The sequence below is a fragment of the Myotis yumanensis genome, unplaced genomic scaffold (genome assembly GCF_028538775.1).
Source record: "Myotis yumanensis isolate MYYU_CA2020_CCGP unplaced genomic scaffold, mMyoYum1.0.hap1 SCAF_2, whole genome shotgun sequence".
Classification (NCBI taxonomy): domain Eukaryota; kingdom Metazoa; phylum Chordata; class Mammalia; order Chiroptera; family Vespertilionidae; genus Myotis; species Myotis yumanensis.
Window position 1 is genome coordinate 4266813 of NW_027223753.1, and position 113687 is coordinate 4380499.

General features: G+C 55.7%; 1 long non-coding RNA gene across 1 annotated transcript; it reads left to right on the forward strand.

Annotated features, from left to right (window-relative positions):
* The first annotated feature begins 558 nt into the window (after positions 1 to 558).
* On the forward strand, positions 559 to 74015 carry LOC139001606 (uncharacterized). Its single transcript, XR_011470074.1, has 4 exons — positions 559 to 586; positions 72694 to 72852; positions 73027 to 73113; positions 73798 to 74015. It is a non-coding gene; the product is annotated as an uncharacterized lncRNA (long non-coding RNA).
* Positions 74016 to 113687: the final 39672 nt, after the last annotated feature.

The window sequence follows — 113687 nt, forward strand, 5'->3', positions numbered from 1 at the left end:
TGCCCGAAGGGAAGGAAACGGGCGAGAGAAGGCAGTGCAGCTGATCTACCTGGGACCCTGGGTGTAAAGTAAAGGAGAAACGTGCGCCTTCCTGGGAAGAGCCGCAGACCAGGTGTCTACAGGTTTTCCACGTCACACTCACCCTTTGGCAGAGCAAGTGCAAAAAGGTGAATCTGCTTTGCGAAAGGGTGAATGTGACGTGGAAAACCTGTGAAACCTCGGGCCCTGAGCTCAGCGCTCCTCTCGGGTGTGTGCAGTCGCACCCTTTCCTTTATCGGCTGGAGCCCCGTTCCCATCACCGGTCCGGGGGAATGGTAACACCGGTGTGGCCTGGTGCCCTCGGTGCTGTGAGAACCCCGGGAAACAGGGTTGGAAGCCACTGGGAGCGCTGAAGCTCTTTCCAAGAGGAGATGCCGTTGCCATTTTGGAAAGAAAACCTAAGAGACAGGCAGGAAGGCCTGAGCCGGGAGCTGTCCTGGAGGAGGTCCCAGTCACGGGGAGGATCCCCTTGGGGCGCCGGCTGGAGGGACGTTGGAAGAACATTCCAGGAGGAGGGAACAGCAGTGCGAGCAGGAGAGCAGGACGGGTAAGGAGGCTGGCAGCTGCAGAGTGAGCGGGAGGGGAGGGAGGGAGGAAGGGAGGGCCTGGGCTTTTCCTCCGCAGGAGGGGCTGCATGCGTGTGGAGAACTGGCTCAGGGGGGCCGCAGAGCTGGGGCGGCCGAGGAGCCGTGCGATGGTCCGGGCGGCAGGTGGTGGTGACTGAGGACGGAGGGTGCTGGGACACAGTGGGTTCTAGAACGCTTTTGGAGGAAGAGCCAGAGGACTTGCTGTGGCCTGGCTGTGGGGCGGGGCGGAGAGCGATGGCCCAGGGTTTGGGCCTGGGTGGCCTGAAGGATGGGGTTGCCCACAAGGAGAGGGAAGGCCGCTGGGAGGGTGGGTCCCGGGGGCAGGGAGGGGCTCCGTGGCCACATATTTGAGATGACCGTTCCTCGTCCAGCCTGTTTTTGAATTCTAAGGTCATGTCTCTAAGGGACGACTTTCTTTCATTCATATGCGCAGTAAACACGGTCCACGGGCCGAAGCATGGCCAACACTGCCCTGTGCTCAGAGTCGCCCCCTGGCCATTCCCGCTGCAGCACAACAGGGTTCCGCGTCTCCTAGGGTCGCCCGGAGCCTGAATTTCCTTTCAGAACCAATAGAACCGAGTCCAGGGCTGTGTTTGCGTCATCAGATAAGGGACTTACCTTACAGAGAGCTTTTGGAAAAAACTGTGACGTGGTGCAAGGCGCCACGAAATGCCGTGCGAGTACTGAGGTCTTGGTCATCATGCAGAACAGCTGTTGTCCATCACTCGCCAGGGAATGAGTGCTGAGGGCCTACTACGCGCCGGGGCTTTTCTGTCTGGGTAGAGCAGGAGGGTGAAGTCTCTGGCCTCCGCACAGGCTTGTTCGGCACTTGTAGCGCTCTTTCCTCTCCGAGAGTCACGCTTGCTTCCCGTGTCTGCTTCCCCGTGGAAGTGAGATTTAGTGCATTCGCTTTGTCACTTCTATCTCGACTGTTGAAATGTCTTTCAGTTTTCCCTTCCTCCCAGCAGAGTTCCAATTCGCCGAGGTTGTCATATATGTGATTCTTTTTTAAAAAATTTCTTTATTGATTAAAGTATTACTTATATGTCCTTATCCCCCCATTGTCCCCCCAACACCCCCCCCCACTCATGCCCTCAACCCCCTGGTGTCTGTGACCATTGGTTATGCTCATATGCATGCATACAAGTCCTTTGGTTGATCTCTGCCCCTTGCCCCCACCCCCACCCCCCCCCCCCCCCCCGACCTTTCCTCTGAGGTTTGACGGTCTGATCAATGCTTCTCTGTCTATGGATCTGTTTTTGTTCATCAGTTTATGTTGTTCCATATATGCGATTCTTGTGTGAGATAGTCCTAACTTTGCACGTTCCCTCGGCCACTAAAAACTAGTCCCTGCTCCGAATAACTCCCTGGCCTTCACTCCAGCACACGCACAGGCCAAGGAGGCCACGGGGCTAGAGTGATGCTGAAAGGCCGCAGGCCGATCAAATCCGACTGGATAAAAAGAATCAGAATAGTGTTACTTATACCTCAGAGTAACCAGTGAAGGGACCAAAGTTTGGCCACCCCGGGTGAAGCTGCCTTGTTAGGACATTGATTTTTTAAAACAATATATTTGTATTGATTTCAGAGAAGAAGGAACAGGGGGAGAGAGACAGAAACATCAATGATGAGAAGCATCGATCGGTTGCCTCCTGCACACCCCACAATGGGGATTGAGCCTACAACAGGGGCATGTGCCCTGACTGGGAATCTCACCATGAATTCCAGGTTTATAGGTTGCCACTCAACCACTGAGCCACGCCGGCCCGGCCATTCTCACTTCTTAAATCTAAGACCCCTTTTCACTTTGTCGAAAATGTCACATATACCCAGTGCTGCCTCACTGTACTTGGAATTTTCGTGCCTTCTGTGCGTGTATTAGAATGTTATTTTCTCCTGTTAATCTGTCTCTGTTAATATGATTATTAGCTCAGCTCGAAGAAATTAGAAGGTGGGAGGAAAATTACTATTTTTTTAGCACCCACACTAGTCTGGATGCTTTTCCTGGACTGGATTATAAATTTTGCTCGTATTCCCTACAAGAAGAGCATTCTTTATGGAGCAACGCCCACTGCCAGTTGTTGATAACCAACATCTCAAGGAAGAGCCTGCTGGGAGGAGAGGTGCGCTGGCAGACCGGGCGGGCCACCGGAGCTCATGCTGGTAGGCAGGGATGCGGCCGGAACATCTGTGTCCAGAAAAATGGCTTTCGCACGTGGCTGATGTAGAGAACATATTGCCTGGTCCAGCAATTACTCTCATTGTAAGCACTGAAGGCTAAACCGTAGTTCCTAAAAGGCACACACTGTTCCAACAGCTGATTTCAGGGCTCTTGCTGGAATTCAAGGGGTTTTCCAGGAAATCCCAGGGTTCCCTGGCCAGGCTGTTCCCGCGCTCTTGACATCAAGCAGGTGAGTGTGGGTCTGCGTTCTCGCGGGCTGGTAAGTCCTCTCCGTTCCTGGCGTCGGCGGAGGTCTGCGTTTCCTTCAGTCGCACAGATGACGAAGCCGCGTGGCGCTGCGTGTGGTACAAGCTGCCCCCCACTAGTGGGCACGGACACAGTCTATATCCGGAGTCTCAAAATCGCTGAGTATGCAGTGTTCGAAAAAGGATAAAAGAAATACTCTAAAATGAATTTTTCTTAATCCTCATCCGAGGATATGTTTATTGATTTTTAGAGGAAGAGAGAGAAACATCGATCGGTTACCTCTTGCGTGTGCCCCAGCTGGGGATTGAACCCACAACCTAGGCATGTGCCCCGACTGGGAATCGGACCCGCTGCCCTTTGGTGCCTCGGACGACACTCCAGCCACCTGAGCCACACCAGCCAGGGCTGAAAGGAAATTTCTGAGCTGCATGTCCAATGACATGTTTTGGTCATGCTTCATGTTACAAAACGGAGTGGGAGCCTCGTATTGTTGTAGGCGGGGCGGGGCGGGAAGTGATTGCGGGGCGGGAGGCGGGAGCTTGCAGGACAGAAAGCACGCATGCTTGCGGACCTCCCCCGTCCGGACGGAGCAGAGTTGGCAGGAGGCTCTGTGCAGCCGGGAATTGGTTTCCCAGCTGCGCTGCTCTCTTTCCCGTGTTAGTCTCTGCTCCCACGGCCTGAGCGCAAACACCGGATCTCGGCGCCTACAGTGCTGGTAAGAGCTGCAGCCTCTCATGGTGACTCACAGGCCGGAGCGCACCTCCTACTGTAAGGGCTGGCCCGGGACCAGGCTGCGGCCGCAGCAGCTCTGAACTTGACCTCCTCGCTTTGCTATTGTCGACCAGTTGCTGTTTGCTGTCACCTCACGGCAGGGGTGGGGAAGGTCCGGCGTGCGGGACGTAGGAGGCCCACAGAATCATTCAGTCTGGCCTTGCCAAGGCAACCGCAGGCAGGACTCGAAACTCAGTAAATCCAGGAGCTTTTTTCACAGCAACATGCATTTATATTAAGTGAACTAGAGGCCTGGTGCACGGGATTTGTGCACTGGCTGGGGGAGGGGTCCTTCAGCCTGGACTGTGCCCCCTCACAGTTCAGGAGCCCTCAGGGGATGTCCAACTGACGGCTTAGGCCCCCTGGGAGCAGGCCTTAGTGCTGGACATCCTCAGTGCTCCTGCGGAGGCAGGAAAGGCTCCTGCCACCGACGCTGCACTTGCCAGCCATGGGCCCGGCTTCTGGGCTTGTGGCTGAGCGGCGCTCCCCTGTGGGAGTGCACTGACCACCAGGGAGCAGCTCCTGCGTTGAGCGTCTGCCCCCTGGTGGTCAGTGCATGTCATAGCGACTGGTTGTTCCGCCGTCTGGTCAATTTGCATATTAGCCTTTTATTATATAGGATTATATTAAGCGAATGATGGTATAAATACTGCGATGGCCTTTGGCAGATAAAAGGTTCCCCACCCCTTGCCTTACTGGGCTCCTCAGGCGGGGTTTAGGCATAGGTACTGCTATTCATGATTCCAAACTATTTCTCAGCTGCTGCAAAAAGACCTTGGTTGGCCTGGCTGGCGTGGCTCAGTGGTTGAGCATCGACCTAGGAACCAGGAGGTCACAGTTCAATTCCTGGTCAGGGCACATGCCCGGGCTGCAGGCTTGATCCCACGCCCCCCACTTATTCCCCTCCCCATCGTGCAGGAGGCAGCCAATCAATGATTCACTCTCATCATTGATGTTTTTCTCTCTCCCTTCCTCTCTGAAATCAATAAAGATAGATAAAAAATAGAGACCTTGGTTGGGTCTCAGTCTCAGAGGGACCCCAGGACCCGTGCCGCCCAGCCCAGCACGTCTCAGTCTCAGAATAGAGAAACACTGTGACCCCGGCCCCTCTAGTCTTCCGGCGGCTTGAATAACTCAGACGACATACAGCAGGTTAGCAGGGAGAATAAAGGACCCGTTTGTGTGACTGCACCGTCCTCTGTGTGAAGTGTTCACGTTGCCTGTGTTCATCCGTTCAGCCTGTCCTGGAATCGGTTTGTTTTCAGGAAGGAGGCGAGTGTTCACGGGGAGTTCACATGAGCTTGAACATCCCCGAGACAGTGAGGCACCCCTGGGCCTCCCTGGCATTTCGCACAAAGGAGAAAGGAGGGACGGTGTTAGGTTTCAGGCGGGAGAATGGGTACTGACAGGCCGTCAACAGGAGGGAAGTTCTTGGCGGGTGACTCAGAGCCGAGGGCATAGCGAGCTCACAGGCTTGGAGCCTCCTGGCCGATGCTGGGTGTACATTCTTTTAAAAAAAAATTTTTGTATTGATTTCAGAGAGGAAGGGAGAGGGAGAGAGACAGAAACATCAATGGTGAGAGAGAATCATTGATAGGCTGCCTCCTGCACGCTCCACACCGGGGATTGAACTCACACCCAGGAATGGAACCGTGACCTCCTGGTTCCTAGGTCGATGCTCAACCACTGAGCCACGCCGGCCGGGCCTACATTCTTAAGATGATGGACCAAAGCTCCCCCCCTGAAGCAGGTCTTCCCACCGGAATCTCTAAGAAGAAAGCGAAGTAAAAGCTGGGTCCGAGTTTGCTGGGCTTCACTCAGTTTCAGTTCGAAGTCATCTGGGCGCCAGGGTGGCACGTTCTCACCCCGCCCACCCCCCTCCACCTCCCTTGGAGGACGAACTTCGCCTCCACCTCACATTTAGGGTCTTAGGAGGCGAATGCCGTCGGAAGTCCCGCAGCATAAGGCTGGGTGCACACATTATGAATTAACCCAGGAGGTTTGGGTTCTCGGAGGCTGGGCTGTGACTCGCTGCCGTTTCCTGGAAGCAGGGCCCGAGCGGCCTTTGCGAGAACTTGCTCCTGGCACAGGACGGCCATCGCCAGCCTCTCCTGCTCCCTGCAACCTGTCCTCCTCCCCGAGGCCCGTGTGGCGGCTGCCCTGGAGCGGGTACGGCTCCTGCCCAGGCAGCTTCCCACCCGAGGGCACGGCCACTCGTGACCGTCCCGGGCCACTCGGAGAGCAGAGGCTGCCGTCCCCGAGACAGGACGGCATCCCGTGGCCTCCGCTGGGACCCCAGGGCCCCGCCGCCCAGCCCAGCAGGTCTTAGTCTCAATTGTTTTCAGGAAAATTGTTCTGCAGCTATAAACACGCTGAGTCAGAGCCGGGTTCAGTCCCCTCTGTCTCCTCGCCCGTCGAGCGCCGTCCTGCCCCGGACATGCATTGTGCACGGAGCACGGGCCCAGGCGCCCGAGCTGAGGTGTGCGGAGAGGGCGCGGCTCGGCCCGTCCCTTCGCAGAGACACGCTGCCCAGACACCAGGCGTTTGTTCTGGGGCCCGAGGAGGAATTTGAAAAGTCAAAATAGAGCGGGGACGCCTGCCAGGCGGCGGGATGACTGGCCGGAGCTGAGTGCTGGTTCCACAAAACGTGGTGGGTGTGTGTGTGTGGGGGGTGAGGCAGCCACATGTGATTTGGGAGAGTAACTGGGGCGTCAGGTGCCTGGACACCCTGGGAGGGCCTGCGGGTGCCGGGGTGGCCTGGGTGCCGGGGTCACAGCGTTTCTTCTCTCCCCCCGGGACACTGTCCCCTCCCTGGTCCCTCAGCACTTCGTGGCGCTGCTGTGGGCTGAGGGTGGGCATCTGCTGAGCTGCCCCCTTGTTCCTCTGGGGGAAATGTTCACATTTTATTCTGTTAATTCGTTCCGTTTGTCCTGGGATTGGCTTGTTTGCAGGACAGAGGGTCAGTGCATTTTGGAAAATGACTTGAAAGTGGGATTGAGAAAATGGACGTTGCTTTTGCTCCGGGAAGGGACCGGACAACTTGCTCGAGCTGCCGTGGGTGAAGCACAGGGGCCCTTTAAAAGCAGAGCGAGGTCCAGCGGGGCGGCTGCCGGAGAGGGGAGAGCAGGAAGAGCAGCGGCTGGCAGTGAGGGGTGTCCTCGGGGACCTGCTGGTGGGACAGAGAGCGATCGCTAAAGTGGGGCTTGCGTTCCAGAGAAGTCAGGGCTGGAGAGATTGCAGACATGACGGGGGGGGGGGGGGGGGGGGTGTTGGAAGTGGGAGATGGAGCCGAGGCCCTGCAGGGGGAGCAGAGGCTGTGGGCTCCCGACCTGGGACCCGCGATGGCTCAGATGATTGGGGTTCAGGGCTCTGTGACCACCAGAAAGGACACGCAATGTTTTCTGAGTGTCCACGTGGCGTGCTGGCTGGAGTGTGTTTATGGCTTTGGTCAGATGCTTAGCGGTGCCCATGGGTGAAGGGCCGGTGAGGAGAGGAGGACTCGGCATTTCAGGAGGAAGCGAGAGGAGCCCTGGAGAGAGGCGGAGGGGGCAGGAGGGCAGGAGTCTGCCCCCAAGTTAGGAGGGTGCAGACCACATGGACCGTGGCCCAAGGGGCTAATGGGACCTGGAGGCCAGATGGGATGAACAGAACACCGTGGATGGGCTGTCCAGGGGGCATGGTGACCTCCAGGGGGCCTGGTGACCTCCAGGAGGCATGGTGACCTCCAGAGGGCCTGGTGACCTCCAGGGGGGCCTGGTGACCTCCAGGGGGCATGGTGACCTCCAGAGGGCCTGGTGACCTCCAGGGGGGCCTGGTGACCTCCAGGGGGCATGATGACCTCCAGGGGCCTGGTGACCTCCAAGGGGCATGGTGACCTCCAGGGGGCCTGGTGACCTCCAGGGGCATGGTGACTTCCAAGGGGCATGGTGACTTCCAGGGGGCATGGTGACCTCCAGGGGGCATGGTGACCTCCAGGGGGCATGGTGACCTCTAGGGGGGCATGGTGACCTCCAGGGAGGCCTGGTGACCTCTAGGGGGGCCTGGTGACCTCCAGGGGGGCCTGGTGACCTCCAGGAGCACAGTCAGAAGATTGAGTGCTTGGGAGGCGGTGCGTTGGGATGACTGGCGACTGGGGATCGGAGAGCAGGAACAGTGAGGTTAGCCTTGCGCTTCGGGAATGGGGATATTTTTAGAAAATAAAGTTTTTATTGATTTCAGAGAGGAAGAGAGAGAGACATCAATGATGAGAGAGAATCATTGACCGGCTGCCTCCTGCACTGGGGATTGAGCCTGCAACCCGGGCATGTGCCCTGACCTGGAATGGAACTGTGACCTCCTGGTTCATAGGTTGATGCTCAGCCACTGAGCCACGCCGGCCGGGCTGGGGATGTGGACACTTGACAAGAGTATTTCCGGGGCTCCCGAGAAGGGCTGCAACTCACACATCCTCTGTAGACGTCCCTGTGAGCAGGGGCCGGCGGCTTTGCTCTGGTGGATCGGAGGGCCTTGTGGGAGAGATGGGCGCTGACCGAATAACAACACAGTGAGTGTGACCATGCCCCCTAGAGGTCACCGTGCCCCCTGGGTGGGTGCCTGCAGGCGGGGAGAAATGTGGCGCCCAGAACCTAACCAGGTCAGTAAAGGATCCCTGAGGCCCTCGCTGGTGTGGCTCAGTGGATAGAGCATTGGCCTGAGGACCGAAGGGTCCCAGGTTTGATTCCGGTCAAGGGCACGCATAGTACCTTGGTTGGTACCTCAGTTGCAGGCTCCTCCCCAGCCAGGCCCTGGTCGGGGCGGTGCAGGAGGCAACCAATCGATGTGTTTCTCTCACATCGGTGTTTATGTCCGTCTTTCCCTCTCTCTTCCACTCTCTCTAGGAAATCAATGGAAAATACCCTCAGATGAGGACTTAAAAAAAAAAGGATCCCAAGGGTGTGCCATTGAGCTCATTAAAAAAAATAATAGGTTTTTATTAATTCTTTTAGAGAGAAGGGAAGGCAGAGGGAGAGAGAAACATCAACCAGTTGCCTCCCATACACACCCCGACCAGGGACCAAACCCACCACCCGGGCCTGTGCCCTGACTTGGAATCGAACCGGCAACCTTTTGGTGCCCGGGACGACACTCAACCCACTGCGCCCCACCGGCCAGGGCCGTACCTCATTTTTATAATTGGAAACAGAGTCAGGGAGTCTTAAACGTCCAGAGGCCGAGTGGACGTCTTGAGCTCTGTTAGGAAATCTCTTGCCTGGATGCGTGGGGTTGTTCGCTTACTGCTGGGCCAGGCTGGCGGGTGGTTACGCCGCCTGGGGAGGGGGCCCATGTACCCCGGGCGCGCCGTCTCACAGGGAGAACTGGGTCATTGCTTTATGTAACAGTGGTTTGCGTTTCACACTAACAATTCAGTCCAGCCGTAGGGACACCGGCGCAATCCATCTTCAAACCAAGCACTTGTTTTTAAGTTTAAGGCGAAAGAGGTGTGGAGAAATGGAGTGTCAGAGCTAAGAAAACACATGTGCTTATGTAATGTCCCACTTCAGGAAAAAGTTACAGTTAATTGACCTTTTAAAAAATTATATAACGAGATTAATGTTCATCTTCCCCGCTTTTAAAAATATAGTTATGGTGCCCGGCCAGCGTGGCCCAGTGGTTCAGCATCGACCCATGAACCAGGAGGTCACCTTTCAATTCCAGTCAGGGCACATGCTGGGGTTGTGGGCTCAATCCCCAGTAGGGGGCGTGCCAGGGGCAGCCAATCAATGATTCTCTCTCATCATTGATGTTTCTGCCTCTCTCTCCCTCTCCCTTCCTCTCTGAAATCAATTATATATATACTAGAGGCATGGTGCACGAAATTCGTGCGGGGGGGCGGGTGTGGGTCCCTCAGCCCAGCCTGCACCCTCTCGCAATCCGGGACCTCTGGCTCCTAATCGCTTGCCGGCCTACCTGATCACCCCTAACCGCTCGCTGGCCTGCCTACTTGATCTCCCCTAACCACTCACCTGACTGCATGATCGCCCCTAACCGCTCACCTGCCTACCTCCTTGCCCCTAACCACTCTGCCTGCCTACCTCCTTGCCCCTAACCACTCGTCCGCCTGCCTGATCACCCCTAACCGCCTCTGCCTTGGCCCCCACCGCCGCAGCTTCATCTGGAAGGACGTCCGGAATGACGTCCGGAAGGTGGTTCGGCTGTCCGGTCTAATTAGCATATTACGCTTTTATTATTATAGCTGGTTATGGGCTGCTGTTAGAATGGGGTATGCTCTGACCCGACTCTTTTCAACACACCGGATTCTTCCTGCAGAGACTCTGGGTGAGCGTGTGTATCTGTGGCATCTCGGGTCCTTTTCCAGGCAGGCGCCCAGGTTGTCACAGAACGGCCTTCCTCTGTGAGGCCTGTTCCCAGAGGACCGGGGAGAAGCGTGGCGTGAGGGTGCCGTGCTGCTGTGGGAACGGGCAGAGCAGTGCGGGGCCTGGCCCCGCTCGGCAGTTCTGAAATAAGTGCAGCTAGAATAATTTCAGCTCACCCCTCAGCAGACCTGCAGTGTGCCCCCCCCCCCCAAAAAAAAATAAAAGAGGAAAAGAACTGTGACAGAGGCTCAAGTCGTCATCATGGCATCTCTTAGACTTGCCAGTAGCATGTGGGTCAGCGCTGCGTCCTGCTGAGGCTCAGCGAGCACTCTGGGAAGAAATTATTATTATTGAGTTAATACAGCCAATTGCTGAGCATAAGGCCAGGTACACTGGAGAGTTTAATGAATATTAGCTATTGTTGTGTTTTTTTTTTTTGTTTTTTTTTTAATATATTTTATTGATTTTCCACAGAGAAGAAGGGAGAGGGACAGAGAGCTAGAAACATCGATGAGAGAGATCGATCAGCTGCCTCCTGCACGCCCCCCACTGGGGACGTGCCCGCAACCAAGGTACATGCCCTTGACCGGAATCGAACCCGGGACCCTCCAGTCCGCAGGCCAACGCTCTATCCACTGAGCCAAACCGGTTTGGCTGTTGTGTTTTTTTAAAATATCTTTTTATTGACTTCAGAGAGGAAGGAAGAGGGAGAGAGAGGTAGAAATATCCATGATGAGAGAGAATCATTGATCGGCTGCCTGTGCACGCCCCATTCTGGAGATCGAAATTGAAACCCCGGGCATGTGCCCCACCGGGATTTGAACTGCGACCTCCTGGTTCAGAGGCTGATGCTCAACCGCTGAGCCACACTGGCTGAGCACTGTTATTGGCTTTAAAAAATCATTATTGCCCTCGCTGGTGTAGCTCAGTTGGTTGGAGCGTCGTCCCCTAACCGAAAGGTCGTGGGTTCAATTCCTGGTCAGGGCACATACCCCGGTTGCAAGTTTGATCACTAGTTGGGGGGCGTACAGGAGGCAACCAATTCATGTATCTCTCTCTCTCTCTCTCTCTCTCTCTCTCTCTCTCTCTCCCTCTCTCTCAAATCAATGAAAACCTATCCTCAGGCGAGGATTAAAAAAATCATTATTTAGAATTATTAACTTCCTAGGATTCAATTTGCCTCTGAAAGGGTCATGATTGTGGACCGATCTCCTCGTCTCCACATGCGGCCTGTCAGGTCTAAACTAAACTGTCCAAGCGGTGCCCGAGACGCACTCCCAGAAGACAGTCACCCTGGGGACCTGCTTTGAGCTCCCCTCCCGCTTGGAAACCATGGCTGTGCGACCGCGTTTCCAGCACTCACAGTGCGCTCGCTCTCGGGCCAGATCAGCTTAGCAGCCCAGAGGCCCCCCTTCAGGGTCCGATTCCTCTCTGTTCCCGGAGGACTGGGCCTGGAATTCCCCCTCAGCGCGTCCTCCCAGCCCTGCATCCCACCGACCGTCCGTTGGCGCTTCCTGTCCCTCCCTGGGAAGCGGCAGCTTTCTGAATCATCTCTCAGGACGCTTCCTGGCCCGGGATCTCTGGAGCTCGGAGATCATGTTTCCCTTCCCCCCTCCCCGGATTCCCCGTCTCCGAGGGACATGTGTGCATTTCATTACCCGGCCACGCTTTCCCGCGCCGCGATCGAGATGTGGGTTACAGAGCGCGCATTCATGCCGCGCCCCAAAGGGCACAGCACAGATTTATGGCAGGTTACATCATTTTACAGCGGCTGATTCACCGCATCGGTTAATTTAGCAACTAAATCATATTCAATAAGGCAACTGTACCAACTTCCACCGGCCCCGGCGCGGCTGGCTCCGCGCCTCCTCCCTCCTCTAATCAGTCCCCAGAGAGATAAGCCGGTCTGCACCCCAGGGGCAGGCTTGGCGTGGGGGACGGACCAGGGCCAGGTCACTACTGAGAGACATCTGAGCACCAAGAGGACTCTGTGCACCTAACAGAGCAGGCGTCTCCTCCTCTGGCCACTGTTCCCTGGGCCTGCGTTGTTCGGATTGCGTTGCTCTGATTCCCGACTCTGGAACGGGTTCTCCTTCCTTTGTCCCCGGGACCAGCAGGGGTCATTCTGTCCCACTTGGATCGTGTCGCGTTGCTGATTGCACCAGGTCTGTGTGTCCAGTTAGGAACCACCAGGTTGCCACCAGAGTTAAAGTTCAATTTAGTTGATTAATTGGGTGTTTCCAACATTTTTATTATTTATTGATTTTAAAATATTTTTATTGATCTCAGAGAGGAAGGGAGAGGGAGAGAGAGATAGAAACATCAGTGATGAGAATCATTGATGGGCTGCCTCCTGCGCACCCCACACTGGGGATGGAGCCCATAACCCGGGCATGTGCCCTGACCTGGAGTCGAACCGTGACCTCCTGGTTCATAGGTCGATGCTCAACCACTGAGACACGCTGGCCAGGCACCAACATTTTATGTTTTAAAGTTTCTACTATACAGAAAAGTGGGAAGAACTGGACAGCGAGCCCCTCAATACCCAGGCCCTAGAACAGTGATGGCGAACCCATGACACGCCTGTCAGAGGTGACACCCGAACTCATTTTTTTTGGGTGATTTTTCTTTGTTAAGTGGCATTTAAATATATAAAATAAATATCAAAAATATAAATCTTTGTTTTACTATGGTTGCAAATATCAAAAAATTTCTATATGTGACACGGCACCAGAGTTAAGTTAGGGTTTTTCAAAATGCTGACACGTCGAGCTCAAAAGGTTCGCCATCACTGCCCTAGAGTGAGCTCTTTAATAGGTGCGTTAATCACATAACCCACCATCCAGCTGCCCACCTTTTTAACCTTTAATTTTGAAATAATTTTAGACGGACCAGAAAGCTACACAAATAATACAGAGCATCCCATACACCTGTCGCCAGCTGCCCCTAACGTTAGCATCTTACAGAGCCATCCTCACAGTGATCACAACCAGCAAGCCGGCCACTTCCAGCACACGATCAGCAAGCCTCCAGGTCTTTCCTGAATTTCATCAAACTCCCCCGTCAGGCCCTTCTCTGTGCAGGACCCATGGGCTCAGTCACTGTGTTTCCTGGGTCTCCCCAACCGCTGCGAGTTCCTCAGTTTGTGTCTTTTGTAACCGTGACCCCTTAGGCGTTTACTAGATTCTATTGGATGTTCTTCAGTTTGGGCTTGTCTGGACTTTTCTCCTGACGACATTGAGATGAGGCGTTTATTTTATTTTTTATTGATTTCAGAGAGGGAGGGAGAGGGAGAGAGAGAGAGAGAGAGAATCATGAACGATGAGAGAGAATCATGGATGGGCTGCCTCCCGCATACCCACTGCTGGGGATCAAGCCTGCAACCTGGCATGTGCCCTGACTGCGAATAGAACCATGACTTCCTGGTTCATAGGTCGACGCTCAACCACTGAACCGCACCAGCTGGGTGAGATTATGCATTTTTTAGCACAGATGTGAGGTTCTGGCCTTCCCAGTTCTTCATATGGGGGAGGGGTCTGTGATGTCGCCCTGTGGAATTCTGACCGATGCTTTTTATCGTTGGATGAGGGGTTGAGGGCCAGGTCGCTGTGCTGTAAATTTACTATTTTTTTGCTTTGTTTTGGAGGAGACACTTGGAGACCATGCGCATATCCTGCTTCTCCTTAAACTTTCACTGACTAGTTTGAGGGTTTTGCCTGCAGCGACTATTTCTAATCCTCTGGGGGCGCTGCCCCATGTCCCTTGTTCTTTGTACACTGATGAGCTGGGATCCAGGTGCAGCAAGAGGCGGTCCTTCGTCTCCATTTATTTATTTACCCAATTGTTCATTTCAGGATGGAGTCAGGGTATTTATTTTACTCTGGGTTATTCCGGTGTCACCGTTACTTGCGTTGCCGCTCAGATGGCCTCAGCTGGCTCATCGGACGCTTCCTTCAGATTAGCTCCAGGCCTCGGCACACCCGTCGTTCCCTGGGCACGTTCTTAGTTCCAGGCTCACTTTGTATTTCCCCTAGTTTGTCCTCAAAGGAGCCCTGTTTTTATTTTTATTCTTGAGGATGGTGTTTAGAAACCAAGATCTGGGCATGAGTGTGCTTATTGCAGTAAGAGCACCACTGCCCGCAGGCCCTCCGACCAGAGGGGGCCAGGAACCGTGTGTGTGTCACTGACACACACACACACACGTCTAAACACAGCCGAGTCTGTTTGTCCGTCCGTGTGCGAGTTGGTATGAAATCAGAGTTCACACTGGTTCTCGGAGTCCGTGTCCGCACCTTGTGTGCATTCGGGACCTGCTCCTCCCTTTTTTTCTTTCTCTTTTTTTGGAAATCCTCACCCGAGGAGATTTTCCCATTGATTTTCAGAGAGCGTGGGAGAGAGAGGGGAAGACAAAGAGAAACAGCGATGTGAGAGAGATGCATCGAGTGGTTGCCTCCTGCCCGAGCCCCAGCCAGGGCCCGGCAGGGGAGGAGCCTGCAGCCGAGGTATGAACCCGGGACCTTCGGTCGGTCGGCAGGCTGGCGCTCTATCCACTGAGCCACACCGTCTAGGGCCAGGCCCCTTTCTCTAGCAGTAGCTTCCATCTTCAGCAGTAAACAGCAGGGCTCTCATGACCACAACACATTCACTGGTTTGCTCAGGCCCAGCACACACAGTGCTCTCGGGGTTGCCAGCCACCCCTGTGAGACACCACGCTGCCAACCAGAGCACGGCATTTGCGTACAGTTAGTGCTTCTGTTGGCGTTGAAGTACACGGCCCGTACATGACTTCCCGAGTTCCTCAGCGGGTTCTTTCCTCCCGGGCGGTGGTTACTTCTTTCTAATCGGGTTCATTGGCTGCTGTTGGCACTTCCTGTTAGGTTTCCTCCACATCTGGGTTGATTTTAAATATTCATATTTCCTTTTCTTGGTGGGGCAGGCGGGGGGGGGGTGGGGTGGGGAGGGGGGCGGGCGGGGGGGGAGGGGGGCGGGCGGGGGGGTGGGGAGGGGGGCGGGCGGGGGGGGGGAGGGGGGCGGGCGGGGGGTGAGGAGGGGGGCGGGCGGGGTGCACCTGCGAAGTGCCGCCTTCCCTCTTCTTCCACGAATCGCCACCGACTCCCGTGGGAGCCAGACCCACCTGCCTCTGGTCCGTGCCTCCTGCTTCCTTCACCCCATGAGCAGGTCGGGGGACACCTGCCTGTGTCCCTCCCGCAGGCCCCTCGCTAACCAGCGTGCCATGTGTGCCCGCGGGGAAGCAAACCCCGGCAGCCCCGAGCCTGTAGCCTCCCCCCAGGCCTTCCTGCTCCAGCCCCAGGCAGCCGGGCCTCCTGCTTTCCCAGCCTCGACTGGTTCGGGCTCTCCCGGAACTTCACGTCCAGGAATAATGAACGGTTTTGAAATACACCCATGAGGGTGCGGATCGCAGCGCGTTCCTTCCATTGCCCGGGGCGCCCTGTTGTATGAACGGCGCAGCCCGACTCCGGAAGGCCGGGATGCGAAGGCGCGATTCCCAGCTCCTGTGCGGTCGGCCCTTTTTCCATGGGAGGCTTCTTGGTGTTACGATGGCCGTGACGCGTGCATTTTACACGGTTTAAAGTAATTCAGCTCCATACCTATTGCCGCGTGCACCTCTCCACAGGGCTCCTTTTCAAACAGCTCGTGTCAAGCCCTGGCTGGTGTGGCTCCGGTGGTTGTTGGCCGGTTCGATTCCCAGTCAGGACACGTGCCCAGGCCGCGGCCCGATCCCCAGTAGGAGGCGAGCAGGAGGCAGCCGATCGATGTTTCTCTCTCTGCCTCTGCTCGCCCTTCCTCTCTCTAAAAATCAATTTAAAAAATCTAAAAACAACAACAACAAGAACAAACAAGAAAACACCTGTGTCAAAACACAACTAGACTCTGTATAGAAAGAGACATGTCCTTGAAGGTATGTCATGTTGAGAAATCCACCCCATAAGCCCCCTGCCTCAGGGGTTGTTTCTTGAACATGTATTACACTGGCTGCTCCGCGGCATGGGGGAGAGGCAGGAAGAAGCAGGGGCTGGGGGAGGAGGTTAGTGCATTTAACATACGTTAGATGCCACCAGAGAGCGTTTTCTGAGAAGCAGCTCAATCATCATCTCATTTGTTTCCTGCGAATCTTGTGAGAAATGCGGGGATCTTCAAAGCTGGGAGGCCTGATAGTAAAACCGTGCCTGCCCAGCGCAAACCGTGGGTTTTGCAGCTGTCCCAGGGGCTGGGGGCTGGGGGCTGGAGGCTGGGAGCTGGGGCCTGGAGGCAGGGTCTGGGGGCTGGGTCTGGGGGCTGGAGGCTGGGTCTGGGGGCTGGGGGCTGGGAGCTGGGGCTGGGATTGGGGGCTGGGGGGCTGGAGGCTGGGGCAGGGGCTGGGGTTGGGGGCTGGGGGCTGGGGGCTGGAGGCAGGGGCTGGGGGCTGGGTCTGGGGGCTGGAGGCTGGGAGCTGGGGCTGTGGGGCTGGGGGCTGGGGGCTGGTGGCTGGAGGCTGGGGCCTGGAGGCCATGGGGAGGGACCAGCAGGGAAGAAGTGGGGACAGAAGCTAACGCTCAGCCTGGGCTCTGCCCCCAGAGGGATGGATGGTGGCACCGAAGCGATGCCAGTCGTCTGGTGCCAGCCCTCCGGTATGGGGGCTGCTGAGCCATGCAGTGGGGGCCGAGGTGGGTGCTGAAGTGGCCACGCCCTGCGGAGGTGCCTGCACCCCCCCCCCCCCCCCCCCCCCCCCCCACGAATTGCACAGGACGGAGTCGTGCTCACATTCAGCTTCTGAACAAGGAAACAGCCCCTTCACCTCCAACACGTGCCAAGCTCAGGCCCAGCTGCTGAATGGCTTGCCCGGGCCGCGCCGTGGCGGCTCTCGGTGACGCTGACCTCAGTTGAGTAGGTGTGTTATTTTTAAATCTCTCTCTCTCTCTCTCTCTCTCTCTCTCTCTCTCGTTCTCTCTCGCTCTTCTTTAAAAATCTCATTGTGTAACTTGTAAGAACCTTTTTGGTATAATACAGTCACTTCTAACCTTGAAAATAAGAAATGCTTTTTTTTTTAAAACAAAACAAAACATGAACCGGAATGGACAGGAGCTTCGTCCGGACCCTCTAAGGAGCGTCTTAGCGCGCGGGGCCTCCTTTGGGTGACAGCGCAGCCACGCTCAGCGCCCAGCCAGCGGCCTCTGGTTCTCGGAGCAGGAAAATGAGTTCAGCAGGGCGGCCTCTCGCTGGGTCCTGGGCCGGCAGCGCTCGGAGCTGCTCTGAAAACATCTTCATTCCCCCCAACTACCATGTTTCTTGGAATGACTCACCGGAAATTAATAGTATTCCGAGTTTTAAAGTAATTCAAACCACAAGGGCCCTGGCGATCGTGCGCAGCGGTAGCAGAAGGAGCCAGCGGGCTCGGTTCACGGTGGGATTAGTCACGACTGCACATCGACCCCCTCCCAGGACGCGTGTTTCTACTCCGCTGCGTTCCCTGGGCTGCTGTGCTGGGTAGTGAGTGACAACAGGCAGGACGAATAAGGAAAACATGTTGGATGGTGTCAAATAGCAGGGGAAACGTTAGGCAGGGACCAGGTCTGAGCACGCTGGGTAGCGGCAGGGGGTCCCTGAGGAGGGGCACCTGAGTAAAGGCCTCCACAGCATGTGAGTCACATGGCCATCTGGGGGGAACATTCCAGGCCGAGGGAAGAGCGTGTGCAAAGGCCCTGGGGCAGGCACGTGCTGAGGAACACCAGAGCATGGCGGGAATGGAGTGAGCAAGGGGAGCAGGGTTTGGTATGAGGACATGGAGGGAGCCCATCATGGAAGGCCTTGCAGTGAGGACTCTGGCTTTTGCTCTGAGTGGAGAGGGAGCCGGGGGCGGGGAGGGAGGAGAGGGGAAGGAGGTGGCGGGGAGGGGGCTAGATCTGAACAGTGACATGATCTGAATGGTGTCTCAGCACCCAAAGCCGAGAGCCGCGGAGAGGCGGCCGCACAGGAGTTCTGAGGGAGGGAAAGGCCAGGGATTAGGGACAGGTCTCCCCGGACAGAGAGACGTAAGAAGGCACGGCAATTGTTCAGCTAACCGAGCAGCTGGGGATTAGATGTACGATGTTATTTTTCAAAATTAATTAATTTTAATCCTCACCCGAGGATATTTTTCAGTTGAATTTTAGAGAGAGTGGAAGAGAGAGGGAAAGACAGAGAAAAATATTGATGTGAGAGGAACACATCGATTGGCTGCCTCCTGCACATGCCCTGACCAGGGCCTGGGCCAGGGTGGAGCCTGCAACCCAGGTACGTGCCCTTGCCCGGAATCCAACCAGGGACCCTTCAGTCCGCAGGCCGACGCTCTATCCACTGAGCCACACCGGCCAGGGCTATGTTAGGAGATGGCATTCTCTTTGGCTGCCCCGTTCCGGTTCCTCGGGGCCTGTTTCTGAGCTCGCCACGGGGGCAGGTGAGGAAGTGCGGCCTTGGCCTTGCGAGCACAGCCCGGGGCCGGGACACCGTGTGTCCAGCACGGCCCTGGGTTTTGACCTTGTGCCGTCCTGGGCCTTGTTGCTTCATGTTCCCGAGCTGTGCTTTCCTCCGTGGAGGGCGTAATTGCTAATTACACGATGGAATTATTATGTCAATTAATGGCATGCTAATAACCCGGCGGTCATAAAGCACCGAGAGGCTTTGAACCAGGCATGACATACACGCGGGGGTGACCCATTAGTGTCACGGTTACGAGAAACACATGGCACTTTAGCGCCCAGAAGGCCCGGGGACCGGAAAAGCCGTGGGCGGCCGGGAGGGGACCGCTCTGCGGCTGGAAGGAGATGAGTGGCGAGGGGATGACGTGCAATTTCAGGACGGGCCGATGTTTGCGGGCAGGGATCCTGCAGGGCTGCTGGGGAAGGGGGGGAGGGAGCAGGAGCGAGTGTGTGTGAAGGCAGACCCCGCGGGGCCCCAGGGGCTGGCTCGGGCAGCCCCCTCCCTCTGCCCCCTCCCTCTGCTCAGGTGTGACATTGACCTGAGTAGCTCGCATGTTTGAGGAGCATGTGCAGAAGGCGGGCGCGGTCGGCCTGTAATGCAAACGCCAGGGGAAGGGTCAGCATATTGGCGTAGGCGCCCTGTGTCTTCCCGTGACGCTTTCATTTTATCTCACAAAGCTGTGAACTCTCCCATGAGTTCACACAACGTTTGATGAACAGCGAGGTGAACCCACGTGAACTTTTTTGAAAATATTTTTTTTATTGATTTCAGAGCGGGAGGGAGAGAGAGAGAGATGGAAACATCAGTGATGAGAGCGGGTCATGGACTGGCTGCCTCCTGCAGGCCCCACACTGGGAATTCAGCCCGTAACCCGGTCATGTGCCCTGACCGGGGCTCGAACTCTGACCTCCTGGCTCATAGGTCGATGGTCAATCACTGAGCCACGCCGGCCGGGCTGGCCTTTTCTTAAGACACAGGATGGCTGGTGTGGTGCTGACCAAGGGGAGGGCATACAGCACCTCCGTCCGTCGGGTCAAGAGGTCCGTTGCTCTGATGGGGCCTCCTAACTGCTGAGCTTGTTCATTCGACAGACGTTCTGAGATAATGTCCCGTGTGGGGCATAAAAGATGAGTAAAGCACCACCTATTCCAAGGAGCTTGTAATCTCACAGGGAAATGACTATAAACTCGGGCAGTGTGCCAGGCGCCATGGCAACCGGGGAGGCTGCGAGGCTGGGGCGGGGATCCTGCAGGAGGGTCCGCAGGACCGGATGTCGGAGCGGGGCCCGCGTCTCGGGCACACCACCCCCAATGTGCCCGCCCCATCTGACTGGGGCCCGTGTCTCGGGCACACCACCCCCCAGGTGCCCTCCTCGTCTGAGCGGGGCCCGCGGTGCATTCAAGATGAGGGTAAAGAAACCCAAGTGATGGTTGGGTGAGGCTCCCAGAGGGGTACACCTGTCAGGGGGGCTTCACGGGCACAGAGGAGACGAGAGGAGGACGTCCCGGGGCTCCAGGCCTGAGACCTGTGGCTGTGCTGGGAGGGGGCCGCTCGTTGGATGTTGGACGGGGGCAGGGCAGTTCCAGGGGAGACCCGGCGAAGCAGGTCTGGGCCCGATTCCACCCTGGAAGGCCGGCCGCGGGGTCTGCTGCGGCTACGGAGGGTCCGAAAGGTCTCCAGCCGAGCCGCCCCCCTGCCAAGGGCGTTGTCGGGCCCAGTCCCACAGCGACCAGGAGGAGACACTGCAGAGGGAAGGAAAGACGACGTGGAATAGTACGTGGAGGCGAGGCGGGCAGATCAGCGGGAATATAACAGCGCAGGGGAGATGGGCGAGGATGAGTTTAAAGAAAAAATCAGCCCGGCCGGCGTGGCTCAGTGGCTGAGCATCAACCTATGAACCAGGAGGTCACGGTTTGATCCTCAGTCAGGGCACAGGCCCGGGTTTCGGCTTGATCCCCAGTGTGGGGCGGGCAGGAGGCAGCTGATCCATGATTCTCTCATCATTGATGTTTCTATCTCTCTCCCTCTCCCTTCCTCTCTGACATCAGTAAACACATATTTGGGGAAAAGAAAAAGAAGAAAGTTCACCCGGCTTGGGGACTCTGACCCGAGCGGCCACCCACACGCCCGGGGTGAGTGAGGGGAGGCGGCTTGCCTGAGGGTGGAATCGGCAGGAAGCGGAGGTTATCGCCTGGGAGGCCTCCTGTGGGCGGGGACCTTGACCTCCAGCTGCGGTTAAGGTGAGCCCAGCGCCCATCCCCACCTAATCTCTGAGCGTGAGGAGGCGTCTGGCTCCCGCGTGGGCGCCGGCCCGGTGTCAGCCGTGAGCCCTCAGCTCGGAGGGGAGCAAAGGTCCCGCACATACGTGCTCGCCTGCGAGTGAGCTGTGCCTGCACTGGCCCTGCTCGCTCCACCCGACACGCCTCTTCCACTCACATCCGAAGCCACTCCATCCACTCGCTCTTCAGATCCCGGCACAGATGAATGATGGCTCTTTGGGGGGAAAGGAATCTGAAAGTTTGGATACCACACTCTCCTGCAAGCCACCAAGGCCTCGGGGTGGGGGGAGCACCTGGGCTCCCCAAACACCAGCGGGTTCCCACCGGGACTGGTGCCCTCACGTCATCGCTGGACGCGGAGGCGAAGGGCCCGCAGAGGGGCAGCATGTGTGACCCTGACCTTCGCCGGGATCACCGGGCGGAGGGGGGATTCTGGCTTCTGAGTCTCAGTTGACTTAGAGGCCTGGTGAGAGGGAGAAGGAAGGCAAATATGGACGGAGCATCCTGCTCGCGGCCTGAGGGGTGGCTCGCAGGGAAAGGCTGTAAATCGGAGGGGCCGGTGCTCATCCCGTGGTCGGACAGTTGGCGTTTCCCCGGGGAATGAGGTGGAGCGGGGAGAAGGCAGGAACCCATCCGAGTCCCGTAGCTCCTTGTGGTAAACACTCCTCTCAACAAGGTGTTTTGAGTATTTGCGATGCTTGGGAAGTGGTTTTCAGACACAGGACACACAGTCTGCTCTTTACACACATAGAACACATGTCTTTTTTAAGAAAATGTATTTGTATTGATTTCAGAGAGGAAGGGAGAGGGAGGGAGAGAGAGAAACATCAATGATGAAAGAGGATCATGGATCAGCTGCCTCCTGCACGTCCCCTACTGGGGATCGAGCCCACGACCCGGGCATGTGCCCTTGACCAGAATCAAACCTGGGACCCTCAGTCCCCAGGCCAACGATCTATCCACTGAGCCACACCAGCCAGGGGTATAACGCGTCTATATTTACACGTGATGGCTTCTAAGGCGGCTGGAAGGACCTCAGGTGAGTGTGCAGAGCCGTCTATTCCTGTGGAATGCAGCCCTCACACACATGACCTTCAGAACGTATCCTCGAGAATGGCTTGGAAAGTGTTTTTTCCTCTGAATCATTGTGAATTTTTACATACTTTAACCATGAGTGACCACAAACATAAAAGAACGAGAGCCAAGCCCTGGCTGGGCGGCTCTGTTGGTTGGAGCATCATCCCGTACACCAAAAGGTTTCCGTTTCAATTCCCGGCCAGGGCACGTGCTAGGACGCGGGTTCGACCCCCGGTCAGGGCGAGCATGGCAGGCAACCCATCAATGTTTCTCTCTCTCTCTCCCTCTGTTTCTCTCTCTCTCTCTCTCTCTCTCTCTCCCCCCCTTCCACTCTCTCTCCCCCCTTCCTCTTTCTCTAAAATAAATAAAAACATATGCTCACGCAAGGATTAAAAAAAGAGAGAAGACCGAGTCCCAGTAGCTGCAGGATTCACGTTGGCTCCACACCCCGGGGGCCGCACACGCTTTCCCACATCTCCCCTTACTCAGCGGCCACCCCGGGAGGCCGTTTGCTTGCCCGCCTTTTACAGAAGCGGAAGCCGAGGCCCAGAGGGCGTGGGTACCTTCCCCAGCCTCATCCCAGGAAGTGGCAGCGTGGGGACCGGCACCCAGGTCTTCCGGCTGTCAACTCTCCGTCCTCCTGCTCTCCCAAGCAGCCCCCTGGGGACGGACCCCCGGACAGACCCCGCTCCAGGCCTCTGGGAACAACGGAGCCTCTGCCCTGAGCAGGATCGGAAATCCCCTTGACGAGACCCAGCGGGCCTGTCTCGTCCCCTTCCCACCGTGGGGTCCAGTCTTCCGCGCGGCTGTCCCGTGGACACCCAGCTGGCAAATGTTAGGGGGGTCTCAGGCCGCGTTGTAAAACCCATAAGGTTTGCATGGTCCAGGGCAATGATTACTGCTTCTCTGTATTCCACCTCCCTGAGGCCGACAGCAGCACTGCCCTCTGCAAAGGGTGTGTGTGTGTGTAAGGGGCGGGGGGGGGGGGGGGGGGGGCGCGGCTCCCAACACTCAAATCTGACGCCGTATGTCCTTCCCTGTCTCCAAGCTTCCCGCAGTGACCGCTGATCCCCGCCACTCGTTCTCGGACCCGCGCGGCAGTCTGGGCTGGTCCCAACGTTGATGGTTACGATCTTGGAGTGGGCGTGGGTCACCACTTCCTGGGAACATCCCTGGGTCACCCATTCGTTTCTGGTTCTGAAGCAGCCGAATCTAGGTTCTTAGGCCGCATAATTCAGGCCCGGTCTCCAGAGAGTTCCACCTGTTGTTAACTTTTTTTTTTTTAAATATTTTATTGATTTTTTACAGAGCGGAAGAGAGAGGGATAGAGAGTTAGAAACATCGATGAAAGAGAAACATTAATCAGCTGCCTCTTGCACACCTCCTACTGGGGATGTGCCCACAACCAAGGTACATGCCCTTGACTGGAATCGAACCTGGGACCCTTCAGTCCGCAGGCCGACGCTCTATCCACTGAGCCAAACCGGTTAGGGCGATGGCTTTTATATAATGAACCACCTGGTGGCTCTCTACTTTGAACATTTCCTCCTTAATTGGTAGACGTGCGGTCAAGGCCGCTTCCTCCTTCCTCGGTTGGTATTCAATGTCTTCCTTCAAGGGACCCACCTCCTAAAGAAGGGCTCAGAAATACAGGTTTCTGCTAGAAGGCATTTCTCTCTATATATTTTTTATTTTTATTCATTTCAGAGAGGAAGGAAGAGGGAGAGAGATAGAAACATCAATGATGAGACTCATTGATCGACTGCCTCCTGCACGCCCCCTACTGGGGATCTAGCCCCAAACCACGGCATGTGCCCTGACCGGGAATCGAGCCGAGACCTCCTGGTTCATAGGTCGATGCTCAACCACTGAGCCACACTGGCCGGGCGCCATTTCTATATTTTTAATCAACGCCTGTTTCTAATGCATTCATAATTATTTATACCATCCAGACTCATGATTCACTCGGGAGAAACCTGGAGTTGAATCAGGCCTTTCAGCAAGCACTTCAGAGTGGTGTTTTGCAGACGGTGACTGGCTCGGGCCTCGGCGAGGCTACGCGAGGTCGGTGAATCGGGGATGCGGAGGCTCAGTGTGGATTCCTGAAGGAGGACTCGGCTGTGAGGTTGAAGGGCTTCCTAGTGACTCAGCCGCAGTTGGAGAGCAGCGTGTGAGTCACTCCGTTTGCGAATCTGCTGTCACTTCCTTGGAAAGGGCCTCCTCTCCTTATGGCTTTTTCCACGCTTGACTCACTTCTCTGAAGCTGTCCTCTGTAACTGCATCTTCTCTGCTCCTGGAAGGACGAGGAGGCCCTGTCCCAGTTCCCCCTTTCCGAGCAGACGAGGGGCCGAGGGGGCTGGCGATGGAAATCATTTGCGCCGTGGCCCCCCCCAGTTCTGGGCTGAGAGGTCGCAGTGGTGATGCTGGAAAAAGCCTGTCCCAGGAGCGGCCCCACTTTCCAGGCCCTACTCAGGAGTCCCTTGTTCTCGGGGCCTTGTTTCTGCTTCCTAATGCCATAAACGGGGGGATGTGGGGGGGGGACTGGAGGGGTGGGAGGGTCGGGGGGGCTTTGCCTGGGAGGAAGGACAGCCTGGACTGCGATTCTTCCACACAGAACAGAAAACAAAACCCAACAGAACAGCCCGCGCTGGTCAGGGGGTGCGCTGGGCGGGCCCGCGGCCAGGCCTCTGCAGGCGGCTCAGCCACAGCTGCGACCAGGAAATCGGCCGACACCTCGCAGGGAAGCGTTCCTCTGGGTCACAGGTGGGGCCCTGGAGTTAAAGCCTCTGCCCAGAGTCCATATTAGGCAACAGGAACTGCCTGAAAGGCACTGATTTTTCACCGTGTGTCACTCAGCCCTGGTGACTCAGCCCTGCTCTTACTCACCCAGCGCCCCGCGCTGCTGGGAGAGGCCGCTGCCGGCACACGGGCCGACCTGACACCCTCCGCGGGGAGGGCGGCCAGTGGCTGGGGAGGGGGGTGTTTTTCCTTTAAGATCAGATTAATTGAGTCGCTGACTCACACCCCAGGGACTGGATGGCGTCCTCAAGGGCTCCATTTCTAAAACAACACAGGCTCCATCTGAGCAGTTTTACTGCCACCTGGTCAAGCTTATTAAAGTGTCAGGGGGAGTTTAAAAAGTCACGCCGGCCCGGCTGGTGTGGCTCAATGGGTTGAGCGTCGACCCAGGGACCGAGAGGTCTGGGTTCAATGCCCGGTCAGGGCACGTGCCGGGGTTGCGGGCTTGATCCCCAGTAGGGTGCACGCAGGAGGCAACCGATCAAGGATTCTCTCTCATCTCCCTTCCTCTCTCCTAAAAATCAATAAAAACATATTTTAAAAAGTCACACTGGAAACCATGTAACTAAAGTAATGTAGGGAAACTAAAGTAATTTAGTAGCAGCAACAAATGTGAAAATAGTGTTAAACTTTAATCCAGCACTAGGAATGGCCTGAGATCTTATTATTACTTAAAAAAAAAAAAAAGACTTTATTTTTATTTTAGGTTCCCAGTGAAATGGAGCAGAAAGCGCAGAGTTCCCCGGTCCGCCCCGCCCGCACGTGGGCACGGCCTCCCCTGCTATCAGCATCCCGCACCGGAGTGGTACCTTTGTTACAGTCGATGAGCTGCGTGGACACACCTTCACCGCCCAAAGTCCACCGTGTGCATCAGGGTTCACTCTGCTGCCATGAATTCTGAGGGTTTGGACAAATGTGCCAAGACCTGGGCCACCATTGAGGGAGTGCAGAGTAGCTTCGTTGCCGTAACGTTCTCTGTGCTCCACCGATTCAGAGATCTTGGGGTGTGTGTGTGTGTCTGTGTGTGTTTTGTTTGCTCGTTTTTTTTTTTTTTAGGTTCAGATGAAATGATCTAAGCATGGGTTAAAGTCCAAAAGCTTAATAAAGCACAAGGGCCCCAGTGTTGAAACTTAAAATTAATGACTGCCTTTGCCTTAAGTCTACAATATTAAATGGCAACATTAGTATGAAGATTTCATCAACTCAGAACCCACATCGGAAATATACCTTTGCGGTAGACGCAGCACAAAAAGGTTTGTTGGCTCGGTAAAGGCAATCGTGTGTCCGGGAGGCGTCCAGCCAAGGACAGCACCAACGGTTAACAACCCTTTGCCCTGGAACGCAGCTCAAATTAAGCAAATAAATGATAACAAAGGACAGGAAAAGCTCTGGAAAAATCTCCCAATGTCAGGAAAATAAGTACATTTCTAAATAACCCATGAGCCAAAGAAGAAATCACAGCAAAAATTAGAAAATATTTTGACCTGAATGAAAATGAAGACACAACATATCAAATGTGTGACATGCAGCTAAAGCAGTGCTTAGAGGGGAGTTAATAGCATCAAAGACATATATTAAGAAAAAAAGTCTTTAAAATGAATGATCTAAGTTTCCACCTTAAGAGATTAGGGGACAAAAAGCAAATTAAACCATACATGAGCACAAGTAAAGATAAAAGTGGAAACTAATAAAATAGAATATAGTAAAAACAATAGAAAACAATCAATGGAACCAACAGTTATTTAAAGAAGTTAATAAAATCGATAAACCTCTAGCCAGAATGATTAAGAAAAAAAGATAAAAACCACAAAATATCAATATCAAGAATGAAAGAAGACTATCACCATGAATCCTACAACCAAAAAGATTATAAGGGAATATTTTGAACAATCAGTACCAATAAATTTGACAACTTACAGATGAAACAAATTCTTCGAAAGTTACACATTATTGAAATTGACTCGAGAAGAAATAGAGAGCTTCATAGCCTTATATCTATTAAATAAATTAAATTTGCCATTTTACTGCTGACAGAGAAGATACCAGGCCCAGATGGCTTCATTGGAGAATTCTATAAAATGTTTAAAAAAGATCTAATACCCATCCTACACAAATATTTTGGAAAACAGAAGGAGAAATAACACTTTCAAACTAATTTTTATGAGACAGGTGTTACCCTGATCTGTCAAAATTATTATAAAGAAAGAAAACCATAGGTCGGTATCCCTTATTTGTATAGATGCAAAATACTTAACGTGTTAACAAAATATAAGTAACAACATATAATACATATTTATGTAATAATTATATATAACATTATAAATAACTCTACCCGTTTATAGACATAGAGAGAGAATACCACATAGAGAGGTAATATGCCGAGTGGATTTATTCCAGGGATTCAAGACTGTTTAATTTTCAAAGTCAGTTGATATAACACAGGATAAAGGCGGAAACTAGGCACTATTTCTGTTGGCCGTCCCCACGCCAGATCCAGTGACTCCCTGAGACTCACGGGATTCACACACAGGCACACCCATGGCTGAGGTTCACACAGCAAAAGGACATAGAGCTAATCAGCCAGGAGGTGAGGTCTGGCCGGGACCAGGTGTCGGCTTCCGACGTCCTCTCCCTGCGCCTCGCTCCCCAGCAGCAGGCGTGACCCAGGCATGAGCTGCTGGCTCCCAGAGAAGCTCATTAGAGGCTCCACCCAGGGCTTTTATTGGGGCCGGTCTCAGAGGCCACCTCCGCTTGGCACACATTCCAGACGCCAACAAGGGAATCGGTTGTGCAGCTTGAGCCATGCTGTTTGCACAAACGGGTTAGGCACCTCGAGCCACGCCCCTGAGTTTTGGGGGTGGTGGGGACCCTCCCAAAGTTCTCGGATGGCAGCCCGAGGCCCACCTGGCAAAGGTTAACGGTCGCAGGCCTGCTGGGTTAACTCTTTTTTAAAAAAATATATTTTATTGATTTTTTACAGAGATGAAGGGAGAGGGGTAGAGAGTTAGAAACATCAATGAGAGAGAAACATCCATCAGCTGCCTCCTGCACACTCCCCACTGGGGATGTGCCCACAACCAAGGTACATGCCCTTGACCGGAATCGAACCTGGGACCCTTGAGTCCGCAGGCCGACGCGCTATCCGCTGAGCCAAACCGGCTAGGGCTGGGTTAACTCTTATGCACAGCAGCTCCACAGACGCACACCCTCAAAAGACACCAGACTTTTGACGGAACTTCATGCCCATTCATGGGCTGTCGGCAACCTGGGAGCAGAAAGGATCTGCCTCAACTCAAGAAGGACATTTATGAAAAAACCCTCGCAGCGCTGATATCCTCGCTGGGGGAACTCTGACCGCCTCCTCCCTGAGACTGGGAGCAGGACAGGGGCCACCTCGCCTTTCCTGGTCAGGTGGCGCAGGCAGCCCTAGGGCTGCAGGAAGAAGAAATAGAAGGCGTCCAGATTGGGAAGAGGAAAGCGACTTTTATTCATGGACAGCATAGGACATCCTAAGGAATCTATCAAAAATATTACTGGGGACACCTGACTTGGTAAGGTTGCAGGATACAGGATCACTATACAAAAGTCAGTTAAATTTTTATATCCAAGTAATGAACAATTGAACATTCAATTAAAATACCATTTATGATAGTTTCTGAAACCATAAAGTGCTCAGGGATAGCCTTAACAAAATATGTACAAAACCTGTATACAGAAAATTTCAAAATATTGCTGAGAGAAGATTTTAAAGATGTAAATTAATAGGTAGATAGACCATATTCATGGGAAAAAGGACGATATATATATATATATGGTTGGGATTGCATTGATTCTAAAAATCAATTTGTAGATTATTGGCATATATATGGCATATATATATATATATATATATATATATGCCAATAATCTACAAATTGATTTGTAGAATCAATGCAATCCCAACTAAAACTCCAGCAAGTTTTTTGTAGAAATTGAGAAACTGATCCTAAAGTTTGTAAATGCAAAGAGCCTACAAGAGTGAAAATGGTTTTGAAAATGAAGAACAAGGTTGGAAGAATCGCATTGTCTGATGTCAGGATTTAATATTCGCCTGTAGTAACTGAGACAGTGTGGTGAGGTATAAAGACAGACATATAGATCAGTGGAACAATATCGAGAGTACTGATATATAGGCAATACATTTTGACACAGTGGCCAGGACAACTCAGTTTGGGGAAAATAAGTTCTTTTCAACAAACTGTTCAGGAAAAACTGGACAGCCACATGGAAAATGGGAATCTTTTTTTTTTTTTTTAAATATATTTTATTGATTTTTTACAGAGAGGAAGGGAGAGAGATAGAGAGTTAGAAACATCGATGAGAGAGAAACATCGACCAGCTGCCTCCTGCACATCTCCCACTGGGGATGTGCACAAAACCCAGGTACATGCCCTTGACCGGAATCGAACCCGGGACCCTCCAATCCACAGGCCGACGCTCTATCCACTGAGCCAAACCGGTTTCGGCGAAAATGGGAATCTTGATGTTCACCTGTACCCTATGAAAAATTACTCGAAACGGGTCCTATCCCTTAATATAAAAGTTGTAGATGAACATATAAGAAAAATATCTCTGAAATCTTGGGGTAGGCAAAGAATTTTTTAGCTAGACACAAAAAACATGATCCATTAAAAAAAATTGGAAAACCGGACTTTGTTAAAGTCAAAAACTTTTGCTTTTGGCAAGACCCTGTTAAAATAAAAAGGCAAGTCACAGACTCGGAGACAGTATTTGCAATACAATAAACACATGAAAAGATGCTTCCCATCATTGGGCATCAGGAAGTGCAAGCCAAAGCCACACATACTCACCAGAAGGGGTAAACGTTAACACGAGAATAGCAAGTGTTGCGAGGCATGTGGCACAACCGGGACTCTCATACGTTGCTGGTGGTAGCGTCGTTTGGTAAAACCACTTTGAAGAACAGCTTGTCAACCTCTGATAAAATTATGCAGATGATTTAATTCCACTCCTACGTGTTTAGCCAAGATTAAAAGACTTGTACACAAATGTCCACAGCAATTTTACTCATAACTAGAGGCCCAGTGCATGAAATTTGTACACAGTTGGGGTCCCTAGGCCTGGCCAGCAATCAGGGCCTATCGGGGCCATCCCGCCCAGTCCCGATCGGGGCCGGGCTGGCCGGGGAATGCCAGCTGCCAGCTGCTGGCTGCTAACTGGGGCCTGCCAGACAGGGCCTGCCGGGCAGGGGGAGAGAAGAGGGAGGGACCATGGGAGGTTTGCCGACGGGGATGTTGGCTGGACATGGGAGGTTGACTGTGGGAGCCCACTGACCACCAGGGGGCAGCTCCTGTGTTGAGCGCCTGACCCCTGGTGGTCAGTGCATGTCATAGAACTGACCGATCGGTTGTTCGGTTGTAACAGTTGCTTAGGCTTTCATACATATAGACTAGAGGCCCGGTGCACAAAATTCATGCACCTGGGGTGGGGGGGGTGGTCTCTCAGCCCGGCCTGTGCCCTCTTGCAGTCTGAGAGCCATTTGGGGATGTCTGGGAGCAGGCCTAAGCCATCAGTCAGACATCCTTAGAGCTGCTGCAGAGGTGTGAGAGGCTCCCGCCACTTCTGCTACACTCTCCAGCCATGAGCCCGGTTTCTGGCTGACCACAGGAGTCTATGACCACCAGGGGACAGCTCCTGCATTGAGTGTCTGCCCCCTGGAGGTCAGTGCACATAATAGCGATCAGTCGTTCTGTCATTTGGTCAATTTGCATATTAGCCTTTTCTTATATAGGATAATTGCCAAGGACCTAGAAGCAACAGTCTCAGTCCTGTGACCTTCTCTCCCCCTAAGGCAGTGGTTCTCAACCTTGGCTGCACATTAGAATCACCTGGGAATCTTTTAAAAATCCTGATTTCTGGGCCTCATCCTCCGGAAATTCTGTTTCTTTGTGACTAAGAGGACACGGTGACCTCTGCTTCCTGCGTCTGGTTGCTCGGCCTTCTCAGACCCCCTGGACGTGCCTGCCTTCACAGCTGGCCACGCGGACACCTGCTCCAGCATCGGATTCCCTGTCGTCACTGGCAGAGATTTCACAACATAAGGAGCTACCGGTTGTATTGCCCATAGAGGGGTACAGAGGCAATGCCTGCCTCGTTGTTTTCAGTCGGTGGTTATCAAGGATGGAATCTACTGTTATTTCAGTGTCCACTGAGGACCTACTGTGCTCAGCACTTACTAAGACGACCAAGTAAAGGCCCAGCATGAAGACGCCGTGCGGCCATGGCGCCTGGGAACTTCAAGGACTGGTATCTGACAGCCCCCCTTTCCGATCACAGTGTTATCAAGTTACTAATCAATAACAAAGTTGTGTCCATTTCCTGTACTTTGAGAATTTAAAGAAACTTCTGAATAATTTAATGTAAAATAAAATATCATGGAAATTAGGAGTTACCTGAGAGTGAATGGTAAAAATACTACCTATTAGAATTGGAAGGATGAAGCAATCACTAGAGTGAGCATTTTAGCTGCAAATACTTAATTGCAAAAGAGGAAGCGTTGTTCATTGGTGAGCCAAGTACTCAGGGTGACAGGCTGGAGTAAGAACTGCACCACAAATTCAAAGCAGACAGGAAGAAGGGAATGCTGAAAATTAGAACAGATCAGCGACACGGGAAACAAAGGTGTGGCAGGAAGACTGATAAGGACAAGCGCTGGTTCTTCGAAAAGTCCTCCCGCCCCCAGGAGAACTGACCAAGGCAAGAGCAGAGACGGGACCAGCAGGCACCACCGAGTCAGGGACATGCGTGCGGACGGGGCAGCGCTTAAAATGACGAGAGGATCTTAGAGACGCCTGCAGGCCTACACGTGGAAAACTCCCTAGAAAAATACAGCTTCTACACCGCGACTCAGGAAGAAACGCTCACTCACCCGAGCGCTCCGAGGCCCGGCGAGGAAATGGAGCACAGATAAGGTCTCCTTCGAGGAAATGTCGCAGATAAGATTTCCCCAGCATCCCAGGAGGAAGCTGTCCCGGCACCGCACACACGCTTCCACGGGACGCAGATGCAGACACCGCTCCTCAGCAACGCGCTGGAGCCCACATCGGTGTGGGTCATCAGGACACCAACGCCCAGGAGGATGCTCTAAGGAGGGGACCCTCCGGACCCGTGTCCCTGGAGAAGACAGCTGTAAACATCCGCAGCGAGACGCCAGCGAACAGAATCAGGGACTGTGCGGGAGAGGTAGCCTTGACCCTGGGAAAACCAACTGAGGGAGAAAAACAGTAATTGCAGAAAAGGCAGTTATAAAATTTAACATCCACTCATCCGTAATAAAAAAAAAAAAGCTTAAACTGTAAGAAGAGCATATCTTTAATATAATGAAGACAATTTATTAAAAAACAAAAATTTTACAGCAAATGTTAAACTTAATGGTGAAACATTAAAAACATTGTCTTTAAAAGCTTAATGTGTTTTTTTTTTTTAAATTGGGAAACACTCAAATCCACCCACTTCCCCTTTCTCATCCACGTGTGACAGGTGGTTGTCAAGAAGATAAGGACAGGAAGTTCCAGAATCGGAAAGGAAAGAGTGACACGGAAATTACTCAGGGATGTATTTAACAGGCTCCTGAGACATTCCTAAGAAATACACAGAAAGATGAATAAAGGGTTTTAGAAAAGCTGCTGCAAAATCAAAATACAAAGACCAGTGACATGTGTACAACGTTGCTGCGAAAACAGCCGTCAGTGAAAATGGGTGATAAAATTGATCCTATTTTGCCATCAGACTCAGGAATAAGCACAATAAAAACGAGCAAGACTCTTACAGAGAACTTTATGGAATCTGCCGGCAGATGAAAGGCCTACAGAAATGGAGAGTTAGGCCATGCCTTTGAAGCTATAACTTCCCTTTTATTTCCTCCCCCCACTTTATTGAGGTCTAATTGAGGTATAGCTTCCTGTCACTTGAAGGCCTACAAAGGGTTGATTTGATCCGATTGCAACATAGTCACCACTTCCTTTTTGTGATGAGAACATCTACTAGTAAGATCTACTCTCTGAGCAACTTTCAAGCACCACAGAGCATAGGATTGCTCTATAGCACCGCCATGCAGTGCATCGCATCCCCAGAATGTACCCATTTTATAACTGGACCATCTCCCCATTTCCCCTGCCCCCAAGCCCCAGTAACCACCATGCTCTCTGTTTTCATGAGAATAAAAATATAAGGGTTTTTAATGATATTATATTACCTACAAATGGTATCATGCAGTGTTTGCCTTTCTCGAACTCATGACTGTACCTCCTAACCATGTCGATTCTCGGCCGGCCGATCTCTAGATTCAATGTTACTCCAGAGAACATTCTAACACGTTGTTTCTGTTCTGTTTTGGTGGACTTTGGGCAAACGGAATCTTTAACTTGCTGGTGAGACAGCGGTACAGACAATAGGATTTCACTTCATAAAAGGAAAACCACTCACATTCCCTGCAGGCGTGGCTGCTCGGGAAAAGAATTGTTGCTAGGCAACAAATCAGCTGGGACCTCACAAGGCTGACATCAAGGCAGGGACTGGGTTGCGTTCTTGCGTGGTGGCGTGATGGGGAACTGCTTCTGAGCTCATTCCTTTTTAAAAAATATATTTTTATCCATTTCAGAGAGGAAGGGAGATGGAGAGAGAGATAGAAATATCAATGATGAGAGGGGATCATTGATTGGCTGCCTCCTGCACGGCCCCCTACTGGGGATCGAGCCCACAACCCGAGCATGTGCCCTGACTGGGAATTGAACCCAGGACCTCTTGGTCCATGGGATGATGCTCAATCATTGAGCCACACCAGCGGGCTCTGGTGTCTCTTAGAAAATTAAAAGGGACCCCCGTAATGGAGCATTGGCACCGACGGACAGGAGTGAGCAGGGCTGTCTTTGGGGACTGAGACAGCCCCTCTGGCTCACCACTGTCCCCTCCACGCCCCGCAGCCTTCCCGGCACCATGTACCCAGGGGCCTTGCTGTCTGCACCGCTTGAGGGTCCCGGTGGTGTTCACCAACCGTGGAGGTGCAGGCGAGGCCTGGCCTGCCTCCTGCACACGCAGAGCTCCCTGCTCGGCTCAGCATCCGGGGTTCCTGTCCCATCACAGTCAGTGTAGGGCGCTCCCCCCAACGTGTGGACAGACGGGACCCTCGAGTCTAGGCCTCTCTGAGCACAGGCCACAGCGCTCCCCGAATATGTGTCAGGGACAGATGGAGTCATTGGAAGTGGCATTGTCAGGGTATGTGGTGTTTCCAATTTAGCAGGTCCCTCCAGGGGCCAGAACTCTTTCTCCATCACATAGGACAGTGGTCAGCAAACTGCGGCTCATGAGCCACATGCGGCTCTTGGGCCCCTTGAGTGTGGCTCTTCCACAAAATACCGACTTCTGCGCATGGGCCACGAAGTTTCAATCGCACTGTACGTGCGCACCCGCACGTGGTATTTTGTGGAAGAGCCACACTCAAGGGGCCCAAGAGCCGCGTGTGGCTCGCGAGCCGCAGTTTGCCAACCACTGACGTAGGACATCTCTGTGCTCAACCCATCCCTCCACCCGGAAAAGCAGCCCGATCCCTTAGACTTCCTCCTCGTGTTCTTCTCTTTTGTCTAATCTTCACCCGACGATATTTTTCCACTGATTTTTAGAGAGAGTGGAAGAGAGAGGGAAAGACAGAGAGCAACATCGATGTGAGAGAGACACATGGATTGGTTGCCTCCTGCATGAGCCCCAACCAGGGCTTGGGCCCGGGAGGAGCCTGCAACCGAGGTATGTGTCCTTGACTGGAATCCAACCCAAGACCCTTCGGTCCCCAGGCTGATGCTCTATCCACTGAGCCACACCGGCCAGGGCCCTCCTGCCTTCTAGCCGAGAGCTCGCTTGGGAATGTGAAATTCCCCCATGAGCAGCCGGCACAATGCCACGCTGGGACTTTCCGACGTCACCCAGGTGCACACGGCGATGAGAAGGCGTCTTTTGGGCGGTTGCAGAGCTGGCTGAAAAGTACCCACTCTCATTCCTCGGAGGCTGCGGGGTGATGCTGACAGAGGGGGGAGCCCCTCCCGCCTGGGGGGCTGCGCTGTGACGCGTTGGTTCTGGAAGTGGCTCTGGAAAAGGCCTCCGTGGTCCCCGGAGGCGTCTCCCGGCCAGCCTCCCCCGCCCGGCCCTCTCCTGCTCCAGCTGCCTGCACTCAGTTTCCAGCATTTGCCAAGAAAAGGGGCTTAAAAATCCAGCCCGGGTGGGGTCGGTAGGAGGAGAGCGATGGCAACCCGGACTCCACCTCCCCCCCACCTCTCCGCTCCCATCGTCTGAAAGAGCAGGCTGACCGCCAACGCTCCTAAGAAATCACTTGAAACTGGACAGTGCAAAGTTTTGGTCCGTGTGTGGATTTGTCCATTTAATTATTTTTCTTTTAGAAACATATTCGTGTTCTTTCCAAAATACAAAACTCTCTTGCGCTGTTGTAGCCGAACAAGATGCCGGGCTCACTGTGCGCCGGGACCACTTCCTGTTCACTCGCTCCGTCCGCGGGAACCAGGGAATACATGTCGCTATCCGCCCATTTCACAGACCTGGAGACTGAGGCACCAGAGGTCAATACTGACCCCTGGGGCCCAGAGCTGGTGAGGGACAGAGGCAGGAGTCGAACCCAAGCATTCCGAGTTCAGAGCCTGGGCCTTTAGTACAGAAATGTGTGTATGTATTGAACACACTAATTTTATTTCGTGATGACAATCTCGATTAAAACAATGATAAATTTTCAATTTTTTGGAATAACTTTTTTCAGGGCAATTACAAAGTTAGAAATGCCCTAAAAAGGTATTCCTCTCTAGCACCTGACTTCAGGCATTAGAAGACTGGACCCTGGGAGGTTTTTCTGGAGAGAGGGGTGGGGAGATGGAGAGAGAGAGAGAAACATCGATTGCACCCCAACCTGGGTATCGAGCCTGCAAACCTAGGCATTGCTCTGACCGGGAACTGAACCCAAAACCTTGCCTTGTACGGGACGATGCTCCAACCACTGAGCCACCCGGCCAGGGCTGCTGAGGAGGTTTCCCTCTGCCCTTGTGTTGGAGCTGGCGCTCGAATTCACACCTGACTTCCACCCCGCGGAGCCGGCCAGGCCCGGGCCTTCAGCAGATGCGGACTTCTAGAAGCAGAGGCCGGACAGCGGGCTGGTCTAGAACCGGGAGGTGGGGAGGAGAGCGTGGTGAAGCCCTCCGGCCGCCTCCCCAGCCCTCGCAGGTGCGTCCTGCCCTCCTCACCTGCGGTCAATAGGGACCAAATCTCTGTCCAGCTTTTTATCCCGATCATCATTGTCCACTAGACAGAACAGAGCGATGGCTGGCAGCTCAGCCCCTCGCTCAGCTTCATGCAGTTGCCGGGGAATTCAGTGGAAACCCCACGCTGTGACCTGGAGTGTTTGGCTCCGTGTGAATGTCCTACCTATTCCTTTTTTTCTTTTTTTTTGAGCAACCAGAAAAACAACTGGTCTCCTCTGGCCTTCACCAGAGGGGAATCGGGAATCAAAAATCCTTGACCCTCACTTCCTGGGAGATTGTGAAATAAAAGGTAAACAGGTAAGGGAAGGCGGCGCTCAGAACAATGGCCCCTATTGTGGAGTGAATCCTGGTTTCCTTCCATCTTCACACAAATCTTTCTGGAGCAGATGCTAACCAGAGAAAAGCCCGCTGATCATTAGCTGTGAGCCGTGGGCTGTGGGCCGTGGGCCGTGGGTATGGGTGTGGACTGTGGGTGTGGGTGTGGGCTGTGGGCCATAGGTTGTGGCCGTGGGCTGTGGGTGTGGGTATGGGCCTTGGGCCTTGGGTGTGGGCTGTGGATGTGGGCCGTGGCCGTGGGCCGTGGGTCGTGGCCGTGGGCTGTGGGTGTGGGTATGGGCCTTAGGCCTTGGGTGTGGGCTGTGGATGTGGGCCGTGGCCGTGGGCCGTGGCCGTGGGCTGTGGCAGTGGATGGCCCGGCCGCCGGCTCTCAGTGAGAACTGCTTTGCGGGCCGTTTGCAGATCTCTCCAAGGTGTAGGCTCAGAATTCAGTCGTTTGAAGGAAACCACCCAAATGCGTGAGCGGCCTGTGGTCCGTCATTGTGCAGTGAGAGGGCACAGGCTGCCTCCCAGGCTAACCATGGTCACGAGGAGCCTGGGACTCCGAGATGGGCTGTGGTCTCCACACGCTCGGGAGCTCCTGCCTCTGTTTCTCCTTTTCAGACCTCCCCCGCACCCCCCCCCCCCCCCCCCGCCAGCTCTCAGAGCACAAGGTCGCTGGGTTGGGCAGGACTCATCCAGGCCTCAGGCCTCCCCTGCAGAGCAGGGCCGACGGCAGACCCCGCAGCCCAGCGGTCCTGGGGCCAAGGGGGCGCCATGGGAACCGGGGACGCTGATCTTCCAGCTGCGTCCTGGGCCCTCGTCCTCGTCCAGGCGTGGGAACCTCTGGGTGAGGGTAACCCTCCGGCATCCACGTGGCTGGTGCTCATCAGGCGCTGCTGTGTCCCCGTGAAATAATGAGATGCGTGGTCTCTGTCCAGTTCTCAGATGTCGTCTTTGGCCCTGGTTCCCCACAGAACCCCTAAGTCCCTTGTAACTTCCTGGGGGAGAGGAGCGTCTTCTGTTCTAATGAGGTGACTCCCGGACAGCTCCCTCCTCCCCTGCGGCCCCCTCCTCCCCTGCGGCCTCTCACACCCTGTCCGGCCCTGGGTGCACCTGAGCTCCGAGCCTGCCCGGGCTGCCGTCCTGCCATCTCCCCTGACGTTAGACTGGAGTTTTGAGGAAGGGACGGGAAGGGACAGGAGAAGGGAGGGGGCGGGGGACGGGCAGCAGAGGCCATGCACTCTTTGTTGTTGTTAACCCTCCCCCAAGGATATTTCTCCACTGATTTTTAAAGAGAGTAGAAGGGACGGGGAGGGTCAGACACACAGAGAGAAACATGGGTGTGAGAGAGATGCATCGATTGGCTGACTCCTGCTTGCACCCCATCAACCCAGTGCCCTTGACCGGAATCGAACCCGGGACCCTTCAGTCCGAGGGCCAGCGCTCTATCCACTGAGTCACACGGGCCAGGCCCGCTCCCAGACTCTTCACTTCCCCGAGCGAGTGGTTCCCACGGGGCCTGGTCATCGGTCCCGAGTCTCGGGTGTCTGTGTTCAGTGAACGAGCCCGGCCGGCAGGTGTTGGGGAGGAAATATTTCCCTCTCCCTCTGAGGGTCAGTAACCAAGGTCAGGGAAGAAATTTAAAAAGACCGTTTCACAGGGACAAAGGCACACGATACTTATTCACATTTACACACTCAGGCGTCCCCGGGAAAAAGCGAAACCCCAAGAAGTAGGGGCCTTGGGGGCTTTTTACAAAGGAAAGCGGAGGGGGGTGGGGGGAGCTGGGCTGCAGGAGACAGTAACCGGGAAGCAGCGGGACTCACGGCGGGCGTGGCTCTCCTCAGGTCCGTGCAGACCTGCCGTGGGGTCACTGCTGAGCTCCGGGGACGAGCGTGCTCCCCGCTCCTGTCCGGGTGGAGGGGAGGTTTGGGGGCAGGGGCAGCAGACACCCTCACAGGGGGAAATTGCTCCCTTCTCGTAGGCAGTAACCGAGGGCAGAGAACACTGCATCTGTTCATTCTCAGTTGCTTTCAACTCAAAAATTCCTTAAGGTGAAGAGGCGTGTGTTGTTTGTGGGTTTTTTTGGGGGGGCTGGGGGGTGTCCTGATCCCCTTCACAGAGAAAACCACCAGCAACTGAATCTTCTAGAAGACTCCATGCCTGCCTCTGCTTCCCGCCGGATCCCCACCCATTTACCATCATTTCATTGTGGGACAAGGGGGAGGGGAGCCCCCTGTCAGTCTGGGGGGCTTCTTGGCATTCTGCACTTGGGATGTCCCCTCGTGTTATGGCTGCGAGTCCACAGGCGCCTCGCTCTCTGGCTTGGGGACCCCTCGCGTGAGCTGACTCTCTAACCCCCCCGCCCCCCCATCCTGACACAGGGACTGACAAAGCTTTGATCTGTCTTATCACACTATGCGGTGTTTTTCCTCGTGGCTTTGTTTCCCTGTCAAGTTCGCATTTTTGTCTGAATTTACTGACTTGGCACATTTTGTGAACACTGACCATTTATTTTTCCAACATAAAATATGTTCTTCTGTTGAACGTTGTCCATATCACCTCCTCCTACTTAAAACACAAAACAAAACAAACTTCTTAATAACCTCTTCCCCCCACTTCCCCCGCCTTTTTTTTTTTTTTAATGAAAGGATTTGGCTCAAAATCCTCAAAAGCTGTGGCCACCAGCTGAGATCCTAAAATGACCCAGAAGTGGTGCTTGGGGAGAGTGGAAGAAATAAATCCCTTTCCAAGAAGTTTAGCCTTGAAGAACATTCTAGAACAGAGCCGCGGGCCCCTCGCCCTCCTCCGCCTCCTGTTTGGGTTGGCCCCGGTCCCACACCATCGTCCTCTCTCTTGACCAAACAATCCCTGAGAGAAAGAGGACTTCTACATTTTTCCTAAAAAAAGTACTTTTTCTGTCTCCATGAAACATCTTAAAGTTCAGTTTAGATGATACCTTTTTAAAAGTACGCACTTATGTCTAAGACCTCGTCCCCCAAACATCATCTCTAAAAAAGTCGACAGCTTGCACGCATCTAGAATTCCATAGTCACAGGCTTTTTATTTTTTTTTAAGGCTGGCATGTAAGAACAAGACCAGCTCGCACGTGTTTAAATGCATTACTCACAGTTCACAGTGACAGCGAGTGTTCTTTTTCCTTCTGGGTGTGTGTTAACCAACCTCTTGCCACACTTAGTTTTCCACCCTCTTTTTAAAAAATATATTTTTATTGATTTCGGAGAGGAAGGAAGAGGGAGAGACAGAAACACCAATGATGAGAGAGAATCATTGATCGGCTGCCTCCTGCAGGCCTCACACTGGGGATCAAGCCCACAACCCTGGGCACGTGCCCTGGCCGGGAATCGAACCGTGACCTCCTGGTTCGTAGGTCGAGGCTCGGCCACTGACCCATGCCGGCCGGGCCATCAGTACCATTTTTCAAAGCGGTTTCCTTCATTTTCTGCACCACCATCTTTTTATTTTTATTTTTTTAAAGGACTATTTTAAAGCAAATCCTAGCCAGGGAATCATTTTCCCCATGAGCCCTTCAGCATGTCCCTGTCGCAGATGAGGACTTTTCCCTGACCCAGTGCAATACCAGCATCAACCTAACACGATGAACCAAAGTCCTTTAGCGAGAACCGGTGGGTCAGAGGGGCCACAGCCAGCGTCCGGGATGGGCTGAGGGCTGCTGACCGCCAGCCGAGGGGATGGCCGGGGAGAAGGGCTGGGTGGGGATAGAGGACACGGGACAGGTTGGACTTCACTGGCCCCTCTGTGTCTGTCTGTCTGTCTGTCTGTCTGTCAGGCATCGACTCCTTGGGGAGTCACGGCCGCCTCGCCGCACTCCGAACCCTGGGCCTGCGTGGGAACGGGGTTTGCGGGGAGTCTGGCTCCCGCGTGGCCAAGATGACGTGGCGCAAACCACCGCCGTCATCCGGCCCCAGCCGGTCTGCGTGGAGCGGAGCCACGTGCTTTGGGAAGAGAACGGTTCTGGCCGGAGCCGGAGCGGGAGCAGGAGCGGGAGCGGGGCAGCGATGTGCGAGCTCCGGGGGTACAGAGGGCGTCGGGGTCTATTCCAGCAGAAGGGGCTGCGCCGATGGGGCTCGGACGCGTGGAGCGGCTGTGCGGTGGGTGGCGCTGGTGTCGTGCGTGGAAACGGTGAGTTTCCAGAGAGCCGGCCGCCCTGCCCTCGTCTCCACGCCCCGTGGGAGGCAGGGCCAGGCCTTGCCGTCTCTTCAGGTGGCCCCTCGAGCAGGAGGCAATGCCGTAAAAGGACATCCAGGTGCCCCTGGGTGAGGGATGGTCACGGGCAGTGACGTGGGCACAGGCCACGCTCCCTTCTGGCAGAGAACACACACCGGCAGCTTCCTCTGACGTGAGAAAATGGACAGTTTCTGGGCTTCAAAAGACCCAAAACAGGTCTGACACCTGAGCACAGAGGAATTCGTTCTCTGAAATCGAGCTGGTACACAGAGCCATGTAAGGCCGGGGAGGGTGTCGGATCAGGTCTGTGTTTGCTTTCTCCGTGGCCACACTCCAGGGAGGGTGCGAGTCACCGGCCGGGAATGTGTGGGAGAACACCGGGCAGGCGGGGCGGTCACTGTGTTTAGAACAGAACTGTGTGTTTCCACAGCTGCCGGCTGCCGGCTCCCGGGGCAGCTTTGTCCATGTTGGCCACGGACCACGTGGGTCTGCGTGGCGGACGGTCCTCTCTGGTTACAAAGTGACGGCGTTCCTGGCTCAGCCCCTCCGAGCCCCGAGCCCCGGCAGATGGAGGAAGAGTCACGCTGGAGGCCAGCCCCTCCGTGGGCCTGAGATACCGGGAAAGGGCCGGGGAATGAGGTTGGCCACTGAGGGGTCACACGACCAAAGGCAGAGAAGGGCTTGCATCTCCTTCTCTTATGACTAGAGGCCCGGTGCACGAAATTCATGCAAAGGGCTCGGCCCCCACAGCTGAAGCAGCTTGCCTGGGCCCTCGCAGCCCTGGCTTCGTCTGGAAGGTTGTCGGCTGTCTGGTCTAATGAACATATTATGCTTTTATTATAGGTTATTTTTTAATATATTTTTATTGATTTCAGAGAAGAAGGGAAAGAGGGAGAGAGAGAGAAACATCAATGATGAGAGAGAATCATGGATCGGCTGCCTCCTACACGCTCCACACTGGGGATTGAGCCCTCAACCCGGGCACATGCCCTGACCCAGATTTGAACCGTGACCTCCTGGTTCATAGGTCGACACTCAACCACTGAGCCACGCCGACCGGGCTCTTTCTTTCTTTTAGGTAGAACAATTATTAAACATCTTTTTTATTAATTTATCTTTATTGTTGGAAGTATTACAGATGTCCCCTTCCCCTCCCATTGACCCCTTTCTCCCCATAGCCCCCCCCCCCCCCCGCCCCGTTTGAGTGCCTCTGAGGGTCAGTGGGGCTGGCGCCAGGGGCCGCAGCCTGGACCTCCAGCTCACCCCTCGGGCGGGCGGCTCACACAAACTGTGAAATCATTTCCATTTTAACGTTTATACCCAAGGAAGCCCAAGCCGCGTGATGATTAAAGTAAATGCTAAAGAAAAAGAATGACATAACTTCTACAAATTGGCCGGAGCAGGCGTTTCCCCAGATTTCTTAGTCGTTTTCATTGGACAGACTTAGATTTGCCCAAGAGTAAGAGGTTAAAACGCAGTGAGGGTGATGCCCGACTTTGCGGCCACCTGTTAGGAAAAGAGATCCTCCACGCCCGTGTGTTTCTGCGGAGCGGCCCTCACAACCCGCCTGGAGCCTTCTCTCTTCACTTGTCACGTAGAAGCAAAAGGTGGGATTTGTCTGTGTATAGAAAAACGGTTATCACAGTTCTGCAAAAAACCCAAACAGTTCCGAGAACGAATTTTACTTTTGATGCCATAATACGTGCTTCACTTTGCATCTAAATTTCTCACAGAGCAGCTCACTTTTAACATGTGTTGGTAAATCATCCTTATCCCGATATAGTTCGTTTAGCGAAAATTAAATCCTGTGGGTCTCCCCTTCAATGTGATGAAGTTGGAATAAATGTTTTCCTGTCAGTTGAGGTTGGGGGGTGGCCGCAGAAATCCACCGATTGCCACCGCGAGGGAAGGTGTGGGCGGCTTTAGTTTCCGACACACACTGCCCCCACTTCTGGAGTTTCCATGCACGCCCCCCGCCCCCAACAACCTGAAAATACCATCATCAGAACGCCAGCATCTTGCTGTGCAAACCCTGCACCACCACGTTAGCTGTGTCCTCGCCTCACTCTCCACCAGAAAGTTGCCCTGGCCCTGGATGTGGAACATTCTGGGAATCAAGGCACAGAAGGATGTGTGAGGCGGGTGGCGGAGCTCGGGAAATACCCGCCCTTCCCAGCCTTTGCAGCCCGCGCGGCCAGGTGACGGGCTCTGCCTGAGCGGGAAGCCCCTGGGGATTTCTGGAAATTCTGTGCTTCTGTGATGTGATATCAGCTTATCTTCCTCCTCTTTGTCTCATCCTCCTGTCTGGAATGCGGGCTGAGCCTGGAGCTGGAGCTGGAGCAGCCACCGTGAGGCTGTGAGGGGCCCAGGTTACAGGTGGGGCAGCGGAGAGAGAAAAGGGGCCTGGAACGGCCTGTGGGGCAGGTGGGCCGGCCCTAGCCTCTGTGGGGCCTGGCAGGAGTAGGAACGGAGGCCCACATGGTGTGTCTCCATTGATCAGTATCAAACTAACAAACTGCTCAACAAAATAGAGTCTACCCTCTAGCTTGACAATCTATGTGATAACAATGAAAGTTGGAAAGTATATAAAACCCTGCTTTTGTTTGTTTTTTAATCCTCACCCCACCCCTGCCGGGCGCGTGCCGTCTGGGTCCCTTCGTCACACGTGGGCCGCAGGCCATCTGCTCTTGGCTCCCGTTCTCCTGACCTTTATCTGTAACTTCTTTTCAAAACAACAAATATTTTCATGGAACTAAACCCACGCATTATCTCTCTGGGTCATTTCTGAAATGTTCAAGCAAAATTCTCAGTAAAAGAAGCCATTCAGTGTGGCTTTGCTCAATAGTTTGCTCTTCCCCTCTGTCAACTCTCAGAACGAGAAACCGAAACACAGGCTCAGTCCCACGTGGAACCGGGGTCTTGCCCTAGCGGCATCCAGTCACCTGCAGGACGTAGAACTGCTGGTGCCCAGGGCGGCCTCCCCGCCCCCGTGGGCCTGTCCAGGGCGGTGACTTATGCGATTGGGGACAATCAATGATGAGAGAGAATCTTTGATCGGCTGCCTCTTGCACGCCCCCGACTGGGATCAAGCCTGTAACCCAGGCCTGTGCCCTGACAGGGAATCAAACCGTGACCTCCTGGTTCAACGCTCAACCACTGAGCCACGCCGGCCGGGCTACGGGATTTTCAGGGAAGTGAAACTATTCAGTAAGAGACTTTGATACGTGCATGCCAGTCTGTGTTTGCCAGGCCCACAGCATGCACAGCACACAGTGAACCCAATTGTAAACCATCCACTTTAGCGGGTAGTCATCAACTGTAACAAGGTACCACACTCATGCAAGAGGGTGCTGATAGGGGAACCGTATCCAGGGAGGGGAGGGAGTATATGGGGAACGCTGTCCTTTCTGTTCAGTTGTTTCTGTAAACCAAAAACTGCCCAAACCAATGAACAGATGCATGGGCTTAGAGAATCAGTACCTCAGTAAACCCCAAACCATGAAAATTAGAATGAAATGACAGGCGCGGTGACCCTGGAACTCAGGGTAAGAAAATGTGCTCAGATGAGCACAGCCTGTACTCGGAATGCTCTGGCGGCCAGGCCCGGGGAGGGATGGGGTTGAGAGCGCGTTGTCTACAGGACGGGAATCGATCCGCTGGTTTGGAGACACCGGCCAGCTTGGAGGTGACGCTGTCCCCCAGTTTCTATCTCGAAGGGACAAACAACCTGCATATTGTCATTTTGTGTCAGCCCTCTGGTTTAAACAATGCGGAGCCTGATGCTGCCTCGTAGGTAACAAAGGCAGGGCTGTGGGGCGCGTGGGTGAGGGCTGATCGCGATCAAATTTTACGCGTATGGATTTGTCCCTCAGCTTCCAAGCTGAGACGAGGCTGGGCCAGCTGAATCTTGGACCCTTTTCTTTTCTTTCCTTTCCTTTCCTTTCCTTTCCTTTCCTTTCCTTTCCTTTCCTTTCCTTTCCTTTCCTTTCCTTTCCTTTCCTTTTTCCTTCCTTCCTTCCTTCCTTCCTTCCTTCCTTCCTTCCTTCCTTCCTTCCTTCCTTCCGATAGTGACTTCACAGAGAGAGAGAAAAACACACACATCAATGTGAGAGAGAAACATCGATCGGTCGCTCCCATACGCATCCCAACTAGGGATCAAACCTGCAACCTGGATATGTTTCCTGAACGGGATCAAACCCGCAGCCTTTTGGAGCCCGGGACGATGCTCCGACTGACTGAGCCGCCGGCCGGGGCTGCTACGAAAATCCACGCACACCCAGGCATCTTGTTATTACAGATCCAGGGCTTTCATGCATCACCCTCGCGCTCCTTCCCTTGCATTGGCCACGGGAGTCAGGAGGCAGCGGTATCAGAGTCGGAGGGACCTGGAGGAGCCGGGGTCCCCCTCGTTGACGGGCGAAAGGGGCCCAGATAAATGGAAACGATTTGTTCCCGGCACACAGCTGGTTGGCACCGGAGCTGGTTCGAGTTAAGTGATACCCTGACCCTTCCTCTCACGTAAAAGGCCTGCCCCGGGCCAGGCCACCTTCTCGGGCGGCCATCGCCAACCGGTGGTCCGCGGGCCATTGGTGGTCCGTGAGGTCTGAAAGGTTGGCGACCACTGTTTGCTGACCTAGGGGAGGAGAGATGGGTGCTGGGGTACAGAACACACCCTGAACCCCCGCCCCCCATCCCAGCCTAACAGCAGCTTCCTCTAGTTCTGCCGAAAAGGAATGTCTTGTGCCCGGATGGTGTGGCTCAGTGGTTGAGTATTGACCTATGAACCAGGAGCTCACAGTTCAATTCCTGGTCAGGGCACATACCGGGGTTTCAGGCTTGATCCCCAGTGTGGGGGGTGCAGGAGGCAGCCGATCAATGATTCTTTCTCATCATTGATGCTTCTGTCTCTTTCTCCCTCTCCTTTCTTCTCCCTTTCCTCGCTCTGTAATCAATAAAAATATATTTTTAAAAAAGGCAGGTCTGGCCCACTTGCTGGGCCTGACTGTCGCGTGGCAGGGGTGTGGCGGGGGGAGATGGGGGGTGGCTGTCGCTGTCGGGAGGGCCATGTAGGGAGGGCCCCTGCCGTGACCAGTGTCTTTGCACCCCGTGGCCGCGCTGGCGTTCCTGGTGGGGGTGTTTGTTTTGCCTGGCTGTGAAAAGCCCCCACTTGGGGGTACTTGTGGTGGGATGTTGGTTCATACATTTTTTTGTAGCGAAGGGGTGGGTGGGAAGGCGAGTCTTGCGGCTAAAGAACCAGCCTCCCAGGGTTAATTCCCATCGTCCACTTTTCACTGTTTTATCCGGAGCTGCTGACTGTGATGCCGGAACCCCTCCTGATGAACAGCTTTCTGACGGCAGCAGAGTACTGAACGCGGGCTTTCTCCATCCGCCAGGACAAAGGCCTTGTTCATGGCCATCCCGGCCCTGGCGGGCGGAGCCTTCAGGAGTGATGGATGGGGCCGCCCCGGCAGCTCGGCAGCCTTCCCACACCCGCCCCGGACACTCGGAGCTGGGCACCTGCCGGGGGCACCGCTCTGTGTGAGGACCCGCAGCCCAGGGGAAAGCACCCCCCTCCCCCCCCGAAATGCAGACACCACCTTGGGACAGGGAAACCCACTCAGAAGGGAGGCTGTGTGCGAGCTGCGTCTGGGAAAAGGGTGTTTTCTTAAAGGGAAAGAGGTGGGCTATGTGTGCACTGTCATACGTTTTTAAAAATCACATGTTTATTGGGAAATAGAACCACGTTTGAAATAGTTAAAAAGGGGGAAAGCAGTGACATGACAGAGTCCTCGATGATTAGCCTGACTCTGTCGGGGGGAGGCCAGGCCAACCCCGCATCCGTGTGGCCGTGGGGGCGAGTGGTTCCGCTGTGGGGAGGGCGGGTGCTGCCCGCTGACACGGGCATCGGGTGCTGGTGCGGTTCAGTGGGAAGGAGACACTGGTCTTTGTCCCAGGCTCCTGGCACCTGGCCCTGACACCCTGGGCATCACAGCGGCGATAAGATTGTCTCTCGGATGCTACCACGGGCTGGTGGCCAGAGACCAGGCCCCATGGGAACTGAGCTCCTCCCTCCTCCGACTCCATGTCAGGAATCAGTGGCCACAGATGCCATCAGCCAAGCCCCCGGAGGAAACCGCCGCAACCCCCGACAGAGGGGCTCGGAGCTGCCTGGCTGGGGAGCAGGTCCCGGTGCCGGGAGGGGGCCTCGCCCCGCTTCCCGCAGGCATGTCCCTGTGCATCTCTCCCGTCGTCTGTCCCTGATGCAGCCTCAGTGAGAGACCGGCCACAGTTCTGTGAGCCAATCCGGCGAACAGGGGGCCCAAGGAGGGGCTCACGGGCGCCCCTGACCTCGCCCCCGTCTGTGCGAACTGCGGTGGCAGCTGAAGTGAGGGCGTCGCCTGGGATCGAGCCCTGAGCCTGCGGGTCGGAGGCGAACCCGGGGTGTCGGCACCACGTTGAACCCCGACATCTCGCTGGTGTTGGTGTGGGAGACCCACACGCAGACTCATGTGGATGCCCTCCCGGTCCCGGGATCTAGAGGAGGTCACGGTTCAAGTCCCTGTCAGGGCACAGGCCCGGGTTGCGGGCTCCATCCCCAGTAGGGGGCCTGCAGGAGGCAGCTGATCAGTGATTCTCTCTCATCATTGATGTGTCTCTCTCTCTCTCCCTCTCCCTTCCTCTCTGAAAAAAAGACAGAAAAAGGATAGGATGGGCTAGGTCCAGCCACAGTCCCCTACAACCTCCAGATCCCAAATGAGTGTCCAGTGTGGCCTGGAAGTGCCTGGTAGCTGCCGGAAGTCGGTCCATCCTTGCTGCTTGACACAGTCGCTGCAGGAAAGAAACATCTGCACAGCATATGTTTCAAGGGACCTGGCATATATAGCATATTGTTCTTAATATGTTTGCTCTCCTTAGTGCCATGTGTTTTAACCAAGGTCACCTCTCTGAGAAAGGTTGTTTCCCCAGGTGGGGATTTTTTCCCTGAAGTTAGCGGGGGGGATACAACCCCTTAATTAAGTGCCAGGCGGGTAGTTAAGCTACATAATCTTTACTCCCTGGAATGGAGATAAGAAACGCCCTAACCTTTGTAATAGAAATTGACAGGATTAAAATCGACTGGTATAAATACAGATGTAACAAGACAATAAACATCAGATCCTCATCAGATCCTCATCAGTTCATAACCAGAACTCCGACCAGAACTTTGGCTGGAGATCCTGGCTAGAGGTCCTGACTAGGCTGCTGATCAACTGAAGGCTGTCTTCGTGTCATTCCTTCTTCGCCGACTCCGTCCACACCTTTGGGGACCCCTGGACCCGCTGGGGCTGGACCCCAGCAGGTAGCGAGGGTTGCCAGGCAGAGGGAGGTGCCATGGGCACAGCTCATGCCACAGAGCCGAGGCCTCTCCAAACGCAGGCTGCTCTTTCCACACCTGGGTGCTCCCTGCCGAGGCCGGACGGGACACCTTCCTTTCTTTCTTTTTCACGGTCCCGGGTATGGACTCCACACAGCTGTAACCGTGGTCACAGTCTTCTTTGTGTCTTTATCTTATTTCGAAATGACTGTTGACGCTGGACGGGCATCCTTAGCCCACGCTCGGAAAGTGCTCCGGTTCCTCCCTGCTGCCACGTCACTGGCGTCTGTAATCTTTCTTTTTTAATCCTCACCCGAGGATATTTTTCCATTAATTTTTAGAGCGAGTGGAAGAGAGAGGGAAAGACAGAAACGTGGATATGAGAGAAACACATCGATGGGTTGCCTCCTGCACGCTCCCTGACCAGGGACTCGGCCAGGGAGGAGCTTGCAACCAAGGTAAGTGCCCTTGACCAGAATCGAACCCGGAACCCTTTGGTCAGCAGGCCGACGCTCTATCCACTGAGCCAAACCGGCCAGGGCTTACCTGTAACTTTCATGAGCCCCGTGATTTAGGGAAACATGACATGAGTTCCTTCAGCACCAGGACGGGTTCATTTACCCAAACCGTGTCGGCACGGACGTGTGGACTGGGTTCAATCCACACGCACACACTGTGATCCGCCTGCTCCGGGCTTGTCCAGAGAACCATCCGAGCACCGCGTCCCAGCTGGTCCCGCGGCGGCCACCGGGGCAGCAGGGCTGAGACCCTGTGAGATAAAGAGAGAAGAGGAACAATGGCCCAGCTCCCTCGGAGGACTAATCACAGCCTCTGGCCCAGGAGCCAGGTGTGTGCCCTCTGCAGGCGCGGGGACCTCGGGCCCAGGAGCCAGGTGCGTGCCCTCTGCAGGCGTGGGGACCTCAGGGACCTCGGGGCCCAGGAGTCAGGTGTGTGCCCTCTGCACGCTCGGGGACCGGGTTCACAGGCTACAGCTCCCATCCGCGCTAAGGGAGGCTCCAGGCGGTTGGGCCTCCGAGGGTGGGAGAGTCACCCACACAGCCATGTTCTCACAAAGAACTCTTTCTATTGGCGTAAACACACACATGCGCGCACACACGCACACACACGCACCCGCCCCCCCCCCACGCACCCACATGCACACATGAACCTTAAACCTTGTCCTCAGGGCCCCACGGAAGTGGTGGCATCAGAGAGTGTGCAGACCCCTCCCTCCCTGCCTACAGCCAGGGAGTGAGATCTGACGGAAGAGGAGGAAAGGGAAGAAGCAGGAGCCTGAGGGCTGCAGGCACCAGGGCTGTGAACAGGAGCGTGGCGGAGCTGGCAGGAGCCTGAGCATCGCGGGGGGCTGAACTGGCGCCTGCACCCACCCACCGCCTGCTCGGGCTCCTCAGACGTGCACTCGCAGGACAGATCCCTGCAGGGCTTGTCCCTGTCACAGTGTCACAGGGCGGCTGAGGCCCGACTGCTCAGAGTTAAGGCGGGGAAGGCATGTGGGAGGGGGGGGATCTGATCCCTCAGCAGCTGCTGAGCCTCGGTGGGGGGTCCTGCCCCCAATGCCTCCTGTGGGCTCCCCCCACCCCCATGGAACTATTTCATTGTGTCTGGGCTTCCCTGTCAGAAGTTGGCCTAAAATACTGCGGTGGAAATGGGGTGGTTAGGTGCCGTGAGCAGGAACAGATTCTGCCAACAAGTTTGGGGTCAACAGCCAATTTAAAATGAGAAAGAGGAAGAAGGAGAGTGAGAGAGAATGGGAGGGAGGGAGAAAAGGGGGGAGGAGGAAGGTGGGAGGGAGACAGGCGAGAAAGAAAAAGGCAAGAAAGAAGAGGAAAAAAAGAAAGCAAAGGAAGGAAAGAGAGAGAGAGAGAGAGAGAGGCCTGGCTCTGGCCCCACCCCAACCATTTCAGCCACAGACTGGTCCAGGCCAGTGAGACGGGATGTTCTGCAGAAATCACCTGACCGTGGGTGAGTAAACAGATGGTGTGTCATGAACACGACGCAAGGCTGCCTTTCATAGTCTCTGCAGGGTGTCCGTGACCCGGGCGATTTAATTAAAAACATAAAAAAATAAAAAGTGGCAAAAGCCCAAGTTTCCTCCTGTTCAAACTCAACCTCCTCAGCCCTGCGGAGGGGCTGCCGTGGACAGGCCCACTCGTCTGTCCCCGAGGAAGTGTGACCGCCGGCGGCGTCTGGCCCTGGCTCACGGCACACACGGTGGACGCAGCCCCCAGGGCTCAGGACACAGCCTGTCCCTCCCTCTTCCCCGGGGGAGTGCGGAGGCCGAGAGAACCCTGTGCACATGGAGAACCCCGTGTACACGCCAGCAGGTGTCTGGGTCACCTTGGTCCTAGGAAGCGGACTCCAGGGGCCCAGGAGGCCTGGTCTGTAACTATGGGGGCACCCACGCCGGTGGTGGCGGAGCTGTCACCGGCGCCCGCTCTCCTGTTGGCAGCACAGGCGATGGCCAGGGCTGTGTGGTTGGGGCTGAAAAGCCTTCTGTCCAAATCCCACCCCCCCCCCATGGCGAGGGGTGCACCTGACTGAAGGCAGCTCCGTGCTCCCACCTGTGGGCCCAGGGCAGGGTTCTCCCCCGGGGGGAGTCGGTGGGAAGGGCAGGTGGGGCCCCGGGATGGCGTCTGGTGCCCCCCAAGCGCCGTGCCTGCAGGTGGACGGGTTGCCCTCCTGAGGGTGGCTTCTTCTCGGGAGATGGGAGACACCTTACCCACCGGGGCGGAGCTGAGCAGGATGGGCCGGCTTCACAGAGTGGGGGACACGGGGCTGCCGGCTGCACCAGGAATCCAGGCCAGGGCCGGGAGGACAGAGCCCAGCGAGGTCCGAGCAGAGAGAAGCGCCCCGAGTTGAGGGGGGTGGCGCCGTGGGGGGATCACAGCTCGCACAGGCGCCAGCTCGCCAGGCCCTGCGACACCCAGGACTTGACCTCCAGGCATAGAGATGCCGCCCGAGCTTTCAGACCGGGCTGACCTCAGGAGACGCGTCCAGAGGCTCCCTCGGCAGGCAGTCGCGTGGCCGGAGCGCTGGTGGCCGGCCGTGCGGGTGGCATGGGCTGAGGGTCTGCAGAGACTCAGGCTGCAGGGAGCCCAGGACAGTGCAGGAATCTGCCAGGAGGGGACACAGGGTTTTATCTAACAGGGGCTTCTGAGCACGTGAATGAAACCATCCTGCTTCATCCTAAGCACAGATCACAAGGGATTCAAGGACTCGTTTGTCCTTCAGCCTCTGTGGGGAGCCGGCTGTCGAGGTTGCAGGAATCCTGAATCACACGTGATGGGTCCACCTGGAGAGAAGCACACACCTGGCTTCAGAGGCCGTGCAGATGCACGTCTGTGATGAGGGCCATGCACATGCATGTCTGTGAGGGAGGCCGTGCACATGCATGTCCGTGAGGGAGGCCGTGCAGAGGCACGTCCGTGAGGGAGGCCGCGCACATGCATGTCCGTGAGGGAGGCTGTGCAGATGCACGTCCGTGAGGGAGGCTGACCTGAGCCGCTGGCAGAGGGAGGGGGTCAGAGCTCGGTACAGGAGCAGCATCCTCCAGCTCCCCTTGACTCGCCTGCCTTTTGCTAACAGCAGTTGAGCACCCATTGCTGGCTCTGCGCTGGACACTGGGCTGGTGATCAGCACCCTGGCGGTCTCTCCGGGTGAGGCTCCAGGGGGGAGGCAGAGAGCGAAGCAAACAGTGAGGTCCGTTGGGTGGAATTATTAGGGGCGGGTGGACCTCTGTTAGGCTGTGATCTGAAGGACAAGAGGCATCAGCCGCGCCAGGAGTTGAGGAAGAGCCTCCAGACCAGTGGTTCTCAACCTTCCTAAGGCCGAGACCCTTTACAGTTCCTCATGTTGTGGGGACCCCCAACCATAAAATTATTTTCGTTGCTACTTCATCACTGTAATTTGCTACTGTTATGAATCGTAATGTAAATATCTGATATGCAGGATGTATTTTCATTGTTACAAATTGAACATAATTAAAACATAGTGACTAATCACAAAAACAGTATGTAATTATATATGTGTTTTCCGATGGTCTTAGGCGACCCCTGTGAAAGGGTTGTTCGACCCCCAAAGGGGACCCACAGGTTGAGAACCGCTGCTCTAGGCAGAGGGAGAGCGTGTGCAAAGGCCCTGAGGTGGGAAGGAGCTGGCGGTCGGGAGAGAGGGTGAATGTAGCTGGAGCTCGGGGCTGAGTGTGGGTGCAGCAGCAGGGCCTGGGAGGTCAGCAGGAGCCAGCGGGAGCGGGTGTAAACCTGGGAAGGCTCTGACTTACTCCAGGCCCACGGCTAGCGAGGGGCTGAGCGTGCAGCGCGGGCTCGGGTTAAGGGAGCGTCCTGAGTCCCGGCGGCCTGGAGGCCAGGGCGGCGGGCATTGCAGAGTCACAGTGACACGGGTGGTCCCGACGGGTGTGGCCAAGGAGCCGGACGAAGTGGGTGACGTGGGACACGTGTTGGGCTGACAGGACTCCATCCAGGAGTGGGCGCTGGCGATGAGGGAAAGGGAAGCGAGGGTGAGTCCCAGGGGTGCCGCTTGGGAGCAGGAAGAGCCAAGTGTGGACACCGCGCATGGGGAGGTGCCCTCCTGTGAAGCCTGCGGGCGGGGCCGGTGAGAGCGGAGGTTCCCAACCATCAGCCTCAGAACCCAAGGAGCCTGTGCTCCACGCAGGGCGGGCCCCACCCCAGAGGCTCCGAACAGCAGCGCTGCTGGGCCCGGCTCTGTCTCCAGCAGGTTCCCGGGCGCTGCTGCTGCTGCTGCTGCTGCTCCCACGGGGAGGGGGAGGGGCTGGGCTCAGGAGGGGGAGGGGCTGGGCTCAGGAGGGGGAGGGGCTGGGGTGGGAGGTTCAGGGGGGAGGGGCTGGGTGAGAGGCTCAGGAGGGGGAGGGGCTGGGGTGGGAGGCTCAGGGGGGAGGGGCTGGGTGGGAGGCTCAGGACGGGGAGGGGCGGGGGGGGGGAGGCTCGGGAGGGGGAGGGGCTGGAGTGGGAGGCTGGGGGGGGCTGGTGTGGGAGGTGAGGGAAAGGGGGAGGGGGTGGTGCACAGGGCTAAGGGCTCAGGAGGGGGCGTGTCTGGGAGAGGGGAAGCAAACACCTGGGAGGCCAGGGGAGTTCCAGGCAAGCGGAGGGCCCCCTGAAGGTGACGGCCACAGTGGACCCCACAGGTGGCACAATGTTAGGGATGAAGCAGAACCCAGTTGCGTGCCACCCGTAGCCCAGGAGCAGCGGAAAAGCTGGTCCGGCCCTCCCTCAGGAGGATGGTTATTCCCTAGTCTTGCTGGTTGTGAACTCTGTAGAGATGGCTTCATGCCGTCTGTACCCTCTGGGACTTCCCCCCATTGAGCATGTTTCATCCAGGATTAATCTATGTTATGACATGCAACTGATTTTTAAATGTCCCTCCTATAGGCAGCCATCTTGCTAAACTGTTGTACTATCGTTTAAAAAATTTCTATCTATTCTTCTGGGGTTTGTGTATAGAAAATTATATCACCTGCAAATAGTAACTGTCCTATTTCTTTCCTTCTAATCCTTACTAGAGGCCCGATGCACGAAATTCGTGCAAGAGTAGGCCTTCCTTCCCCCGGCTGTCGGTACTGGCTTCCCTCTGGCACCCGGGGCCCCGGCTTTGTCCGGAAGGATGTCTGGTCTAATTGGCATATTATCTTTTCATTAGTATAGATGCCTGGAACTTACTTTTCTTGCTAACTTTTCTTTCTCTCAAAGGCCAGAAAATCTGGGGGGAAATCCACTATCTAGGCTTGTCTTGCTCCTGATCTTAAAGGGAATCCTTGGAGCATTTTCCTATCTACACTGTTTATTTGTTTATATTCTCTACAAGATTCAGGAAGTTTTATCTAATACTAGTTTCCTAAAGTTTTTTTTTTTTAATTGAAATGAGTAGAAAATGTTACCAACAGCTTTTGTGCCTCCGTGGAGATGATGCAACGACGTTTCTCACTCAGTCTGTGACCGGGGTGAGTGACTGCCCGGCGTTGGCCACACTGAAGTGAGGGGCACCGTCCCCCGGAAGCCAAGTCCGCCCAAGACTTCCGACACCCGCTGAAAGCCAGGGGTCCCCAGCGCCACCTTCCCTCAGACCCGCCGGCTACCGATTTGGGGGGTCTGGGCTCCCTCAGGTTCACCAGAACGACTCACAGAACTCAGGGAAGTGCCAGCTTTACTGTGATGGTTTATCGTAGCAAAGGTTACAAAACGGAACCGGCCACGGGAAGCGACACCCGGAGCAGAACCTGGAATGCCCTGCGTCTCCACACACAAAGCCACAAAGCCTCTGTGTCCTCGGGGATGGGCTGACCCCCCCCCCCCCCGCCCCCGACAGTCTCCCCCCCAACATCCCCCCTTACAGTGTGTGGCAACAGGCAGGGTGCAGCCCACCCAGGAAGCTCACCTAAGCCTCAGTGTCTAATTGGATTGTCGCCCACGTGGTTGACTTCCATTTCCAGCAATCGCCTCCACCTCCCCCACCCCCCCCCAGTCCCCCAGGTTGGGCTGGTTCCCAGGGGCCCAGTGCCCCCCTCTCTAACCCCATGGCGGCTCTTTCCGGCATGTCCAGCCCCACTCTGAGTCACTTTATTACCATAAACTCTCCGTGTGGCCACCATGAATAACAAAGGCACTCCTGTTCCTCAGGGCATTGCGAGAGTTTAGACGATGCTTTCCTGGAGCTGGGACGGAGGCCAGACCCCTCTCTGGGTGCAGTTAATTTTTCACGGCACAATAACAATCCCGGGTTTTCCTGAAGTCACTCCGACCTTGTAGTCCTGGAACACTATGACATTATCTTGTAAAACACGTGGCTGGATTCACTGTGCTAATTTTTAAAAGCATTTTGCACTTACGTTTATGAGTAAGATTGACTCCTTCTCTGACTGAGCTTGCTCAGTTTTTAAAGTTAGGAGCAGACGGAGTTCACAGAATGAGTTGGAGAATGGCCTCTTTTTTGTTTTCTGTGCGCTAGAAGAATTGTTAGATTTGAATGATTGTCTCTGTGACAAATTTGAGGACCTCAACTGTCAAAGTAACGGAACCTGTTCTTTTTGCTGTGACAGCTCTTTTAATCTGTACTAATAAAAGGGTAACATGGCCCTAACCGGTTTGGCTCAGTGGATAGAGCATCGGCCTGTGGACTGAAGGGTCCCAGGTTCGATTCCGGTCAAGGGCATGTACCTTGGTTGCGGGCACATCCCCAGTAGGAGATGTGCAGGAGACAGCTGATCGATGTTTCTCTCTCATCGATGTTTCTAACTCTCTTTCTCCCTTCCCCTCTGTAAAAAAATCAATAAAATATATATATTTTTTAAAAAGGGTAATATGCTAATTAGACCTGAAGACCTTCTGGACAAAGCTACGGTGGCAGGAGCCAAAACAGAGGGGGTTAGGGGCGATCAGGCCAGCAGGGGAGAGCAGTTAGGGGTGACCAGAGAGGTTAGGAGCGATCAGGCAGGCAGGCAGATGAGCAGTTAGGAGCCAGCGGTCCTGGATTGTGAGAGGTCAGTTGGACATTCCCCCAAGGGGCCCGGGATTGGAGAGGGTGCAGGCCAGGCTGAGGGACCCCCTCCCCCCACATGAATTTCATGCACTGGGCCTCTGGTGTTGTTATAATTTCTTTAGTAACTGTAGGACTAGTCAAGCTTTCTATTTCTTCTTGAGTCAGCACTGATAAATTATATTTTCTAGAAATTTATCTGTTTCATGTAATTGTCAAATATATCTTCATAAAACTGTTTATTGTATCTGCTCATCTTTTTTTTTTTAAGTTCTTTGCTGTATTTGTAGTTAAATGGTTTATGGTTGGGTTTATGGTTAAATAGTTGTGCTTTTTCCTGATCAATATCACCTGAGATTTTTCTGTTATTCGTCTTTTCAAAGGACCAGCATTTGTCTTTGTTGATTCCTTCTACTCTGTGATAATCTCCTCCCCTCAGTCACTGATGCCTACTCTTTTCTTTACCTCCTCCCTTTTCTTTCTTTGGATTTAAAGTTTGGGTTTTTGCCCCCACACTTTTTTAGTTGGATTTAGCTCGTTTTCAGCCTTTATTCTTTGCCAATATAAGTATTTAAGGCGATTCATTTTCCTCCGTGCAGTTTCCACTATAATACACAAGTTCTATGTGGGGTTTTTTTTTTTTTAAATTATTATTCCAGGTATTTCTAACATTTCCTTATGATTTATCTTTTGAGCCACGAGTCATTTAGAATTCTGTTTTTTAAAAATTCCAAGGCATGGAAACTTACCACCTTTTTTTTTTGTTATTCACATTTACTTAACTACATGGTGTTCAAAGAATGTGATGGTTATTTTTGACATTTGTGGAGCTGAGCTTTTTGACTCAGTGTCAGATTCATTTTTGTAACCGTTCCTTGTGTATTGAAGAAGACTGGAGGCGGATGATGTAAGCACTTTCAAGCTTGCGCGATGATGGCTGAGGAAGTCACAGGCAGTCATAAATCAGTTATCTGCAGACGAATCATCTCCAAGGCAACATTAGAAAAGTTGTTGCAAGTGTTTCATGGGAAGAAGTGACGGGGGATCTGTCTGTCATGCGGTGGGCGGGGCCCCACCTGTGAGCGTCCTTAGACCTGCGCCTGAGGTCTTTGCTATTTCCCAAGGCACTAGGAGGCGCCGACGGGGAGCTAAGGCGGGCCCTCACTTAGAGAAAACCACCGGCAACATTTCAATTAGAAATACTTCCCAACGTTCTTTCTATGCCTCAAGACATAGATAGATTTTTAACAGCTTTATTGAGATGTAATTTCCATTTAATTCACCCATTTAAAGTTTACAATTTGCCCCAGACGGTGTTGCTCAGTGGATAGAGCGTCGGCCTGCAGACCAAAGGGTCCCAGGTTCGATTCCAGTGAAGGGCATGTACCTCAGTTGCAGGATCCTCTCTAGTCAGGGCTTGTGCAGGAGGCAACCAATCGATGTGTTTCTCTCACATCAATGTTTCTCTCCATCTTTCCCTCTCTCTTCCACTCTCTCTAAAAATCAATGGAAAATATCCTCGGGTGAGGATTAACAAAATAAATAAATGAATAAGGTTTTTAGTGTATATTCATAGAGTTGTGCAACCACCTTCACAAACGATTTTAGAACATCTTATCATCCCCCAAAGAAACCAAAGTCCCCCTTAGCTGTCACCCCGTACTGCCCCTCACACCACCCCTATCCCAGCCCTAAACCACCACCCCTCTACTTCCTGCCTGTGGATCTGCCTGCTGTGGACATTATGGGACATCTCCTATAATTAGACACGTGGTCTTTTGCGTCTTTCTGTATTTTTTGGGTCGTTCGCTAAGCATGATGTTCTGTAACTGCCTCCCTGTGGTAGCACGTATCAGTCCTTCATTCCTTTTTACAGTAAATGGTGTGGGTAGACGCATTTCGCTTGTCCACTCACCGGCTGCAGGCACGGGCTGTCTTCACCTCGGGCTGATGTGAACATGCTGCTATGAAAACATGTACAGGTTTTTGAGGGGCCGTACATTTCCGTCTCCTTTGGGCACATCCCTGGAAATGGCACCACTGGGTCACGGGAGACTCGTGTTTGATCTTCAGAGGGACTGCCAGACTGTTTTCCAAAGGGAGGGATTTGATCGCTCCACCTCCTCACCAAGGCTCGTTCTTTTAGGCTATAGCCATCCCCCTGGGGGAGAGGTGGCCCATGAATAGGTTTTCAAGAAGGAGGAGGGCCCGGCTGGCGGGGCTCAGTGGTTGAGCATTGCTCTATGAACCAGGAGGTTGCAGTTGGATTCCCAGTCAGGGCACATGCCAGGGTTGCATTCTTGATCACCAATAGGGGGCGTGCAGGAGGCAGCCGGTCAATGATTCTCTCTCATCATTGATGTTTCTGTCTCTCTCTCCCTCTCCCTTCCTCTCTGAAATCAATGAAAATATATTTTTTTAGAAAAAGAAGAAGGAGGAGGAGGAGGAGGAGGAGGAGAAAGGACAGAACATTGGGAGGAAGAGGGTCATAAGGGTAGGGAAACTGGACGTTCCTCTCCCCTGGTCCCTGGAGATCGTGCCTGTGGGTGACTCTGGCTTCCATGGGGCCCAGCAGGAGAAGCCGGACCCTAGACATTCCGAGACCTCGTCCTCCTCTGGGCTCGTCAAGTCTGTGGCGGGAGATACGACCGGCTCGTGTTGAGCCCGGTGTCTGATGAGCCTCTGTCATAGTTCGAACACGTTCTAAGGCCAAGACACCTTTCCCTGCCCCCGTCCGTGCCTAGCCGGCCGGTCTGTCCTCATTTCAAAATGGGATGGAGGACGGCGGGGATACGTGCATCTCAGCTGCGCAAACAGGCAGAGCAGGTGGTCCGGAGGCCAGAGGTCAGCCCTCGGCCGTGGAGGGGAGAGCGCGTCGTTCAGAGAGAATCGTGATGTGCTGTTAAGCATGCCCGCGGAGACCGAGACCGGAGAGGGGATGGGTTAAAACTGCAGCAGGGGGTTTACCCGCGGCCCTGGGAGGTCAGCGCCCCGGGGGGACCCCGGTGGGGGGAACTGTCTCCCGAGATGGAGGCCCCAGCGCCTCCGCCCGGTGTGGGCTCCGACCGTGGTGTTTGAAGGTCGGGGATCAAAGCCGCCACGAGCCCGTGTGTGAACCAGCATCGCAGGTGAAGGCCGAGGCGATGACAGGCGGCTGAACGTTCGCCCGGGTGAAGCGGGCGGAGGCCTCGGCCGTGTTTGCTGTCGCTTCTGGAAAAGGCACCTTTGGCGTGTGCCCGGCATTACATCATCCTCTCTTTTATGACCCGAAAGGATGGAATATCCAGAAAGAAGGAATTAAATGTGGGGGCCGGGAGCTGTGGGGCGTCAGCTGCGATGACCTTAGCGAAGATGATGACATCAGAGGCTGATTCACCCAGCCCTTCCCTTGTTTGGACAGTGACTGGGCCACTCGAGCTGTTTTCGAAGCAACTGGACATGGAGTCCGTTCCATTTGCTGTGATTTTAAGAGCCTCGCCTTGGGCTGGGGAAGAGGAGGGAGGAGGCAGTGAGCGGTTAGGGATTTTTCATCGGGGTGAGCGTTGGAGCATCGGCAGAAGTCCGGGTATGTTCCAAAAGCAATGTCATCGCCTGGCAGCGTGGCCCAGTGGGTGAGCACTGACCTGTGAACCGGGAAGTCACGGGTTGATTCCCAGTCAAGGACACAAGCCTGGGTTGTGGGCTCCATCCCCAGTGTGGGGCAGGCAGGAGGCAGCCAATCCATGATTCTCTCTCGTCATTGCTGTTTCTATCTCTCACTCCCTCTCCCTTCCTCTCTCTGAAAAAATCAATACAAACATTTTTTTTGAAAAGCAATGTCATAATTTTTACCTCCTTTCTATGAGAATGGGAAATGCAGAGCCACCCAAGCCGTCCTGTGGTTCCCGTGGCCCAGGTCCCTGCACAGGCACAGGGCCAATCACAGGGCTGCTGCCTCTGATGTTGGGGACACCTGAGGAGGGACCCCAGCCAGCCCTCGGCTCCTGCTCTGGTCCTCCTGGTCTCATCTACTGTCACCCCGATGGGTGCGGGGAGCACGCGCTCCTTTGAGTGTCACTGACTTTCCCAGGAATAAGGACAAACTAAGTTATCAGCTGGTGTCTGTCACACTCCCGCTGCCGGGCACCCAGCGGGATGAAGAGGGTTCCCCCCGAGGCCTGAGGTGGGGTCCTTGCCTACTCCCACAAACACTTGAGAAAAAAAACAGAGACAAGGAAGCGTGAGCTGGTGGGCAGTGTGGGCCTGTGGGCAGGAAAGGGCAGCTGCATGGAGATGGGGTGAACTGGGGTGCACAGGCTGGGGGTGCACAGGCTGGGGGTGCACAGGCTGGGGGCAGGTGGAGGCACTGTCCCCGTCCCAGGGAGGCGAGGAGCTGGGACAGGAAAAGGGGAGTAAGGGGAACAGGTCAAGGGAAGAGAGACTATGACGAGGCGACCACTGAGATGGGAGGAGGGGGGGGGAGGGGGGGCGGAGCCTGGAGGACCTCCGATGGCCCTGGGTGGAGCAGGGTGAGGGGTGTGGGGTGGGGGGTGGGGTGTGGGGGGCGGGGGAGGAAGGGGAAGTAAGTGTGTTGTGAATGACGGTTCTCGGTGGGGCACCAGGAGGTGTTTGATACCAAGCAGCCCTAACACAGGATCCGCAGCTTCACCACACTGGAGACAGGATTGAAAGCCACCAGCCCAAACCCTGAAGTGGCCAACAGCCTCCTGGCCAGCGTGGCCTTGTCTCCCAGGCCCCCAACCCCCACCCTGTTTGACTCTGACCGCCTGGCGCTGACCTCCGTGCCCTCCGACCCCTGCAGCCTTTGGCTCACTCACCGCTTCCCTCCTCCCTCCTTCCTCCTCCCTCCTCCCTGTGCACAGGCCCTGGCCCTCCCTCCTGCCTCCTCCCTGGTCAGCCACTCCTAGTTTACCCAGGGCATGGCCTCCCCCTGGATCAACAGGGCCCTGACTCAGCGTGCAGAAGGCCGTCCTGGGCACCCGGACCCTCTGCTCCGCCCTGGGGCCTGGCTGCCCCAAGTACAGGGACCCCTGAGCTTCACCAGCCCCCCACCCCAAGGCCCCGCCCTCAGGTCCCAAACCACAGAAAGTTCCTGGAGGACACGGCCTGGCCACCCACAGCCCAATCCTTATTTTCACCTCATTGTTTTCCTAGCTGCCCCCCAGTTCCGACTATAGGCAGCCTTTTATTCAGCCGCCTGTCCCCAGCCCAGCCTCTCACCTGCTGTCAGGGATGGAATGAGCATGTGGACTTCTGAGCAGCGACAATCAGCTAATGTGACTGAGGGTTCAGGAAAAGCCGGGGTCCTGGGTGTGTGTTTGCTTTGGCTCCGCCCTGGTGGAGGCACAGGGAAGTGCTGATCCTGACCATTCCCACCCCCTGGGAAATGGCGAGAGTCTGAGCTTCTTACAGGAGGGAGGGAGGAAAGGCACTTTGGTTTTAGCCTGTGGAGGGGGGTGGGTTGGATTGTCCTTTTGGGGAGAGAGGGGACTCGCCCGAGGGGACAGAGGACAGAGTGGCAGAAAGCTTCCGTGTGCCCGGGAACAGCAGGGCCTGGGGAGGGCCTGGGAGTGCACGGGGCCCTTTTGCGGGGCGGGGTGGGGGTGGGGGGGTGGGGATGGGGTTGCCCTTGACCTTGAGAGGCATGAGGGTCTCTGGAGTCAGTCCTGGGAGAGCTGGGGAGAGCTGGGGGGGCAGGGCCTGCAGAGACGCTCAGCCTGAGAGATGGGGAGGGGAGGCCCCGGCTGCCGCAGATTAGATGGGCCCTTCTCTCTGTTGGGGATTCTGGACGAGGAACGTCTGTGCCTGGCGTGGCTGGTGCTGCCCCGCCAGCCCTGACGCGCTCACCGTGCCCGGTGCGTGGACCACTCCCCCTGTCCCGCCCGAGGCAGCCAGAGAGCCACATGCGTGTCCTGGGTTTTAACCGACTTGCACTCCACATGGTCAGATCGTCCTTTCTAACTCTTCAATGTGCTGTGTATACACGCCAGTTTTTTAATTATGAAAAATTGCAAACACGCACAAAAATAGAGAGTCGCCAACGCACGGGTAACCTGTCCCCCTGCCTGTCATTGCTCCCGCCTGCCATGGCTTTTTATGTAAACCTCCCAGCGAAGGCCAGCGTTGTCTAAACAGCACGCAGGCCGGAGGTCGGCCGTGACCTTTGGCGGCCTCTGGTGTCATTCTGAGGCGGCCCGGTCCTGTTAGGTCATCGGGACAGTCACCCTCCCGCCCGTTTCCACTGTGGCAAGTGGCACGTCGCGTCCGGTTCGCCGTCTTAATCATCCCGGGAAGGGTACAGCGTGGGAGTGTTAGGTACACTCGCGAGGTTGTGCAACCGAGCCGTCTCATTAGCAACGAGGAAACGGGGGTCAGCGAGGGCTAAGCTGTCCCCGCCGTCTGCAGGCACGCGTGGGCGCCTCTGACACAGACATGCCACGGAGGCAGGGAAGGGGCCTGTGGGCCCTGACTCCGTGCCCGGCGCCAGGGAGGCTCTGTCACCGGGAGGTCCCCCGGCTGCAGCCTCGCGGGCGCCCTCCCTGCGGGCACCGTGATTACAGGGTGGAGGGCGCGGAGTGAGCGGGGCGAGGTCACAGTTCTGGGCCCCGGTGACCCGCTCTTTGCACACGCGGTGGCTTTTGCCTCCGTCTCACATGGCCCGGCAGCGCACTACGGTCTGCAAAGGGCGGAGAAGGGAACTGTCTTCTGCTTTTCTTTTTTAAAAATATATTTTTATTGATTTCAGAGAAGAAGGGGGGGAGAGAGAGAGAGAGAGACAGAAACATCAATGATGAGAGAGCATCATGGATCGGCTGCCTCCGCAGGCCCCACACTGGGGATCGAGCCTGCAACCCGGGCAGGTGTCCTGACGGGAACTGAACGGTGACCTCCTGGTTCAGAGGTCGGGGCTCCACCCCTGAGCCCCGCCGCCGGCTGTTCGATGCTTTTCTAAAGGAAGCAGCGAGGCGTGGAGAGTTCCGCGGGCTGCAAGTTGAACCCAAGGTCTGTAGTGGAGCCCGGTCTGCAGGGCGGCGGGCGAGGGGCCATGGCCTGGCTGCCGCGAGGGGCCGTCACTCCTCAGCCCGGCTCTGCCATCATTATTTACGTTCCGTGTCTCTTCTTTCAAGACTGTTTTTTTGACATTTGCCTCCTGGCAGAGCGGGTGTGAGTGGGAGTTGTGGGAGGTGGACTTGGCCGGACACAGGGAAGAATGTTCTTCGTCAGAGCCGTCAGAGTGGCTCGGCTGACTCACCGCGGCGTGTCCCCGGCCGGCCAGGCCCTGGCGGGGTCCCCGCAGGGGAGCGCTGCCCGGGCTGCGATGGGACGGGCGTGTGCAGACATCAGGGCAGCCCCCACTCCGGCGCCCACTGCCCACCGGCACCGTCTGAGCCCTGGTGTGGGGACTGACTCCGTCCCTCCTCACACAGCCCTCCGAGGGCCCTTCCTTTCACAGCGGGGGAAACGGAGGCAGGCGTGGGCTCGTGAACTGTCCCGGCTGACGGGGCTGGTGAGGGGGGAGACGGGGGTGGGATGCCCTGTGGTCACCTCTGTGCCCTGTGTCCCGGGTCCGATCACCAGGGGCCCAGAGGTCACATGCCCTCGTGGGAGCAGCTGCCCTGTGTAGGACCCAGCATGGCGCGCTGGCAGGAGGCAGGAGGGCTGCGAGATGCCAGTCAGGCACCAGACCTCCACCAATCACCGGGCCTGGGTTCGCACAGGACAGCGGGCCAGGGACACGCGGGACGCCAGGGCCACGGCTCCTGCGTTGGCATCCAGTTAGCTCTGACCCCCGGGCCTGCAGCTGGCTTCACACCTCTCCCCTCCATTTTCAGAAACCCGCCCAGACCTCCCCCTCGGCAAGCCGTCGCCCGGGCCGTCTACCCACGACAGTGTCTGCGACCACGGCCGAGGGCAGTGACAGGAAGGTGAGCCTGCCCGGCCGGCGTGGCTCAGTGGTTGAGTGTTGACCTATGAACCAGGAGGTCACTGGTTCGATTCCTGGTCAGGGCACATGCCCAGGTTGCAGGCTCCACCCCCAGTGTGGGGTGTGCAGGAGGCAGTCGATCCATGATTCTCTCTCATCATTGATGTTTCTATCTCTCTCTCCCTCTCCCTTCCTCTCTGAAATCAATACAAATATAAAAAATAAAAATAAAAAAGGTGAGCCTCGCAACCTGGGCTGGGAGCCTGGATCTCCTGCCCCCGGGGAAACTGCGGACACTTCTAATCCGAGTTCCCCACGGCCGTGGGGGAAGGCAGGCCTGATTCAGAGGCCGGGGTGTGGGTCACAGTGTGGACATCCCCGAGCACATGGCGGCTCTAGACGATGGTTGACTTCCCTCCTCTGCCCTCCTCGGACCTGAGGCCCATCCCGAGGGCCCGGCCTGAGCCCCCGGCAGCAGCCGCGGTCCCACCAGCGAGGGAGGATGCTCTTCCAGGGCCCGCCCGCCCACCCGCAGCGGGGACCGCGGCCAGACTGCTGCCGGGGCTGCGGGCGGGCGGTACCCAACTGATTCCTTTGAAGATGCTCTGAGTCAGAACGCGTGGTACCAGGACCCGCTGTCTGTAATAAAATGAGAAACGACCAGAATATCCCTAACGCTCCTCTCGCTGTAAAATGCTCTGAATCCTGGCCGGGGCGGGAGGAAAATGTGTGGAATAAAAGACAAAATACTTTCTGCCGCGGCCAAGAGAGAGGGCAGCAGTGGGGCCCGCCCGCCCGATGGCAGCCCCCGGCAGCAGCCTGGTCTCGGTCCCCGCTGCGGGCGGGCGGCCCCGGGAAGAGCATCCTCCCGGACTCAGCCCAGACGATGGGAAGTTGGGCCCCAAGTGAGGCGTGTGCTGGTTTCCTGGGCTTGTATTTCCCGGAGGCCCCAGGGGAACATTCACAAACGCCGTGGAGAGGCCGGCCGGCCGGGCGCACCGGCCCGGAGGCTGCCCGTGGTGAGCTGCAGGCGTCCGCCCGGCCGACCGGCGTTCGATCGCCATGACAGTCAGCGAGCTGCAAGCACGTGCCTCTCGGGCATCCCCGAGCCCCGGCTGGGTGTCCTTTGCAATAATTCTGGGACGAGGGTTAAGATAACACTCTTCTGAGTGGGCGCCGGGGAAAACGTGCGGCCGGTCGGTCCTGGTTCCAGGACGTGACAGGAGAGGGAGGCGTCCGGCCCGGGCTGGGCCTCGAACCGCCCACCTGCTGTAACATCCGACTCCCGAGGCTCGAAATGGAAGGCTGGGTCTATTCCTCCCAAGTCACCTGGGACCTGCGGCCAAGCCTCCGTTTACAGTGACGGAGGAAATGCCTTCGTGGCTAAGGTCATGGTCTTGGGCAACAGCCTGGCCCCCGAGTGACAGCAGGCTCTGTGTGCTTAACCACGGAGGCATGTGTCCTTATGACACAGTCTCCACGCCGCTGGTTCATTTCCCTGGGGCTGCTCTGCCCCCGCAGCCTTTCCCACAGCTGCCGGGCCCTTCTCCTGAGCCAGCCTGACCCTCCGAAACAACAGGATTTCCCAAACCCCCTCTGTGCTCTCGCCCAAAACATGATTTCGCTCCCTGCTGCCCCAGCGAGTTGTTTTAATATGTTGGGCTCTGGCGTGTAACAAAGCAAAGAACTGTAACACTTAAAAAAATATTTTTTTAAATATGTTTTTATTGCTTTCAGAGAGGAAGGGAGAGGGAGAGAGAGATAGAAACATCAGTGATGAGAGAGAATCACTAATCGGCTGCCTCCTGCACGCCCCCTGCTGGGGATCGAGCCTGCAACCTGGGCATGAGCCCTGACCAGGAATCAAACCATGACCTCCTGGTTCATACAACAACTGAGCCACGCCTGGCCGGGCCTCAGAGGTATTTCTAGAGACGGACACGATCTTGAACATCATGTCACCTGATCTCCCTTCACAGGAGGGGGGACACTGGCCTCGGGTGATGGTGGCCAAGCCCACAGGACTGTGGGGGGCAATGGGCACCCCACCCCCCACGCGGCCTCCAGATGGCAGGCGGCCTCATCTTGCTTTGAAACACGGGAAACTGAAACACAGGAGCCTGGCTGGCTCTCTCAGTGACACGCACTGTGGGGAGGTGGGGCCTGTGTGTCTGCACCGCCGGGCGCCCAGAAGTCAGGGCCTGGCGTGGGGACCTCTGTGGGGGCCCCGGGGGCACAGGCTCAGGCCGCGGGGATGCAAGCTTACGTGTCAGCCTTTCTCACCTGCAGCCTTCGGTCGTGACTGGCATGACTTAGTGAGGGAAGATGGAGGGGGACCCCACCTCCCCCCGTGTCTGGAAGGATCCCCAGGTTCGAGGGGGAGCTCTGCAGCTCACCCTGAGGAGGAGCTGCTCTGAGGTGGACGGGCTGAGAGCCGCCCACCCCGCTCATCTGAACTGTGACTGGGGACACGTGAGGTGCCGTCTCTGACCCTCCCGCCTGCGCCTTCTGCGTCTCACCTGGACGCGGTCCCCGCTCTGTGCTGGGCTCTGCGGGTGTGTAACCCTCAGACCCGGTGGGGCCGTGGCTATAACCCGCAGAGGCCCCTCCCCTGAACCGCCACCTGGTGCTGACCGTCCCCGGGAGGATCGGGACAGGCCAGGCACGGTTCCAGGTGCTGGACAACGCGGAGCGGTCTCCTGGTCACAGCCCTGTGCGCGGGCTGCCACCATTGCTGGTCCGCAGCTGCCGAGAGCAAAGCCCAGGGAAGTGCACCCGTGAGCTCACGGCCAGGAAGCGAGTGGGAGTGGGAGCCGGCAGTCTGTCCAGCTGCAGCCCCGAGCCTCCGGCCCCCACCCCCTGCCTCCCTAAGCCTCCAGCCCCCACCCCCTGCCTCCCCAAGCCTCCAGCCCCCACCCCCTGCCTCCCTAAGCCTCCAGCCCCCACCCCCTGCCTCCCCAAGCCTCCAGCCCCCACCCCTGCCTCCCTAAGCCTCCAGCCCCCACCCCCTGCCTCCCTAACCTCCAGCCCCCCACCCCCTGCCTCCCCAAGCCTCCAGCCCCCACCCCCTGCCTCCCTAAGCCTCCAGCCCCCACCCCCTGCCTCCCCAAGCCTCCAGCCCCCACCCCCTGCCTCCCTAAGCCTCCGGCCTCCACCCATGCCTCCCCCAAGCCTCCAGCCCCCACCCCCTGCCTCTTGAGCCTCCAGCCCCCACCCCCTGCCTCCCTAAGCCTCCAGCCCCCACCCCCTGCCTCCTGAGCCTCCAGCCCCCACCCCCTGCCTCTTGAGCCTCCAGCCCCCACCCCCTGCCTCCCTAAGCCTCCAGCCCCCACCCCCTGCCTCTTGGGCCTCCAGCCCCCACCCCCCTGCCTCCCCGAGCTTCTGGCCCCCACCCCCTGCCTCATGTCTGAGGGGAGGGGGACGCTGGGAGAGCTGCCTCTTCATCAGTTTGCCCAAGAGCACTGAGCAGGAGCAGGGACCAGGAGATGCTGTGATGAGCGATGAGCGGGCTGCGGGCGGGGAGGGCTGCGCCCACCTGCTCCTCAGGCCTCTCAGCACCAGCTCACTGTGTGGGTGGGAGCCTCAGGGACCCCTCTGAGCTGGGGGCACCGCTGCCCCTGGTGGGTGCAGGTTCTTAGGAAACCCTGCGAAGTCTTCATTTTCTCTCCACCAAGTGAGTGAACATGAGTTTGCCAACCACACCTGGGGAGTGTGCACAGGCCCGTGTGACGCTGGACTGTGGTCTTGGAACAGTGACCCCGACAGGTGGGCAGGAGGGGCCCCTCTGCTGGGATGGGGGCTGGGGGAGGAGGGCTGCGGGGGAGGGAGGCCTCTGACCCCCGACAGGCCATCTCAGGCCCATTAGCGTGGCCGCCGGGTGGGAGGCGGGGGCTGCCCCTGGAACGTCCTGCAGCTCCGGCGCCAGGTGCTCCCTTTCGGGGGCGCCGCCAGGTCCTTGCCCCGGACACGACCTTCCAGGTGTCGCCACTAGAAAGAGGCTGCGTTTGGAGAGAGTCTGAGGCCCAGGAAGAAGAGCCAAGTTAGAGGCAAGCTCCGGGCTCCTGCGCAGAAGAGGGACTGCATTCCCGGAGCCGGTCCTGAGGGCAGGCCCCGCGCACCACCGGCTGCACAGCCCACGTCCAACCCCGGCCAGCGGCGCAGGCCCCGAGGGAGGGGGACACCGTCCGCTGCCTGCCCGTGGGCTCGGCCTGGGCTGAGTCACCCGCCCGCCGCCAGGACGCCTTGCTGGGATGTGGACACTTGCCTGGCATTCCTCAGCGGTGGTCGGAGGCACCTCCCCTTCCGTTCCGGGCTCCCTGTGCCATTGCTCCCCACAGGATGAGCGAATTGACTTGAGACTTAGGTGCCTTCGGGAGAGAAAGCGAGAAGGTGCCTGGGCCCCACGCGCTCCGTGGGGGGCACCGGTTCTCCCGCCCCGAGGGGCGCTGCTCTCTGGCTGCCTGGGGACAAGAAGGACAGACATCTGCACTCTGTGCTCCTCTCATGATCAGGAAAAGCAGTGACATGCCGGTCAGACCACACATGTCACAGGCGCCTGTGACGGAAGGTCTCTGTCCTCAGCGTTTCACGATCCGCAGGGAAAGCTCTGGCCTGTGGGGGGCGGGGGGGTTGCACATGGAAACCCAGAAGAGTGTTAGTTATTAGCAGTGCAGTCACCAAACACTGAGGGCTTGAGGGGGGTGGCTGGGGGCATGGGGGTGTGGGTGGGGGTGCAGAGGTGAACAAAATGGGGATCTGCTGTGAGAAGGGCGCAGGGTCACATGGCGGGGGGCGGGGCGGCCTCCCCGGCCTGAAGTGCAGGGCTCAGGGCAGGGCAGCCACACCACCTGGAGAGGATACAGGAGGTCCAGCTCCTGCAGGGATGACTGAGCCGGGCTGGGATGCTGGGATCTGGGATGCTAGGATGCTGGGATCTGGGATGCTAGGATGCTGGGGGGCTGGGGAGCTGGAGGGCTGGGATGCTGGGGGGTTAGGATTCTGGGGGCTGGGATGCTGGGGGCTGGGATGCTGGGATGCTGGGGGGCTGGGATGCTGGGATGCTGGGATGCTGGGATGCTGGGGGCTGGGGGGCTGGGATGCTGGGATGCTGGGATGCTGGGGGGCTGGGATGCTTGGATGCTGGGGGGCTGGGATGCTGGGAGACTGGGGGGCTGGGATGCTGGGGGATATGATGCTGGGGGGCTGGGATGCTGGGGGGCTGGGGGGATAGGATGCTGTGGGGCTGGGATGCTGGGGGGCTGGGAAACAGTGTCCGCCCAGTGGTGGGCCCATCACAGAGGGTGGGGAAGGACAGAGCAGATGGACAGGGTGTGACCAGAGTGGGGAGAGGCAGAAGGAAGCCGGGGCGGGTGGGGTGCGGGCTGCGGGCGGAGGAGTGACCAGCCTGGAACATGCTGGGACAGTTCTGGCTTCGTCTGTAGGTGGTTGTGAGCCATGGAGAGTTGAGGGGAGGGACCAGGCCCAGACATGTGGTGGCAGCACGCTGAGATGTGGGCTGGGAGAGGCTGGAGCGGGGGCCACTGGAGGGCTAGTGAGGGGGCCAGGTCAGGGCGGGAACCCGTGAGATGGCTGTGGTCACCATGCTAATGACAGCGCCCCGCTGAGAGCTGCCCTTGTGATGGGCGTGACGTGAGCACTGCACGGTGAGCTGTCTCACTTTACGTCAGAACCACAGCCTAAGTGGCAGGTCTGCTATCGCCCCATCTCACAGATGAGGAAACTGAGGCTCAGAGAAGGGAAGGGCTTGTGGTCACGCAGGGCCAGGATTGCGCCCATTCTGTCTGGTGGGAAAGCAGAACTGCCTGAAGCCCAGTAAGGGGGGGGGGGGGGGGGGTGGAGGGAGGAGGAGGGAGGGGGAGGGAAGGGGAGGGAGGGCTCCTGGGGGACAGGTGACAGGGACTGAGATGGGGACAGCAGGTGCGGGCAGGAGCGTGTAACGAGGTTGCTTGGGGCCAAATGGCAGCTGGCACCGGCAGGGGGGCTGGACGCACTGCCAGTCTGGGTCCGAGGGTCACAGGGCAGATGCTTATGAGGCAATAAGCATTGTGTTCATACAACTTATTTATTTATTTTTTTTCATTCAAATTATTTCCTTGGGATAAATCCCCAGGATTCAGGGTTTGGGATCTGCTGACAGAGCCGCACTCCACGCTCCTGCAGGAGCACTAACGCACCCCGCCCACCCCCCACCCCCGCCACCCCCCAGCATGAATGGTTTGGGGTCTGTAGGGAAAAAGTCTTAATTTTTGTGCCCTGACTCTGCCTCGATTTTTTTTTCTCTTTTAAACCAGGTCCAAGTTATTGTTTTACTGAGAAGAATATTTACATTTCAAAGCATCGCCTTTATGCACCTCCCTTCCTCTAGTGTTTGTTTGTTTAATTTTTCATTTATGTGCAGTTTGCTTCATTTCACAAGTTTTGCGACGTGGCCGTTTCTCCCCAGTGACCTCTTTTAAAGAGCCGGGCAGGGTGAGTGGGAGGTTGGGCTTACTCTCTTCTAGAAGCTCCAAGTTAGGAGGAAAAAGAAAAAATTAAATAGACGCCAGGGAGGGTGACATCCACCTTCCGGTGGATAATTCATTCTCGCTGGCCGGAGGAGAGACTCGGTGCGCGAGGTCCCTGGGTGGGGAGCCGCGGGAGATCTCTGAATTGACTTAGAGTCGTGCTGGCAAACGGTGGCCGGCCCTGGAGTTTTCTCCAGGATAAAATAACTAACTCGGTGACTGGGACATTCCTCCTGGCCTCCGGTGAGATTCAAGAGTCCTACCTAAGAATTGTGGACGGAAGGGGCCACGGGCTGACCTGACAAGCTCAGGGGGGGCCTGCATGGCAGGGTCTTGCAAACTCAGAGGCCTAAAGTCACCACAAGGGATGGTCTGGAATTAAACTTTAACTAAAAGCAGTGATGGTGGGTAGTCACCTCCTAGGCCGGTATCTTCCCTGACAAGGTCAGTCTTTACCTTACCTGGCCCATTATCTTTCTGCATCTAAGATAACATTCCTTTGAAATGTCAGAGGAACTGGTGACTTCCCTTCCCTCCCCCCACCCCTCCCGGGACAACCAAATGCCCTGGGCACCAGGACAGATACCACAAATTCCTTCACTGTTATTGTTATCTTGTTCATTGTTGGCTGTGAACTATCCTGCACCCACCTGAGTAGAAGTGTGTGTCTATCACTTTACTTTTCATCCACTCCCAGCGATTCTTCACCCCCGCCCCCCGCCCTCCCAACCACCATTTGCTTTCTCTCGCCTCCCTAATTTATCACCAGCGGATTTCATGTGACCCACTTAGGTCTCCTCCTTTGAATGTAAAATATAAAACAAGGTGAGGCACCTCCGGAGCGTTATCTCAATACGCTGAGCCTGCTTCCCTGTAATTGTCCACAGTTTGGCTCAAATAAACTCACAAGAATTCTCGTTTTCTGTTTTAAATATTGCAGGTTTCTTTTTAAAAAATATATTTTTATTGATTTCAGCGAGGAAGGGAGAGGGGGAAAGAGATGGAAACATCAATGATGAGAAAGAATCATTGATTGGCTGCCTCCTGCATGCCCCCTACTAGGGATCGAGCCCGAAACCCAGGCATGTACCCTTGACCGGAATCGAGCCCGGGACCCTTCAATCCGCAGGCCGACGCTCTATCCACCGAGCCAAACCGGCCAGGGCTCACAAAAATTCTTCACAGGTTTGAATGTTTCTTGTGTTAACATTACTGATGACCTAAATTCTTCGGAAATCTCTCCGCTGGCCCAGAAAAGAGCAAATAAAATCAGTCTAGCATTTAGAAGTACCCATGACTCTGAAGTAAAACATTCAAACCTGTAAAGAATTTTTGTGAGTTTATTTGAGCCAGACTGTCGACAATCGCCAGGAAGCAGAGTCTCAGCGGATTGGGATAGCGCTGGAGAGATTGGTGGGTTTTCACCTTGTTTTCTGCCTTACATTCAAAGGAGGGTACGCAGGTGGGTTACATGAAATCCATTGGTGATAGATTAGGGAGGAGGGAGAAGGCATAGGGTGGGGGGAACCTCTGGGATTGGATAAAAAATGAAGTGACAGACACATGCTTCTTTTACACAGGTGGGTGGGCGCGGGATAGTTAACAGTCCACAATTAACAAGATAACTACCGTGGAGGGGGGAGGTGAGAGGGGGGTTGTGTTCTTTGTTGTGCCCGGAGGGGTCCGGAAAAAGGGAAGTTGCAAGTCACCCTGACATTCCACAGGGATGTCATCTTACTTAGATGCAAAGAGACAATCCGCCCAGTAAAGGTGGAAGCTGATCTTTGTCAGGGAAGGTCCTGGCCTAGGACATGACTACCCACTGTAAACTGCTTTTTAATTACGGGTTTGCGTTTCAGACCAGCCTTTGTGGTGACCTTAGGTCACTTGGGTTTGCAAGACGCAGGCCTCCCCGAGTGAGTCAGGTTGGCCTGTGGCCCTTGTTCGTCCGCAGTGTAAACCACGGGCTTCGAATAAGATGTCCCGTCCTGGCCAGGGTGGCCCAGTGGTTGGAGGCATTCCAGGCACCAAAAGGTCACAGGTTCCATTCCCAGTCAGGGCACACGCCCAGGTTGTGGGCTCCGTCCCTGGCCAGGACACATGTGACAGGCAACGAATTGATGTTTCTCTCTCTCTCTCCCCGCTTCCGCCTGAAAACAATAAAACCAAGCCAAAACAGAAACGGAAAGAATCCTTACATCTCTGGATCAAATCTGCACTTTCAGCGGCATACCTGTTCCTCAAACCAGGGGCAGCCTGGGGAATGCTGTTCTATTTAAATGCCTTTCTCAACCCCTCTTGGCTTTCCCAGCCTCGGACCTGCTTTCTCATCCTCACAGATGAGCCAGAGATTGCTAAGGAGTGCCGCCCCTTCCCTACGAACAAACAAACCACCCACGTGGCCCACCCGCCTGCCCTGCTCTCCTGCCCTGCTCTCCTGCCTTGCTCTCCGCTTCATAAAAATTCCCTCAGGGACCCCTGCCCGCCTGCCCACAGCCTTACCGCCACCAGCCAATTCTTCCCGCTTGCTCTCTGCCCCTTCCTTCCTTCCTTCCTTCCTTCCTTCCTTCCTTCCTTCCTTCCTTCCTTCCGAGTCAGCTCCTGGTGGGGGAAGGCCCTCCTCTGTGTCCTCCCCCCCCCCCCCCCCCCCCCCCCCCCCCGCATCGTGTGCCTCTCCCCACAGGTATCGCTTCAGATTCACTGGTCTCTTATTTGCCCACTGTCTGTCTTTCCAGTGGGACTGAGCCTGATGGAGGCAGATCGTCTCCCCTCCTGTGATGAAGACCAACAGGAGGTGCCCAGCCATGAGAATGATCTGCAGTTAAACATGAGGCGGGACCTAGTTTCCACCACGGTGAGGGGTGCAGTGCCCTGGAGCATGACAGTGAGAAAGGGTGAGATGGAGATGGCTCCTCACTGGCCCACTCACCGGGCGGGCGGTTATGGGGAGAGGGAGAGGAAGGGGAGAGGGAGAGGAAGGGGAGAGGGAGAGGAACGTCAGCCTCAGGGGGGCCATGGCTTCGGGGGCTCTTTGTTATGGCAACTCGGCCTTTACCTCCCTGACACAGGAAGGATCCATCCTTCTGGGAAGACTCCCCCAGGTGCTGGCTTTGAATTGGACAGTGAAGATTCCACAGGCGTTTGTCAACCGCCAGGTGGGTGCAAATTCCAGAAAGAGGGAACCGTGCTGTGTGCCAGCGTCTGGAGGGAGGAGAGCGTGGCCCAGTGAGCCCAGCCTGGCGTGTCTGCGTCAGGACCTCCGCTTCTTGAATGCAGGTCCCGGGGCTCCCTCCACTCCCCGCCCCGACACCATCACGCAGACCTTCTGGGTCAGAATCCACAGGGGCCGGGCCGAGGAGCCTGAGTTTACCCAGCGCCTCGGGTCGGCGAGCCCAGGAATCGCTGAGCTGGGCCTGCAGGCGTCAGAGATCTGAGCCAGAAGTCCATGGTCCTGGATCCCATCATGAACTTGAACTTTTTTAACACCGCAGGCCACTCACTTCTTTTCTTTTTGCGGGGGAGAGGTCGCACTGTTTTAGAAATTTGATGAAAAGTATAACCTTTTTCTCAGAACATGCTCCCTCCTCCCCTGACATCTATTTTTAAAAAAATATATATTTTATTGATTTCTTTACAGAGAGGAAGGGAGAGGGATAGACAGCTAGAAACATTGATGAGAGAGAAACATCGATCAGTTGCCTCCTGCACACTCCCTACTGGGGATGTGCCCGCAACCAAGGTACATGCCCTTGACCGGAATCGAACCCGGGACCTTTCAGTCCACAGACCAACGCTCTATCCACTGAGCCAAACCGGTCAGGGCTATTTTCTTTTTTCAGGCACCAAGGGTCCTCTTTGAATCCAGCGGAAGGACCATGGGGACAGATTTCAGTCAAGACACGGACCTGATCAAAGATCGCTCTCCTGGCAGGAGGGGACGAGCGTCTCATAATGACACCCACCTGAGACGGGCTAACGAGAACATAGCCAAATCCAGTCCCTGCCTGCGCACGGGAGCCCCACTCACACGAGAATCCGAGTCCCCACGCCGCATCCACGAGAGAGGATGGGGGAGAGGGGGAGAGGGTGTCCTGAGCGGGGCGTCACCCGGGGGCTTCAGAGGAGAGAACGGGCAATAAGAAGAGCAGATGGCCAGGAAGGAGAAGTTTGCCCTGCCGTACAGACAGGTCAAAAGACGTTACCCCTGGAGATCACGCTGATGATGGGCAAGGCTCCCGACGGACAGTCTCTGAGGGAGAGGTGAAAGTTCCCCCCGAACCCGAACCCACAGGGTCTCCGTTGCCTTCAGCTCAAAATAACTCACATGCCCAGTGGCTCATGTGGGGAAGGCCTGCCCTGAGCCCCCACATGGGCAAAGGGCTCCGGGTGGAAGCCCAGCTCACAGGCAGGCGGGGATGGAGGTCTGAGCCAGGAGGAGCCCTGAGGAGGAGGTGGATGAGTCAGAAGGGAGGAAGCAGGGCGTGTGGCCAATCACTGGGCAAGGGTCTGGCTGGGGTGGGATCAAAGGTGAGAGTGCAGGGACCGTGGCCGCAGCTGTGCGACAGGACGGGTGTACAGTCATGTGTGGGAGGACGGCCAGGGATCCGGGAGCGACGCCTAGAGACGCGGGGGCCTGGGGCGGACGCGGGGAGGCGGCCCTGGGTGGAGAGTCCATGCGGGCTGAGTAGGGCCACGGCTGACACAGGGAGTCCATGGCCTCCTGCACGGAGAGGCTGGGAATGAGACAGAGGCAAAGCCCGGGAGACCGGCCTCTGGAGGGCGGCGGAGAGGAGCCGGGAAAGGGGGGAGTCAGAGCAGAGAGACAAAGAGACGGAGAAACCCCGGACAGGAAGGTCCAGCCGGACGAACCTGCAGCCCTCCCATCGGGCGGCCGAGGTCCCTGGACGTCCTTAAGAGAGGTTGTTTGTGGGGTTTTTGTGTGTGTTTTTTTTGCTAACTGTGCCATGCATGTCCTTGTCTTAGCAAAACACAGCCAAGCATGTAGAGATCAGGAGCTGTGAAGTCTGCAATTTACTTGCAAATGGTTTGGGAAGCAAATACATATATATACGTACATACAAATATACACATAGATACACACACATATATATCCTATGTAATAAAGAGCTAATATGCAAATGGTCATCATGCCCTCATGCCGTCACGCGGAAATAGGCTCAGACACCCAACACTGGGGAGAGAGGAATGGGGACCAGCCAGACTGCGGCCTGGGAGAGGGACAAGCCTCATGCTCCACGGTCCCCTGCGGCTGCGGCCAGCCCAGGGGAAGCCAGCCTGGGTCCTGGGTGCCTGCGACCGGCCGGAGGAGGGAATCCTGGGTCCCGGGTGCGGGGCGGGGCAGGGGCGGTTAGGGGCGATCAGGCAGGCAGGCAAGCGGTTAGGAGCCAGCGGTCCCGGGTTGTGAGAGGCAGTCGGACATCCCCTGAGGGGTCCCGGATTGGAGAGGGTGCGGGCCAGGTTGAGGCCCCCTCCCCCCGCACATGAATTTCATGCACTGGGCCTCTAGTATTTAAATAGAATGATAAAGCAAGTGTGGCAAGATGTTCACCACTGGCCATCTGGGCGAAGGGTTCCAGGGCTCCTGGTCATATCCCTGCACCTACTGTAAGTTTGAAATGACGTCAACGTAAAGCCCTCTGGTTTGAAAGGGCACTTGGAGGCGAGTGCAGGGTGCAGGCCAGACGGTGGTGGTTGGTGGTGGGTTCGCTTGGAGAGGGTTGCGGTGGGCATGGACCGGAGGGGGGGGGGGTTTCTTAGGATGGGAGGAGTGGGTGCTGGAGCGGATTTTAGGGCTGAAACCACTGTCCAGAGGGAGGGCGAGCGGGAGGGGATGTGGGTGGGATGGAGGGAGGAAGGCCCAACAGGGTTGCAAGTTTAGGACCAAGACCAGAGGCCAGCCTTGGAGCCGAATGGGGTTTGGGGCCCCCGGAAGTGTCGCCCCTTTAAGGCGGCCGTGAGTCAGGCAGTGCTCCCCCCCATCAGTGATTTTGGGGGCATTTAGGGTTTTTCAGGGGAGCCTGTGACCCGCGTGTTCATAGTGTGTGTGTGTTTTGCTGCTGAACTTGAGCTTCCCAAGTGGGGGGACTCCAGCGCGGCCCGGGAGCCCCTGGGACCCAGAAGAGGGGCGACCAAGTTCGACCTGACCCCCACCCCCACCGCGCGCACGTGGACAGCCACGTGGGTCCCCCCTTCCCCTCCACCCCCCGCCCCTGCCCTCATGTGGACAGCCACGTGGGCCACACACACACACACACACACCCGCCCTTTAGCTTCCACAAGCCCTGTCTCCCCCTCCAGCTCCAGGCAGAATCAGACCCTGCCCCCAGACTGCCCCCTGTGGGTCCATAACATCACACTCACTAAGGTAGGATTCCTTTTTTAATTTTGTTAATGTTTTTTATTGATTTTGGAGAGGAAAGGAGAGGGAGAGAGAAGCATTGATAGGCTGCCTCCCGCACACCCCCGACCTGGCATGTGCCCGTCCAGAGCCGAACTATGACCCCCGCCCCATGGGCCCCTGCCCAACCACTGAGCACACCCCCCTTTGGAGCACAGTGACTTCACCTTTGATTCATCCTGAGGCTCAGACACACGCGCTGTGAGACTCTCTCCTCCTCCGCCTGCTGTGCTGACTCCCAGCCCAGTTCCTAAGGGACCGGTTACCCCAAGTCAGGTGGGGTGGGGCCCCAGGAGCGGCTCCCTCCCCTGCACCCTGACACGGGTGCCCTGTCCCTCCACCAAGGCAGCCAGGGCAGAGAAGGGGTGTGGAGGGGAGGGGTTTCTGAGCAGCTGCTGCTGCCCCTCCGTGTGTGGATCACGGTGACTGATAGAAATTTCCCGGGGTTTGCCCAGGAGGGTGGGGCCTTCAGGCCTGGAGGTCGCTCACCAGGACCTCTAGGTGCCTTTTCCTGGGGACTGGCTTGTGGGGGGCTGTGGGGCCTTGTGGGTAATGGGTGGGCTCTGGCCCCAGGCACAGCTCAGCACCCAGGAATCCCATCCGGATCTTTCACTTTTGCTTGGAGCAGCTAGATGGTGCAATACCTCTCGTGAGTCAGGGCCTTTTGAATTTATTTTATGTTTATCCTCAAACAGCCCAGATTTGGCTGAAGTCACCCCACTCAGCTCTTGACTGTAAAATCCCATTTGCCCAGCAGTTGTGATTCAAAGAAAAAGAATCAACCCTGGCTGATTTCCCTTCCCTTCCCTTCCCTTCCTGGCTGGTGTGGCTCAGTGATTGAGTCCCCGTCCCCCCGTCCCCCACCCCCCGTCCTCCCCTCCCCCACCCCGTGCACTGAGCGGTTGCGGTTTAGATTCCCGGTCAGGGCACATGCTCAAGTTGCCGGCTCGATTCCCAGTGGGGGGCAGCTTGGGGGGCATGCAAGAGGCAGCCCATCACTCCCTTTCTCTCTCTAAAAATCAATTTTAAAAATCTTTTTTTAAAAGATAAAAGTAAAAAGATCAGCGTATAATGCTCTTTTGCTCTTTCCAGAAAATAAGCCCGAGGTCGAGCGGAGGGGTTGCAGGGTCCCGCAGCTCCCGGGGCTCCCGGTGGGACCGAGCCTGGGCACCTTCTCGATGGCCGTGCAAAGGGCCGGAGAACCGAAAGGAAGAGCTGAGGCGGAAAAGACTTACCGCCGAAATCCATCTCTGGGGGGGGGGCAGGGGGGAGGGAGGCGGCCAAGAGAGCTCCTGCTAAGACCCCTCATCCTGGACCCTTTAAAAATATATATATTTTTATTGATTTCAGAGAGGAAGGGAGAGGGGAGACAGAAACATCAATGATGAGATAGAATCATCCATGGGCTGCCTCCTGCACGCCCCCTACTGGGGATGGAGCCCACAATCCGGGCATGTGCTCTTGACTGGAATCGAACCTGAGACCCTTCAGTTATCAGGTTGATGCTCTATCCGCTGAGCCAAACCAGCTAGGGCATCCTGGACCCTTTAGTCCTGGTCCCCCCCCCCCGCCCCCCCGTCAACCCCCCACCCCTCCACACCTGCAACCCCCCTGGTTCTGCAGCTGCACAGCCCCTGCCTGGGAGGCCGCTGGGCGGGCAGCTGGCGGCTGCAGGCGTTTCACCTCCTGGTCCTCATTCCCGCCTGGACGCCGGCTGCACTGCGCGCTCCCCCTGTGCGCGCACGCGGTGCTGAGCGGAGATCTGGCCCATCCTGATGAGAGGAGGCCACACACTAAGGCTGGCCTGTGTGGCTTGTTTAAAACAGTGCTTTCTCCTCTTGACGTCAGTCCTTTATGCTTGGAGTTCGTTATGGATCAGTGTGAGAATTACAGAGCCAAGAGCAAAAAGGCAGAAAGTGCTGCTAACGTTACCCGAGGCGTAACTCCCGATTCCTCCGGACTCTGTGACTCTGGCCCAATGAACTCCGTGGTCTGACCTTTACATGTCAGGAGATGGGGAGGGGATGCTCCACACGAAATTCTGTTGGGCTTTTCTGAAGGAAACGCCGGCGGTCGCCAACCTTTGGGACCTCACGGACCACCGGTTGGCGACCGCTGTGCTGAGTGAGCATCGCTCACCGCCAGCCTGAGCCTCCCCTGAAACCCACGAGAAGGCGGCGAGTCTGGAGTTAACGCTTCCTGCCCAGAGCGCACTCCTTCGTCCTCTGTGAGGCACCATTCCAGAGAGGCCGCCGGCCTGGGCACCGGTGCCAACGTGAGCCGGCGAGAGCCAGGCACCCTGCCCTGGGGCACCGGCGCTGGGGCTGGGTTCCGGGACTGCCGGCCTAGCCCACTGGCCGGGCAGAGGCAGCGTGGGGTGAAGGCACCTGGAAGGTCAGGGAACGCGGGCCCCTCCCCTCACGGGGTTCTAACAGCGCCTTTTAGGAAACCTTCTAGAAATAAGACCTTCCTCCGACACCATTCCCTCTTACAATGAACCATAATTCACTCCCACGTCGCTAGTCTGACGTCTGTAATAATTCACACACATCGTAACAGAAGTCTTGCTGAGCAAGAAAGATCAAAGGGGAAACCTCTCGTGTACATAAGAGAAAAACGTGTTTGTCACGACTCTGGAAGCCCCCCTTTGGATATCAGCACTTCAGTGTTGACTTAAAACAGCGGTTCTCAACCTGTGGGTCGCGACCCCTTTGGGGTTCAAATGACCCTTTCACAGGGGTCGCCTAAGGCCATCGGAAAACACATTAATTACATTACGATTCATAACTAGCAAAATTACAGTTATGAAGTAGCAACGGAAATAATTGTATGGTTGGGGGTCACCACAACATGAGGAACTGTATTTAAAGGGTCGCGGCATTAGGAAGGTTGAGAACCACTGAAAAGGATTCTCTCTGTTCCCTAAATAAACCCGCCACTGACTGCAGAGGGCAACCTTCTGTTTTCCCCTCCGTTGGGTTTCTGTACAGTTTTGAGGGTACTGTAACCAGATTTCTCTTAAAATGTTGAAGGGGGATGAAAAGATGCCACCCCCAAAATGTGCCACTGCGGCGTAAGGATTACTCTGGGCGGAAGGCAATCGGGAAAAAGCAGGCCCAGGAAGGCACTCTGCCCTCCAGCTCTTTGCCGAAAAGCAGGGCATCAGTTTCCCGTGTGATGTGCCCTGTCTCGGCCAGTAAGAGAGCAGCCTGTACCCCCGGGGGCGGGGAAGGCGCACAGTGAGTCCGCATCAGCATAACCTTCCCAGATAACCCGTCTTCCAGGCGTCTCTCCAACAGCTCACCCTCCCGCCATTCACTGCCTCTGGAAGCCAAACCTCTTTTCCTTTGTCTCCTCACGTCTCAACAATCTATGGCCTGTTGTGAAAATGTCATATTAGCCCCTTCCCCCCAAATTTAACTGTTTCTTTGGATCTTTATTTCTTCTCCAGGAAGCCTTCTGTGCGTGTTAAAACAGTGACATCAAATAAAATTGACGCGCCTTCTCTCCTGTTGAGCTGCCCGCTGCTGTCAGCCTAATTCGCAGGCCCCAGGTGCAGAACCCAAGAGGAATGAGGGAAGGTGTTTCCTCTCTGCAGTAGTATCTAACTAGGTTAATGCAGAGGGGTGGCCTCATCCTTTAACCTGACCTATGAGATTTTATCATCTGATAAATAATTTTGAGGGGGAAATAGTTAATTCCTCGCCATATCATGGGACCTATCTGTATCCGTCCCAGCGCCCCCAAGAACATTCATTTCTTTTTTTTTTTTTTAAATATATTTTATTGATTTTCCACAGAGAGGAAGGGAGAGAGACAGAGAGTTAGAAACATCGATGAGAGAGGAACATCGATCAGCTGCCTCCTGCACATCTCCTAGTGGGGATGTGCCCACAACCCAGGTACATGCCCTTGACCGGAATCGAACCTGGGGCCTTTCAGTCCGCAAGCCGACGCTCTATCCACTGAGCCAAACCGGTTTCGGCTACATTCATTTCTTGAGTCTGGGGACAAGCAGATGAGAGATGCGGACTCCAGAGATTTACAAGCTGAGAACGAAACAGCTGTGGGAGCTTTTCTTCTCGGAGGCTTGCTCCCATTTGCCAGGTGATTCCCTGCCTGGCTGCTCTCCCTGCTGGGCCCCGTGGTCACCCTTTGCCGAAGGAGCTAAGCTGTTGCCTCTGATCCTGGTGGGAGACACGTGAGAGGGTGAGAGGAAGGGGCTCAGAGCTTCCTCAGGAGAGGGGTGGGGCGAGAGCCGGGGAGGTAAGTGCACTTTAGTCCTCACCCTCCCCTCTGGCACCACGCTCCTCCTCATGTGGTCACCGTGAGGGTGTGACCCTGGTACGTTCAGTTTATGTGTGCGTGTGTTTTCTTTTTTTTTTTAAATCCTCACCCAAGGATATTTTTCCCACTGATTTTTTTTAGAGAGAGTGGAAGAGAGAGGGAAAGACAGAGAGAAATATGGATGTGAGAGAAACACATCGATTGGTTGCCTCCTGCACGCGCTCGGGGGAGGAGCCTGCAATCAAGGTAAGTGCCCTTGACCCTTCGGTCCGCAGGCTGACGCTCCATCCACTGAGCCAAACCGGCTGGGGCTGTGCATGTGTGTTTTCTATCCAGAAAGTGCAAGTCGGCCCCATTTCCACATCTTCCCCGGGGCGCTGGAACGAGGAAGAATCCGTTTCACAACACATGTGGTCGGGAAGTGAGGCAGGTGGTCGCCAGCATCGAGGAAATTATTCCAAAGCGGAGTAGACGCCGTCCCCCTCCCTCATCAGGTGAACTTCCCCTTTCGTGCAAAGAGAGGAGCACCCCACGTAGTGACCGCGGATCCAACCCACGGTGGCAAAGAGGGAGCTGGACACTTCACTGCCGAGCAGTTCACGGCCAGGCGCTCGCCCGCCTCCCGGACGCCTGCTGGAAGCCTCGGGTCCGCGCCCACGGAAGCCGCAGAAACAAACAAAGGTATGGGGTACAATTCCCAGTTCCTGTTGGCTCCACTGTCCCAGCGCCTCACTCCTGTTCCTTTCAGATGCCCTTTCCTCCTGAGAAAGTGCCTTGGTTATTCCTTCAAATCCCACAGAGGGCGTCTGTCTGCCAACAGGGAGCGGGCGCAGGTGCCTGGGGTGGAGGAGGCTGGAGGAGGGGGACCACGGAGGGGCTGAGAGAGTCAGGTGGGGCTCTGAATACAAAGAACAGAACTGGAGCCGGCTAACCTGATGGGAGGGGAGGTTGGGGGAAGGACGCGGGAAGCTCACAGGATAGAGGTTAAAGCTGAGCAGGTGGAGGTGGAGGGGCGGGCAGGAGTGAGGGGCAGGGAAGGACCGGCTGTGAAAAGGGGGGTGGGGGGGAGGTCTCTACAGGGCACCACCTTTGAAACGCATCTGCTGCATTGTTTTGTTGTCAATTCTGATGCCATAAGGGTCAAGGGTCAAATTCCCAAACCGGGAGTTTGATTGGCCAAGCGTTTGCCAGGCCCTCGGGAGGTGGGGTCTATTGGTGAACACCCTATTAAGTCACTGACTTTCTGGAGGGCAGGGTGATCAGTTCCCCACCCAGGGAAAAAGGGGGGGCCCTGATAGGTGTGAGGGGTGGGGATGCAGCTGAGCCTCAAAAATTCAAAGCCGGCAAGTGAGATGGAGCCGGATCCGAGGAAGGACAGAAGGCCCCGGGGCTGGAGGGGCTGGAGGGGCTGGAGGGCAGGAGCCAGAGGCAGGACACTGGGTGGTGTCTGCGGGGTGTTCTAAGTGTGTTGAACATCCATAAAAGGTTAAAAAGGGGAGGGGCATGACCTGGTTTTCATTTTAAAAGACTGCGCGGGCAGGAGGGCAGAGGATGTTGGACTGTGCACTCGACAGAGTGAGTGCCCTTGTGGGCGCCCAGTCAGCACGGGCGGCGTTGAGAATGGAGCATGGACGGTGTGGGGAGGAACCGCTTTCCCTCCACCCTGTTGAACTCTGTACCTGGGGCCTGCAAATTAAAACTAGACTGACAGCCCTAGGCAGGTTGGCTCAGTGGATAGAGCTTTGGCCTGTGGACTGAGGGGTCCTGGGTTCTATTCCGGTCAAGGGCACATGCCCAGGTTGCAGGCTTGTCCCCAGTAGGGGGCATATAAGAGGCAGCCGATCAATGATTCTCTCTCGTTGACGTTTCTATCTCTCTCCCCTCTCCCTATCTCTCTGAAATCAATAAAAAAATATCTTCTTTCTAAAAATTGTTTAAAGTATTACAAATAGTAGTACGTATGTCTCTTTCCCCCCCATTGACCTCCTCCCGGCCTCCCCCACCCCCTGGCACATGCCCTCACCCCGCTAGTGTCTGTCTCCATTGGTTATGTTTAAAAATATATGTATTCTTAAAAATAATAAAATAAAATTAGACTGACAGAAGACAGATGAATAGGAGAAAGGGCACAGATTTTATATTTACAAGCATTTTTACGTGAAAACCCTTTTTTAATTGGGGACTTGGCATTATAACTAAAAGCAATATACTGTGGGAAAATGCCAAGCTAACAGAAAGGGCCTTCTAGGGGCAGTGCATTGTGGGAAGGTGACTGTACGGGCAGTGAATGGCAGAGAAGGTTGAGCAGGGCTTAGGTAAGGGTGTGTTCATGCGGATTCACCTCGGTGCCATCTCCATCGCTGGCGACAGGGTGCCCTCCCATGTGGGAGAGGGGTACACCTTCACGAGAGAGTTCGTGCCCTGCGTTCAGCAGATCAGAGGAGGGCAGAGAGCCCTTCGTGTGTCTGCTTTTTCTCAATTCCCTTCAGCCCGAAACAGCCCTTAGGCCGAGGTGGCGTGTTTCGGGAGGGCATGGGACCACGATCAGCTGGCCAAGGGGCAGGGGGGGTCAGTTGGTATAAGAAGGAGACGAAAACATTTGTCACACATGCAGGAGACACGGCGTGGGGATCTGAGTTCTTTGGCCTGAGGAAGAGCAATCGCTGCCAGAGCCAAGGCCAAGACCAGTGGCCCTGACGGTGGGAGGACCCGCAGGTACCTGGCACCCAGGGGGCAGGCGTGGAGGGGGGAGGAGAGGAGAGACTGTGAGTCTAGGTGCACAATTGGGTCCAAAGTCTAGAGGCTGAGACAGGACAGGTGCCCGGGACAGCCTATCTGTTCCCTGTGCCCTAGTTTGTCTCCGTGCCAGAAAGGGAAGAAGATGCAGAGACCCAGGTGGCCTTGACTGAAGCAAGTTCAGGCTCCCTGGGTCTCCCTGAGTGAAGAGCAGGGTGCTCAGGAAAAGGGGTGTGAGGGTTAGACAGTGGGGCTGAGAACTAGGAACTTTCCTGTTTGTCTACACATGTGCCTGCACGTGTGTACAAAGGCCCACGTCCAAGGATGCTCCCTGCGGCGCTGTGTGCAAGCGCCAGCAAACAGACCAGTAAATAGGGAAACAGCCTTAAAGTTCCTCAATAGGGCATTGGTTAAAGCAGTGGTTCTCAACCTTCCTAATGCCGCGACCCTTTAATACAGTTCCTCATGTTGTGGTGACCCCCAATTTCATTGTTACAGATTGAACATAATTAAAGCATAGTGATTAATCACAGAAACAATATGTAATTATATATGTGTTTTCCGACGGTCTTAGGCGACCCCTGTGAAAGGGTCATTCGACCCCCAAAGGGGTCGTGACCCACAGGTTGAGAACCGCTGGGCTAAAGCAACTATGGGCATCCAAGCAGTGGAATATTATGCAGCGATGAAAAAGGATGGAGTAGACCAATGTGTGCTGATAGAGAGTAACATCCAAGAGACTGGAAAAAAGTAAACTATAGAACGGCATGTACAGAGTGATCGACAAGAAAAAAACACAGAAATATATCAGAGCCAAGTCCAAGACCAGGGTGTCCTGGAAGGCGGGGAGGCGCTCACAGGCACCCAAGCAGGCAGGCTTGTGTGGACATGGAAAATCTTCGGAAGGAAAGACAAAATATTAACAGTGATTTTGTCTGAGGAGAAGGGCTGGGGCTGGAAAAGGTCATTCTACTTTCCATCTACTTGGTTGCTGCTTCTCTGAGCAGAACTTACTTCCATAATAAAATGTCAATTAATAAAAACTCTTTTAGAAATCGGGGTAAAGACTCAGAACTCACTAGAAAGAGGCGGGATCTTCCATACGTGGGAGGGGGGCGGGCTGCTGAAAACCCACAGCCACTGTCACCCTGAAAGGTTGAGAAACTTTCCTCTCTGGTCAAGCCTGAGCCAGCCACACCCACGCTCACCACTTCCATCTGAGCATGTAATGGATTCGGGCCTGAACCTCTGCACTGAGAGCAGAAACATTTAGTAAAAGCTGTCAGGTGGAAAGGGAAAACAGAATTGATCACAGATATGATCATAAAAACCCAACTGAATTTTAGAACCAATAAACTTTTTGGAGCTAAGAGTGCTTACATGGTCCTTGGATTTCAGATGAACAGATGACACTCAGGTGCATTCCTATATACCGGCAACACTATAATTTTAAAACTACCATGTACAAGAGCAAGAGAATTTACATAACCAAGGAGTAAATAGAGCAGAAGATGTGTAAGACATTTATAAAGGAAAAGGTAAAACGATAATTATAAAATGTATAACACAAAGTGTCTATACTAATAAAAGCCTAGAGCACGCACACGATGTCATCACAAGATGGCCACCACAAGATGGCCACGTGCACAGTGGAAGCCAGGCCCAGTGGCCACTTCGTGTGGTGAGGCCTGGGGGTCCCACAGCTCCGCACAGCGCGGAGGAGGCGGGTTGCAGCAGGGGAGCACAGTTAGGGGTGATCAGGCAGGCAGGTAGGCTAGCGGTTAGGAACCAGTGGTCCCATATTGTGAGAGGGATGTCCAACTGCCGGTTTAGTCGGACACTCCCCAAAGGTTCCCAGATTGGAGAGGGTGGAGGCCCCCCCCCTCTGTGAATGAATTTTGTGCACCGGGCCTCTAGTGCAGCTTATAAAATTGTTTAAAATGTGTGTATTGAAACATACAGGAGGGCTCTGTGCTATGTTCATAGTCAATATCATATAAAGATGTTAGTACACATCAATATTAATACATAAACTCGGTGTACTACCAATCAGAAGTCCCGTACGGAATGCTGAGGAATTAACCAGCTTACCCTGGGGTTTAGAATTTACAAAGAACTCTGACAAGGAACCCAGGAAAAGGGAATCCCACAGTGGAAACCCCAATGACCAGAAAACGAGAACGTTGCAATCAGGCCCGCCGCCTGCTTTTGTGAAGTTTTATTGGAACACGTCCGTGTGTTTTCGTATTGTCCGAGGCTGGGTTACAGCGACAGCAGCTGAGGGAAGCCGTGAAACAGAGACCACTTGACCTGCGAAGCCTAAAATAGTCATAACCGGATTCTCAGTGTGTTGACCCCTTATCTAAACACTTATCGAGGCACAGAGATTCACAAATGCTGGTAGATTTTAAGAAACAGATACTATAACGCAGTGAATATAATAGACCACGGCTACAAGCATCAACACGGATAAATCTCAAACACACGGCATTGTATAAAGCAAGCCACAGAGTGAGGCAGACATACGGTTTGATGCTATTTATATAAAGTTTGGCTGCATGTACAAAATAGTGTGCATGTTTATAGACATGTGTGTTTGTAGTGACAGAATTAAAATGTGCATGGAAATAAGGTCGTTCTCACGGGGGAGCGAGGGGGCAGGATCAGGGGCCAGGGAGGGGGTCCGTAGCTTCAAAAGTGTCTTTAATATGTTATGCTCTAGATGACATAACATGCAAATATGGGAAGATGGTTTCGAATGCATGTTCATTCGATTTTTTTCTATACTTTCCAGGATGCTGGAACTATTTCGTGATTTAAAAAACCGAAGTTCAGGAGGTCATGGTTTGATTCCTGGTCAGGGCACATGCCCGGGTTGTGGGCTTGATCCCCCGTGTGGGGCGTGCAGGATTCTCTCTCATCATTGATGTTTCTATCTCTCCCTCTCCTTTCCTCTCTAAAATCAATAATAGCCCTACCTGGTGTGGCTCAGTGGATAGAGCATAGGCCTGTGGACTGAAGGGTCCTGGGTTCGATTACAGTCAAGGGCACCTGCATCGGTTGCAGGCTCCCAGCCCTGGTGGGGGCATGTGGGAGGCACCAATCAATGTGTCTCTCTCACATCGGTGCTTCTCTCTGCCTCACTCTCTCTCCCACTCTCTCTAAAAATCAATGGGAAAAATATCCTCAGGTGAGGATTTTAAAAAATACATAAATTATATATATATACACTGAGAGGCCAGATTATTATGACCACCCCATCAGTACTTCATTGACACTTCCAAAAATACTGAATATTAAAAACTTCCTAAGCAAATACTATCAAGGTTTTATTATTATTATTTGCATAACTAATTCACTTCATTGTACTGATGGGGTGGTCATAATAATCTGGCCACTCAGTGTATTAAAAACACCGGAGCTCCAGCGCCAGGCCTCCCAGGCTGGCGCCGTCGCCTTGTGGAAGTCACTCCCTCTCTGTGCCTCTTCTCTCTGTAAGACTGAGGTTGTGTTCGAGGACCTGCCAGGTCCCTCCAGCTCCAAAACTGAGTGACTCACCCACTGGTGAGTGGATGAGCCACCCGAGGTCTGTGCACACCAGGGATTACTTGGCAGGAGAAGGAATGCAGGTCAGACACGTGCTCCAACATGAATGAGCCTCGGAGACGTGCTGAGCGAGAGGCAGATGCAGGAGGCCACGTACTGTTTGATTCCATTCACATGACATGTTCAGAGCAGGCTCATCCTCCGACAGAAAGCAGCTGCCCCGGGACGGGGTGGGGGGGGGGGGGGGGCGATGGCTGAGAGGGGTGAGGTTCTCTTCGGGTGATGGGAATGTTGGCACATTGACTGTGGCCATGGCTGCACCGCTCTGTGGATAGACTGGAAGCCGTAGAATTGTGCACGTCAAGTGGGTGAACTGTAGGGTGGGTGAGTTATACCTCAGTCAAGCTGTTAAAAATTAAAAGGTTCCATTTTCCCTCCAAAATTTTTTTTTCAATGACCCTGCATTCATTCTGGGAATATTCCTCCGTGAACCACTGGCCAGTGTCACGGCTACATGACTTCCAAGCTCGGCTACTTTCTAGAAATGTCAGGGACCGCTTCTGTTAGGAACACTGGGCGCTGCTGTTTAACCTTTTCGATTGCACGGATCTGGGAACTGGAGGGAGAAAGGGGCTTCGTTCCAGCGGCCTGGGCCCCGGGCCCTGGGGAACTGACGAAGGGAACCAGGACACGGAGGGCCCTTCTCACCAAGCCCACGTCAGCGCCCTCTGCAGAGCGACGGGAGCGAAAATAAAATCCGGGCCCTGGTGACAGCCGCGGCCGCCAAGGAAGATCCACGGGATGGAAACCCTGTCGCCAATGCCAGGCTGCGTGCCTGCGGTTCAGTTCCCCTCCGAGCGCGAGGACACGGCAGCTTTGGTCCTGCCACCGCCCAGGAACCTTGTTTCTAGCCTAAAAGCGCTTCGTGCCGGGACCCGCGTCCTGGCCCGTCCCCGGGCGTGACCGCTGGCGAGTGCCCGGGAAAATCTCCGTCCGGGATCCGGACCGCTCCTCACGGGCCCTCCTCCTCAGAGAGCCGGTGAGGAGCGAGCAGGGATCACGCCGTTTCTGCAATAAAGCCCGGCGTGTCCACAATAAAAGTTAATGATTGTGCAGAGGCGCTCAGACAGGTCAAAGGAGTCCAGACGGAAGGCGCAGGGGGGAATCTGAGTGTCCACGCACACGTGATCTACGTGGCCAGATTCTGTTACGGTTGTAGAATTTAAGGATCAGGAAGACGCCCTCTTCCGAGCCCGGAATCGTCTAGTTCAGTGGTCGGCAAACTGCGGCTCGGCAAACTGTGGCTTATGAGCCACATGCGGCTCTTTGGCCCCTTGAGTGTGGCTCTTCCACAAAATACCGGCTCTTCCACAAAATACCGACTTTTGCGCATGGGCCACGAAGTTTCAATCGCACTGTACGTGCTCGCCCGCACGTGGTGTTTTGTCGAGGTTCATTGGTGACTTTATGCTTGTACGACCATGAGTAACCCTGTGCTGCTTCCGTCGTTCACCCAACAAGCATTTAATGAGCACCTACTGTGTGCCAGTCCTGGGCTGGATGGTAAATATTTTAGGTGTTTTGAGCTGTATGTTCTCCGCTGTGACCCCTTCAGCCTGCGGCCACGGTGTGGCCACGCAGAGACGCTGTGTAAGGAGCGGGCCCCGCCGGGCTCCAGAATCCGGTCGTGAACTGGGGTTTGTTGTCCTGAGCTAGTCCTTGGTGCCATCAGAGGAAAATTGGGAGACGATTACCCACCCTACAGGTGTTCTCAAGACTGGTCCCTGAACCACAGTTCCCGAAAGTAAGCATGATGTTGTGTGAGCTACTATTACCTTTTTATAAAAAATACTAGTGGTCCGGTGCATGAATTTGTGCACATTGAAAGGAAATTAATTAGAGGATATATTTTAATGTCACTATTCACCCTTTCTCTATAATAGGAGTGTCAACCAAATTCACAATAGACAATGACAGATGGAAACACATGCATGCGATTGGTGCCAGCGAGAGCTTTATATGTATCTCGCATGCATGAGTCAACTTGGCCTTTTATAGATATAGAATAAATTCACTTAATTAGACCTGCTTTCTGATTTAGCTAAACTTTTCCCAGCCCAGTGAAGCACCCCAACTTCTCTTTCAGGTAATTATCAGCAACACAGCAGCAAATATCAACACAAAGCCGATTACTATTGCCGATCACGCAGGGAGAACAAAGGGTAAAATATTTAACTGCAGGAGTGTTTGACTATATTCTATGCAGTGAGAAAACCTGAAGTCATTTTCAAGGTCCACCATTTCTTCTTTTCAGTCGGGTCTAATTTCTAAGCTTTCTAAATCTCCATTTTCTGGCTAATGAAAAGAAAATAGGATTCCACCGAGTCTCCTCTCTACCTACTCCAGGACTTCTGTGAGGATCAAATGAGATGAGGCAGGGGAAAATGCTTCACAGACATTCGGTTACAGTATAAAGTGTTTACACCTGGCTATAAAGCAAGTCATGTTCCTGGGCTGAAGAAACTGCAAGGAGGCTAGTTGCTAGGGAGAGGAAGCTGGGTGTTGCTACGTGACATCATTACCCGGCACCCACAGCCACCGTTTCTGGGCTGGGCTGGGCCATGGGCTGCATTTTGCGCCATGGGGTCTTGGCAGCGTCGGCTGCGATTTGGTGGGCTGTCATTCCGGGGTGGTGGCAGGGCCTGTGTCCCACTTGAGGGAAGCCGAGTGTTGCTTTGTGGGTGCCAGGTCCGCGGTGCCGTTTCTCTGTAAATGGCCAGTGCATGTCATGGCAGCTCCTGCATTGAGTGTCTTCCCCCTGGTGGTCAGTGCACATCATAGTGACTGGTCAAACACAGCATATTAGCCTTTTATATAGAGAGATTTATATTGACTTCAGAGAGAAAGGGAAAGGGAGAGAGAGAAATATCAATGATGAGAGAGAATCATTGATTGGTTGCCTTCTGCACACGCCACACTGGGGATAGAGCCTGCAACCTGGGCATGTGCCCTGACCGGGAATCAAACCATGACCTCCTGGTTCATAGGTTGATACTCAACCACTGAGCCATACCGGCTGGGCTACTATTACCTTTTTAAAACATATTAGTTATATTTTAAAATTGTGGCAAAATATAAAAGTTATCGTTCTAACTATCGTTCAGTGTGCGCTTTGAGAGAGGGTGGGAGCGTAGACACGGAGCGCTGTGGATGGATGGCTGCAAGGTGTTGGGAAGGACAGTCTGAGGGACCTGGCGCAGGGCAGGGCAGGGAGGGCGGGGCCCAGGAGGGGGTCAGGAGGGCGGAGGGCGGCATCTAAGGAGAACAGACCCTGTGTTTGGTCTCAGTGTGCCAGTGCTGGAGGCCCTGGGCAGGGAGCAAGTGGGAGAAGGCAGAGAACTGGCGAGGGCTGTGGGGGCAGGGTGCGGGTCTGAGATGCGCCCGGGGTGACACCGTAAGGGCTCAGGATCAGGGACACTGCGGGTGAGAGAGGGCAGTGACAAGGACGGACCGGGACCACCACCTGGAAAGAAGGGGGCGCTGTTCTGTGGCCAATGTCTTTCCTGGCTGGTCCTTTGCCTTTTGCTTTTGCTGGGGTCGGGGTCACTCTAGCTCACGGTAAGAGCACGTTTGCCTGCACATTTTATTCACGTGAACGTTCAGTACGTCTGGTTACGGAAATTCCGGGCCTCGCCACACCAGTCTCCGAAAAATCGGGTTCTCAGGGCCCGCTGAGAACGAAGGCCAGGCCATGCGCAAACCCAGAGCTGAGCTCACCGCTTCTCCCGGCGTCAAAGGGGCCCGAGTTTGCTTACCATCCACTCCCAGGGCCCTGTCTTCCTGGAACCGTCGGTGTGACACCATTCCAGGTGTGACTCAGAAAAGTGTCAGACAGTAAGCGAAGCGTGCTACCTGGCGGCCGCAGCACCTGCTGAATCACCTTTTAAAACAATCCCAGCACAACCGTTTCCCCCGCGCCCGCAGCTCCGGCCGCAGGAATTAATTACATCACCTGCGAAATTAGCCCAGTGTTTTGTATCCGAAGGTCAATGTTCAGACAGGGACATGGCTTAGTGCCTCCAAACACAGGGCTCAGCGTATAAATATTTATCTCAGGACAGGAACTCACTGTACACGTTCACCTTATCAGGCCGTTACCTGGGGCAGGAGTCCCTGTCTGCTTCCTGTCCTGGTTTCTCTTGCCCAAGACTTCGGGCCATTGTTTACCTGACAGAGTGTTCTGTCCCCTTCCCTTTCTCCTGGAATGAAAGCACAGGGCGTTAAACAAATACGTCCCGGCCCGCCCCGACCTGATTGCAGCCGGTCCCAGGTGTTTGCTAGAAAGATCTGACAACTGTTAGGAGAGAGAACATTGGCGCTACGCCCACGGGGGAGCACGGAGCGTTGCGCCAGCCCAGCCTGGACTTTGCTGGCCCTGGCGTCCTGTGGCCAATGCTCTCGGCGGACTTTGTGGAATGTTCGAGCTTTTGATAGTGAAGGGGATGCAATAGAGATTCGGGCGGGCAACGGTCAGACACGATTTGCGGCAAACACACAGCCTTCCCGCTCACGACCGTTCCTAAGTTTATAAAGCTCACATGTGGGAGCCGCATCGGCCCCGCTGGCCAGCATCTGGCCACGTGTTTGTTTTGGCCACTCACTCTGAGCTTTGATTTCGAAAGTTCTCCTTCTAACCAGCTCGGGCAATTGTTACAGGAGGAAGCCCAGCGGGGCGCGGGGGGCCACAAATTCGGTTGGGCATTTTCCCGCCCCTCACCCCATGCTGGCCTGAGGAATGGGCCGGGACCTGGACAGAAAGCTCAGGTTGGACTAAGGGAGAGGCTGGGCAGGGACCCCCGTGAGCTGTTTGCAAGTGTTTTCCACGCCCTCCCACATCCGGGTTCTCACGGGTCAGTCCTCACGGACCTGGTGTGGATTTATCAGAATCTATTTCTAGTCTCTCAGCCTCTTCTTGGTCTCAACCCCTGAGCCTCTTCCAGCGGTGGAGCTGCTGACTCAAGGCTTACTAGCAACTGTGCATTGTTCTATTTTAATTTGCATATTTTTAAAATTGATTTTTGAGAGAGAGAGAGAGAGGGAGAGATTCACATCGATGAGAGAGAAACATCCACCAGCTGCCTCCTGCACGCCCCCTACTGGGGACCCAGGCTTGTGCCCTGACCGGAACCTTATCTTACCTTACCGGCGACCTCTTGGTGCATGGGTCGATGCTCAACCACTGAGCCCCACCAGTTGGGCTAATTTGCATATATTTTTGTTCGATGGCCCATTTGTAGTTCTCCTTTCTCAATTGCCTGCTGCCCTTTGCCTACTTTCTCAATAGGTTTTAATGTCACATTAAGAATATCAACAACCATTCCTACGATGCTGCTCCAGCCCTGGGCACTGTGCATGGGTTTTTCTTCTTTGTTTTTGGCGGGGGGGAGGGAAGGGCATGGATTTTCCTATTTCTATGTACCCCTTCCTAGCTTCAGGAGATAATTTCCAAAACTTTGGTAAATACATTCCTGTTAACATCCACGGACCCCGCCAGGGCAAGGCATGGTCTGGCGTGGGCGTCTGGGCTCCTGCACCCGGATGTGCCGGGACCCAGGCGGCAGGGGCTGTGCCTGCCTCCCATTTCTGGTTTTGTTGTTGTTAATCCTCACTGGGGGGCTGTTTTTTCCATTGATTTTTAGAGAGAGTAGAAGGGAGGGGCCGTTGATGCGAGAGAGACACATGGATTGGTTGCCTCCTGCATGCACCCCGACCAGGGCTAGGGATGGAGCCTGCAACTGAGGTGTGCGTCCTTGACCAGAATAGATCTCACGACCCTTCAGTCTGTGGGCCGACACTCTAACCACTCAGCACACCAGCCAGGGCACTCTCTGTGCTTTAGGCCCAGATTGTAATAATTGTTATCGGCAGGAAACTAATCCAATGGCAGGAGCCAGGCACGTGCAGAAGGGGCTGAAGAGGGTCCCAGGGCTGTAGGAACAGCACGTGCAGTGGCTCCACTGAGCCCCAAACCTGGGCAAGTTCAAGGGGCCTAGAGAACGCTTACAGGCCCGGTGGGGCTTTCCCCGGGGAACTTGTCAGGGATTGGTGGGGTGAAGGGAGCTGGTGGTGGGGGGGGGGCAGCAGGAGGATGGCAGAGCCGCCGCATGGGAAGGAGGCTGTGCTGGGGGACACGGAGGGATGAAGGGACAGGGACCTCGTCGGGAGGGGCGGGCCCGACACCAGGATGATGCAGGGAGAGGGAGGCAGTGGAAGGTGCTGGAATCTTGTCGGTGACTTTGGTGCGGGTGAGCTAAAAGGAGAGGAGATGCAAGCGAGTGTCGGTGATCAGTCAGCGCGTGTGCGCCGGAGCTTCCGCTGCTGGTGGAGGCGCCCTGCGAGGTGAGGCTGGAGGAGCCCGCGGGCGGGTGACGGCAGGACAGGCTTGTGGCTCTGACAGCACGTGGCTCCATCTCTCCTCTGACTCATCAGTCTTGGCTCCGATGACTCGGCTGATTCCAGCACTCAAGTCCCGGCCCTCCCATCCAAGATGCCTGCACCCGCCCGCCCCACCCCCCCTGCCCTCCACCCCCCAGGTGGATCTGCCTGTGAGAGTCCTGCCCTCAGAGTCGTCCTCTCCAAGGGCCTGAGCACTGACTCAGCTCCTGCTCGAGAGGAAAATGCCCTGAGGAGTCGGTTCTGTGAGGACGGCCTACCCCCTCCCAGGGGCCCCGCGGGAAGAGACGGTGCCAGCACCTGTGGCCAGAGGCCTCGCTGCCCAATCAGAGGCTGTTTGCTTACAAATAAACAACCGATGTGCTTCATTGGGAGCTTTATCCGGAACCCGAGCCAAGAGCCTTGTTATTGAAACAGCGAGAAGCCGGAAGGTCGCCCAGCGGTGCCCGGGCCTCCTCAGCCTGTGACCCGGCTTCTCCAAGACTGGATGATGTTGGTGGCGCTGGAGAGGGGCCTGGCTGGAGCGCTGCCTTTTCACAGGAGCCGCTCCGTGAGACACCGCCGGGAGGGGCTGCACGGACAGAGTCTGGGATGGCCATAGCGAGGTGGAGGCAGCCAGTCCAACATAAAACGATGACAGTTTAAAATCATGTCAACCACACGTCGGTCCCAGGTCCCTTCCCACCCTCCCGGGCAAGGCCACCGCCGCAGGGCTTTGTTAATCTTTTTATTTTTCTAAATATTTTTATTGATTTCAGAGAGGAAGGGAGAGGGGAAGAGAGAGAGAAACAATGACAAGAGCGAATCCCTAGTGGGCTGCCTCCCGCACGGCCCACACTGGGGAGCGAGCCCACAGCCCAGGTACGTGCCCTTGCCCAGGAATCAAACCCGCGACCCCTCGGTTTGCAGTCTGACGCTCCAACCACTGAACCACACCAGCCAGGGCGAAATGTTGGCAATTTTTGTTTAAAAATGATGATTCCTGTAGGTTAGGGAAACGAGAAATTACGTTGCTGTAAGTAAGACTGTGGTCCTAGCGTTAAAAACGTACACCCCACTGGAGACAGGAGGCGGCGTTTGCGGTGGGATGGGAGCTTGTTTTATTGGGTGTGGGCATTTCAGAGGCTGTTCAAGGAATAAGGGAAGCCTATTCCTCGGTTCTAGAAACAAGAAAACAGTTCTAGGAAAAGCGCTCTCCACGCCAGTCAGGCACGTCTTCTCCAGGGGGAGGTACAGTCCTCGCCACTCATTCAAACCAGGTGTGAACCCGGCCGGTGTGGCTCAGTGGTTGAGCATTGACCTATGACCCAGGAGGTCAGGGTTTGGTTCCCCATCAGGGCACAGGCCCGGGTTGCAGGCTTGATCCACACAGGGCAGCGGTTCTCAACCCGTGGGTCGAGACCCCTTTCACAGGGGTCGCCTAAGACCATCCTGCATATCCGATATTTACATGACGATTCATAACAGTAGCAACATGACAGTGATGAAGTAGCAACGAAAACAATTTTATGGTTGGGTCACAACATGAGGAACTGTATTAAAAGGGCCAGAAGGTTGAGAACCACTGACATAGGGGGTGTGTGGGAGGCAGCGGATCCATGATCCTGTCTCGTCATTGGTGTTTCTATCTCTCTCTCCCTCTCCCTTCCTCTCTGAAATCAATAAAAATACATTTTAAAAAGAAACAACAAACAAAAAGCCATCAGGCGGGCGGGCGGTGCCAACGTATTGCTCCCCACCGTCCTGCTCAATAACGCTATCACGGCTCCGTGGAAATTCCCACGAGCAGATGTGAAATAAATCGGCCAGTCATTGGCACAGGCCACAGAATTTTGTTTTGCTTTGGTCTCGTGCTAAAATAAATTTCATATTCGTGTTTTGTCCACTTTTTTAAAAAAAGAACCGGTTACCTTTTGTTAGGTAACTCTTTAAGTATGAAAACTTTTGAAAACGATTTCCAAAGATGTTAGCAGAAATTTAAAGCGTGGTTTCTCCACGTCCACCCTTAGCGGCCGCCTGACCGGGTGAGTCCCCCTCCGGAGCCTCTGTCCCGTGTCCTCCCAGGAACGGCCGCGGCGAGGCGGTTGCTACGGGCGGCCTTGCAGGCAGCTTCCTGAAACAGCCAGCAGCTTGTCTCCTCCAGAAAGAATGTTCTTCTCAAACTGTCCCCAACGAGCCCGAGGAAGGACATCCATTTTCCTCTCGGGCCCCCTTCACTCTTTTTCCAACAGGAGAGCGAAGCCAAAAACGGGAGAGTTATGGGGCAGGTCTACGTGCCGGCTTTTCTCGTCTACAGGGAGGGCTTTCCCGCTTTCTCCCTGAAAAAGGAGGGAGTCTCTCCCCTCACAGACGCTGGCCGTGGTGGGGACGGCTTGCGATTTATGTCCGGCTCTGATGTCTTCCCCAGAAACCTTATTTATTGCCTCGGGTAGCAGCCACTTTAGAAACCACAGTCCTTGGGGCTTTGAAAGGAGCCTGGAGCCCTCTGGCAAAAGCCGCTTTAAGAGGATTTAAGCAGAAAACTTGCCGGGTTTATTGGTGTTTATGACGATCTTTAAAGAGAAATTCATCACGAAAATGAGCTTCGTAAAACTGCTTCCATGACAACTTTTGTAAAATCGGGAACCAAACAGGACAGCCGCCACCCGGCCCGGGCACCTGTGGGCGGAGGCGACTGTGGATGGGACACACCTGTTTCTGAGGACTGGGGGGCTGGGGGGCTGGGGGGCTGGGGATTGAGGGGCTGGGGGGCTGGGGGCTGGGGGGCAGCGGGGGGTGGGGGACAGTGGGAGCTGGGGGGCTGGGGGGGCAGCGGGGGCTGAGGGGCTGGGGGGCTGAGGGCTGGGGAGCTGGGGGGCTGGGGGGCTGGGGGGATTCAGACTGTGGCTTCAACGTGGAGCCTATATTTGAAATTGTGTTCCCCCTGGTCCGTGAGAACGTCTCCTGGTTGATCTGTCGGCCGAGTCGTCTCACCGTGGAATGAAAGCATGGTCAACACCGATCAGCCATGCAAACCCCGATTATTTCGAGAAGGGGCTGGAACTTCCTAAGGTAGAATTAGCAGCGGGAGAGACGCGGGCGGCTTGGCTGCCAGAGCCCCATAATAGGGCCAATGTTCCCGCCTCACACCCGGCCCCACCTTCCCGCAGCAGCCACTGCTCTTCCAGCGACTCCTCTTTGCATTCTGGTGGCGCGTCCCGGGGACAAGTGGGACGGGGATAAATCTGTCCTTTCTCTCAGGGAAGATCGCTGCTCTTGGCGCGGCCGCTCCCCGGCCCCTCACAGAGACGGGGTGTCCGAGCTCCGGGCGCGGGGTCCGAGCGCCATGGTGACATCCCGCCGTGAAAGTGTCTCCTCTCGTTTTCAAAGTCAATGAACGTGATTGCCACCAGGAAGCGGGCCCTGAAAAGACGCTGGGACAGGGCAGAGCTGCCCGGCCAGGAACTCTTTCCCGTTTCCGAGGTCGGCCCCTCCCGGCTCCAGCCCGGGGACGGAGCCAGCGCGTCTCGAGGGCCAGAACACGGCGGCGGGTCTCAATCCGTGCCGTCCGACGCCAGGCCGCTCTTGCGCGTAATGCGTTTCCAGCTCTTATTTCCGATGAGTCTGCTTTGTTGTCGGCTCCTGGTAGCGGTGTTTCGGTCACTGTGCATCTTGGACTCGTGGGTGGCTTGGGGGTGGGGTGGGGTGGGAGGGAGCAGCCACAACCCACATGCCCTGGTTTGGACAGTAACCAGGGGCAGCAGGTGGCGTCGGTACCTGGTGAGGAGCACCAGGGTCTGGTGGTGGCAGATGGAGGCCGCAGGGTCTGTGCAGTGCCCGGGGGCGCCGGGGCCACCCTCCCAAGTGAAGGGGCAGCTGCGGCTCTCGGCTCCCCGGCTGCCGGGTGAGAAGGAGGCACGTGTTGGAAGGAGGCTGAGCGTGGGAGGCCACATATGGCGCATGTGGGACACCTGTTCTTTCGAGGTCCTGGGTGACCCCCAAAGCCACTACTTTGGGGAGAGCCACCGAGCAAGAGAAGGCGCTTCGCTGGGCCGGGCCGCAGCGCGGAGGCCCTGACCTGACGCCTGTGGTCCAGCCCGGACCCTTGGGAATGGCTGGTCTCATGCACCAGCCCCTCGAGGCCGGGCTCTGTGGGACGCTGTGACGGTGCATTTTATGCATCGACTTGACCGGGCAGCATTGTGAGTGTGTCCGGGGGGTGTTTCTGGATGAAACTAACATTGGAATCAGTCGACCGAGTAATGCAGATTACCCCCCACCCCCATGTGGTGGGCTCCCAGGCAGGCGAAGGCCCCAACAGACCACAGAGGCTGCCCCTCTGATGAGTAAGGGGAGCTCCTCCCGCCTGGCTGCCTGGATCCGGACATTCGTCTCTTTCTTGTCTCTGAACCCAAAAGGAAGCAATGCTCTCTTCCTGGGACCGGAAGTCACCCCATCATCTCTCTTGGGTCTCTCACCCGCCCTGCAGACCTTGGGACTTGTCAGCTCCATGATCACATCATGTGAGCCACTTCCTGCAATAAACCTCTCTCTTTCCATCTCTAGCTCTAGCTCTCTCTCTGTCTCTATCTCTGTCTCTATCTCTATCTCTATCTCTGTCTCTATCTCTATCTCTACCTATACCTATAACATCTATACCTATCCCTATACCTATACCATCTATATCTATATCTATATCTATACCTATACCTATACCTATACCTATATCATCTATATCTATATCTACATCTATATCTATATCTATATCTATATCTATATCTATATCTATACCTATATCTCTATCTATAGTGTCCCCCAAAATGTATACACACTGTAACAGCCGGTAGCTCTGTTGCTGAGTGGAGGCGGCAGAGTTGACCAGCCTGGGAGGGTGTGTGGCGGGAACGGAAGAGCAGAGGCTGGGGGAAGCCCGGGGCAGAGATGGCGACCAGCGACCCGCGGAGACTCTGGGGGGCAGCAGGGCCAGAACCCGCTGGAGGCAGGGAGAGAGGCGTGCCCCGGGGCCACCTGGGGTGCTCATGGGGCCTCGGGCCTCGAGGAGCCCTCTCCGCCTGGCATGGGAAGTGTGGCTGCCGTGGGTGGAGACGTGATAGAAACGCGGGTGGGGAGTGAGGAGGCAGTGTCTCCGTTAGCTGTGGGCCGGCTGCTGTCACGTGGACACAGAGGCCCAGCCAGGACGGCCGGTCACTGGTCTCTCCCCGTCAGAGCCCAGCGTGGGGAGGTGGCGGCTCTGCCCCGAGCTCACCTGTGCCCGCTCCCTCACCTCGCTGTCCCCCAAGAGTTATCCATCCCCCCCCCGCCCCCCACAGCGACCTTCACATCCCGGCTCCTTCCTCCGGGAGGGGAGGAGGAGGCCAAGGGCAAGCCCCTCTCCCAGAGACAGGCCCTGGGCGCTGCCCACCCCCGGCCGGCCCCGAAGGCTGGCACTCGGTGCCAGGTTTTCTTTCCAAAAGAAAACGGGGGGAGTGGGCCCCAGGGAGCCAAAGGCGGCCCCTGCCCCCTGTGTGGCCGCTGAGCGGAGCAGGAGAGAGATGGACGGCAGCCGGAGGAGCGCTGGGCCTGGGCGGGGCGGGAAGACTGGTGTTGAAGAGACAGAATCAGAGGTGTGGGCGGACGGAGTCTCGAGGGGACGAGAACTTGGCCTCGCAGGGGATGCAGGGACGGAGGGCAGACACAGGGAGGCGGGCGGCTTGGTGGCTGGGGCAGGGGGTCTGCTCAGGCTGCCATTTTCTGTCTAAAATGGGAAACCAGGTCCCTGCTAACGCTGAGCGGGAAGGAGGGCAGCCTGGTGTAGGGAGGGGAGTCCGTTAGAATAGTCCTGCTGGCCCGGCCTCGCGCCTCAGCGGCTGAGCATCCACCTACGAACCCGGAGGTCAGGGTTCGATTCCCGGCCGGGGCACATGCCCGGGTCACGGGCTCCATGCCCTGTGGGGGCTGCGGGAGGCAGCCGATCAGTGGTTCCCTCTCATCACGGATGTCTCTCTCCCTCTCCCTTCCTCTCTGACATCAATACAAAATAATTAAAAAAGGAACTAGTCCTGTGAGAGGGTGGAGCCCAGCCTGTCGGCTGGGAGATTTCGTCCGCGGCTGCGGGGCAGACCAGGCCCGGGGTCCGGGACCGAGACAGCGGGTTTCTCCGCGTGCCTGTGAGGAGAGGAGGCGACCTGTGGGACGGCCACGAGGCCATCTCCACGCGTCTCCCCGACCGCGGACGACAGAGCTGCTTCTGTCTGCGACACGAGGCCAGGAAGGCCCTGGAGAGAACCGACATGTCCACAGGCAGATTCCTGGTCTTGTTATTTGGACTTTCCAGAGGGACGCACGCGTTTTCCCGAGTGACGGGCACATTCATTAACTCGCAGAACGAGAGCCTTTTATTCCCCTCAGAAGCCATGAGAGGAGAGGCTCCGTGCTGCTCGTTTCCCGGGGAGTCAGGCAGCTGCACGGAGTCTGCGTGGAGGATGAAGAAGGCGTGTGGATGGCATGTGGATGGCGTGTGGATGGCGTGTGGGTGGCATGTGGATGGCGTGTGGGTGGTGTGTGGGTGGCATGTGGATGGTGTGGGTGGCATGTGGATGGCGTGTGGATGCCGTGTGGATGGCATATGGGTGGCGTGTTGATGGCGTGTTGGTGGCGTGTTGATGGCATGTTGGTGGCGTGTGGATGGCATGTGGATGAGGCCATGTGCTGGATGTTCTATGTCACCGTCCGCGTGGGGGGAGCTGGCTGCCCGCTGTGGGGGCCGCTCAGGAAGGAGGTGCCGCCCGCCCGGGCCATCCTTCACCTGGGAGTGTCGAGGGGAGAGTTCGGTGGTCGAGAATAGTTTCTGTAACTGAAAATCGCTCCGCGGCCCCGGGCAATTCGCTCTCTGAGCTAATCCAGGGTCATGCACCCGAGCTGTGACCGTCTGAGTCAGCGAGTGAGTGTCCCGGAGGCTGAAGAATATATCATCGAGCCCACTCTTATACCATATGCCAGGAGATGTTCCAAGTGGATCGCCGACTTGATGTAACATGAAGAAAACACGGGGAATTTCCTGTGTAACACAGGAGTTATCGAGCCAAGAAACGTCCTGACATGACTCAGCCCCCAGAAGCAATAAGGGAGAAGGATTGATTAATGTGTCTGCATGAAAACGTCACACTGGCCTGGCCAAAAGCACCCTCAGCTCAGCAAACCACAAACAGCAAACGGGGAAACAGTCATGTTGCAGACGGAAGGGACTCATAGATTAGGCTGAGCATCTGCAATTGCTGGTATTGGACCACTTTTGACCTAACAAATGAGCAATTTCGGATGTTCCGACTTCATACCTAACACGTAAGGAACTTCTCAAAATGACATGGGCAGTATCCCCGAGATGAGTGGACTCGAGATAGGAACTCACAGTTTACGAAATAAAAAAGCAAATGGCCTGTAGCCGTATGGAAAGATGCTCCAGCATCTCCTAAGAACCTCTCCCAAGGATACCCACAAAATGCCCCGTGTGAGGGTGCAACAGCGATGGGCTGCCTCCTGCACACCCCATGCTGGGGATCAAGCCTGCACCTGGGCATGCGCCCCGGCCGGGAATCGAACTGACAACTTCCGGTGCCCAAACTACTGAGCCACACCGGCCAGGGCCCCTTTCTCACCTCGTCACATGTTTCATTTTATTTTTTCCCGTCATGTTTTAATTCTATATATTTCTACATATTTAACTCCTAATAACTTGCTAATATTTATTTTATATAATCAATATTCATATAGATGTATGCATTTAGATTTCCCCACCTTGTTACTTCTTCTGTTGCCCTCCAACCCTTCCTGCATCACCATGCTTCCCTCTAAAGTAAATCTCCTTCTGAAAACTACTTAGAGAATTCTCGTTATATTTCCCTTAAAGCGCATCTGCTCGTGTAAAACTACCTCAGCTTTTTTAAAAAATTTGTCTTTAAATGTCTTTACTTTGCCCTTACTTTTGAAGCATGCTTTCCCTGGGTATAGGACAGAATTCAACTCAGTGCCTACCAAAACTCTAACTGCCTTTTCTACAAGAGAAGCCTATCCTAACATCCAAATGGAATTTCAAAAGGCCCAGAATTGCCTAAACAGTCTTGAAAAAGAACAAAAACAGAGGTCTCACAGTTCTCGATTTCAAACCCTATTGCGAAGCCACAGTCAACAAAACAGTGTGTCCTGGGATAGGACAGGCAGACAAGTCAATGGACTGGAGGTGAGGCTCCAAATATAAAAACATACATCTGTGGCCAATTCATTCTCAAAAGGGTGCCCAGACTACTCCGTGGGGGAGGAACAGTCTTTCCAACAAATGGTGAGTCCTGGGACCACTGGGTAGTCGTGTGTGTGTGTGTGTGTGTGTGTGTGTGTGAGTGAGTGTGAGTGTGTGTGTGAGTGTGTGTGTGTGAGTGAGTGTGTGTGAGTGTGAGTGAGTGTGTGTGAGTGTGTGTGTGAGTGTGTGTGTGTGTGAGTGTGTGTGAGTGAGTGTGTGTGTGTGAGTGTGTGTGTGAGTGAATGTGTGTGTGTGTGTGAGTGAGTGTGTGTGAGTGTGTGTGAGTGTGAGTGAGTGTGTGTGTGAGTGTGTGTGAGTGAGTGTGTGTGTGAGTGTGTGTGTGAGTGAGTGTGTGTGTGTGTGTGAGTGTGTGTGTGTGAGTGAGTGTGTGTGTGTGTGTGAGAGAGAGAGAGAGAGAGAGAGAAAGAGAGAGAGAAAGAGAAAGAGAGAGAGAGAGAAAATTTAGACCCCTACCTCACCCCATCTTCAAAATGAGCTCAAAAAGGATCAAAGACCTAACTGTTAGAACTAAAACATAAAACTCCTAGAAGGAAACACAGACATCCACCTTCATCACCTTTGGTTAGGCAACCATTTCTTTCTTTTATAAAAATATATTTTTTATTGATTTCAGAAAGGAAGAGAGAGGGAGAGAGAGATAGAAACATCAATGATGAGAGTATCATTGATCGGCTGCCTCCTGCATGCCCCACACTGGGGATCGATCCCACACCCCGGGCATGTGCCCTTGACTGGAATCGGACCCAGGACCCTTCAGTCCTCAGGCAGACACTCTACCCACTGAGCCACACAGGTGAGGGCGAGGCAACCGTTTCTTAGTTCTGATAACCAAAAGCTCAAGCAACCAAGGAAAAATAGATAACTGGACATCATCAAAAATAAAAACATTTATGAATCAAAAGACTCTATAAGGAAAGTGAAAAAAACAACCGACAGAATGGGAGAAAATTTTACAAAACATCTATACTAATAAAAGGGTAATATGCTAATTAGACCAGACGTCTTCAGGACATCGTTCCTGACAAAGACACAGCGGCGGCTGCTGCTGCGAGGGCCAGGCCGAAGCTCAGGCAGCCATGGCGGCCGGCAGCGGCGGCAACAGCGGCATGATGGGGGCATTGCCTTCCCCTGATCGGCCCAGTCGTCTCCTGCAGATGGAGGCTAGACTGCGCCGTCAGTAGGACATCCCCTGAGGGCTCCCAGACTGTAAGAGGAAGCAGGCCGGGCTGAGGGACCGCCCCCCCCTCAGTGCACGGATTTTCATGCACCGGGCCTCTAGTGTTGTCTAATAAGAGTCTGAGCTTGAATGGACAGTACAGCCCAGCACTAAAAAGACAAATGACTCCATTTGAAAATGGGCAAAGGACTCGAACAAACGTTTCTCCGAAGAAGACACGAAGATGGTCAATGCACCCGTGCAAAGATGCTCAGAGTCGCCGGGCAGCAGGGGAACGCAAACCAATGAGGCCCTGACTCCACATCTGCAAAGATAGCTGTGACTTTCTAAACAGAAGGAAACAGGATTGGTGAGAACAGGAAGGAGCTGGAAGCCTCAGGCATCGTCAGGGCGAACGTGGAGCGGCCGCCTCCTGGGAAAGGCCTCTGGCAGCGCCGCAGAAGTTAAATACGGATGCACCAGGCAGCCATTTCACCCTGAGGCGCGTCGCCAAGAGAACTGCAAACACCGTCCCCTCAAAGACCAGGACACAGATGCCCGTAGCAGCGTTGTTCATAGCGGCCAAAGGTGGCGTTCAAACAGGTGTCCGTACAACGATGAATGGATAAATAAAATACGTTTACTCACCAATGGACTATTGCTCATCAGCAAGAAGGTGTGAACTCCTGGCACAGGTCAGCGGGACATGGGTGATTTTTGGAAACTCCGTGTGCAATGGAGGAAGCCAGGCCCACAAGGCCACACACGGTAGATGCCATTGATGGGAAATATTCAGAACAGGCAAAGCCATAGACACAAAGGGTACATCAGTGGCTGCCAGGGGATGCGGGGAAGGAGGGGTGGGGAGTGACCGCTCACGGGCGTGGTTGTCTTTTTGGGGGATGAAAACATTCTGGAGTTAGTGGTGACAGTCGCACAACCTCGTGAATATACTGGAACCCCCGAACTGTGAACTTCATGGTGTGAATAGTATCTCCTTAAAACATTTTGAAAAATTCCTGGCATTTCTTAGATATTTTCAATACATTATATCAGTTGACCTTATGTAGGGTTTTTGCAAATCCATTCACTTATGAGGCTGGCCTGTAATTTTCTGTTATAATATTGTTTTTGTTCTATTTCAGCATCGAGGTTCAACCACGAGAGCGAGGTGGACAGTCCTCCCCTATTGTTATTCTCTAGAACCGTGTCTATAAAATAACAATTATTTTTCTTGAGTGTTTGGTGAACTTTGACCTTGGAGCCTGACGCCTTTGGTGGGGGTGGGGGGTGAGCTATAGACTCTTTGACCATCACTTCTCTCTCTTTCATTATTACTAGTGGATTCATGTTTTCTGTTTCTTCTTGATGCTATTAATTCATATTCTTCCAAAAACTTGCCTGTTCATCTAACTTTAAGATTGTCTGGCATATGTTTATTCATATGTGATCTGAATGTTTGTATTTTATATGCAATTATGGGCTTTTTGATTCTTTTTTTTAAGATTCAAATTTTACTTGAAGATGAGAATGCCATGCAGACTGTCATTTTTCAGACACTTTGGAACGATCTTTGGTGAAACACAGACAATAACAATTAGTAATCTTTTTTTTTTCCTTTATTGATTAAGGTATTACATGCATCCTTACCCCCCCATGACCCCCTCCCCCGGGCATTTTGATTCTTGATGCTGTTGTTGATACCTCCTCTTCTTTTTCTTCATGAGCCTTGTAAGGGCTTGTCTTCCTCTATGAAACTTTCAATCATTCTTTCCTTGTGATGCATGCATTTAAGACAATAAACTTACCTGAAAGCATTACTTGAACTGCAAAAAGGGGAAGGGGCAGGAGTGGGCGGAGGGGGTCAACAGGGGAAAAAGGGGACATTTGTAATAAAGTTTGAACAATAAAGTTTAAAAAAATACAGAAAAAAACTTCTAAATCAATTACCCTATGATCAGAGAATATAGTCTATATTATATCAATTCTGTGCATTGCACTGAGATTTCTTTATGGCCCAATAGTTGGCCAACTTTTACTAATGTTCTATATATACTTGAAAAGAACGTACAGTATCCAATAATTAAGATTTAATATATATGTATATGCTATGTATATTATATATTAGATTTTCTTAATTATATCATTCAAAGCCTCACCTTTAATTATTTACTTCATTTGCCTTATTGATGTGTTTATTTTAAAACTTTGAAAGCTTTTTCAGCTTGGAGTAGAGACTACATTTATTTTATTTTTTATTTTTTGGTGTGGTGGGTTTTTTTACGAAGATTCTGGGGTAAAATACCCACCGGGAGCCTCTCGCTCTCTCCTCAGCTCCCAGACGGCCCTGGAACCACGTGGATGGCAGCTCAGCCCGGAGTCAGGCCGCCTGGGCTCGAACCCTATCCCGGCTCCGAGTCTCAGCTGGGCCCGAGCCTGGCGGGTGCTTCTAAGCAGAGCGGGAACCAGTGGCCACACATCGGGGTGTGCCCTCTGATGCGCTTCAGCAGCACTGAACCTGAGCCCAGCGGCGTGGCTCCGTGGCTGAGCGTCCCCCCAGGAACCAGGAGGTCACGGTTTGACTCCGGTCGGGGCACATGCCCGGGTTGCGGGCTTGATCCCCAGTGGGGGGCGTGTAGGAGGCAGCCGATCAGTGATTCTCTCTCATCACTGATGTTTCTAACTCTCTTTCTCCCTCTCCCTTCCTCTCTGAAATCAATAAAAATATTTAATTTTTTTTAAAAAAAAGAACACATGACCTTACGCTGGGAAGAGCCACCTGTATAGCTGCTCCACACGTCGGCTCCTGCTGCCCAAAGGGAGGTAGCTCCTCTGCCCCAGCCTCCCCAGCCCCCGCAGCCCCCCAAGCTCCCCAGTCCCCCATCCTTCCAGCCTCCCCAGCCCTCCCTCCAGCCCCCTAGCCCCCCCAGTTCCCCTGCCTCCCCCAGCCCCCCAGCCCCCCCAGCCTCTCCCCCAGTTCCCCAGCCTCCCCAGCCCCCCTAGCCTCCCTAGCCCCCCAGCCCCCCAGCCTCCCAGCCCCCTCCCCCACCAGCCCCCTGCTCTGGCCCCTCTGCTCCAGCCTTCGCTGTGGTTTTGACCTTGACCACCGGAGCCGTCTTCTTCCAGCACATCTAGGACTTTTCTAAAACTTTGGCCAAATATAGGCTGCAATGAGTCTCAGTGAATCACACGGAATTGATATAATACAGACCACATCCTCTGACCATATGTGATTGATTTAAAAGTGTGTTTAAAAAAAAAAAAAGCTGAAAGAACCCGCCAGTGAGCGTAGGAGAGGAGAGAGCCTCTGCCCCCCTGGCCCGGCCGGGGGTCCGTGGGGGGACCGACGACGGGCGGACAACAGGAGGGAGGCCCCCGGTTACTCACTGTCAATGTCGAGTGCACAGCCCCAGCAGAGAGAGAGCCCCAAAGGAGGGGGCTTGACGCTTCTGGGCCATCTCAGCAGGAAGGGGGGGGAGGGGGAGGCCTCGGGGGGAGGAAGCGGCTGAGGGTAACGGGTGGCCCTCGGGAGCCGCTGGGAGGGGTGATGGACAGTGTGACCGGCCGTCTGGGTGGTGCCTCTGGCCTCCTCCCCTGGGGAAGAGGCCACCCTCCCGGCTAAGGAAGCCCTGGAGGGTTCATGCCGTCGAGCCCCTCGGGAGGGTCCGTGTGGAGGCACATGTGGGGGGACGGGGCTGGGGTGGGGGCGGGGGCGGAGAACGCCGCCTCCTGCACTGGCTCTGCTTCAAGCGCCCACAGCTCAGGACAGCACGTCCAGGCGGCGAGTGGGGCGGCGGGTCCTGCGCCCGGAGGCCGTGACTCCTGGTGTCCCCTCCCGGGAGCGGCCGGGTTAGTCCTGGTCCCAGCCCGGCCCCTTCCCCGCGGCCGTCACAGCGGCCCACGCCGTCGGCTAATGGTCGGAGGTGCGGCTCGACTGGATTTTTATAAACGTGTTTTGTTCACAGCGCCCGGCGCCCTGTTCCGTCCTCCACGGCGAGTGGAAACGCGGCCTTTTATGTTTCCTTCTCTTCGAACGGAGAGCTGGCCGCCGCGGCTTCCGGGGCGTCGGAGCCTGTGGGGCCGGCGGTCTGGCCTGTGAGAACAGAGAGAGGGACAGCCTGGCCTGTGGGGACAGGGAGAGGGACGGCCTGTGAGGACAGGGAGAGGGACAGCCTGGCCTGTGGGGACAGGGAGAGGGACGATCTGTGAGGACAGGGAGAGGGACGGCCTGTGAGGACAGGGAGAGGGACGGCCTGTGAGGACAGGGAGAGGGACGGCCTGTGAGGACAGGGAGAGGGACGGCCTGTGAGGACAGGGAGAGGGACGGCCTGTGAGGACAGGGAGAGGGACGGCCTGTGAGGACAGGGAGAGGGACGGCCTGTGAGGACAGGGAGAGGGACGGCCTGTGAGGACAGGGAGAGGGACGGCCTGTGAGGACAGGGAGAGGGACGGCCTGTGAGGACAGGGAGAGGGACGGTCTGTGAGGACAGGGAGAGGGACGGGCTGTGAGGACAGGGAGAGGGACGGGCTGTGAGGACAGGGAGAGGGACGGCCTGGGCCTGTGAGGACAGGGAGAGGGACGGCCTGGCCTGTGAGGACAGGGAGAGGGACGGCCTGGGCCTGTGAGGACAGGGAGAGGGACGGCCTGTGAGGACAGGGAGAGGGATGGCCTGTGAGGACAGGGAGAGGGATGGCCTGTGAGGACAGGGAGAGGGACGGCCTGGGCTGTGAGGACAGGGAGAGGGACGGCCTGGCCTGTGAGGACAGGGAGAGGGACGGCCTGGCCTGTGAGGACAGGGAGAGGGACGGCCTGGCCTGTGAGGACAGGGGTGAGGGGCGAGGGATGCTGACACGTCTGTTTATGGAAACGAAGCAGCCTGGGCTCCGCTTGGGATTCAGACCGGACTCACAGATGCTTCTCCCCCGAGCGTCCTCCATCCTCCGTGGCAGGCGTCAGCGCTGGGGAGCGAGGGCTGGGCCGGCTGGAATTTGCTCGCGATTTGGTGGCATTACGTCCCCCAACACCTGGCGTCCACAGCAAAGGGCTGGGCTGGGTCGGGGGCATCTGTGGGCCGCGCGGGGAGAGGGGCAATGGGCAGGCAGGATGGGTTTCCGCGTCGTGGGCACAGGACAGTGAGACGGAGAGAAGATGCGGAGGTTGGCCAAGTGCAACAGGGTGGAGGGGACCCTTCCTTTGCCTGGAACTGGCCTCCCAGAGCAAGGACCTTGGAACCCAGAGTGAGGCCATGAGGAGCCCACGCAGCTCATTCCCTCGCAAGGTGTCAAGTGGTGATCCAAGGCCCAGAACACGGAGGGGAATGAGACCCACCCCTACGTTCAGGGAGCTCCCCATCGACCCAGGAGACAGACAGGGAGACGGACAGGGAGACGGACACACTTTGCAGGACTTGAGTAACTGAGCTGGGCGTGGGGAGGGCTGGGCTGCACTTGGGGGCTGAGCTGGGCTGCGCTTGGGGCTGAGCTGGGCTGCACTTGGGGGCTGAGCTGGGCTGCACTTGGGGGCTGAGCTGGGCTGCACTTGGGGGCTGAGCTGAGCTGCACTTGGGGCTGAGCTGAGCTGCACTTGGGGCTGAGCTGCCCTTGGGGCTGAGCTGGGCTGCGCTTGGGGCTGAGCTGGGCTGCACTTGGGGGCTGAGCTGGGCTGCGCTTGGGGCTGAGCTGCACTTGGAGCTGAGCTGGGCTGCACTTGGGGCTGAGCTGGGCTGCACTTGGGGCTGAGCTGCCCTTGGGGCTGAGCTGAGCTGCCCTTGGGGCTGAGCTGCATGTGGGGGCTGCACTGCAGGGTGCCCTACTCCGTGGAGGGGAGACCAGGCTCCTGCAAAGGCCTAGAAACATTATTGTGGACTTGGGGGCGAGTGAGTCTCCCACTGTGTGCGGTGCGGCCCCCATCACACAGGTCCTCCCTCTACAAAGTGACCAGAACGTCCCCAACGGCCCTGCTCGTGGGACGGTCTGAGGGGGGTGGAGGCCGAGTGTGCTGGCGTGGACCTACCTGGGCCTCAGCAGCCCCGAGGTGCCGAGGGGACCCCAGCTGGCCTCCTGGGAGGGGCCTCGGGACGGCCCACAGGCCACGCAGTGAGCTCCCCGGCCAGGAGGGCCCCCCCCCCCCACCGGGGGAGAAAGCAGGCCTCTCATTGGCTCAGGACGTGGGGTCTGTCACCAAGCACCCTGAACGCTGTCTGTCGTCCGAGAGAGAATTCTCACGATAAAGGGCGGAGTCTGAGACTAATGCACCTCCAGCATCAGGTGGGGGGATTCCAGCCGCCTCCACAGCAGAGACGCTCTGTGACTCCCGCCCTGAGCGCCGGCTCCCCCACCCCCCACCCTCCACCCCCCACCCGCGTGTGTTAACACACGTCCCTCCCTCCTGCCCAGGCCTCCCACGGCCCCTGGACCCGGTTCTGTCTGGAGAGGAGCCAGCGAATTGTCTTACAAACGTGTCCAGGGTCCTTCTCGGAGGAGCCACCGAGGCCGTGGGGGGCCCGGGCTGTCCCCCAGCTCAGGACCCTGCAGCATCCTACTGGTCAAGGACAGGCCTCAAGGTCACCGAGCTGGCCGCTTCCGGAATGTGGGCCCTGGAGCGGAGTCACTGGCATCGCAGAGGCGTGCGCTGCCGTCAGGTGCCTGCGGAGGGTCCCACCCCCGAGCCTCGCTGAGAACCGGTGGATGGAGTGAGAGGACCGCCCTGCAGAGAGGCCCGTGGCTGTGTGGGCGGGAGAAAGGGTCACGGAGCCGGAGCGCGTTCGCTCGGTAAATGAGGGGGTGTCTGTCTGTTGGGCCCCCGGGCGGGGGGGCAGGGAGGGAGGCTGAATGCGCTGAGGCCGCTGGCCCATTGCAGACACAAAGTCCGCGGGAGGCCCGAGTGGAGATTTTGAGGTGGGAAGGTCCCAGCGCCCCTTGTTGGTCAAGTGCAAGGGAACACAAAGCCCTTGGTGTCCGGAGTCTGGTCTCTGGTCGTGGACGCGAGAGGCCCCTGGCTGCTGTCCCGGTGGGTCCCCAGGGCCCCTCACTGACGGTGGGGGAGCCAGAGGTGGGGAAGCGATGCTTTCCACGGTGCAGAATCCATGAGAGCCAGAGTCCCCACAACGCTCTCTTTTTAAAAAATATATTGTATTGATTGCAGAGAGGAAGGGTTGGGGGAGAGAGAGAGAGAGAGAGAGAAACATCAATGATGAGAGAGAATCATGGATCAGCTGCCTCCTGCACACCCCACACTGGGGATCGAGCCCGAAACCCAGGCATGTGCCCTGACTGGGCATCGAGCCGTGACCTCCTGGTTCACAGGTCGATGCTCAACCCCTGAGCCCCGCCGGCCGGGCCAGCTGAACCCCCTCAGTCCAGTCCTGCTGCCCTGGACACGGAACCGTTTACAGGGTCCCAGGCCTGTCACCAGCTCCAAGGTCCCTCTTCAGTCCCGAGGCGCCGGGCTCGGCGCTGAATCACGGCGCTGGGTCTCGCAACGTGCCAGTGACCGAGGGGAGCCCCGAGGGGGCGAGCCGGGCGCTGGCCTCCCCGTGTCACCGCAGGAACACTGAGGGCTTGTGTGGAATGTTTTATTTTAAGAGCCGGTGCGGGAGTGGCTGCTCTCTCACTCGTTTTTATTGCAAAAGTGGCACCTGATGGTGTAAAACATCAGCCACCCCCACACGCGTCCCGGAGTGACCGCAGTGCAAGGTCAGGTCCTCGGGCCCTCCCACCCATGGCTCTGGTGGACAGGAGGCCCCTGTGTCATCCCAGCCCCTCTGCACACACAGACCACGGAGCACGGCCTCCCTCCCTGGCAGCGGCGACTAGAGAGCGAGGCCCGTGTCAGCATCCTTTCTCGCCAGCGGCCTTTATAGCACCGCCCGTCCGAGCCCTGATGAGCGGCTTTCACCTCCCACCCACCGTGTGGGCGCCACCCTGCAGACCTGCGCCCCCCCCTCCGCCAGCCGCGGGGGGACCAGCGAGGCCCGGGACATGGAGGTTGTTTCAAACCGGCTCACGCCTGCGGCGGTTTCTGAGGGAACCTGAAAGGAAACAGCGGGGCGATCGCACTTAAGACGAGGAAGACAGGGGAGCCTGTGAGCGAGAGGAGGTTGCAGGAAGCCAGGACCTTCCGGTTCTAAACCAAAGTCTCGCGGAGCCTGTTTCTCAAAGTGGGGTCACAGGGCCATCCCCCAGGAGCACCCGGTGTTTGCTCATCTGGACACCCCCCCCAGAATCAGAATCTTGGGGGGGAGTGACAAGCACCCCGGTTGGACCTGAGTCCCACCCAAGTGTGAGCAGCACCGTCCAGAGGCCAGGAGCAAAGGGGGGGCGGGGGCTGGCTCTGCTCCCGGGGCTGCTTCGGGCCGTCCTGCGGCAAAGGGGCACGTGGACCACAGATGGGCGTCCACAGGCGTGGCCGGCGCGGCACACGCAGCAGTGAGGCGAGGCGGCCCCGTGCCGGGGAGGGGGCTTCTGACGCCGGAAGAAGCAGCTGCGACGTTGCACGTCGGTCCCTGTCCGTTCACAGGGGGGAGTGCAGGCTGAGCTCCAAACTGTGCTGGGCACCGTGGGGGCCGCAAACCTGCTCAGGGACAAAGGACCCGGAAAGCCACTTACAGTGAGAGCCAGGTCACGTGGAGCAGACAAGCAAGAGGAACAGACAGGCAAGAGGAGGCGAGAGAAGGCCGGAGAAGGAAGGCGGGACGTCACCCGTTGGTCGGCGTTGCAGCATCACCGGGAAGCACGCAGAACGGATCGAGCAGAGTGTGTTCCCAGACGAGCGTGGGGCTGGGGTTGTGAGAGCGACGGTGCAGAAGAGGAGAGGAACGGACCCGAGTGGCTGGAAGGAGCAGACGACGGAGGCGGGAAACTGAGGCAGGTTCGGCGTCGGGAATGGGAAGTGGCCGCAGGATATTTTCGAGCAGATAATCAGGATGCGTGCGTCTGTCTGCTGCAGAGAACAGCCCATCTGCTGACTCGGGGACACCCCTGCAGAAGCAATCGTGGCTCTGCCCAATCTGCAGGGGCTTCTAAATGTCACCCCAGTTTCCCTGGGGGGTCAATCAAGCAAGGAGCCCATCTGGGGGAGGAAAACGAGGGTTTGGGTTTGGGACTGACAAGTGGAGGTGCCTGGTTCCTGTCTACATGAGGAATCGGACCGGGCAGTTGGTTGTCCCTGGAGGACAGGGCGAGGCCGGCCGAGGAGGAGGTGGTGCAGGGACGGGCTGGAGTGACCAGTGCTCCTTGGCCCTAAGTCTGCCCTGCTCCCGCCCCACTGGGCCCGGGAGGCAGATCTGTTTCCTCATTCAGGACTCACCTCCAAACCCCCAAATCCAAACCGGGGAGCAGGGCCGAGCCCCAGGCCCGCGTCTCCCCCGCTCGGCTGCGGCTGCTCACTTGGGTGACGTGTCTGACTCGATGGCAATGACAACACCACGTGTCAGAGCTTGTGGGATGCGTCACTTGTGGGAGCGAGTGGACGGACAGCAAGTTCAACCCGAGAAAGCTGACGGGAGGAGCGGATCCAGGGAAAAGCGGGAAGTGATGAACGAGAAAGTGTGGACGCGGCAGAGAGGACCGACGGCGCTGGTTTTCTAAGCGATAATTGACAAACGCTTGGCCGGACAGGTCAAGACGCAAAGGAGAGAGACTAACCAGCCAGCATCAGGGATGGGCCGGGCCAGGTCGGTGGCCAGCGCTGCCCCACGGAGCCCCACACACGTGGTGGCTCAAACCACAGAGAGTGCTTTTCTCCGTGATGGAGACTGGAAGTCGGAGACGGAGGCGTCTGCGGGGGGGCGGGGCGGGGGTTCCTGCCGAGGGGTGTGAGGCAGGGGCCGTGTCAGGTCTCTCCGCCGCCTGTAGACGCCGTCTTCCCCGCGTCTTCACGTGGTCTTCCCTCTGCGGGTCTCTGTGTTCTAATCCTCGCTGCTCAGAAGGACGCAGATCCCATGGGCAGGGGCCCACCCTGCTGACCCCATGCCACCTTAACGGTCTCTTTAAGAGCCACCTTTCCAAGTCAGTGATGCTCTGAGGTCTTGGGGCAGCGGTTCTCAACCTGTGGGTCGCGACCCCTCTGGCGGTCGAACGACCCTTTCACAGGGGTCGCCTAAGACAGTCCTGCAGATCAGATATTGGCATGACGATTCATCACAGTAGCAACATGACAGTTATGAAGTAGCAACGAAAATCATTGTATGGTTGGGTCACAACATGAGGGACTGTATTTAAAGGGCCAGAAGGTTGAGAACCACTGTCTTGGGGTTAGGACTCCGACCTAGAAGGTGGGGGGAGAGGTGGAGACGTAACTCAGCTCATCACGAGGACATTACCGGAGGCCTCAGAGACACCAACGAGGGCAGAGGGGCTGCGAGGAGCCAGAAATAATTCTAAAGTTACGACAGAGTGAAGGGCTTCCTTGGGCAGCACACATCCCAAACGATCGCAAAGAGAAACAGGAACCCTGAGCAGCCCAGAACCATGGGAGAAATCGAATTCACAAATTTAAACCTGGTCACCAAGAAAACTGCAGACACAGCGGGCCCATCGGTGAGTTCTTCTCGCCGATTGAACAAAAACATGCTGCCAATCTCACCCGGATTCTCCTCGGAAACAGACAGAAAACGGAAGGGGGGAGAAGCCAGAATGACTTCGACCAAAACCTGGTAAGACGTTTATAAAAGGAAACATACAGGCTCATCTCTCGTAAGCGAAATGTTAGCTGGGCTCATCCATCCATCCGTGATGGGATCCGCTGTCGCACTGCATTGGGGTTTTCCTAGAGACCGATGTCGGTTTAATATTTCATAATTAATCAGTCGATACAATTGACCGCGTCACCAGCAACAGG